This window comes from Cervus canadensis, chromosome 9, assembly GCF_019320065.1.
Source record: "Cervus canadensis isolate Bull #8, Minnesota chromosome 9, ASM1932006v1, whole genome shotgun sequence".
Classification (NCBI taxonomy): Eukaryota; Metazoa; Chordata; class Mammalia; order Artiodactyla; family Cervidae; genus Cervus; species Cervus canadensis.
In genome coordinates this window covers 72140449-72284627 of record NC_057394.1, presented here as the reverse complement: position 1 = coordinate 72284627, position 144179 = coordinate 72140449, and the positions used below count along the sequence as shown (strand labels likewise).

General features: G+C 36.8%; 2 protein-coding genes and 1 long non-coding RNA gene across 13 annotated transcripts in view; 1 reads left to right on the top strand and 2 right to left on the bottom strand.

Moving 5' to 3' along the window:
* Nucleotides 1-50909: 50909 nt before the first annotated feature.
* Nucleotides 50910-86080, bottom strand: POSTN (periostin). 7 transcript variants are annotated; one of them, XM_043477369.1, is made up of 23 exons: nt 85581-86080; nt 84225-84323; nt 81037-81101; nt 78852-79009; nt 75896-76060; nt 74851-74997; nt 74165-74306; nt 72855-73067; nt 71908-72042; nt 70607-70755; nt 68406-68542; nt 67708-67838; nt 67067-67197; nt 66858-66960; nt 66683-66750; nt 65639-65684; nt 62642-62722; nt 59334-59423; nt 58570-58659; nt 57674-57751; nt 57204-57287; nt 52669-52710; nt 50910-51711 (listed from the first exon to the last, which is right to left on the bottom strand). In XM_043477369.1, the coding sequence occupies exons 1-23, from the start codon at nt 85697-85699 to the stop codon at nt 51674-51676; spliced, it is 2511 nt and encodes an 836-aa protein (XP_043333304.1). In that variant the 5' UTR covers nt 85700-86080; the 3' UTR covers nt 50910-51673. The 7 variants fall into 7 exon arrangements, with proteins under 7 accessions (XP_043333304.1, XP_043333307.1, XP_043333308.1 ...); XM_043477372.1 differs by lacking the exon at nt 57204-57287; XM_043477373.1 differs by lacking the exon at nt 59334-59423.
* Nucleotides 86081-86173: 93 nt separating this feature from the next.
* Nucleotides 86174-115761, top strand: LOC122447061. 2 transcript variants are annotated; one of them, XR_006271121.1, is made up of 4 exons: nt 86174-87208; nt 88714-88845; nt 103186-103270; nt 115131-115761. It is a non-coding gene; the product is annotated as an uncharacterized LOC122447061 (long non-coding RNA). The 2 variants fall into 2 exon arrangements; XR_006271120.1 differs by having other exon boundaries at nt 86174-87215.
* Nucleotides 115762-122818: 7057 nt separating this feature from the next.
* Nucleotides 122819-144179, bottom strand: part of TRPC4 (transient receptor potential cation channel subfamily C member 4) — a 184855-nt gene continuing 163494 nt past the window's right edge. For all 4 annotated transcript variants that reach the window (XM_043477366.1, XM_043477367.1, XM_043477365.1 and 1 more), the window contains 5 exons: nt 138609-138804; nt 135649-135843; nt 125689-125730; nt 125476-125565; nt 122819-123806 (listed from right to left, as the gene is read on the bottom strand). In XM_043477366.1, coding sequence (XP_043333301.1) covers nt 123078-123806; nt 125476-125565; nt 125689-125730; nt 135649-135843; nt 138609-138804 — 1252 coding nt within the window. In that variant the 3' untranslated portion in view covers nt 122819-123077. The remainder of the gene's footprint in view (nt 123807-125475; nt 125566-125688; nt 125731-135648; nt 135844-138608; nt 138805-144179) is intronic.

Sequence of the window (144179 nt, the reverse complement as noted above, 5' to 3'; positions counted from 1 at the left end):
TAAAAAGGAGTCAAGAGATACAGTGAGCTGTTCAATCAGGTTAAGCCATGGGCTAGCTTCAGTTATTATCATTAGAAGAACAAGTTCTTTGAACAGGGGAGATGGATTATCTTTTTTGTAGAATCAAGGTGCTATTGATTAAGTTGTGTCTCGATATTTCTACCTAAATGAAAATATATCATATTTCAACCAATTTCCCTTATGGATTGGTGTCTGAGTGATGCTTAAAGGAATAGTGGCTGTTAATGGCCAGAGGAAGGAGGAGACTGCCTTAGTCATTCATTTCAAGGAAAATAATTTGGTGCATCTAACTCTCTTCCATCAAGTGAGTGATAGTTTCCAGGTGACCTATTTTCAGATTTAGTGTTTTACCTCCTTAAAAACACCGCAAGGAGATGATTGCAGAATAACATGCGTTCGTGCAGTGAGTACAATGACTGCATCATTTTGGGAGCCAGAATTCATCAACTGTACATTACAAAATTCACATTGAGTAACCAGTGTGTGCCAGGAATTGTGTTACACTATTGCACACATATTACATCAGTTGATCCTCAAATAATTCTATATTTTAATTTCCATTTTGTAAGCAGAATGACTCAGAAAAGATGAGAAATAATGAGGAAAGAACAGTTTTCTTACTGTTATCAATAATGTTTAGCATTTATACAGTGGTTCACCATTCATATTTTCATTGGGATTAATCAAGTGGAAAAACAGTGCAGGACTTTTACAAATGAGGAAAACAAGGCATTGCTCAAGTTCACCCTTCATGTAATCTTCTGAGCCTACAACCATACACGGATCCTTGATCTGTTTGATAATCCTCTTCTCTGAATCACAGCAAAGTGGTTAAGTTCAGATGAATGAGAAGCAAGGATCAAAATTTGAGGATGGAAGCTTGGACAAAAATATCCCTCTCATGAATAAGATTTATCTCTGGCTTGAGTTTTTTTTTTTTTTTTTGAGAGCGTACTGAAATTTGCTCAATTGTTTAGTTGCTGGGTCATGTCCAACTCTTTGCAACCCCATGGACTATAGCCTGCCAGGCCCCTCTGTCCTTGGAATTTTCCAGAATACTGGAGTGAGTTGCCATTTCCTTTTCCAGAGGATCTTCCCGGTTCAGGGATTGAACCTGTGTCTCCTGCATTAGCAGGCAGATTCTTTACCACTGAACCACCAGCGAAGCCCAGGTGCTCACTGCCCCCCATCAAAAGTGCAAATCAAGTCACTGTACTTGAGTTGTGTGCTGTGGGTCTGTGTACTCTACAAGGTACACAGAACACTGAGTATCATTTGGAGGAGAAAGGCCAGCTTTGTGAAAAACACTGGAATCTCCATCACATCTGAGAATATTAGAGTCACTGGAAATGTTCAGCTCGAGGAATGAAAAGTTTTGCTGGAAAGAATCAGTATCATGTGGATGGAGTAGATTCATTCTCCAAGCCCTGCGGGAAGGTCTAGGGCAGATGGATTAAGTTACAGAGAATGAGTTTTTGTTTTAACCCTGAGAGTAACCAAACTATTTTAACCTCTGTGAAGGATGCGAGAGGCTTTATTGTAAGAAATCAAGAGAAGACTTAACTCTGTTAGCAACAATAACCATATCAAGCACTGACATCATTGGCTGTCATTACTACTCTTATTGAAACAATGCTAACAGAATAGTGTAGATATTTTTTTGGACCTATAAGTGAGCAAGTGACGTTATGTCATCTGCTGAAATACACAGCTAGTAACTGGCTATGAGTCTTTTGTTCTTGTTGTGAGGTTGGATTAGACGGCAGTTTAAATAGTAAGAAGCTGTCATTCTGTGTAACACTCTCTCACTCGGATGCCTAGTGAGGAATCAACTTAAAAGTCGCCCAGGTGTGTGACAAATAAATAGAACATTATTGACAGTGATACAATGACTCTTTGGTGAGCCCGTGGCAGAGACAGTAATGGATCTGAGAAACTCAGGATAAAATGACAGCCACTCTCTGCCTCATTCCCCAAAAGATGAAGTGAGAGAAAGCACAGACACAGCAATCATGGCTCATGAGTCTTGGAACTAGTTTTTCAGTGGAAGAGATATTCACTTGTTGGTAGCAAACAAAGAGCTGACAAAGGGAAATGAGTAGCTGGAAAGTTAAGGAAAGGGAAGTGCAAAAAAAAAAAAACTACCCAGGGGTGTACACTTGATATTTAGTTTCTGATAGTTTTTTTTTAAAATACATGTGATAGGCGAAAGAGCAGGAGAATGATCCTGTACCAGGTTGAGTCAAGAGACCTTGACTTTTCTCCCTAGTAAAGCTTATTAACATGTCCAACCTTGGTTCTGTTAATTATGTCTGTGAACCGACTCTGGTCCAGCACCCATCCTCTGCCCCTGGCCCATTTCCATCTCCTTGTTTCTTGTGTCCTCCATGAAGAGCTTCCAGAGGGTAGCACTGGAGCCAAGATTTTAAAGATTTCAAAATTAAAGTTAGCTGGTTTAGTGAAAAGTGTAAGTTCTTCCTTAGAGCAATAAGAACATAAAGTTATCAGAGCTATGTGCCCAGCGGCTCCCAAGACATCTGAAGTCTAGCATGTAAAACATGGCCGTTCACAGAAAGAATGAGCACATAGCTTCAGCTACTTATACCATGGGTCCAAAATAACAGTGTCTGACACAAAATTGTTTCATTTCTCTCTCCTGTAAGAGTTAGTATTAGTCGCTCAGTTGTGTCAGACTCTCTGCGGCCCCAAAGACTGTAGCCCACCAGCCTCCTCTGTCCATGGAATTCTCCAGGCAAGAATACTTGAGTGGGTTTGCCATTCGCTTCTCCAGCCTGTAAAAGTTGGAGGAGAGCAATTCACTGGGTTTCCAGAGACCCGGGAGATATTCTGTGGCTATACCATCTCTGCAGTGTGTCCTCATCCTCACAGTTCTCCACGCCTCCTTTCCATATCCACCTCCAGGTCCCAGGGTGGAGGGGGGAGGAATGGGGTGACACGTCTCCCCTCTTCAAGCGGCAGATATCCTATCAGCAAGAATTCGGTCACGTGCCCCATCCTATCCGCAAAAGGGACAGAAGCTCGTCTTTGAGTGGTCATGTGATCCAGATCAAATTTCTATTACTAAGAAAGGAAGGAATGGATTAATGAGGTCAGCGAGTGTCTCTATGGAAACCTGGCCACCCATGAAAATAGGCCTGGTTTCTCTCTGTATCTCTCTCTCTGTAGCACTATTATTTTCAAGAAAACCACACTACAGTCATTTTCTAAAAAGTGCACGTTAGTGTTCTTGTTATACAGACATTCTCAGTGTTTCATTTGGCCAATTTATTAAAGGCAGCCTTTGGGGCAGGCCATATGGGTGTGTTTAGTTGTGGTGAGCCAGTCATTTTAGTAAAGAAAATGTCTGCACAGTGGAAAGAAACCATTGAGAAAGCTCAGTATGTCTCATACCGATGAGTGCTCCCTTTCACAGACTTTTAGACACAGCAATGCTTCAGGGGCAAAGGGTCAGGTGGGGAAATCTGATGCTCTAATTAGGGAACTGAGGAAGTATTTTAAATTTTAAATAATGCCCTCAAATAGGTCAAGAAAGCAGGCTTTTCATGATGCAATCATGAACTAATTGGAATCTCAGTGGTAGTTGGTAATGATTAGACTGTCTGGAGAATGATTAGAAAACAAAAAGGATGATATAAAAATGCTAAGAAGAAGTACCTAGTATTAGATAGGAAAAAAACTCTGAAAGCTACAACAATAATAAAAATGAGGAAATATGTTTACGAAGGAGTCCAAAGCTGGCAAAATACTGTTTCTCCAGAAACTTCAAGCTGATGGAGCCCACTGAGAAAGTGGTATTCCATTCCATACATTTTATAATAGCTTTATGTTTTTGTATTTCAGCTTTAAGAAAGCATATGTGTATTCTGAACAACAGTTCGTCCTGAGTGTAGTCAGCCTTTGGCAATTACATTCAGCAGCATTTTCATGAGAGCATGGCATTTCACAATGATATTATCAGAGGCTTGGGATTATTTAAGCTCTTCTTGACTCTATGCTATACATCACTGGACATTTAGAAAGAGCTCTTTTTCTCCTCAGCTGAAGCACCTGAGAAAATACAACCTTTTGATTTTTATATGGCTTATTCCAGATATTTTGCGGCAAATGACATTTTTATTAAACTTAAAGTCACTAGAAAGAAACTTTCTACTCACACAAAGATGGCTTTCATTCTGCATATATCCATATGTATACATTGCATACACATGTGCGGATGACACACAAGGGAGAAATTTGCTAATTGTTTAGTAATCTTGGCACAAGAACTTCACTGAACATATATAAAAGCATTGGCTTGGCTGAGTCTCTAGGCAGTTGTTTCTTGTTTGAATTGTAGGGAACAATTGAGTCTATTGTCACATTTGGGGAAAAAAAAGGAGAGTTTTCTCCTTAAAAATGTTCAGTTTCACGGTCCAAAGAACCAGGGAGAGCTCTGCTTCTGTCTTCAGTTATGTATATTTTAAATCAGCTGTTAAATAAAAGCTTTCGGGTGAGATTTTCAAATAGTCACTAACTGAGATTTTCTTCTTTTCCCATAAATGACAGGAGCTATGTATTCCAATTCTATTTCTCTCCATCTCAATAAGTATGTGTGTAATAGCATTTTTATTTTTCAAATTCTATAAGGCATGAGTACTTATATCAGCATTTCAATAATCATATATCTTTTTAGTAAAAATTGTATGGTAGTGGCTGTTTTTTTTTCTCTTTTATTAAAGCAGTAGTCTAATCTGAAAAAAAAAGGCATTTGTGGGTTCACTGTGGATTGCAATCTATGCTGGAAGCAGTCAGCTGGAAAGAAAACAGGAGAGAGCATTTCCAAGTTTTTGACTAGCATCTTTAAAATATAAGAACATCATTTCCCTCAGGGAAGCAATGAAACCAACTAATGGTAAAGTCACTTAAAAAAAAAAAAAAAAAAAAAAAAAAAAAAAAAAAAAAAAAAAAAAAAAAAAAAAAAAAAAAAAAAAAAAAAAAAAAAAAAAAAAAAAAAAAAAAAAAAAAAAAAAAAAAAAAAAAAAAAAAAAAAAAAAAAAAAGAGACCAGGAGCATGAAAAGGTGTGAAAAAGGCGAGGAGAAAAAAAAAAAAAAAAAAAAGCAAAAAACCAAAAAGAGAAAAAAAGAGAAAGAGAAAAACCTTCAACTGAGAACTTTCACAAACATTTAAACCGTAAGAATCAACTTTGAAAGAGTAATTTAACTAAGTCTGTTTCTCCTTAAAAATGGACCAAGTTAGTGTGATAATTCATAGGTAAAATCCACTGAAATCTTGAGTTGTATGTGGTTAGCATTTGAGAATGAATGAGAGCAATGGGTCGGCAAGAACAAGCTTTGGGAAAGCACATCCTCATTCTTGTAGGTTAGTTTTTTGCAAGGGTTAAAAAGAATACTTCTCAGGACGTTTGATTATTATCTAGCATGCTTTAGGAAGAGAGTTTTTGTATTCTAAATGCAAACTTACTAAATCAACCACTCCCAACACTTGAGAAGCAGTAAAAAGAAACAAAGAATTAGCAGGCTTAATGACTGGCTCTCTCCCATTTCTTCTCTTTAGTCTTCTGAAATCACTGTTGTATGCAAACCAAAACTTAGAAGAATAGAAAGCTCCCCTGTGACTATGGCGCTGCCCAGCAAATACCCTGTTCTCTTCTCCCCATTCTTCAGAAAGTCCTCTGGTCACCTCTGCACACAAGTACTTTTTCGGCAAGGATGGATCTTCTGACATGCTAGACAAAGACCAGCCAGTATTCAGTAAACACTAGTTCATTTCTCTTACACAAATCTAAACTACAACGCCCCACCCCTAGATGTGTTTGACATTGGAATACTGTTTCTTTGGTCAAATTGTCTGCTTTTGTCTTTTCCCCCCGCCTTGGAGCTTAGATCCTTGAGTTCTGAGAGAAATCCTGTGAATCTGGAAGTATTGATTCTCCACTTGTGGGGCACAATCAGGCAGTGTTCACCAAGGCCCCCTGATTGCAGAAGGTGGCTCAGTGATAAAGAATCTGCCTGCTAATGCAGGAGACACAAGAGACACAGGTTTGATCCCTGGGTTGGGAGGATCCCCTGGAATAGAAAACGGCAACATGCTCCAGTATTCTTGCCTGGAGAATTCCATGGACAGGGGAGTCTGGCAGGCTACAGATCCACGGGGTCACAAAGAGTCAGACACAACTAAGCGTGCGTGCATGCACATACACACACACACGCAGGGACTGGCAGCAAAAATATTTAGGACTAAGTCCTATCAGAGACAGTGTGGCCAGAGAGAGATCCCCCAGCCTGCATATGGCGAGGGACTGGCCTCATTCAGGCAACCTGTCTTTGTGAAAAGCTAGACTGAGTCTTGGGCTTCCCAAGTGGCGCTAGTGGTAAAAAACCCTGCCTGCAGTGCAGGAGACGCAGGAGACCCAGGTTTGATCCCTGGGTGGGGAAGATCCCCTGGAGGAGGGCACAGCAACCCACTCCAGTATTCTTGCCTAGAGAATTCCATGGACAGAGGAGCCTGGTGGACCGTAGTCCATGGGGTTGCAAAGAGTTGGACGGGACAGAAGCCACTGACCACGCACGCGTACAGAATCATACAGAACTTCATTCCAAACATATTGATAGTTAAAGTATTTTAAATGAGAAATAAAGTGCAGTTACCTAACTTCTCTATAAGTCTTGTCTACTTGTCTGTATCACCTAAGGGGATATAGACAAGTTAGGTGATCTTCTTAGCAGAATTGATGGCTGGGAAAGATTGCCTACTTCATGTCCTTTGGAGAGAGCTGCTTATCAATGGAGTATCTAAAGTCAAAGTGTCTGCTGTCCCTGCTCTGATCACCAGAGAGGAGTTCTTTCGCAGCTGATCACCTGCATCTGAAGGCAGCCCTACCTGTTCCCTTTGTGCTTTGTTGGGGAACATGCTGGAAAACACAGCTAGGAGGTAATAGAAGATCTCAAAAGAGGCAGGGTCTCTTAATGGAAGTGTCTGAGCTGCAGAGACTGTCAGAAAACCAAAAGATACTGTATTTTTTTTGGTATTGTTTTTAGGACAAAGTGAAAGGTAGACATACATAGGGACAGAGCCCCCCTCACCTGACCCCACACCCCTTTGTTCTCACCAGAAAAAAAAAAAATACTTGAAATTAATACAAACAGGAAAGGAAGGAGCACATTTGACGAGACTTCTAATGTTCTCATTGCCAAATGACTAAAGTATGCAATCATGGAAACTTGGGAATTAAAAAACACCGACAGTAAAACTTACCTCCCACTCCATTGGTCAATAATACCCGTCGAACATTTAAAATCTGAAAAAATTTCTTTGACTTAAAGTCTCATTTACCTTTCAAAATGGAAAAACAAAGGCTTTGCTATTTCATTGGTGTTTCAATCCCAAAGCGTTGGTTTTTATTAAGGAATGGGGTTCCTCAATCAATTTAAATATCCCCTTTGAGGTGGATATTTGGCAGTTGCTTCTGAACTTTTCACTTTGAGTCAGCTGGGCAGAATTTCTACACCCTATTTTCCTCCCTCAGATGGAAGAAAATTGCTTCAGATTATTTTGGGTTTATTCTTGTGGTGAAGATATGACATCAGTATTTTGGACCTGAAAGGAAATTCCACATTTGGTTTTCAATGGCTGACTTAAAGGGTCCTGTGTGGGCCAAATCTAATCCTGGTCCAAATAGACCTTCCTGCTCAGATGGTTTGGAAACCAGGCTGCGGCAAGCGCTGACTGATTTATAGGTTCCTCTTAATCCTACTACTTCCTATCATACATCAGAGGCTGTCACCCTCCATCACGTATGTATCTGGGAAGAACATGGGTGGTAGAACCAGGGAAAAATCTAAGAAAACTTTTTGATTTTTTCAAATTGCCCAATAACCTTAACCAATCTCACTCCATCTGACCCCCAGAAGACAATCTGATCATTTTCTTTTTCGTTCAAAATGAATCAAAAGTGTTTGGGTTTCATGGGTTAACAGTAAATTCTAATATCTTAAAGTGTCTTCATTGAAAGACAGATTTCAGTGGGGAAGTTGGCCCTCATTTAAGGCGATAAAATTATAGTATTAGGCCACCTTTGCAAGCATGCGTACTAAGTCGCTCAGGAATCAAACCCTCATCTCTTATGTTTCCTGCATTGGAGGCAGGTTTTTTTTTTTTTTTTTTTTTTTTTTTTTTACTGCTAGCGTCACCTAGGAAAGCCTTTAAAAATTAGTAAAAGGGACTTGGGGCTTCCCAGGTGGCACTAGTGGTAAAGAACCCACCTGCTAGTGCAGGAGACACAAGAGACATGGGTTTGATCCCTGGATCAGGAATATCCCCTGGAGGAGGGCATGGCAATCCACTCCAGGAGAGAGGAGAGGAGAATCCCATAGACAGAGGAGCCTGGTGGACTATAGTCCATGGGGTTGCAAAGAGCTGGACACGACTGAGCACATTCTATTATTTAGCCTGTAAGTTTGTTTAATAGTTCAGATTAGGAAGTTGAGGCTTAGAAAGGTGAAATGACTGTGACTCATATAAAGTGAAAGTCACTCAGTCATGTCTGACTCTCTGTGACTCCATGGACTGTAGTCCATGGAATTCTCTAGGCCAGAATACTGGAGTGGATAGCCTTTCCCTTCTTCAGGGGATCTTCCCAACCCAGGGATTGAAACCAGGTCTCCCTCTTTGCAGGCAGATTCTTTACCAGCTGGACCACAAGAGAAGCTCAAGAATACTGGAGTGGGTAACCTATCCCTTCTCTAGGGGATCTTCCCAACCCAGGAATCGAACCAGGGTCACCTGCATTGCAGGCGGGTTCTTTACCAACTGAGCTATGAAGGAAGCCCTGATTCACATAAAGAGTTCCCCCAAAGCTGTATAGTTGGAATTGAAATGGCAACCCACTCCAGTATTCTTGCCAGGAGAATCCCATGAACAGAGGAGCCTGGTGGGCTGCTGTCCATGGGGTCGCACAAAGTCAGACATGACTGAAGTGACTTAGCGCGCATGCATACATTGGAGAAGGAAATGGCAACCCACTCCAGTGTTCTTGCCTGGAGAATCCCAGGGATGGAGGAGCCTGGTGGGCTGCTGTCTATGGGGTCGCACAGAGTCGGACATGACTGAAGTGACTGCAGCAGTCACTAATTACACTATCCACATGGAAGATGTGTTTGGCACTGTGCCTGGGCACTGGAGACACATTGTTGGATAAGATGTTGGTATTCCCAAGCTCTTTAATGTAAGTCTCTGGTGATGGGGCCACCCACCTTCTAAGGCTGTTTCATGTCCTTTAAGCTTTAGCTTAGCAAGCCAGTGCCAATGGTGTTCAAGAAGGCTGGGTGCTGAGCCCGTCTAGCTACTCTGAGAAGCTGTCCTGCTTTGTGCTGGCTCACAGAGCCCTCAGGGCAAGCTTACTATGGACCTCAGCCAGATCCCCGTCCTAGAAGCCGTGTCCATGTTTATGGCTCATTAGATAATCTGTTCCTTAAATCTTTAGCCCTAAATCATAGGCTGAGTGTTTTTCACCCTTGATCTTTACTGGAGGAAATAATTCATTTGGGATTAGATCACAAGCCCTGTGACATGGAGTTGAGCAGGATGCTTATAGCATATGTAGATGAAATTCCTCTAGAGATGAAGTTTGCTTTTAAATCCTTTCCACCTTTCCCAACACAAATATTAGTTATTCTGCAATATGTTCAGACACTCAGTAATGTCTTACTCTTTGAGACCTCATAGACTGTAGCCCCCTCATGCTCCTCTGTCCATAGGATTTTCCAGGCAAGAGTACTGGAGTGGGTTGCCATTTCCTTCTCCAGGGGATCTTTTCCACCCAGGGATTGAATCTGGATTTCCTGCATTGCAGGCAGATTCCTTACCAACTGAGCCACCAGGGACGCCCTATCTTGTATTCATATATTGTTTTATAATTGTCAGTTTCCACACACATCTTTTCTTTTAATCACACTCACGCTATGTGACGGAGGTAATCTCTTTTACAGGTTAGAGACTGTAGACTGTAAGTTCCTCCAGAGCACGCACCCCACCTGTCTCATGCACCACTGGGTCTGCATGGTCTGCCACACTGTATGTGCTCAATGCCAAATCTATGACTAAACAAGGAAATAGGGGACGACTTGCTCAGGGTCCCACGGTTGACCTCTGTGACATTTTTGTACTGACAAGCTGTTCTGTAAGTTCTGCTTGAACACATTAGTGATGAGAAACTCATTACCTTTCCAAGCAGCTGTGATGTACATCTTTACTTTTTTTTTAAAACGTCTATTTTTATTTATTTGTAATTGTTTTGATTTGATCTGTTGCGGCACAGCTCCTTACTATCCTCTCTTCCACTCGGATTGATTCTGCTGAAGTCAGTCATGGTCACTGCGCTTTTAGCCACAGGCACATGAGTGCCCTGGGGTGAGTCTCTCTCAGCATCCATCCCTCTGTCTATGGTAAGGAGTCCCAGAAATGACACCTTCGGACCCAAGCAGAATCAAATCACGGTTCTTGATAATAACTCACAAATTAGAAGATGCGAGATAGAGCTGTTTTCTTTTCCCTGTGATTTCCAGCTCTGGCACACCCTGTACTTTTGGGGGCTCTCTTGGGTCTCATGTATCAAGAGGCTGCCTGAGAAAGAAACCAAACACACGGAGATGAATGCTCAGAAATAAGAGCACTGTGACACTGTTAGAATCTTCAATGTCCTGTTCCCAAAGCTTGCTCCACCCTTGGGTTTGTCAAGTGTGTGGGCCAATAAGTACCCCTGTCTTTATTTTTTCATTTTTCAACTTGAAAGCAAAAGAACTGTGACTAATATGGCACCCTATCGTGTAATGATACAGTTTTGACTTTCAGCATGTTTTCCTCTATATGGAGCCCAGATGGTTTTTTGGACACAGAACAAGTGTGACTCTTCTTTCATATAACAGCGTTTCTAACGCTTAGAGAAAGTTACTATCTCTTCTCCTGGCATTTGCCTGAGTCTTCTCTTTTCCAGGCTCTATGTTCAGTTCCTTCAACTTTTCTTCATGTGATACACTTTCCTGCACCATCTAGTTGCTAGCCTTTCAGTGTATTGTTGTTTACCCATAGATGTCTGACCATGAGGGAGAATTAAACATTCTATTAGGAGTAATACAGAGTAGGATGATAATTTTATTTTTTTTATACATGGCATTCTTTCATTGCTCCTGAAGATATCAGTGGTCCTTTTTTTTTTTTTGATATCATGGTGCATATTGATTTTTAATAGAAGTATCACCAGTTGAAGCTCTCAAGTCTGACATAGTAGTTGATAATAAACTATGTCTCTTATAACTATTCTTTCTTTTAAAATGATTTTACTTTTATTTCAAGTCCACTTCCATTTAGTTAGATAGATTCCATCTTTTTCTACTCATTTTATGTATTTTCTGTCTCTTTTGACTTTAGATTTTCATATCTATGTTTAAAGATTGTGTTTTTTAATTTTTATTGTGTGTCTTAAAAGTTTAAAAAGTTATAAACTTCTATGGCAGAATTCTATTTATAAATCCAAGCCAGTAATTAATAGTTTTCTTTGATGAATATAAAAGCTAACAGATTTGTGAATATTACTTTCCTAAGTCTTTAATCACCTGGAAACTCCACTAATGACTATTAGCAGAAGAATGTGATTCTATTCAGTTCCTGTCTGGGAAACTAGAAATAACAACAGAATAGCTTCTTTGCTTTATTTGCCAAATATTTTTCTCAGTGCTTATTTTGTATTATTTCCCATATTAAGTCTAAGAGGAAACTCATTGACACATTATAAATAAGCAATTAATGCTGAACAGGGAACCACTTCCAAAGCTAACATTTACCCAGGAAATAAGGATGAGCTCAGTACCCCAGAGATTCTACAAGTGTCTGTATGTCTTCTGTCTCCCTCTTTTTGAGGATAAAATGAAACACTGAGAAAGAATGCACATAATTGGAACATACACATGTTGCCTTAGTTATCTCAATGTTTTCCCACAAAAAATACGCTTGGCTTGAATTGTATTATTAATCTCCATGTTTTAGTCATAATCGTCTTGAGTTTTAAAAGAAGGAAATGGTAAAAAAAGGAAAAGGAAAGACATTCTGAGTTGTGTGTGCATAACAAGAGGGTGCCTTGATAAGAGGGAGGCAGACATGCAGCTCAAGCCCTTTGTCCTCAGCAACATCTTTAACTTAAGGCAGGCCTCCTTAACAAAGAGTTCATTATATTTTACATTTCATTAAGAAAGGAGCTTCTCCAACTTAATAAAAATGATTTTTAGTTTGATCTTGACAAATGTTTTTGGCAAAAATTATTCAAAAGGACTTTTATTAACAAAAATAAAGTTTGTGAAAAAACAAACGAACATGGGTCACTGAAATGAGATTGACCGAGATACCACCAAATGCTCAGAAATGGTCCATCATTTTGTATGTATCTCAATCATTAACTTGCCATAAAAGGGAAAGGGATTTTTTTTTGCTGTTGTTTTTATTTGGTTGTTTAGCTTTGGCTTCAAGTATGTTTTCATTAATTCCGAGTGCACTCATAAAACTGACCAGTTCCCTCTTTCAGTGTTCCAAGTTTCTTCAAATGGCAACCCACTCCAGTACTCTTGCCTAGAAAATTCCATGGATGGAGGAGCCTAGAGGCTACAGTCCATAGAGTCGCAAAGAATCAAACACAACTGAGCAACTTCACTGAAGCTACATCTTGGAGGTACAAATGCATCCATGCTTTCTGTGAATGAAGCAATGTTTCTAAGTTTGTTAGACCTAATCTAGAGCTAGATTGTTTCAAAGCATGATGAACTAAACCTCACAAAGCTGGTGCATTGGAGAGGGTTGTGAGTTTTGGAGGGAGAATTGATTTAGAATCCCGGTGCTGCCTCTTACTTTGTGATGCTTGGCAAGTCATCCAGCGTCTCTGATTCTCAGTGACCTCATCTGTAAAGTGAGAATAATCAACTTCTAGGGTTGTTTTGAGGATTGCATGAAATAATTATGAAAAGAACCTAACAGAACTTCCAGTGGATGGTTTATCCCACTAAGAAGCAATATTATTACTCTTAGCAACACATCTAGCACGACAGGATTTCATTTTTTGACTGTGTAGCTTATGGAAAGTTTAAATATTGAATAGAGAGATTATAACAAAGATCAATACAATTTATCAAGGTAAGATATTACCATGGTTAATCAGATAAGTTTTCATTTCATTGTATCCCAGATTAAAACTTCACTCGCCATCTTGGGTTTCTGCATTGGTATGGGTGGAATTTTCCTCCTTGTAAAGCTGGATATGGGTATTTTCAAGCCTTCTTATTTCAAATTTACTGAAACAAAACCTTAATTGGGCAATATAGATTTAAATGAAGATTCTGTATGAGAGAGAAGTCCCATACCTACCACAGGTATTCTTTACCATCTTCTCTTCTGCAATGTTGTGTCCCTTCTCATGAGCTCCTTTATTTTGTTACCCAAACTTTTTCCCTTAGAACCTCAAATCTTTCACCTTTTCTTGTACAGAGCAAGGTCCTCACAGCCTTTTATAAGGCAGGAGTCCTTTCCACCACAATTAGGTTTTTAATTTGGCTTTGAAGTCTGTATTCTAAGTAAATACAAGGCTTTTCCTGAAAAGATTTAGCTTTCTTTTTTTCTATTTTATTATGGTTTCTTCCTTTACATTACAACATGTAAATTTTTTTTCAAAGTCTATAGTTAGGGATAGTTGTAAAAATTAATTTAAAAAGCTGGATCTGGATCCAAATATTTCTTTAAGCTCATTAACAATACCTGGATCTAAACTCTAAGCATTTTAGGAAATTTGCCTGTGTGGAGTCACCTATAGGGATAGGACATCAAAACCTTGTGTGTAGATTTTGCTGTGGTAAACTTTTAAAAACAATTATTTTATTAAAGTGTAATTGATTTGCAGTGCTGTATTAATTTCTACTGTACAGTAAAAATAATTCAGTTACATGGCAAACTTTTATCTGAAACAGTTTTCCAAGAATAAGGGTTAAAAATAAGTGCTAGTCTAGATTCATTTTGGGCATTCCAGGTGACTCAGTGGTAAAGAGTCCACTTACCAATGCAGGAGACATGAGTTTGATCCCTGAATTGGGAGGATCCCCTGGATTAGGAAATGGCAGCCCGTTCCAGTATTTTTGCCTGGGAAATCCCATGGACAGAGGAACCTGACGGGCTAGAGCCCATAGAGTCACAAACGAGTCGGACATGACTTAGCAACTAAAAAACAACACGATTCAGTTTAAGGCAACTTCTGTTATAGGAAGGAAGCAAACAATAAATTGGCAGGATTTCTTATTTAATTGAAACTGGTTTTCTTGAGAAGAATTTAAGGCCTGTGTGTGTGATGCGTTAATGTGCAGACAGCCTCAAAGGTCATAAACAATGAAAAACAGGAAGAAACTCTGAAGCAGACAACTTCTCATGTTCTCACAGAATATTCCCTGTGGAATTTGAGTTTCATATCAGGCTCTTCCAAGTCTGCCTCCAGATGTTACATAGTCATCATTTTATTTGGGGAATATGACTTGGAATATGGTGGTTTACACATCTTGTATACAGACATTGAGATCAAAACATCGGGGATATATCAGCTCAGTTTTAGAGAAATTTCTCATAATATTTTACTGAAGAAGCTGCTGCTTTCCAGTTTGCACACTCTCCTCTACCCCCCTTGAAGTCCTATATAACCTTTGACCTAAAGTCCATGTTTAGAGAAGTGGACCAGTAGTTAACTTATTCAATCATGTTTCTGGCTTTTGGGATTTATAAACTACTGATCACTTAAAAGATTCAAAAGTGAACATTTTCACAATTAATTGTATAGATATTAGAGTGCCTAAAAGTCAAAGCGTAAGTGAAATATAGGTTTTAGTACATAGATTGTAGAAGAGGGTTGTTAGTAATACAGCAGAGAATAGAGTTATATCCCAGGTTCCATACATTTTTCATGAAAGGTAGAGACAGCTGTCAGGGTTCAAAACATTCAAAACAGAGACCCAAGGAAAGCCATGGAGAATTTGAAGGAAAATGCATAAATTTGGCTAAAGAGGATGCTATGCTAGTAGGTATTAGAGTGTTAGTGTAAATGTAAGACTAATGCATATTATCAGGCAAGAAATGATGACAAATTAATCTCCTTCTCCCTCCCCCATTTGAGTAGTACAATTAAGTAAATATTTGTCTTAATACACAGATATTTAACCAGCCTATATAAGTTTACATATATTAGTGACATCTGCCCCCAAAATGCAGGAAGAAAAGAAAAAGGAACAAGAGCATTGATTTTCAACTCCAATCATACATAATTAATTGAAGATATTCAAGCAGGAGATTTGGGGGGATGAGACTGAGTTGTATTAATGGGGAAGGGGACAGAGGGAGAGAAAGAGCGTCACTCTTCTCGGACAACTGCTCTGAACCAGGGACTGGACTGGTTAGAGCGACCACAGTAGATCTTTACTGTCCCATTAGAAGCAATGTTAACAGAAATGAATGAGCCCTTTCCCCATATGCCTACCTTTGGCTGGCCACAACATGACTGGCAGGGCCGTAGGAAACCTCTGAGATGATAGCAAGACAGTCAACACAGTATTCTAAAACTACAAACAAGGTCTAATATATGGCTTTGGTTTACAGTGTAAGCTTTTAATCAGCAGCTCTAGGGTTTAGAGAGGACAGTAGTCTCAGATGTATTGATGTGCTATTTTAAGGAGTTTTCAGTGACTGCTCTGAAGGCTTTGAGTCTCCTTCACAGGCAGATGGCTGGCTCCTTGGGATGCTCTTGAATGCTTTGCTTGTCTCTGATCAGGATGAACTAAAGGAAGCATTTGGTGGAGTGGAATGTTTGCCCTGGCAGGAGAAAGCAGAGATTTCAACAAGCACATGCATTTGTGAATGGATTGATTATTATTTTTCCTCTGAAGTGATTTTGAGCACAGTCCTAGTTAATTAGTAGATAGGGAGGGAGGAAGGGAGCCAGGGAGGGAGAGAGAGAGGGAGAGAAAGAGTGGATTGTGAGGGAGAGAGATTATCCTATTGGTGCAGTTCTCACATTTAAACTAACATAGGCCCAAGGGTGATGAGGCAAAAATAAAGTATATGGAGAAAGAAAAAAAATGGAACTCTTGACAAGAAAATGGAAGTCTGATATCTCTGTCAACATTTTAATCAGCTGAGATCAGTCTGATCGTTAGGGTCAAAACACCATCTTCATTCATATAATCCTGATAATTTCAACCAAAAATGGATACAGCTTATGTATAGGGAAGAAAATAATATTTTGTGGTTCCTAGTTCACCAACATTTGTTCACTTTTTGGTCAATTAAGTAATTAAATTATTCAACAGATATTTATTAAGCATCTCCTTATGCCAGGCAGTGTTGTAGGCCTTGAGGACAGAAAGAATAATAAACAAGACAAATAAAGTCCTTATGGAACATATTTTCATGGAGGCTTTCTCCATATTGGTTAAAACAAAAAAATTCTCCCAAGTATCTTTAAAAAGTAGTTGTAACATGCATTTTGTATTTCTTCCCTCTTTCCCTAATTCCTCTTTTGCCAGTTTTAATCCAGCTTGTAAACATTTTAAAGTGTGGGAAAAGTGGTTTATGAGTTAAGTACTACCATTTAGTACCTTTGACTTTTTGTGCTTAAAGTATAAGCATCTTTTTGTCTGGGGAAGTGCTGCATTCCTGCGGTCCTGGTTTTTTGCTGAAATGCTTTCACAGGTTCAGCGGTATCCGGAGTGCTCCTTCTTTGGTCTGCAACAGTTATCTCCCTAGGAAATCCTGTGCAGTCCACAACTTCTGCCTCCTTAAATAGGCTGCCAAGTCCCAGCTCTATTTCCAGCCTGGAATTCCCCTCCCATTACCCTTAAGTCTTTCTAAACCTTTCCCAAACACTGGGAAACTCAGAGTTGGAGGGGAATGTTGGCTCCCTGTGATTGTATCTGTTGTTTTACAATTAAATATATTAATCTACTGCCTACCATTTTTCTTCAAGGTATTCACACTGGATTAGACCACAGTTTACATTTGCCATCAGCAGGTTTGTATTTTTCCTTGTCCTTGGAGGGGTTAGTGTTTATGCTACTCAGATCATGGGGAGAAACGTGATTAAAATAGGTTGAATTTTTGCTCAAGCCAGGAACAAGTTGAAAATTAAAGGCAGCACGATATGGTTAAGATCACAGACCCTAAGACCCCACTGTCCTAGTTAAAATCCGAACTGAACTTAGGCAGACAGTTTGCTCATTAATCAAAAGGAATAATAATATGATGTTCTTTGCATGACTGTTGTAAAGTTAACTTAGTTGTCCCATGTGAAACAGTTAGAATATTGCTTGGCCTATTGCAAGCCCTATTTATAAGTGACATTATTATTTTCATCATTAAAGGCAGCCTTAAAGTCCAAGGTAGGAGAAAAACAATCCTAAACTAAGAAGACAAAATTTTAAGCCTTTATAGAATAACTTTTAAAGTTTGAAACTGACTTCCATGTTACCTCTGATTGCTTTGGTCAATGTCAAAAAATTTAGTCTGACACCAAACAGAAAACTAATTTTAATTAATAATGAGCGCGATCTCATAAAAACAAATAGTATATTGGATGTCCACTAGGGTAGGAATGATCTACTTGACAGTTTGAGTTTCCTCTTATGTGATCTGCCTTTTCATGTCCTTTGAAGAGTTACTGTTTTGTGTTATCTTTTCTTTATTGCTTATAGGATTTCTTGGTATACTCTGCAAATTAGAAGAGGGACTCCACCTCTCTGGTCTAATTTTTCAATGTGATGAAATGTCCTTGCAGTTGACACTCTTGATCTCTTTGCTTACTGCTTATTCTCTCTTTTGAATGAATTATTTCATTTTGGAATTAGAAGTATCTAAGCATACTCTGTGCTGTCCTCTCTGAGTCTCCTTTTTGATGGAGAAGAAAGTGCAGGACACATGCACGGATCTGCTCTGTGCCATGTAGCAAGAATCCTGTCCTTGCGGGGGTATCCTGTATTTACCCAGCTGTGCCAGGGCCAGATGGGTAATTCCAATTCAGAATAAAGTATTTAATAACTCATTTGACTGCAGATCTAAAACTATGTTTGCATTATTGTCCACTTATATGTTTCTTTGTCTTCTCCTGGTAAGAAAGAGATCACCACTCAGACCATGTCTTTCTGGAGCGTTTACAAAGAGATTATTTATAAAGATATTGGACAGGTTAGAGAAACCAATGAGGGTGGTAGTACTCCAGGGATTGCAAGAACAGGGGTCACTGCTATAAGAACACCTGGAAAGAAAGAGGGTAGGGGTAACTACCAAAGTGTGGAGAGTAGATAAATGAAGAATGTCTGGTATAAATACGTAGATATAAGGGACAGAGTCCCATCTCTTATATGAACTTCTCAGGGTTATGCCAGTTTGGATATACACCAGTAGACTCCAACCTGAAATCTAGAATGCTAGTCACCATTGTGTTCTTCCTGCAAGAGAGTTCCAGAAAAACATCTATTTCTGCTTTATTGACTAGGTCAAAGCCTTTGACTGTGTGGATCACAATAAACTGTGGAAAATTTTGAAAGAGATGGGAATACCAGATCATGTGACCTGCCTCTTGAGAAACCTGTATGCAGGTCAGGAAGCAACAGTTAGAACTGGACATGGAACAACAGACTGGTTCCAAATGAAAAGGAGTATGTCAAGGCTGTTTATTGTCATCCTCCTTATTTAACTTCTATGCAGAGTACATCATGAGAAACGCTGGGCTGGAGGAAGCACAAGCTGGAATCAAGATTGCCGGGAGAAGTATCAATAACCTCAGATATGCAGATGACAACACCCTTATGGCAGAAAGCGAAGAAGAACTAAAGAGACTCTTGATGAAAGTAAGAGAGGAAAGTGAAAAAGTTGGCTTAATACTGAGCATTCAGAAAACTAAGATCATGGCATCTAGTCCCATCACTTCATGGCAAATAAATGGGGAAACGGGAAACAGTGACAGACTTTATATTTATGGGCTCCAAAATCACTGCAGATGGTGATTGCAGCCATGAAATTAAAAGATGCTTACTCCTTCAATGAAAGGTTATGACCAACCTAGACAACATATTAAAAAGCAGAGACATTACTTTGCCAACAAAAGTCCGTCTAGTCAAATCTATGGTTTTTTCAGTAGTCATGTAGGGATGTGAGAGTTGGACTATAAAGAAATCTGACTGTGAAAGAATTGATGCTTTTGAACTGTGGTGTTGGAAAAGACTCTTGAGAGTCCCTTGGACTGCAAGGAGATCCAACCAGTCCATCCTAAAGGAAATCAGTCCTGAATATTCATCGGAAGGACTGATGCTGAAGCTGAAACTCCAATACTTAGCCACCTGAATGTGAAGAACTGACTCATTGGAAAAAGACTGGAAAGACTGAAGGCAGGAGGAGAAGGGGGTGACAGAGGATGAAATGGTTGGGACTGCCATCACTGACTCAATGGATATGAGTTTGAGCAAACTCTGGTCATGGAAAACAGACTGGTTCCAAATAGGAAAACGAATACATCAAGGGCTGTATATTGTCCACCCTGCTTATTTAACTTATATGCAGAGTACATCATGAGAAACGCTGGGCTGGAAGAAGCACAAGCTGGAATCAAGATTGCCAGGAGAAATATCAATAACCTCAGATATGCAGATGACACCACCCTTACGGCAAAAAGTGAAATGGAACTAAGGAGCCTCTTGATGAAAGTGAAAGAGGAGAGTGAAAAAGTTGACTTAGAGCTCAACATTCAGAAAACTAAGATCATGGCATCCGGTCCCACCACTTCATGGCAAATAGAAGGGGAAACAGTGGACTCAGTGGCTGACTTTATTTTTCTGGGCTCCAAAATCACTGCAGATGGTGATTGCAGCCATGAAATTAAAAGATGCTTACTCCTTGGAAAGAAAGTTATGACCAACCTAGACAGCATATTAAAAAGCAGAGACATTACTTTGCCAACACAGGTCCATCTAGTCAAGTCTATGGTTTTTCCAGTGGTCATGTATGGATGTGAGAGTTGGACTATAAAGAAAGCTGAGCTCTGAAAAATTGATGCTTTTGAACTGTGGTGTTGGAGAAAACTCTTGAGAGTCCCTTGGACTGCAAGGAGGTCCAACCAGTCCATCCTAAAGGAGCTCAGTCCTGGGTGTTCATTGGAAGGACTGATGCTGAAGCTGAAACTCCAATACTTTGGCTACCTGATGCGAAGAGCTGACTCATTGGAAAAGACCCTGATGCTGAGAAAGATTGAGGGTGGGAGGAGAAGGGGACGACAGAGGATGAGAAGGTTGGATGGCATCACCGACTCGATGGATGTGGGTTTGGGTGGACTCTGGGAGTTGGTGATGGACAGGGAGGCCTGGCATGCTACAGTCTATGGGGTCGCAAAGAGCCAGACTCAACTGAGTGACTGAACAGAACTGAACTGAATATCCAAAAGTTTTTCTGTTAAGCTTGTTTTTCCTAGAAGTGTTATAGTTGTATATTTCAGGTTTAATTCCATCATCAGTTTGGAGTTCATTTTGTATATATTATGAGAATTAGGTTAAGATTCACTTTTTTGCCTATGGATGTCCAACTGCTTCAGTGCCATTTGTTGAAAAGTTATCTTTCCTATACTAAATTGCTTTGAACATTTGTCAAAAATCAGTTGGATGTATTTTTGTGGATCTATTTCTAGCCTAGTGTTATACCCACTGTGCCTCTATTTTCTAGTATGTTAACATGGCTATTACATCTAACAAATAGAATTCTTCTTAAGTTTTAAAAATTAGGATTTTCTCTATAGTTTAGATTGTGGTCTGTCACAAGCATCTGAACAGTATTTGAATACTGTGTTACTGTCTGATTATTTATCAAAGCATTCCCTTTTCTCTTGTTACCACTTAGGAAAACAAGCTATATTTAATGTTTATTTTCTCTAGTGTCTCTTCCATTAACTTCATCTAGCCTGAAACAAAATAGGATTATTAAACTGATATTGTTTTCTTTTAAAGTATGTAAGGACACTATGATTTAAGAAAATTCCTCTCTTAATCATACATTTTCCAGAAAATTTTGATAGCTAAGTTTCAAGCCACGGCCTCCATCTGAGAGAGGGACATGACCAACAAAAGACCTTCATAGCTAATTTAGGTCCTACATCCTGAATCAAAGCAGAACTTTTAATATTCACTGCTTCAGGCTTTCTTCTTGATAACTAAAAAACATGTGGAAATTGCATAAAACAGACTTACGGAAGTAATTCAATCCATAGAGAATACTATTTATCTTTCAAGAACAAAATTGATGTTAATGGTTATTCATTTACTTTTTCTCTTACTCTTTTGGGATATTATAGTCAGAATCTGAATGTGGAGATAATATTCACTGTGAATATTATTATCTCTCTCAAAGTTCAAATTGTCTTTTTAGTAAATTTAGGAGTATGTTGACACAAACATAATTCTCAGTGGTGATGGTAGTTTAGTCACTAAGTCATGTCCGACTCTTGCAACTCCATGGACTGTAGCCCGCCAGGCTTCTCTGTCCATGGGATTCTCCAGGCAAGAATACCGGAGTGGGTTGCCATTTCCTTCTCCAGGGAAAATTCTCAGTAACACTGGATTTTTCAGTAATCAAAATATAAAAAATAACACAACAGAATACCAGCCCATTACTTAAGCTCCAAGTAAAAAACAAGTATTATTTTATATGTAATGAACCTTATGTTTTCTCTTGGTTTCTTTTGGAATAGTTAAGTGACAATATCAAGTTTTTGCCCCTCATTTTTAGTAAAAATATTTCTAATGATGTAAACATGTTAAACACTTCTTTAAAAATTTCTTAAATTTTTTCAGATTCCCTAAAATTTGATGAATCAACATTCTCTAACATTATACTGTAAATAGCAGAATGATATCTGAAAAAACCCCAATGAACAATTAATTCTTAGAGAGATTTTTTATTTAGTTCATTGGTGCTTAGTAGCTCAGTCGTGTCTGACTCTTTTGTGACCCCATGGACTGTAGCCCACCAGGCTTCTCTGTCCATGGAATTTTCCAGGCAAGAACACTGGAGTTGTCTGCCATTTGCTTCTCCAGGGGATCTTCCTGACCCAGGGATTGAACCCCGGTCTCCTGCATTTCAGGTGGATGGGATTCTTTACTGCTGAACCACTGGGGAAGCCCTATTTTATTAATACATGTAACCTATTTTGAAAAGTGTTTGGAGTAAAATTTCCTTTAAAGATAACTGTAGACAAATCATAAACTGTGAGAAGAAAAATGAAAGGGTTAGACTTCCAGCCCACTTACCTTTTTTCTTAAATTAAGGTGGAATTGCCAAATCTAAAGAGGTGTAGGTAAGTGTTTTGGTTTTCTAGTCATATTTAACCACTCTCAACTCTTCTTAGGATAGAGTGGTAAGATGGAAATTTTGTGTTGTTTCTTATTTCTCATGTTCCTTTCTGTCTGATGGTGCCCCTTTCAGTTTTGGACTTTCTACACAGTTTGTACTTGGCAGTAAGAGGTGCTTCGGAAGAATCACTTCCAATTCTTTGCTTTAATACATCATTTTAACACAGAGAACAGAGAACTCAGAGCCTTATGTGACCAAATCACTGATGTCTTTTTTTCTTTTGCTCCCTTAACTCTCCCCCTAGCCATGTATCATGACAGAAAACTTAATTTATATTCACAGTTTTGTGTTGATTTTAAGACCCAGAAAGACTTTCTTTCTCTGCCAAATATTTCAATTTCACTTAAAGGTTCTGTTTGGCACATGGTTTTCTCTTCTCTGAGGTAATCATCTTGAGAGTAAAGACTGCATCTTATTAATATTATCCTGGAATGACTACCACCACTGTTGAACATGTAGTTGGTTCTCAGTAAATTAAAATTTAATTGCGGGTGGACAACATGCAACCTTGGCAGTATTCTCCGTTTATCAAGATCTGAAGCATACTGCATATGGCATTCCATATAGCAAAGAGAATATCCCAGGTACAGGCTGTTGCAAGCAAAAGTTGGAGTGAGGGAAAAATCCAACACAACTGACATGGAAGAACATCCAATAGCTCTGACTTTAGTTCGCAAAAAGATTCCTGTGAGAAAATGACAAGAGGCAGTTTCTTATATTCTTATTTTTATATCAGAATTTCATATAGTGGCTTCAGCCTGTGCAGACAGAAAACTTCTCCATCACTCCAGATTATACAAAGATGCTCATGGCCCACCAATCCATAGACTCTTACTGTGAGAATATTTTGTTTTCAAATTATGTTAAAGTTATAAACAAATTATAAATGCATCTGTGGTATTTCATTCTTTTTGTCTAAACCCAATTGGTTTTAGTTTCAATATCTCTTAATCAGCTTACAACAAGTAGTGAGATTCTATTTTTTTGTTTATTTGGTGATGAGCAAGGATGATTCAGATTGCTGACTAAATTAATCAAAGGTCTGTGTGATGCCTTAGAAAAGAATTGGAAGAAGCTTGGGAAACTTGAAGAAAAGAAAAAAATTCTAACCATAGGAGATAAGTTAGATATGCAAAATTTTAGATAAAAAGAAGGCCATGGGCCAAGATGAGTTTTAATTTCATAAAAATAAGAGATAACGAACAGCCTACTGTAGCTGGCTTAGGCTTGGGAGTTAGAAAGCAGTGGCTTAAGTAGAAGTGATGCACACAACACTCTTCCTTTTTGTGGAAAAGCCAATGACTCATTCTGTAGGTATGTGTATATTTAAAAATGTATGTTCCTTTCCCAGCTCCTTTATTTTTTCTTTCAAGGCTCTAATTTGCTGTTCCTGTTTCAAATCACCTTGTTATATTCATGCTACCTCCCTCCCAGGGGTGGTCCTTTGCTTCTCATTTTTCTCAGTTCTTTATTGTAGTTCTTCCTCTCGTGTGATTTTCAGGCTAAATGGAAAATCTCAGACCATAGCAGGGTCAGACACCAAGAAAATAGTGGTGGCTTGAGCAGTCTCTATAGTGAAGAAGCATAAGGTTCAAATATCAGGGTCTTTATGCTCAGCAGGATATTTTGTTCCTTGTTACTGAAAAGGAACTCAAGATGTTTTAGTCCTCAGAGATACTAAGATGTTTTAGTCTTCACTGATACCTATGTAGAAGAAAGCCTAACAGCCTTTATTATGTGTTCTGTGCAATAGAAGTGATGCCAAGTAAAGACTCAGCCATGAATTGAGATCTTGTTGTGAATAGCCACATTGACTAAAAAAATTGAACTTCAAGTTAATATGATAGAAACCAATATATGAGTGCTGAATATGTGAACCAAGATGAGGGTGGGTGGCAGTGAAGAGTTGGAAAGATATAAATAAACTCAAAGGTACAAATAATTGTACAGTGTAATAAAGAATTAGAAAATGATGAGTTCGGGTTATTTACTGTCACTTTTTAATGCAACTTATTTAGTTGTGGGTTTATACAATTTATTTTTTGTTAATGCCCACTTTTAACAACCAACTCTTAAAATTCCTGAAAATTAAACAGTGGGTTCTTACAAGCTGCTCTCTGCCAGCACTAGCCTACTCCTAACTCTGTCCACTTTCTTCCTTATACTGATCACGGTCTATTAATTGTGCACCCATCCTTTAGATTTAACATGTTCAGGATTAAGTTAACAAAACTTTGTGTGCATGCTTAGTCACTCAGTTGTGTCTGACTTTGTGTGACCCTATCTACTATAGTATAGCCCGCCAGGCTCCTCTGTCCAAAGGATTCCCCAGTCAAGAATATTGGAGTGGGTTGCCATGCCCTTCTCCAGGGAATCTTCCCCACCTAGGGATCGAACCCACATCTCTTATGTCTACCTGCACTGGCAGGTAGGTTTTTTACCACTAGCGCCACCTGGGAAACCCCTACTATTAATATATAACTTTAATGCTGCATGTAAGAGACATATAGAGAGGTCAGTTATATGAGGAATATAATATTTTTTAATAAAAAGGAAAGGCTCTCTGTGTAAATAAATTTTAGTAACAAAGTGGCCATAAGTGGCCCCACAAATTAGGACATTGCTTAATATTAATATATGAAGAGCAACAGATGCATAAATTCTATAATAAATAACACTCAAACTACTGAAGTCTCGGTCAACTATAAATGAAATTTAAAATAATGTCTGGCTAGTAACTCCTTACCATTCATTTATTCAAACACTTTATATAGATACTGTGAAAAGTGAAAGTGAAGTTGCTCAGTCGTGTCCAACTCTTTGCGACCCCCATGGACTGTAGCCCACCAGGCTCCTTCTATGTGATTCTCCAGGCAAGAATACTGGAGTGGGTTGCCATTTCCTTCTCCAAGAGATCTTCCCAACCCAGGGATTGAACCTGGGTCTCCCTCATTGTAGGCAGATGCTTTACTATCTGAGCCACCAGGGAAGTCAATAGATACTGTACTTCACTATTATAAGTCCTCTGTGGAGAAATACAGGTGTTGTAGGAAGACAAGAGGGCTTGAAGTGAAGAGTTCTAACCCACATCTTCACCAGCACAGACTCAATCCTGCTGCTCATGCCAGCAGAAAGCCTTTGGCTAGAATAAGACTGGAGTAGGAGAGAGCCAGATTGTAAGCAAAATAAATGAGATCACTCCAGACAAACCCGGCTGCAGTTGAGACAAGGCATTAAAGTGAAAGTGAGAGCGTTAGTCTCTCAGTCTGTTCGACTCTGCAACCCTAGGACTGTAACCCTCCAGGCTCCGCTGTCCGTGGAATTCTCCAGGCCACAATACTGGAGTGGGTTGCCATTTCATTCTCCAAGGAATCATCCCCACCCAGGGATCAAACCCAGGTCTCCTGCACTGCAGGTAGATTATTTACCATCTGAAACATCAGGGAAGCCCTTGTTCTTTAATAGATCCTCGTATTTTTTGCAAGTTCAGTTTCTGTATAGATGCTTGGAGGTGTACTTTCAATCTTGTTGATAGACTGTTTTCCAAGATGTGTGTCATTTGATGGAATCTTTTTATTGCCTTTCCCCCAGAATATAACAAAATATCTTAATCTTTGTGCTCAGATATTGTTTTTTAAACTGGGAATGTTTTCTTTACTGTATGTTAATTATTGAGTCTGGTTCAGTTGCTCTGTTTTCCTACAGGAACACTGTCATTCTTAGTTTGCACTTCCATTTTCCATCCTCCATTTCTATATTGATTTTTGGCTTTTTTCCCTTTTTGTATAAGTCTTGTATATCATTTTATATTTATTTTCTACATCACAGTTTTATTTCTTCAAAATGGCAGTCTATTCCATTTCAGTCCAAATTTTTTTTCCTACTATACAAAAGTTTCCTTGAAATCTTAATTTATCTTTATTATTACATTTATAAACTGTCCAAACTGGCCCATTCACTTGAAATACTTTTCAACTTATATTGTTTTTATCATCAATTTGCATTTTGAAATTGTCCTCAAAATTAGCCCAAATCCAGTCAACTATTCAATAAATCAGATCTAATTGTGTAAAATTTAGGATGAGCCCTGGATTTTTAAGAAAGTACAGATTTTGTGTGTGCTGGGGCTCAGTGATGTCTGACTCTTTGTGACCCTCCTCGGGGAGGAGCTGTAGCCCCTCCAGGCTCCTCTGTCCATGGAGTTCTCCAGACAAGAATATTGGAGTGGTTTGCCATGCCCTCCTCCAGGGTATCTTCCCAATGCAGGGATCAAATCCACATCTCCTGCATCTCCTGCATGGCTGGCAAATTCTTCACCATGGAGCCACCTGGGAAGCCTCAACAGTAATAAAATACTAGGTGAAAATATCTGCATACCAACAACTGATTCTGTGTACTTACCCAATTCTTATTGTAGTCTCTCTTCCTTTTTTGGATGCAGACAATTGGTTAAACCAAGCACCTTCCCAAATTAGAAACACAAAATACCATTCAGATAAGTCAATTTACACTGTGTTCTGCAAAGTAGTTTGTACTTTCTCACTGAGTAAAATCTATCGCTCAGCAATGTGGGAAAATAGCTCTTACTTTTGAAATTCAGCAGAAATATAATTTGTTTTGATTTAGATTCAACCTGAATACCCTGGTATGTTAATTTTATTCCTAACTTACTTTTTCTCATATATGGGAAAAACATAAGCAATTTTTATGAACTGAAAACTCTCAACCATGTAGTCATTAAAACTGTGCATAAAAACAGTCACACGTTTATTGAGTATTGTGAGTCAGTGAAAAATATTTTGATATTGACTTCATGCTTTAAAAGTTGGCTCATGAAAAAACATTAAACTTATCTTATGGAGTACATTTTTATCTTTCTGCTTTTCTATCCAAAGCACATTAATTTCTTATTTTATTTTCATTTTGTCCCCTCCCATCCCAAAGGGCTGGGAGTCAGGGCTTGATAGCCCTGGTAACCTTTCCTCTCTCTTCTGAAGGTTAAGGGGCTGGCCTTTGTTATCACGCAGACTTGGATTCAGGTCCTGCTCTGCAATTTATAACGTGTATAGTCTGAACAAATTATTTATCCACCCACTCATCAATAAATGAGGCACCCTAGGACTTGTTAAGTTGCTTCTATAAAGTAGGAAGCACTTTGACTGACAGGTCTGTGGTAGAGCAAGCACATGGTCGCTGTTTAGCCACTAAGTCATGTCTGACTTTTTGCAACCCATGAACCGCAGCACGCCAGGCTTCCCTGTCCTTCACTATCTCCTGGAGTTTCCTCAAACTCACGTCCATTGAGTCAATGGTGACTGTGCTTATTACAGTATTCCTTCCTGTTGCCATGGAAATTCATCCCTTCACACACAGTTTCTCTTCATAACCCTTGATAATTCCCTCTCCACTTTTCCATCCCACCTTTGAACATACCTCAGTCTCTCCTGTGATTAAAAAAGACCTCATGATCTTGTTTTTCCAAATGTTTGTCTTAGGTGTTTTTTTTAATTTCATCCACTTAAATGGACTTCCCACCCCCACCCCATATAGTTTACATCTGCTATCTCCCCTTGTAACTTACCCCTTTATTTTATCAAGGTCTGTATATTGGATACTTGCTGCTATTATTACAAAGTATCACAAATTTAGTGGCTTAAAGCAATACAAATTTATCCTCTTATAGTTCTAGAGATCAGAATCCCTCCAGAGATTCTAGGCGAATCTTTTCCTTGCCTTTTCCACCTTCTAGACACTGCCTACATTCTTTGGCCTGTGGCTCCACATTCCTGTGACCCCTGTTTCTGACGTCACAGACTGCCTCTCCCCTTACCCTCTTGGCTTTCTCTTACAAGAATCTCTGTGTTTATATTGAATTTGTCATAATAATCTAGGGTAATCTCCCCATCTCAAAACCCCTAACTTAGTCACACTTGTCAAGTGCCTCTTGCCATGTCAGGTTACATATTCACAGGTTTTGGGGATTAAAACCATCCTTGACCCCTTTTCTTTCTCTAGGTCTGGAAGAATTTGGTTTTTGTTTATTCTGTGTACATGTATGTATAATTACAATTAACAAAGATTAATGTCTCAAAATATGCCCATGTTCATCTGTAATTATAGTAAAGCATTTGCTATGGGAGTATTACCAAGGGAACCAAGAATTATTTAAGAGCCAGACCAAAGTTCCAAGAGAATGTGATCTTTAAATGGGTCCTATCCACCTTCCTTGTGTAAAATCTTTCAATGTCCAGTTATTGTCTAGATAACTAGATGGATTCTAGGCTAAAGAGTGAATTCTACAGCTTTGCAATTTAGCTCACAGGACTAAGGATTGTGTTTTTGTACACTCTGGTTAGCAGTGTATTAGACATGTAGATGTAATAGACAGAGGAATATTCATTGGAAGGATTGATGTTGAAGCTGAAGCTCCAATACTTTGGGCACCTGATGCGAAGAACTGACTCATTGGAAAAGACCCTGATGCTGGGAAAGATTGAAGGTAGGAGGAGAAGGGGACGACAGAGGATGAGATGGTTGGATGGCATCACCAACTTGATGGACATGAGTTTGAGCAAGCTCTAGGAGATGGTGAAGGACTGGGAAGCCTGGCATGCTGCAGTTTATGGGGTTGCAAAGAATCGGACGTGACTGAACGACTGAACAAAAGACAAAGGAAGGGCTTCTCTTGTGGTTCAGTGGTAAAGAAACTGCCTGCCAATGCAAGAGACTTGGGTTCACTTCCTGAGTTGGGAAGATCTTCTGAAGAAGGAAATGGCAGCCCATTCCAGTATTCTTGCCTGGGAAATCCCATGGACAGGAGCCTGGGGGACTACGATACATGGAATCATGAAGAATCAGACATGACTGAGTGACTGAGCATGCAGGCAGTCAAAAGCAAGACTCTACAGCTTGGGATCTGTTAACTTTGCAGTCAATATACTTCTCTCAGAAATTTGACACTTTCTCTTGCTTTTGTTTTTGATCAAAATTTAGTGAAGTTCTAACTGAGGGTATTTTCCTCATTTAGAATCCTCAATATACTTTGTTTTGTTTTACAAAATACATTGAGTTATCACTAGTTCTCCCACAGTGGTATTTGTCTCAATGTCAAATTTTTTCCCCCTCTGCTTCCTTGACTCAAATAAGACAAAATAATAATAAATGTAATACTTCAAAAACATTTAAATGGAAATTATATGAAATGTCTATAGTACAAAGTGGTTCAAATGAGGAGCAATGAAGGTTACACATATGAGCCATGAAGCAACAACAATTTTATCATAAGGGCTGCCTGAGCGATAGTGTCTATAAGGCACCAGTAGTCACAAAATGCATTTTGATTTCAGAATTTCAGGGAAGTTAAAATGTGATGAATATGTGTATCTTAGAAGTGATGAAATATGACAATTCTCTTTTTGTATTGGGTTCACAGTTTGACTTTTTTAATGAAACTGACATTTTTAACTTTAATGACTATTGATTAAATAATTCAATAAAAATGGAAACCAAAATAAACTTTCAGTGGAGGACACAAGAGCATTAACAAAACGTAAAGGTAGTGATTCATTTGTGTTGTACTTTAATATTCCATGGAGAGGAAGATGACAAAAACTGAAAATAAATAATGCTCTCACCAAATTGAAACTAATTAAAATGCTGCTTTAGAAATATTAGTACTCTGAGGGAAAGGTGTTAGTTCATAATATGTCATAAAGTAAAAAATATTTTTAATAAATGCCACATAATGATTATATATTTTGTGGAAATACACATATAACTTATGAGTAGCAAAAAACTGAAAATATATAGACCAAATATGTGTGAGCCCTGAACAGTTGGATAAATTTATGGTTAATGTTTTAATTTTTTTCCTTTAATATTTACAGCATTATTCCTCTGTAGTTTTCCTACCATTTAAAAGGTTTTAATTGAAGTAAGTTGGGATATACAAATGTAATCAAATTGTTAAGTATATAGCTTGGAGGCTTTTCACAAATTGAGGACAACAGTGTACGCACCATCCACATCAAAAAACATTATCCCACCCCCTTCCACCCCCATCCATTCACTAGTTTGTAATAATTTAAGGGTATTAATATCAGTCGTAGGTAGAGGCCTGTGTGAAACATATGGTATTATGTTAACATACAAATCTCTAAATTCTCTTTGTGGTTATACTCAAACCTGTGCAGCACACCAAGTTCCAATGACTAAATTGAATCAGTATTTGTGAATGTTCTTTGTGAACCTAAAATGCACAGAGCAAATGCTAGTGATTATTATTTTATATTTCTCTGACCTCATGAGCAAAGACCATTGACTGACATTGCTTATGATTTTCTTCCATATTTTCTTAGTTAACTGATATTCATTTGCACACTCTCAGGATGATCATGTAGTTCCTAGAATCTAACAGAATGCAACTCAAGGCTCTTTAGATGATGGCTTTCTCCTGTCCCAGTACAGTGACTGAAGATTTGGTCATTTTTGTCTAAGTGGATGACGAGGCTGCAAAGAATACAGTATAGTTTGGATGCTCTTTTCCTAAAGAATCTGTGTTTGTCAGCTTCTCACACCGATCAAGTCAGAGACCAAGTCCCCATGAGACTGTGCACACATGTAAATGATATTTGTAAAGGATTTCAGAGTTAATGGCTATGAAATTTGTAACAGTCTCTCAACTGGGGACTAGTCTTCTGGATGGATGACAGTTTTACCCAGTAATTACTTCTCCGGATTTCCCCAATTCCTCTAAGAGCAGAGTATTTTCAAAACTGGAAGACAGCCATACATTATTTGAAATCATGATTCTCAAATTTTGAATTAACAAAGTACAACTAAAATAAGTTATGCCAATTTTGAAAATGTATTAAATTATGATATATGATAAACATGAAAGAAAATCAGTTATGGGATGATTGAAGATACTCACCACCAATAGACAAGCAAGTGTATTCTTTTACTTCCTTCTTTAATAAAAATTTAGTATTAACCAATCAACTGTGGGGCCAGGTTTGTGTCAAAGAAGAAAACTTCTACAGAATTTAAGAGGCTTTAAAAAGAATGAAGTAGCGCTACATATACCAATATGGAAGGTGTTCACAATATATTACTATTTCAAAAGAATTGGCACAGGAAATAGGATTATCACGTTGCTTTTGATGTATAAGATGAATAGATAGATTGATAGGTAGATAGACATATAGATAGATAGACCTAGATATGTTTGTGTATGCATAGCTTATTTTTTTAAGATAGCACAGGGAATTTGGAAAAAATGGCAAGGAATGGAAAGGAGGTTTACTTTCTAGAAATATGGAGCTTTGTACTTTGTATTTTATGCTGTATATGTTCATTACCTCTACAAAAACATATTTTGAAAAAAGAACACAGAATATTCTGTGCTGTAGAACTTAGGACCCTGAGAACAAAACCTGTCTATAAGCCCTTGATTCAAATATTTAAACCCTGCTCTCCAAGGAAGTTGATTTTTTCCCATTTTATCAGTGGCCACAAAATTTTCATAAAACATTTTTATTGATTTCTTCCCTAGTGCTTTTCCAAATGCATATTAATTAGTGCCTATAACCAAACACTCATGTCACTTTTCAAGTCTATGAAAAGTCAGTGGACTCAATTAATGAACCTGCTTTGGACCCACAATAAGGTTTTTGTTTCAACTAATGTCAGAGCCTGCATACAAAGGTCAATATATCAATCATTTAATCAGTTTATAGTTGTTTCACATGTGTTGTTTCATAGAGAAGTAGCTGGTATTTCCATGTCTTATAGGCTTTATTCTGGATTGTGAAAACTTCGGCATTAGTCTTTGATGGTTGGTATTCTGCTGTGTAAGAGCCCGTGTTTTATACAATCAGACTTAGTTTTATCATAAATTTTATTTACTATTTCTGGATTATTTATTTAGAACCCAGAGAAGATTCAATAAAAGATAAATTACCTAACCTAAACAAAAATTTAAAATTTAAGAGATCATTAAAGTGAAACACAATTGAAACAGATGTTTACTTGAATTTTAACATAATTCTAATTGTCACAAGTTGGTTCCATATACTAGAGATTACATTTTTAACAAATGCACTCAATTTCATGGTGTCATTTTTCCCCTTTCTAGCTTATAAAAGGATATATAATCAGTTAGCTTCAACTTAACTGAATATTTTTGAAGAATTAGTTTTTATTTTGTAGCTTAGACACACTCTCCAAATTTATGCCAAACTGTTAACTCTTTCTGCTCTCTCACTCACCTTTGTGAGCCTTTTATTTCTGCTTCACTGAGGCCCCCCTTTTTAAAAAATCTGGCTTCTCATGCAGCTCTTAGTTTTATTTCAAATAAACAGGAAGGCCTCCAGGATGCAGACAGGATAAGAAATGGACTCATCCAGACATTTTAGAAGTGAGAACCAGGAAATGTAATAATCAATTGGCTTCATTTTATATTTAAATTTTTTACATGATTTTAAAAATTAAAGTATACTTGATTTCTAATATCATTTAGTTTCAAGTGTACAGCAGTTATTCATGTATGTGTATATATATATGTACACACACACACACACACACACACACACACATGCTGCTGCTAAGTCGCTTCAGTTGTGTCCGACTCTGTGCGACTCCATAGATGGCAGCCCCCCAGGCTCCGCCATCCCTGGGATTCTCCAGGCAAGAACACTGGAGTGGGTTGCTGTTTCCTTCTCCATATATATAATATACTATATATATTATAATTATATATATATAACATATATTATTTATATATTATATATATAATTATACATATAACATATATATTATATATATGTGTTTAAAAATGTAGCATCTTATTGCCCAAGAGGAACTAAAGTTTCTAAGTGTTTTACTATGGTTTTATTCTAAGCTTTCTCATAGCAAGATGCATGTCCTTTCAGAAACCAACTGCCCAGCAAACATACATCATGATGGTAAATAATTCCCAAAGCACAAGTTTGGGACCTGGAAACTAATCAGAAGATAACACAATAAGAAATAGAACATACACTTTCTTTTCCTTTACCCCTTTCTTGCAATCTGAGGCTAAGAAACAAATTCTGAGTGTGTCTATAGCAAGCGGATTATTCAGTTGCCTGTTGTTCACTTGCAAAGAATACAAGTTATATAGAGATTGCCTGAGTGAGAAAACAGAAGTGAATGGAACACATATTTTGAAGGGTTAATCAGTTTCAAAAATGTACATGTAAGACTGTGTCAAAGGATAATTTTGTTATTTTGCCGTATCATTTAAGGGGTGAACTACCTTAAAACATTTTTTTTGTTTGTTTTAATAGTAAGGCCAAAAAGTATGCTGCATCAAAATCTGTAGTGATTCTTTCACTTGATTTAGCCAAAGCATAAGGAATACTAGTGTTCAAAAATGTGCAGCCTATTTTGAGGAAAATATGGTCATTATTAGTGTTACTTTTTATCTTTCTCCAATCTTCTATCTGGTTCCAATAGTGAATTTTAAATTTTTCTTTGGTAAGTTTGTTGCAAATGTGCCAAAATTTGACATCTGCAATTCTTAGTATATGTTATGTTAAGAAAAACAAAGTATTACTTTAATTAGGTATGATTTCAAACCGATAAGTAAAACAATGAAGTAATTTTTTCCTTTTGCTTCCCAGGAATAGATAGTCAATGATATTGGTAGTTCTCAAATAGGTTGGCATAGTGGACTTAACATTCAGCTGGGAATATCTATAAATCATAAATCCTCTTTTCTCTGCCCAGTACTCTTTCCAGATTCCTTCCAGCTATTTTGCTATATTCAATTTTAAGAACAGTGCCAGGCATTATGTTATGTCCAGGATAATAAAGTTCATGAACCCTTCCTCTTGCCTTCAAGGACCTTCTGTTTTCTGCCAATTTTGGCAAGAAAACCATGATACAGTGGGTTAAGTGTTATAATTGGTAAAATTTGCTTTATGGAATCAGAATCTAAAACAAATGAAATAAGGAAAGCTTACCACAAGAAGTGACATTTGAGTTGAGAGTTGACAGATGATTAGATATTAGCTAGATATAAAAGGGTTTTTTAATGTGTAAGAGTGTGTGTACTTATGGATATGGCTTGAGTACTATGATTATTGCAGAGAACATTCTAAGCAACTGTGTATTCTAAGTGTATACAAAAGTCTGAAGCAGAGAGTTGGAATATGTCTGAGAAAATGATGCATGATGGATGAAGTAGGAGATGTTCAAAAGGTTCAAAATGTAGGGGCTGATTTGAGGAGCTAAAGTAAGAAGTTCAGCCTTTGTTCTGAAAGCTTATGGTTGAGTTTTTTAATGGTAAGACATAATTGTGTTTGGGATTTTGGAAGATTACTGATAACAGAGAAGTAAAGCTGGGCTTCCCTTGTAGCTCAGTTGGTAAAGAATCTGCCTGCAATGCAGGAGACCTGGGTTCAATTCCTAGGTCAGGAAGATCCCCTGGAGAAGGAAATGGCAACCTGCTCCAGTATTCTTGCCTGGAGCATTTCAAGGACAGGGGAACCTGGAGGGCGACGATCCATGGGATCACAAGAGTTGGACACGACTTGGCAACTAAACCACCGAAGCTAGAGGAAGTGAGAGGCTAATGTAGTAATCCAGATGAGAAATTATAGTAGAAAAACTTCACATCTTAAGCCTGGTAGTGAAAAACAGACAACATAAACAAAATATTTTGAGTTCATATTTACTTCAACTGGATGTGTAGACCATTTTCATGAGGTTTTTTAGGTACATTTTAAGCTGTCTACCTCCCAAAAAGTTCTAATTGACAGTTTGTAATACAAAGCATCTTGCTTCCTCTAATAAAGAATTGTTACTGAACCATTTCAATAAAAATATAAAAATAAAAGCTTTTCCTTAAGAAATCACTTCCCTTGACTCTTCAGCCCTCTCTAAGCGCTACTTCAATTTCTGTCCCTTCCAAAGGCAATATTTTTTTCAAGAAAATTGTATATTTCTGCTGCTTTCCTTCTTTTACTTTTCATCTTTTTGTCAGTCTACTCTTGGCTTGTACTTCCAGTCCTACTCTTGCCAAGACTCACAATGACATCTTGTTCAAATATTTAGTGAGCTCACTCTGCCATCCTCTTTCTTACCAACCTCAGTTCAGTTCAGTCGCTCTGTTGTGTCTGAGTCTTTCCGACCCTGTAGACTGCAGCATGCCAGACTTCCCTGTCTTTCACCATCTCCTGGAGCTTGCTCAAACTCATGTCCACTGAGTCAGTGATGCCATCCAACCATCTCATCCTCTGTCATCCCCTTTACCTCCTGCCTTCAATCTTTCCCAGAATCAGGGTCTTTTCCAATGAGTCAACTCTTCGTATCAGGTGGTCAAAGTATTGGAGTTTCAGCTTCAGCATCAGTCCTTCCGATGAATATTCAGGACTGATTTCCTTTAGGATGGACTGGTTGGATCTCCATGCTGTCCAAGGGACTCTTGAGAGTGTTCTCCAACACTACTGTTCAAAACATCAGTTCTTTGGCGCTCAGCTTTCTTTATAGTCCAACTCTCACATCCATACATGACTACTGGAAAAACAATAGCTTTGACTAGATGGACATTTTTTGTCAAAGTAATGTCTCTGCTTTTTAATATGTTGTCTAGGTTGGTTATAACTTTCCTTCCAAGGAGCAAGCATCTTTTAATTTCATGCAGTCACCATCTGCAGTGATACTGGAGCCCCCCAAAATAAAGTCTGTCACTGTATCCCCATCTATTTGCCATGAAGTGATGGGACCAGATGCCATGATCTTAGTTTTCTGAATGTTGAGCTTTAAGCCAACTTTTTCACTCTCCTCTTTCACCTTCATCAAGAGGCTCTTTAGATCCTCTTCGCTTTCTGCCATAAGGGTGGTGTCATCTGCATATCTGAGGTTATTGATATTTCTCCTGGCAATCTTGATTCCAGCTTGTGCTGCATCCAGTCCAGCACTTCTCATGATATACTCTGTAATAAGTTGAATAAGCAGGGTGACAATATACAGCCTTGACATACTCTTTTCCTGATTTGGAACCAGTCTATTGTTCCATGTCCAGTTCTAACTGTTGCTTCTTGACCTGCATACAGATTTCTCAGGAGGCAGGTCAGGTGGTCTGGTATTCCCATCTCTTGAAGAATTTTCCACAGTTTATTGTGATCCACACAGTCAAAGGCTTTGGTATAGTCAATAAAGCAGAAGTAGATGTTTTTCTGGAACTATCCGGCTTTTTGGATGATCCAATGGATGTTGGTGATTTGATCTCTCATTCCTCTGCCTTTTCTAAATCCAGCTACCATCCTACCATTACCATCCTACTATTGATCAATGCGTTCATCCACTCTGTTTTTGAAACAACCTGCTTCCCTTGAAACTACCATCTGGTTTTTTCTCCCATCTCTGTCACCACTCTGTCTTATTCTCATTTCCTAGCTCCCCCTCTTCCAACCACCTCCAACTACTGAAATTCTTTAGGGCGCATATCCCTTCTTTCTTTTCTCTAACATGTCTCCTAATCTAATCCACTTTTTAATTTCAAAAAGCAACATGTGACAACACAGGTATAATTTATATCTCCTCTAGTTAAGAGTATCTGATCTGAATGCTAAATTCCTTTGTCCAAGAATCTATTTGTTATATCTGTTTGTAAGTCTTAGAGGTCCCAAGAGTTAATCAAATCCAAAATCGATGTCCTTATCATTTTTCTCCCAGACTTTCCTGTTTTATTAAAGTGCATCACCACTCAGCCAGTTGCTCAAGCCAGGAACCTGGGGCTCATCCTTGATTCTTTTCTCTTTTTCTGCCATACACCCAATACATCACTAAGACCTGCCATTGCTACCTTCAAAATGTGTTTTAAAGCCATCATCGTCTCTTAATCTTCATTACCACTTCAGGTCAGTTCAGTTCAGTTCAGTCGCTCAGTCGTATCCGACTCTTTGCGACCCCATGAATCGCAGCATGCCAGGCCTCCCTGTCCATCACAAACTCCCGGAGTTTACTCAAACACATGTCCATCAATTCGGTGATGCCATCCAGCCATCTCATCCTCTGTTGTCCCCTTCTCCTCCTGCCTCCAATCCCTCCCAGCATCAGGGTCTTTTCCAATGAGTCAACTCTTCGTATGTGGTGGCCAAAGTATTGGAGTTTCAGCTTCAGCATCAGTCCTTCCAATGTACACCCAGGACTAATCTCCTTTAGGATGGACTGGTTGGATCTTCTTGAAGTCCAAGGGACTCTCAAGAGTCTTCTCCAACACCACGGTTCAAAAGTATCAATTCTTCGGTGCTCAGCTTTCTTCACAGTCCAACACTCATATCCATACATGACCACTGGAAAAACCATAGCCTTGACTAGATGGACCTGTGTTGGCAAAGTAATGTCTCTGCTTTTTAATAAGCTATCTAGGTTGGTCATAACTTGCCTTCCAAGGAGTAAGCATCTTTTAATTTCAAGGCTGCAATCACCATCTGCAGTGATTTTGGAGCCCAAAAAAATAAAGTCTGACACTGTTTCCACTGTTTCCCCATCTATTTGCCATGAAGTGATGGGACCAGATGCCATGATCTTAGTTTTCTGAATGTTGAGCTTTAAGCCAATTTTTTCACTCTCCTCTTTCACTATTACTACCTTTGTTCAAACCACCAGGATTTCTAGTCTGAAATGACTCAGTAGCTTTCTAACTGGTTCATTTTTTATTTTACAGTATTGTAGATTGTATGCCAGATACAGTATTGTAGATTGTAAGCCACATGTTCCTGCTCTACTCCATCCACAGAAAGCCTTAATGAATCTTTGCACCTATGCCCTGCTTTTATAAGGACTTCTCTTGTGGCTCAGACGTTAAAAGAATCTGCCTGCAATGCAGGAAACCCAGGTTTGATCCCTGGGTCTGGAAGATCCCCTGGAGAAGGGAATGGCTACACACAGCAGTATTTTTGCCTGGGAAATCCCATGGACAGAGGAGCTTGGTGGGCCACAGTCCATGGGATTGCAGAGTCAGACACGAGTGAGTGACTAACACACACACACACACACACACACAAACTGTAATTGTCTTCATAAATAGAAATAGTACCTGCTCTTCTTGTACCTTCCTTTTTGTTAGTTGGAAGAAATATTCCCTATCTGTCTTGACTTCTGCCTTCAAAAACATACCAATCATTCGTTCATACTTGGATGGAGTACATGTAAATATATTAGAGAATGAAATTAAATAGCTAAAAATTAATTTTTATAACTATTTTAGGATGATGCCTTATAGTAAAAATTTTGTAACATAAAAGTGTAGTTTTATAACTAAAGATAATTATTTTAAAGATATTTCCAAAAGTTTTATTTTTGCCTATGCATATATATTTTACTCAAATGGATCCCTGCTGTATATTATTTGTAGTAACCTTTTGTGTAACAGATTATTCTATCGTTCTTCTGATCATTCTGCCAGTTTCTTCAAAAAAATTGTATCAAAACCTCTTCTGCCTGGATATTATTCTAATAGCCTTAATTTAAACATTCTCTTGAAGTCTGAAGTGAGGGTTATTTCCTCTATATTACTATAATATATATTTGTAATATTACAGATGAACCTGTACCAAACATTTTAACAAGTGTTTAGTATTGTTCTCTGATTATTTTCTTCAAATAAATTATTGCAAGCTGAATTACTGGGCCAAAGTATTGGCATGGTTCTAATTCAAAATGATCCCTAGGAAAGCTGGTCCTATTTATGCTTTTACCACCAGAATATGAGGGTACCCAGGTGACCTGTCATGATAAAAGTGAGAGAAAACAACCCAGTAAAACCATCTTGCACAGAATGTTAATATAGTTAGAATTATAAAATAATTTGTAACTTCTATAATATAATTAACCTAGTTATCAGAAAATTAGCTATTGTGTTAGTTATGTGGTGACCATAAGCCATATGTTTCAGAGCTAGTTTTTAGGGAAAAAGTCTAAAACTCATTAAGCGATAATATCCTATCAAGCAGATACTTGCTGGTGTGAGTCTCAGCTTATGACATAATACAGATTTGGTAGTTCAGAAATTCGCCTCTGGTCAATAAGGTAAATTTCATGTTTTTGGTGGTGAGTGTTGAAAATAAATTCCAACAAGTATTTTCTAAACTAGAAGAGATCATTTCCTCTTTAAATTATATGATATACTCTATTAAAATATTTTATAGCTGGAAGGATAAAAGAAGTCAATAGTAATTTTTTTTAGATCACCTGGGTATAAATAAAAAATCCATAGGTATGAAAAGGACTCAATAAGGCCTTGATGATTTTTCATAATTAATGTATGTTTTCATGTGGTTCTTATATTCTGAGGGGTGATTTAAGTTCTAAAAGATTAAATTTTGCTTTAAAAGATATGAGTCATAAATTCTCATATGAATGCGAGAATGAAGAAAAAGTTTTGTGGCTCACATTTCCTTCCCTGAATCAAGGAAGCCTGTTTAGAAAAAACAATGAAGGCAGGTACAAAGGATGTCAGGTAAAGAGGCTGTTGCTTGTAGGATAGGGACAAATGGGGGAGGAACTATGGAAACCTCCAGCACATTTCATCTCCTCCTTTGAGAGAACTTTGGACTATCATTAATCCTTTCCATACCCCGGCTCAATTTTACCTAACCACATGCGTTAAAAGGGTACCACACTATCAAGCTCCCACGTTGCTCGTCCAAACCTCACCCTCTCTGTGAAGCGTGGACTGTCCTGATCACTCTCCTGGGTTGTCCTGCTCTTTTTCTGCTGACTTGAGCCCAAAAGTCCCCAGCAAGTTGCACACTGTTCTCATTGTGGAAGCTTTTTGTTGGGAGAAGTTATGTGCATTCTTCTTACCACATCGTCCTGCCCACAGGGACTGGTCCAAAGAGTGAACACATAACTCATGGAAGATCAGTTGGTCTCCTTCCTAGGAACTGAAATATAAAACCATTCTTTCCTCTGCGGCTTCTAGATTAATATTATCAGTAACCATGTTCCATACCATGGGTACAACCAAAAACAAAAGCAAAAATCCAGTATGAGCTGGAGCTTATTCACATTGAGTTTCTTACTCCATTTCCTAAGGTTTTGGTCTGAAACTCTTTTTTTCTGAAACTTGGGGGCTATTTATTTATATTTACTAGTATATAAACTAATAATTTTATTATAAGTGGTTTTTCTGTTGTTTAAAAGCTAGTAAATCTTGAATAATATAAACATGAAAATTAAAAACTAAAAAATTTAGTTTAAAAAGTAATGTGTAATATTCAATTAGAAAATGTGAGAGTATAACATTTAATTTTTTTCTGAACTCCAATTTGTAGTGATCTCTAATATTGAAAGAAACAGCATATTGCATTAAACTTAATATCATTTTGAATTCTGTGTTCATGCATTTGTATGTACTCTATCCACAAATGAGACAAGTATTTACTCTCATGAATAAATAAAGTATTTACTCTTATGAATAAATAACAACTGCAGTATTTGTAGACTAATATTCTACAAATTTCAGAGTTGTCAGGAGTTTGTATTTGTGATTGAGTCTGTGTTAGTGACGTATGTTTCATAACAAGGCCATCATTTTTGCCAAATGTAATTGTTCTCTAACAATACATATTAAAAATAAAATAATCTCTCAAAACTCCCAAATGGTAATTTCAAAGTAATATTTTTGTGTTAATTATTCTTTTTTTTGAAGGAAAAAAGCAGGCCATCTGGAGTTCCCAAAACTGGGTTCAATCTGACATTGATCATGAACTTTTTCACTTTATCAACATAAAAATGAGCAAGAAGATTCAGCGGGAAGCCAAGGTCTTGTACATGGGAAGAACTAGTATACACAGGATCCCATGATGGTTTGACTAATATAGAGAGACTGTGAAGGAGAACTTAAATAAAACTTGTGAACTCAGACATTTTCTTATGACTAATAATGACCAACAGATGTGTGCAGATGAACAACAGCTTGAGAAGATTCTGAGACCACTTCTTCCCTCCAGATGTCTTGTTTACAGCCTTAAATGTCTAAAAATGGCTATTCAAGATGGAGAGAAATTGGACTAATTCACAACTGGAAGCGCTATAATTTTGATTTAGTAGAAATTGTTGACAAGTATTTAGTAAAATTTTGAGCAAATAAATATATTGATTTCAATCATCATTCATTAAATACAACCTATGAGAAACACACCTACAAAAAAAGTAGCACTTTCTCTAAAATCGGAAGTTTTGTAGAAAAGTTGGCACAACTATATAGCTTTATGTTTGCTGAATGAATGAATGCAGGAGAGATACAAGGTTGGCTATAACATGTGACAAAAGAGAGATTCCATCAAAGTCGTATAGGAAATCAGAACAGGAAGAGAAGGTTTTCTGGGCAAATCAAGAGGGGTGCCATGGACAATATGGGACTCAAGCTGAGCCTTCAACACGAGGTGGAAAGAAACATGGTAAATATTTAGGAGTAGTACAGTCAAGTTGGTATATCTAGTGTTTGTCAAGGTTAGTGTGAGTTTAGGTTAATCTGAAGGGCATTGTGTATGCCTGCATAGAAGTTTAGACTTCCATAGTTAAATGAAAGTGCTCAAAGGTGCTGAGCAATGAATGGAGGGATGCTGTCAGAGTTGAGTTTTAGAAAAAAAACATTTTAAATTTCTAAATATGAAATAAGACAAAAATGTTAGCAGTAGAATGGCCAGTTGAAAAACTATTGCTATAATCCATAAAATAAATCATAAAGATTCAAAGGATAGTAATGGCATTCAAGACCAGATTCAGGGAAAATTAAGAAAAGAGATTCAGTCTATCAAATCATTTAGAGCTCAGGCTATAAAGCCATACTATGTGGACTCAAATTCTATTTCTCCTTCTTGCTAATCTAAGCAAATTATTTAAACTCTTTGTGACCCAATGTCCTCTTCTCTAAAATAAAGAAAACAATTATATCTCCCTTCTAGAATTGTCAAGAGTATTCATACAAAGTGCCGAACAGGTTCTGTCGTATAGTAATGCCAAATAGGTGTTATTTATTTTAAAAATCATTCTTATTATTGTATAACTTCTGGGTTCCACTAGAAATGTCAGATTGTCTTGGCGGTGGTTGCTTATAAGTATGAAATAGTAGGTCATAAGAGAACCGTTATGATTTCCTTGAGAAAAAAATATATATTAAATATAACCAAGTGATGAGCAAGAAAAGTGGAAACATTAGAAGAAAGGCATGAGATGATGACACAACAGTGAAAGAGGCAGTGAGTATATGACTAGAGAGGCCAAAAGAATGAAACAAAGGATTCATTCAGAACAGATGATATAAGGCATTTTGGGAAACTAAGTCCAGGAATTAGAGATAGCTATTGAATATTCTCCCTTTGACGTTCACCTCTTGTGCAACGGCATGTCTATCTTCTTTAAGGTCTGCAAAGGCTCCTAGTTGAAAATACAGGTAATTAAGGAGAGTACACTTCATCATGACCCCTAATTTTTGCTTTTTTTGGTATATTGTCTATACCAGCCCTTGTGTAAGGCAGTGATCGTACACATGTGACTAAAACAAAGATTTCTTTCTTGATCAGGAAGTGTGAATGCTGTATATAATGCAGACTCTGGGATGAGAAATAACAACATGAAAGTGTGTTGTATGGTATGTGTAGTGTAGGCTGAGGAGGTTGAGTGAAGCAAAAAAAAAGCGTTGTGTTCAAAGGAAGAAATTATTAGAGGGATATGTGAAGAGAAGATATTTCAGGTCTAACTTGAGGGGAAAAAATGAGAAGAAAGGCAAGAATAACTAAAATCATCATGAACTGTAATCAGTGATAAATAAATGAGGCAGTGAGGAGATCCATAGAAGTCCAAAAAAAAGTTGAGTCTCTGGCATGTGTAAGGATATGTGATATGTGTTTATCATGTACAGTATGTGTTGTGTATTATGTATAGGGATATGCATGTTCCTTCATTTACATACAAATTCCATTAGCAATGTCTTTTCAATAATGTGCACACATATCCATTTAAAATACATTTTCTGATTATAAAAATCAATGCTAGTGTATACAGTATAGAAAATGATGAAGGGTTTATAAAATACTTGTAAAACTACTTTTGTTGCTATTTTGAGTAATCTGTTCCAAAAATTTTTGCACTTACTGTAAGTAGATTTATTCACAAATTCGCTATTGAAAGCTTAGAATGGGAAAGGCCCAGGTGTAGACATTAGGGACCTAGCTGTGGACAAAACAGATAAGATCCTTACCCTCACGGAGTTTATATTCTAGTGAGGGAAGGGGAATACATAATAAATATTAAATATTATCAGTACATTCTGTAGTATGTTTCAGTCTGATAAATGCTATGAGAGAAAAAAAAATGCATAGGGTAAAAGAGATGTTAAGTGCTATGCTTTTCCTATCCCTTGCATTAATTTTTCCAATACAGTCCTTATGTTTGGCAATAAAATTGCTTAGACAAAACTGTCATAGAGAAACAAGACCCAGGGATTTTATTTGCTTTTTATGCTCATTTTCCTGAAGATGTATTTACACGGTGGCTAAGAAGATGATGAATACCAGAGAGCAGCTTTGGGTCTGCAGAGATAACAAAGTAGTAGCTATTTTTGGTTGCAGCAGGTTCTCTGCTGTCTTTGATGGCTTTGTACTTGGACCCCAGCAAGGGTGTGAGAGATGATCATTATATTATAGTAAAAGATAAGCAAATATAAACTGTGCCACAAATATTTGAAACTCAGATATTGGTGATACATAATGGACTGAAGAAAAATTTTAATTGAACTCTCCTAGAATGGGATAAATTATTATTTCAGTTTTTTAAAACCAAATGGTGTATTTTTCTGCCACATTAAGAAAAAAATACAAATTGATTTTATAATAAGGACTTAACCTAATAAGCAGTTTCTAAAGTTTAACTGAATTAAGTTGAGACTAATTTTCAGGAATAATTAATTGAGGAAGGACTTATTAAAATTCCTTCAACTAAGCTGGACCCTTAATTTACACATTGTTTATTGACCTTGTTTCTGTCTGATTTTTAAATTCGCATGGAGTGTATCTTATATTTTCAAGCTAATTATTCATACCAACCCCTTGAAGGTTGTTGTAATTATGGAAATTTTTGATCTATCTTTCCTGAAGTTCCAGAATTACCTTGTATGTTTCAGATTCTTTTCTGTGTTTCCAAAACTTTTTCTGAGACCTCATTTAAGTTTAAGAAATCCATTAGTTAATGACTTTATCATTATAAATGGAAGTCATCTAACAGCCTTATTCACATATGGTCTAAGTTTTTCAAGTGTTGTTTTTGGAACCTAAGTTGGCTAGAAAATTACTAGTCTTTTCTCATCATATTGCATAGAAATCTCATCAATGAATATTTAACAGATGTTTTGTAAGGCCTTTTGGAGACTCTCAGAAGTGAAGACAATGAGGCTATTTTCAATTAATCTAAATAAGTGCTTAAAACTTTAAGAAATACTGTTCCCAGTGTTTGTTGTTTGGTTGCTAAGTCATGTCTGACTCTGCAACCCCATGAACTGCAGCACGCCAGGCTTCCCTGTCCTTCACCATCTCCCTCAGTTTGCTCAGACTCATGTGCACTGAGTCAGTGATGAATGAAAAGAAATATATGTTAAGATGAACACAAAAAAGAAATCTCAGTAAATAAAATTCAGCTACCATTTTCTCTTAGTTCTTTGTGTGTGTGTTAGTCACTCAGTTGTGTCTGACTCTTTATGACCCCATGGACTGTAGCCCACCAAGCTCTTCTGTGCATGGGGTTCTCCAGGCAAGAATACTGGAGTGGGCTGCCATTTCCTTCTCCATAGACAGCTCCTTATCAGTGTCTAATATATAAGTGCATGTGCATAGCAATGATAGTAGCTATAAGAGATTTCATCTTGAATTTTTTTCCTGTTACTCAGGATAGGTCTGTGTGCATCCTATCAACACATTTCCATCTGGCCCTTCTTATGATTAGCATCTTCCAGTTGGCTGCTCCTATTTAAAGTTATAGTATAAATGATAATCATAAGATTATGAAATGGAATTAATATAACTAAATTAAATTAGAGTCAATCTTATACTTGCAGGGGGAAAAATGGGATAGTAGGGATCAGATTTACTCTCTTGACTAAAATAATTTGAAAAAAAAAAAAAAACAGAGGAAAATTTTCAAAGAACAGTATTCAGGAATAGGGCCTGGATATCAGGCAACAAATGTCAGTGATGCCTCAGAGTCAGGAAACAGGCAAGGTGAGCTCTGTGATTGTTGCAGAGTTCTGTTGTGAGAGATGCTGCAGGTTGCAGTGCGGGAAGGGAGAGGGCAGAGGGGAGGCTGGCTGAGTCATGGAGTGATGAGAGGGAGCTGACTGCAGGGAGACTAAGAAGGCTCGAGTTCACAGGACAGAGGACACAGCTGCACAGAGAGAGAACTGAGAGAAATGCAGAGGGCTTCCACGAGTATTCAGCAGAGTAATCATCAGCATGTGGTTAGAAATATTAGAAAAATTTTGAAATAATTGATTATTAATTTTAAATAATAGTTATTAATCATGCTATATTAGAAAACTAATAGAGACCAGAGGGGGAAGAAACATTTGAAAAGATTAGCAGAAACAGTATCTCACATTCAAAAGAGCCTAGAAAAACACCCGTTCCCACCAGTCAGATCGGAAAACCTCATAGTTCACTGGGTACCGGGACAGTACTCAACAGGACCATGGCTACATGGCAGCGAATAGTTGGCCTCAGACTACACAGATCGGGCACTGCCTAGCAAATCTTAGGAGTAAAAGATCCAAATAGATTAAACTGTTTCCAAGACATAACTATATCCTAGAACAATATTCAAGAATATTTGTAAGAATGCAAAATATCTAGCACCCAACAGAAAAATAGTACAGTGTGTGAGGACCAATCAAAGTTTACTAGGCATGTGACAAAGCAGGTATATATGGAGAATAATGAGGACAAAATTCAACCCATTGAACTGACTCAGAACTGGCACATTGTTCCAGTAGCAGAGGACTTTGAAACAGTTACTATAATTATATTCCATATGCTCAGAAAGTTATGGAGAGACATGTGAGATACATAAAAAAAGGCCAAATTGAATTTCTAGAGATGAAAACTATAGTTTCTGAAATGAAAAATTCAGGGGATAGATTTAGGGTCAAATTGCACATTGTGGAAGAAAGGGTTAATCAACATGAAGGTATGAAAGTGGAAACTCTCCAAAATAAAAGTACACAGAGAAAAAAAATAATTTAAAAATGAGGCACAGTGAGCTGTACAACAACTTAAAAGTAGTCTAATATATGTAATTAGAATCCCAAAAAGGAGGGGACAGAATAAAACATTGATACTGGGTTAAAAAAAAATCAGGTTTGATAAAAATTCTAAAATCACATATCTAAGAAACTCAATACATCCTAGGAACAAAAACAAGAAAAAAACCACCCCAATGCATATCATAATCAAATTTTTCAGAAACACTGGCAAAGAGGTAAAAAAGGCATGTTATATACAGAGCAAATAAAAAGAAGACAAGCAAGAAAACAGTGAAATAGCATCTTTAAGTTGGACACAACTGAGCGACTGAATTGAAAGCATTGTAAATAAAAAAGCCAATCTCAAATTGCATATGTAGCAAAAATAGTTTTCAAAAACAGAGACAAAATAGTGATTTTTTTTTAAACAAGAAAAATTCAATTTATCACCAGTAGATCTGCACTAAAAGAAATGTTACCAAGGGGAAAATGATACCAGATGGAAATATGGATCTACGAAAAGGAACAAAGAACATAAGAAATCATCACTACACTTGAAAATAAATATTTTTCTTATTACTTCAATTTCTTAAAAAAAATGACCTTTAAAACATGTTTAGAAAGAAAATTAGAAAGTACTTTGAGTAGAATAAAAATTAAGCAGTGAAATTTTGTTAGATATCACTAAGCAATACTTAGTGGGGGAATTTATACCATTCAACTATGGTATTAGAAAAATGAAAGTTTATATGTCAATGACTTCAGCTTCTACCTTAGAAAACTAGAAAATCAAGATCAAAGTAGAATCAGATAAAGCAAAAGGAAGACAATAATAAAGATAAGAATAGAAAATAGTGAAATAGAAAATAAAAACACAATACAGACAAACATAGGAAATAGTATTTTAAATCTATTTTAATACAGTCAGTGTGACATGTCAATTAAGATAGACAAAGATTAATGGAACAGAATAAAAAGAGTAGAAAAAATAAACAGAAATATATCCACAAATATATGGATTTTTGACAAAGGCATAAAAGCTCATCAGTAGACAAAGGATAGTTTTTTTCAGAAAATGGTGCTGGAATAACTGGCTTTTTATAGGAAAAAAGAACCTGGATTCAAACCTTGTACCACAAGCAAAAAGTAATTCAAAATGAATAACACATCTCAATGTAAAAGCTTACTGTAATGAAACTTCTGAAAGAAAACATGCCAGAAAATTTTTATGACCTTTGGTTAATAAGAGATTTCTTAGATACAACGCTGTGAAAGATGTTAGGTACAATCCGCGAAAGAAAAAAAAAGATAAAAGATAAAGGAGGTGTTGGTATCTTCAGAAACAATGCTAAGAGAGTGAAAAGACAAGTCCCATATGGGGAGAAAATATTTACATCTTATATAGCTGATAAAGGACTTGTATCTGTGATATATTAGAAACTCTCAAAACTCAGAGTAATTTTTTTTTTTTTTTGTAAATAAAGCAAACCAATTAAAATTGGTGAGCTTCCCTGGTGGCTCAGTGGTAAAGAATCCACCTGCCAAGGCAGGAGACAGGGGTTTGATCCCTGATCCAGGAAGATCTCACATGCTGCAGAGCAATTTAGCCTGTGCACCATAACTACTGAACCGGTGCTCTGGAGCCCAGAAACCAGAGCTGAGCTCTGTGCCGCAGCTGCTGAAGCCAGCACACTCTAGAGCCCACGCTCTGCAACGAGAGAAGCCCCCACAATGGGAAGCCTGCGAAACGCGCCTGGAGAGCAGTCCCTGCTTGGCAAACTAGAGAGAGGCCTGTTCAGCAATCAAGACCCAGCACGGCTGTAAATAAATAAATAAATTTTTAAAAAGAAAAAATAATAAAATTGGTAAAAAAATTTGAACAGATACTTCATCGAAGAAGATATATAAATGTTAAATAAACAGATGGAAAGCATACATTAGGGAAATGCACACTAGAACCACAATGAGATCACTATAACACTCTTAGCATAGAGACAGTTAAAAAGACTGACCATGGCAGGTGTTGGCTAAAGAAATAGGAACTCTCAGATATTTCTGGTGAGAATGCAAAACAATAGAATGCCTTTGGAATATTTGTCAGTTTCCTAAAACTTTAACCATATACCTTTCCTATGATCCTACCATTTCACTCCTACATATTAATGTACAAGAAAAGAAAGCCAGAAAAAGAAGCCATGCATACTATATGATTCAATTTATGTAGAGGTCTAGAAAATGTTATCTGTAGTGATGGAAAGTAGATCAGTGGCTGCTTGGATACCGTGATCTCAACAGAAATCTCTATAGAGCTTATTTCTCAAACTTAGTGTGGAAAACCTTGTACATCCGACTTAACTAGAAGGGGTTATTTTAAAATTCAACCTTAAATTCAATGCTACTTATGCAGAGGATGATTAGAAAAAGAGCTGAAATCAAGCAGTGCAGAGTAAGCACAATTTCAAAAAACAAGTTTGTTTGTTTTATTCAAGCTGTGCTTGTTGGGTAATGGACATGTGGTAAGCTGAGTGATGGCCTGATTTAAGAGTATAGTGCAAAAGAAATAAGAAAAGTGATACAAATTCCTTGAGCCTCATGCTTTTCATATAGAACTAGAGATAATAAAACTTCAGAATTTTTAAAGGAATAAATATTGTGTATAAGAGCATATACTATTCTGCAGCTTCCATTTGTAGAAAGTGCTCTAGTAGGATATTTATTTATTATTTATCTATTTTAAATTCTTATTTTGTGGTTTTAAATGATTTATCTTCATATAGTTTAACCTTATGTCATTTTACTTGTGTTGTTGTTCATTTCTATTTTATCAATAATTTGTCTTTAAATTTTATCTTTAAATATATTTACATGTGTCAGTTGGCTATCCTTTACCAGAGATATGCTAGATTTTTGTATGTATGTTTAGCAAATACTAATTTTCTTTTCTTCTACGGTACAAAAAAAAAAAAATTTAAAAACAGGGCCTTAGAACTTAAAGGTGACAGTCTTTAAAACAACCTCAAGTTCATCTCTACTGTCTATGATGACCATGTTCAAAGTCAAACCCTGTAATAAAAGCAAACCCTGAAGGGAGTGAAATGAATGAATCCACGTACTCTTTGTTCCATGCAATCAACCTGTGATCTTCCAGAAGGTTATTAACAATATGCTGTCTGGTTAGAACAGCCATTTATCTTGATATTAGTTGAGTATATTCCACCAGCGTCACTTTACATAACCACCTCCTTTGAATCATTTTGGTTAAGTCATGGCAATGATCTGTCCAGCTGAAATCAAAGTCCAAAGATGTCTATCCGAGTACTGAGTTGGTAGGTCATTTTATTTCTTGGCAAGGGCTCTTAAGTGCTGGGCATAAATCTCACCACTATCTAAACTAGAAAGCATTCTGGAAAACCCATGCTATCTAGCAATTCCTCAGTCAGTCGTACTGTTAGAACTTAACACCTCACTTCCTTACCTCAATTGCTGCTCAAAGAACCAAAGCTTTTCAGCTACCTCAGATCTCTCCAGGTCCTTTAGTAGTACTCTAGTACTGAGCCTCTGAAGCAAGAGATATCTTTGTTTTGGTTTTCCTCAGTTTTACAGTCTTTTGATTGCTAACTTTCAACACATGGTATAGTTTATCAAGCTATGTCAAGTTGGTTTCTCAGCAGTGTGGACTCTGATCCCTACCTGCTCTTATCTCTGGTCCAAGATAAGGATGACATTTGTTGAGATCTGAGTAGATCAAACAGATCTCTTTATCATTCTCAGCAAACAAATAGTTTTCTTCTTCTTTGTCATGAAATGGACACTTATGTTACTTCAAGTCTTGGTTAAAGGCATCTCTTTGGCTCCTTCTAAGTTAGCCTAAGCCTAGGAATAATTAACTCAAGTGTTTGTGCTCTTGTAGTGCTGTTTATTCTTCTCTAAGTCCATGGTACACTGTGGGTTACTGGTTTGTCTTTTTGCCCTTTGAAAACAGTAGTTGTCTCATTCCTCTTTTGAATCCTCACAACTTAGCACAGTTCAGGGGTTATATTATATAATCAGTTGATGTTTAATTATTGCTTCACTGTGTAATGATTACTTATGTATCATGATAGTTTTAAAAATTCAAAAAACATTAAATTCATTCAATTTCCTTTAATGAGTATTTGTTATATATATAAAAAAAGAGGTATAAAGTCCTGTTCCCAAGTCCAAATCTCTTATTAACGTAAACCTTGAGTTTTTTTTTAATTACCCATTTGAAATAATTGTCTTTATACCTGAAAAATGGATTTATTGAAATGTTTGAGATAAAAAATATGTATTGCAAGAAGCATAAGACAAACATTTCAAGAGTACAAAATTAGTTGTAGAAATAATATAATTTGCCAGTAAACCCACATTTTATTAGAAATGTGCAAAGCTTTTTGATGTAAAAGTTTTGGTTTTGTCATTTTTTAATACTGAGCACCCATTTTTATTTATCCATTTCCCATGGAGAGGTAACTCCTTGCATGCATTTCATCCCTCTATATGTAAATTCAAGGTTCAGTCTTCTCAATGGGATAACAGGTCACAACTCGGAGATTTGAATTGTATTGAATCCAGTGACGAGGATTTTCTCTCATGGATTCCAAAGTCAGCTGGAACTCTTCATGTCAAGATGTAAAAGTCTGTAAGGTGTTATGTTTCCCTTAGATTCTATCCCACAGGAGGCTAAACCCACAATCTCCCTCATGTTTCTCATTCAGGGAAAAAAAAAAATTATTGCATTCAGAATTGTTCAACAATTGTTCTTTTGTCTTGGCTCATTTCTTCACATCAAAGTGGCTTTCATATTTTTCCTTTAAGACCAGGTTGTTGGTTCAGGGTTGTATAAACTTTGTTGTCTGGTGTCCGGATTTTCACTGAGGACGATCTTCCCTTGATCGTCTTCTGGATCCTGATTAGGAAGAAGGCAGAGAATATAGATTGTAAATGGGATGAAATTATAGTGTTTAAGAATATGATATTTAACTCATGTGTATGGGTGCATGCTCAGCGGCTTCAGTTGTGTCCGACTCTTTGTGACCCCATGGACTGTAGCCCGCCAGGCTCCTCTGTCTATGGGATTCTCCAGACAAACACGAGTGGGTTGCCAAGCCCTCCTCCAGGGATCTTCTTGCCCCAGGGATTGAACCTGCATCTCCTCTGTTGCAGGCAGATTCCTTATAACTGAGCCATCAGCAAAGCCCCATTTTATGCATAATTATATCTATACAAGACTATTATTTCTTATTATAATAAATGTTAAATTATGTTTTCTTAATAATATTCTGTTTATGATGAAACCAAATCATCTTTTGATCAAAGGTATATGAACATAATAAAGTTAAGCTTTATTTCCTTAGAAAATTTGGATGATTTTGCATGTTTAAAAGAAATCCAAGATAAAGTTTTCAGTTAAAATTTATTTGTACAATTAAGTCTTTAGTTTCAAATGTCTATATTGGACTAGGTTAAAATCAGATATGCCTATAATGCATTTTTAAGCCTTGCAAATTCTTTCGACTATTAGTATGTAATTCTAAGTTCCACAAAGGAAATCTTTGATATTTGATTGTACCAGAATATAAGGTATCCTAAGTGGAAGATGAGAACATGCACATAAATGAAGTTATACAGAAAGTTATAATGCATAGGTGATATATACGTGTATATAACCTACACATTATATCAACATTTTAATGTTTGCTTTTCTTACATTTTATTAACAGTGAGTGATATGAAAGATTTATTTTCTGATTCATGTCATCAAAATACTTTGCTCAAAATAAAGTGTATTAAAATACTCTCCTTTGTTTTGTCTTAATGTAACAGGTGTGCCACTTACGCAAATTACCATAATCAATATATTTACCTTGAACTCTTTTGTTGGCTTGTATCTTTCTCACAGGTGTGTCTGAAATTAAACAGTTGTAGTTAAAAATACTTTGAAATTATGGCTAACATGAGACAGGAAAACACAGTTTAGCAGAAAAGTGTAAAGTTTTAAATAAACATCACTTAAACATGTAGACTTCTCCTGGAGTAGTGAGACTTTGGCATTGGCAACAGACATTTCTTTTCCTTATATCATAATGAATGTTTACTGTTTTTGCAAAACATATTGTTTTATTATGGTATGTGGAGCCCCAGATGGTGTTCCATTTTTGCATGGAATAAGTGACTTACATGACTTTTTCATCCTTTTTATAAAAGGCATCACTTTATGATGAAAGGATGTCTACTCTCCTATGAAGTTTAGCAGAAGTATACTCCCAGAGATAAGCACTCATTTTTCTCTTAGTAATTCCTATTTGTGATATATCAGACTTCTGCCTCTATAAAATTCCCACTGTAACTTAATTTTCATTAACTTTTAATATGTGAAATATGCCAATAAACAATTCAAGCAGTGTGTACCAATTCAATTCCTGAACTGAATTCCAATCCAAGACCATTTAAAAATTAAATAGTTAAAAATAATAAGAGTTCATATTTTAGAATTTCAAGTGTTCATAATAATGCAGTGCTTCATTGTTACAGTTGCAAAATATTTCCCAGTTCTTCATTTTTTCTTCTAACTTATTGACAAGACCACTTGGTCAACTGAAATTCACATTTTCATTCTGTTGTTGGACATTTGAGATCAAAGAATAAATATGGTCCCTACAGCAACTTCGCTTCTCTGCTTACCTTCTTTATTTTTCCTCCAAAGTTTGACTTCTTGATTTTTATATATTATCTGTACTCAACAATGAAGTAAAAATTTTTCTATGATATACAAATATATTTTTTCAATTCTCTGAAATCTCATAAAAGTAAGACATGAAACTATCACCAACAGTAGTTTTGGCTATATAATGTCAAGAATTAAAAAAAAAAGAAAGAAATATTAAGCGTTTTTTCAAGAATTCTGTTTCTGTCTACATAGCACATCTCCAGCATGTCTTTTTATTCTGCCTGGATATAAGTTACATAACCATTTATCATATGCATTAATACTATAATAAAATGCAGAACTATGGAAAACCTCCTCAGATTGGATAGTGGGGGAGAGTTTAGGTGAGATAGAAAAGTCTGAATTACAGAGTACGCTCCAACTGATATATTTCCCTTAACTTCAGGTTTATTTGGTCACAAAAAATGGCTTATAGCATATTGTCAAGAAAAGATAGAAATCATTGGATAAAATGAACTTATTAAATTCCAAAGAGCACTTATCATGCAACTTAAAACAAGATTTCAACATTACTTTTGAAAACAAGCACTTACACTCAATTTTCTTTTATAAATTTGGCAGCATCTGATTAATGCACATCTAATTAACTAACTTGTTAATTTATTACTATTTGGCTATGACAAAATCAAAATAAGAAATATTCACTGTGGCAAACAAATATCTCTTGAAGAAAAGCTTAATTAAAATGCAGAAAATCAGATTTTCTCTCAGTGGCTCTCTACCACTTCAAACTGAATGACACTTGTATGTCGTGTTTAGAGAAGCAAAAGTGTTAACGTAAACCAATCATTGGAATGATCCCACGAAAATACCCCTCCCCACCATGTTTCCTTAAACACACAAAGTGTTTCCACTCAATTATCTGCAAGATTGTTGTATTTTTATATAACTATGACTTTGTAAATTTAACATAGAGCATAAAATATTACTTTGTTGACCATATTAGTATGAATTGACCATAATCCTGATAGTAGCTAACATCACTGAGAACATTATTATTATGCAGTGAACATTATTCCAAGTGCTATTCATATATTGGTTCATTTATATGTAGGTAACATTACCATCCCCACTTCCCAGATTAAGAAAGCAAGGCAGAAACACATCAGTTTACTTAAGTTCAAGTGGGAGCCCAAATTGGAAGCCAGACCTAGGACCTGATCCTCTGTTCTGTACAGAGGCCATAAATCTTTAAATGTTATACTGGCAGATTTATCAAAACCTTCTCAAACAGCTTTTTGTTGTTGTTCCTTTCTCCAAAGCCTACTTTTCTGCAGTTTTCCCTTAATTACTTCAGTAGTTTCAGTAAATGTAGTTCTACCTAAGATAAGAGTGAACAACTGTACACATTTTTGAGAAGAATTTTTAGTTAAGGGGTCTGGAGTGTTTCAATAACAAATCATAAAATTAGTACCCAATTGACCATCTAGCCAAGTTTATAAGCATGACCTAAATGATTGAGGAATACATTCAATTCATCAAAATATACTGTATATACCACAAAATGAGCAGTTCAGATAGAAAACTACAAGCTTTGAGATGAAGATCATAGCTTAGCTATAGATCAATTATCAATACTCTGAAAGAAAAGAAAAGCCTATCTTGCATGACATAATCTTTATTCACACCAGCTTCATTGGTGTTTCTTGGGATCTAGACAAGAGGACACTTGTTACTCAGTGTTGACCCAATGGTTTTACAGGGCTGGAAAAAAGAAAACTAGAATGTCCAGTTAATGTCCAGGTATTAGTAACTATACCACTTATATTGTCTTCCTTATGAGAAAAGAATCCTTGGAAATGTTTTGATAAAAATTTATGCTGAGGCAACAACCTACTGTATAGCACATGGAACTCTGCTCAATGTTATGTGGCAGCCTGGATGGGAGGGGAGTTTTGGGGAGAATGGATACTTGTATATGCATGGCTCAATCATGTATATTTATGGCACAGCTCTGCTGTGTACGCATCTGTAACTATCACAACTTTGTTAACTGGCTATTCTCCAATATAAAATATAACATCTTTTTAAAAAACTATTAAAAAATTTATGTTGTGACATTGGCAAAATGAATGCTTTATAAGTATGTAGAGGAAACAAACACTGGAAGGTAAAGGAATCAACCTCTGGGATGAACAGAAACCAGAATTAAAGAAGGATTCTATTTCTATTCATTAAAATTAGAATATCTTATTCTTATAACAGGTATTATCTTCTTTTGGCCGAAGTTATTCTTCAAAACTCAGTTCGTTGTTTATAATGGACTTGATAACAGGGGTGTATTGAAGGGGAGGAAAACATACTTACCTGAAGTTTAAGTCTAAATAAATTAAAACAATATATACAAATGCAGCTACTAGTTGGTTCATTCTCTAAAAAGCACTGCCATTCTACAAAGCTGCTTACTATGGCAAGGACTGAAAAAAAAAGAATTCAACTTAATTTTCATAATGTCTGCATTTCTTCACTCAAATCCCTACCTTTTTCTAGTAGAGTGTTAAGCATTTAGATGTAGACAAGTGAATTTTGTATTACAGCTTATAGGAAACTGGTTCCACTGTGGCTTTGGGAGTGTCAAGTACTCCCAGCAGTCTGAAAGGAAGTCTTGTATTTTACATACACATATTTTTCTATTGAGGGGAAATTCAATCACTGGTTCAAAAAATTATTTATTTTTACTATTGCTGAACAGTATCAATATTATGTAAGAGATTCTGCCTATGTAAAAATAAAGAATAAGAAAACAGTAATTGCTAAAAATATATACAGTCCCAAAAGAAATTACAACTTTTTGGACATAGTACTATAATTTTTAAAATTTTAAGCATAAAAGGTAATGGGAACCATGCTTTGCATAAACACTAAACTTAAGTTGTGTTTCTTAATTCACAGTATATTTCAAAGAACATATTTGATTTTTCTAGATAATTTAAATTCTTGTTTCTCTAAAACAACTTCTTAAGTACTATTTTTGTTAATAAAATGAATTAGAAATTAGTAAAACTTCTTTGAGTAATTGCCATTGAGAGTTTGTGTAAGATTTTGAATTCTTTTTCTTCTTTCCTTTTAAAAGTAGGTCCTTTTAATGCCATAGACAGAGAACATTCCATATTTTAAAGATTAAAATTAATTTCATATGCAAATAATTTACATCTGCAGGTATAGATTATCACTTGAACTGTTAGAAGAAACAGATAACTCATTCCTGAGAATGTAGTTTCGGAAAATAAAATTGCTAAATGCAATTTTTTTTGCTAGTTCTATGCACTTAAAAAAAATTCATAAACATGCCTTTCATTATGGTAGTGGGGGCAGTGAATACATTTTTTAAAATATAAAAATTATTTCAATTTGGGCTTCTTTTAATAATTACCAATTTTAAAAGCATCCCTCTTTCGCACATTAAGAATATCCTTACAGTTGTCTGTATCAGAGCAAAAAAATATTCATTGCTCCCCACTGAACTTTTTAAAGACTGTTTAAACTAGTAATTCTTTCTTTATACCTCTTACTTTAACCACCTTTGACCCAATCAATCTGTTAAAACAGACATGATGTTGTTTTTTAACCTAATTAAAAAACAAACAAACCTGAATGCTCAGTCTTTAAAAAGCTGAAGAACTCAGTTATCAGAACCTGTTAAGTGGGTTAGTTGTTTCCCTTTTACTAACCTCCCTGAAGCAGTCTTTTAATTTCTTCATCTTCAAATAAATGACCATCACCACCTTCAATGAATTTGGTGACCTTGGTGACCTCTGAGAGGATACATGTTTATAGCAGAAATTGGTTTATGTAATAAAAAGGCTGGAGACTCGATGCGATACATAATGGCATCTGCCAAACAATAAATTCCAGACCAACACTTGGTTCTTTCTTGGTTTTTAGTGCTATTTTTTGATAAGCCAATTTTATTACAAAGTTGTTGAACAGTATATAACAAATATAGAACAAAACCATCAATATGACTATCATCTGGGTTTCATTCCCTTTCTTTGGATTTTTTTTCTTGTGTTGGTATGGAACTAGAACAAAGGAGTGAGATAGAGTAGAAAATGTAAAAGGCCTCAAAGATTATTTTAGAATTTGATATAAATAGATAGCTTAGGAAAAGTGACATTCCTATTTTTCTAGACATACTGACCTTCTTGCAACAATTTCTTCAGAGTTTCTTCTGTTTCTCCACCTGTGGTTGAAATCCTAGTGTATTTTATTTCAGGACCTAAAGGAAAGACAGTTTACAGAAAGACCTGAAACAAGGGTAGGCACACTTCCTCTGTAACGGTTAGATAGTAATTTAGACTTTATGGGTCATATGGTTGGTGTTGCACTATTCAACTTTGCCCTTGTAGTGTGAAAATAGCCATAGACATTGTATAAATGAATGGTCATATCATGTTCCAATAAAACTTTATTTACATAAGTATTAAAAGATGGCATGGGCCATAGTTGCTGACTGCTTGTTTAGACAAATACTTATAAAATGGCTGAATTCAGAATTTTATGCTAATTCATTGGTGGGAGACTGATACAGAGGTTTACTGAAATTATTTATAAATTGTTTTATACTAACTTGCATATATTTTGGTGTGTAGACCTTAAGATTAATAGAAAATTCAAAGAAGAGAATGGTTTTTCTTTTAGGATTTAGTAACTCATTAATAAATAACAAAGTGAAGATAATGTATTATATAATACACATGTGTATTCATAATAAAAACACATGCTTATAGATTTGCTCCCAAATTTCCAATTCAGGAGAAAACATAGATTATATATTTACAGTTAGTATTATTTCTACCAAAAAAGAAATGAACAACTTCAGTAACCACCATGAAAATGACTTAAGCCTCTTTGATGATTCTTTTTTTTTTTTTGATGATTCTTATAGAGATATTTTAGGATTAAATGTGATTTGCTCTTTGTAATCCAGGCATAGTAGCCTGGAGCATCCCATGGACAGAGGAGCCTGGCAGGCTGTAGTCCATAGCCTTGCGCTGAGTGCACACACAGAGTTTATAGTATCGAATTAAAGACTACCTGTAATGATCCGTTCTTCCCTTGTCTCTTTTTCGGTTATTTCCACAGGCACTCCATCAATGATCTTGGTGTATTTTTTAATAATTGGCTCTAAATTGCGGAAGAAAAATGCATTTGATTTATCCTCGTATGGTGTCGAAATGGCCATAAGCTAGACATTTTAATGATTAAACATATTTCTCACAGTAATACCATTTAGAAATCAATCATAATCATTTGGAGAACATATCTCAAATAAATTCAGATAATAGAGGTCTAAAAGCTAGTAGTCATGTCCTGAATCTTGGGTAAAGGAGAGAGCCAACTGTCAACCTAACACTCCATGTCAGACTTGTCTCCTGACTGTGGAATGAGCATTTAGGGAGAATCCAAGGAATTACACATCATTAGAATGGGAACCTTATAATAAGTCCTAGCTGTGGCTTATTAGTCTTATAGAATGTTCATTCTTTCTTCTAAGACCAACATGTTATCTGGTATTGATGTGATTGTTTTCATTATATTCATAATCATCCTTGCATATGCAAAGTAAGGACGGTTTTGTTGGACCTGGTGATATAATGGTAAAATCGAGTCCAACTAGATCCATTAAAAGGTAAATTATATTTTAATTGATTGGCTAATAAGAATCCATAACTAATAAAAGCTTTCCACCAATGTGTATAAAAGTCAAGAGGAAACATCAGGTATTCAATATATTTAAACCAGCACAATTTCAAAATGTTCACAGTGATCCTAAGCAGGCTACAGGAAATAGGACGCACCTCCATGGATCACTTCAGTTACCGTCTCACCTTCTTTAATCAGTCTGAATTCAGGTTCACCTTCAATTTTGACCTTTGGTATTGTGAGTCCTGAGGCATTGTTTTAGGAGACAAATTATCATGTTAATGCAGTCCTTTCAATTTACCAGAACAGGAAATTTATTTCAACATTGATGTTGCTCAAATGTCAAAGTGCTTTCAGGTTTTATGAAATCGGTTTTAAACAGTTCCCATTGTCTTCAGATTGAGTAGTATTTAGGAGAACAAATGACTCCTAGGTCTATTAGTGTGCTACTCAAATGAATTCCATCAGCTTTAGCTTTTAAACTAATGTTTAATTGATCCATTTATTCATAGTTATAAACTCTGATCACACAAACTGTTATATATGAGTATACTTTGTGAATCACACAGTATGTACAAATTTCAGTTGCTCTAATGATAGCTAGTGTAGATCTTACTTTACATACTAATATGTCTATTACTCGCTTTTCTTATTATATTTTAAATTTAATTTTAAACTACTCAGTATCTTATACTTTTTATCTAATGGGCATAACTGAACATCAGAAAAGCCCAACTTTAGGCCTACTTTTAAGATACAAATTTCAGGTTTTATGGGAAAATGGGAGTACTTACCTGCTCTATGTGAATGCTGGAAATATTTACTAATTAATAGTTAAACAGTCCTTCAAATGTAAAAGTTGTGTTACATTTGACTTGCAAAATGATTTTGCTCCAAGAGAAAATCATTTTGAATGTTAGAAAGCTGGTTACTACATTACTACATAGTAATTAGATGAGAAGTTCAGTACATTTAACTCTTTAACAGTTGAATGGAACTATATTTCCTTATCTTTGAGAAGGTTTATTTGTTTGTCCAGAAAATGTCAATGTACACCATTACCCAGAATTAAATAGTCTAGGAAGATCTAAAATAATGAAACAAAGAGTACAGCTGGTTCAAACAATAAGTATTTCACACCGTAATATCTGATCTATGGGGTAAGGGACATTGAGTATCAAAACATAAGGCCAAGTTTTTAAGGTGTGGAAACTTCAAAGGGAAAGAATAGCTAAGGAGTGTAAGAACAGGCAGTGACTTAATAAAATAACCAAGTAGACATTTCCTTAGAAGAGCCTCAACTAGCATTTGAGAAACATCCTCCACCCTTAATTCTATGAAGGCAGGAATTTACTACCAAATTTTTTTTTTTCATATTTACTCTGGCGGGCACCTAGGAAAATACCCAGCACAGGACGGGTATAATAAGTATTTATTGAATTGAATTTCAGTTGATTTATTCCTAATTCTAAAATTTGGTTAAGTACCTTTTATAAGAAACATCCTAAATTGGAGTCTAATATATGTAGTAAGAATTCAAGAGTTACCAATGAATCAGCAAACGTTTAAACAGTGAGAAGGAAATGCCAATAACAATCCTATAGGATGACACAATTATAGATGGCTGCCAAGGCAAGTATTAATATTTGTCTCCCTCATTCTGTTATATAAAGTCAAATTCCCAAATTTTTTAACTGAAGAGTTGTTAATGCACAGGTGATATGATCCCATTTTTCATCTTAGTTCCCTTCGTAGGAGGAACCTAAGTAGAGTTGATGTTCCATTGTGTTCCTAATTGAAGAAACAGTAATACAGTAGAATCCTGTTCACAAAGATTGGGAAGGTAGTAGATGGGTTGAAAGAAGAAGCTTGAAAGAAAAGAGACGAATCTTGGAAAATAAAAATAGTGCATCTGAATGATTTCTACTGAAAAAGATGTGTGCAAGTGATTGCACACAATTTTAGGGGATCTAATTTTTAAAAAATTATACAAGAATTTTAAAATTAAGGACCATTTTATTTTTTCATTAAAATGATCAAGAAATATTTTCTAAACAAAAATTTCTGTGATTTAACTTCTTAAAGCACCAAATTCTCTCTCTCTTTAAACAACCTAATTTTATTTATTTTAACTTTATTTTTTTGGCCATGCTACATGGCTTGCAGGATCTTAATTCTCCAAACAGGGATGAAGCCTGGGCCACCACAATGAAAACATTGAATCTTAATCACTGAACATCCAGGGAAGTCCCCAAGTTCTCTTCATCACTATACAAGAACAATCAAATGCTCAAATGACAATAGGTACAGTATTTTTTTTTTCTAAAGCACAGATTTCAAATACCTCAACTTTAAGTTTTAAGAATGTATAAAAATATAGATAACTACTAGGAAATACACTTTAACATACATACTTCCAATGTCTAAGTTTTAAGTAATGACTCACTTTTAGAGGAGTCAAAAGTATTCAGGAAGTTGCCATCTCAATTCATAAAAGAGAAGAAATTCCCAAGTCAAAGATAATTACAGTAACAGTTTTCTTAATATTTGACTGATGACATAATCTGTTCTTTTTTTTGAAGACTGGTTCTATTCTTCTTTCAGGATAATGAAAAGATAACCTGGTCTTTTTTCTGTGACCAGTCACCACATTAAGATGGCTAGACTTGGACATAAAAATTCTTAAGATCTCCTCCTTTGGAAGTTATTAAAACACATGAAATGAAAGGGGCATTGGAGATATTTGAGTTGGCTAACACAGACAGTAGGGGTAGAGAGAAAAGTGACCTGATTTAATATTCTAGTATGATACATCAGGAAATAAGTATACATGCCTATTTAATGTATTATATATGTATACATATAAGAATATATAATACTATATATAAGAATATGTAAAATATACACACATATTCAAGGCTGGAATTAAGGATTCTAAGGTTTGATTCATTGTACCAACTAATTATTTCCTAGGTTTAATTAAAAAGTATATCATGTGTGGATGTACATTTTAAAAGTTTTCTTCAATATACAGCTTCTGCGCTCTCTGAGTTTGTTAAATAAAAAAAATGTGCGCACTTTTTTGGAACACCTTGTAACAATATAAAAGAGGTTGATATGGGGGAGACTGGAAACACAGCTATAAAGAGTACACTCTCTGAAAGAGTCCAGGTGCAGGGAAGAAAGCTCAGAATTTATTTGTTTAGTGAGTATCTGGGTACTAGTGCTAATGCAATGGCAAATTAAGTTCAAATGAAATCAAATACAAGCAAATGTACTGAAGGTATTAGGAATGCACATCTACTCTTCTAAATAAACTTGCATTCCGCATTCTGCTGTTAAATGAGCATGCCATCGATACGGAAATACTTAGCATGTTAGTTTCAAAAAGAATGTAGATACATTCATAGAAATCAGTCTATTACATGGATTTTTAAGGAACCATGTATACATTGATTTTTACCTTCTGTTTTGATAATAGGCTGAAGACTGCCTTCAATCACTTTAATTTTTGGTTCCACAACTTTGGTTATAATTTTAGTTGCTGAAAGTATAGAAAGTGGAACATAAATGATGCTTACATAAAAACAACCTGAATGAAAATGTCTTTTTTTCCCCTTTGGTCTTTGTTGGGTACTAAGGTATCAGATGTGGTAATATGTTCAGGCAGTCACATACAGGAAATAATTCATAGTAATTATCTAGTATCTTCTCATGTCCAGATGAACTCTGAAGTCCAGTGACTTTGATTTGTTCCAGTGAAATATATACTTTCTATGTGAGGAATTCTACCTAGAAATCTACAGTTTTGAACTGCAGCACTAAAGCTCTTTACCTTCTTTTGTACTTCTTGAAAATACTGGCTGCATAGCAACAAAGACAAATAAACATGATTAATTTCATACAATTCATAATATCTTAAATTGCGTTGTTGGGTTCTTTCTCAATTAGAAGAGATTGAAAGAAAAAGACTTGAAATATTTTTCATGCATTTGATGACAGTGACATAGAAAGGAAAATACAAAAAATTAGTTCAGAATACTTAAAAATGGATTTTTTCAGTCAGCCAGCCACGAGCTCTATGCAACAGATATGATATGATCATATATTTAAATATTTGTTACAGGCTAAAATGACTATAATTTTCATCATCATCATCATCATTTTTATACTGAAAGCTATGTATTTTGAATGTATGTCATCCACCCAACTGAAATAATTATGTGCAAAATACATTTAAAATAGTAGCCAACCATTTGGTCAGCTTTTGGTTGCATAGATTAACTAGAAGTGTGCCTCTGGAGTCAGATACCAGAGCTACTGACGTTTTATCATTTCTAATTAGAGCCCTAATTAAAGATGGAGTTGTTAGATAAGGAACTAAAGCTGTCTGTGTAGTTGTAACAGATTGTGTTGACACACTAGAGGCAAGATGTTAGTAGTTTGGATTTCTGTCACATTTTCACTTCAGGTGTTTGAAATATGTATCTGTGTCAACTCTTTGAATCCATATTAATGGATTCCAGGGCTTAACTGTGACTGTTTCAGTTATTTCAGATTTAACATGTCGAGATCTCAAATTATGAAACTCTCAAATATATGAAATCGGTGTGTCCAGTTATCCATTCCACAGGTGGTCTGGCCACAGAGAAACCTTTCCATGAAGGTCAAATCCATAGACGTCTCTGCTCCTACTATCAGAATGGGTTAATTAGCTTTAGTTTAAATATTCACTTCATGTTAAGGAACTTGAAGTTTAGAATATTTATTTGGTTCCTAGTTCTGTTTCAGTTTTGCTTTTCTGAATACTTAAATAGTTTTGACAGGTGAAAGGATGAAGATTAAGTACTGATTTTATTCCTTTTCACCTCAAATGTCATATATTTGGCAACATATACTAGAGAGCATTTTCCCCCCATACAATTTAATATGTAAGGTATTTAGGGGACAAGAATAGTACATAATAAGACAAAGAAATTTTAGAGACAGGTCAATAAAGGAACATGAAAATGGAATCTTTGGTTTAATTAGTCTCAACCTCTATCTGAACTATGCTTCCAAGCAACAGCATACACGTCAGAGAGGAGTTAAAGAAACATTTCACATCAGAATGTATATCTCAGAGCTCTTTCAAGAGCTGTGAGTAGGTGGGCAAGATTCATTAGAATTGCATAATTTCATAAAATGTAGATTATTCTCTGCGAGTAGGTATCCAATGTAAGTAGAGGAAAATAAAGGAATTATAATATTTTAGGTCATTGTAAGCAAAATAGTGCATTGATATATAGAGAAAGTGGTGAACTTCTCATGGATAAAGTAGGGCAATGTAGTGCAGACATACATTTTTATGGAGGAAGATGACATAGCATTTCTGATGAATAGAGCTCATAATGTTTTTTGATTTTTTAATAAAATATATCTTTAACAAGACTGTATACTTCCAGACTGGAATTTAAACCATGTGGAAGTATAACTATTTCCAACTAAGTCTTTGAAACAGTGCTGATCCGGCCTGATGCTAGGATTGTCCATGTCATTATTACATACTTGAAATCAGTAAGAGCAGCAGACATTTTGTTTTGCTCCTTACATCATCTTTATGGCTTTTCCATATCTGTTGTAAATCTTAAGGAAAATTTTCTTAATTAAATAACAGGATGCTCACAGTATAAAATAGAACAATTCTAGCTAAGATAAATGTACAAATGGGAGCAATGCTTCAGCTACTGATATGTTTTGTGTTGAACTGTAGAGTCAAAACAAAATGAAAAAGAATTTCTGCTTTGAAAGCTGTAGTGGAAAAGAGGAAAAGACAAAGAAAGAAAAAACTACACTGAATAAGAAATACTATGAGTTAACATTTATGCAAATGAAATACCTATACCATGGTTAAGAAGTAGAGGTTTAATTTTGATAATCTGGTAGAATCAGGAATAAAAGAAACCTTGGGATCTAGAAACTCTAGGTTTATCACCTGACAATATTTTTGTTCCTTCATCCAATTTTGAATGGGGAGAGTTTTTTGAACCATCAGCCCGTAAATGTTAGAATTCTCTGACAGCCTGCTCTTAGATAGCTGAGGTCTTGAGAGTGGAATGAGCTAGAAATGTTTCAACAATATTATTTCTATTTCCACACATTTGAATTTTCAGATAGCTCTGGAATGCATGTTAGCTATCTCTCCCTTATATGTTTGTATGACTTTTTCCCTTGCATCTTTGCCGTGCTAGCAATTGTATCAAGCTGTGAGTGAAGTGGTTCATTGGAGTTGAAGAGTATAGTCAAGGCTGAAAGGTCTCCTCCAGACTGCAAGCCCTGTTTCAAGTGGGACGAGATTTGCCATGGTTTGGAATTCTAAATACCAGATTATCAATCATCTCAGTAAACACAAAGAAAATTATTGTTTTCTTTTTTTGACATCTTGCCACGTATATGTGACAAATATTCATTATGTACTTACTGTAGACAGTTATAGGGATTTCTTTGAAGGTACTGCCACGAACAAACTGAAAATAAATATTTATATTTAGTAACATGAAATGTAGTCATTGCACTAACATGAAATGTCATCACTGTATTGACAAAATCTTGGCACCATGATTTTTAATTCTCACTAAAGAAGTGAAACTACCATTACATTTAGTAAAAATGAAATCTTCATATGTCACCTTCAAATTTCCTGCTATTGGGCAAGATGGCAAAAAATGGCTGGATTTGTTACTCAGAGTTTTAAAAATTATAAAATAGCAAATCCCAAATTAAATGTTTATTAAATAATATTTCATATGTTGTCAGGTACTTTAAATCTACTAATATTCAACCCAGTGTTTATTCCCAAATATTCCTTTGCCTTTAACTATTGTGCTGTGTGCTTAGTCGCTCAGTCATGTCCAGCTCTTTGCAACCTTAGGGACTCTAGCCCGCCAGGCTCCTCAGTATATGGGGATTCTCCAGGCAAGAATATTGGAGTGGGTTGCCATGCCCTCCTCCAGGGGATCTTCCCAACCCAGATCTCCTGCACTGCAGGTGAATTCTTTACCATCTGAGCAGCTAGGGAGACCCTAACTATTGTGATTAGTGACAATTTCTTAAAAGTAAATATCTTTCCCTTATATTCTGTAGCAAAAATATTTGATGATAGAAAAATTATTGCTTTTATCTACATGTCCTATCTTCCCTGATGGATTATAAACTATTGAAGAAATGATGCCAATGGTGTATAATCAACAAAGAGCAGTGTACTCAGAGTATATTTACTTATTAGTGTATACATTTCTATTTTTTTATGTTAAACCTGCAATGTCTGTTAAACACATTAGAAACATATGCAATAGCCAGGCTCCTCTGTCCATGGAATTCTCTAGGCAAGAATACTGGAGTGGGTTGCTATTTCCTTCTCCAGGGGATCTTCCTGACCCAGGAATCAAACCCAGGTCTCCTGCATTGCAGGCAGATTCTTTACCAACTGAGTTACAAGGAGAACACTACGCAATAACATCTGTACCTTAATTTGGATGTATTTGATCAGTTTATTAAGTATTTCTAGCAGCTGATCATTTCCAACAGGTGTGTCTGTGAAGAGGAATATAAAATGAATGTTGTAAGAATCAGTGAAATAAAAATCTAGGTTTCTATTGAAAAAGATTTATTTTTCATTAATCAGTTCAATAATTACCAACCTGCTGGATAGAGGAGTTTATCTACGACATGAATGACACCATTTGTTGTCATGATGTCAGATTCTTTTGATTTCAGTTCATTTACCAGAAGTGTATCATTTACCTGTTAAAACAGGGGATAATGTCAATGGGAAATGTAATGAAATATGAACATTAGGATAACTGAATACTGGATTAACACTCTCATAGATATATTCTAGAGAACTTACTCCTTTCAGATAGATTTTACTTCCTTGTGTGGTCTTTAAAATGTTAGTAACACCAGGTTCAAAACCTTTTCCAATGAAAACTCCTGGTGTCAGATGATAAAGGATGATGTTTTGAAGAGCATTTTTGTCCCCTAGGAGAAAAATATATATATTTATTTAATAATATGTCATATATCTTGACATTTTGATATTATGATGACTTGGGAAAATATTTCTTTGTGTTTATTTTTTTCCACACTGTAATTTCTCATAATGTCATTATTCTCGCAAGGCAGTATCAATGCTATATCAAAACATAGTCTCTTCAATCAGTTCAATCAAAATATTATCCACCTTACTGGAGGAAAAAAATCAAATTATTTTTTTAAATTGTGGCTATTTCCTTCTTCACCTCGCTGTGTGGCCTTTAATAGAGATGACATAAGTGATTATCTAGCCCCACAACATGATGGTAAGCAGTTATTTGAGAACACCAATGAGGGAACCTCTAAATATTCTAAGTGGAATAAAAGGAGAGTAAGGCTAGCCATGAATATGAAAGAGGGAACTTTGGGGGACCGACATCTAGGCAGGAACGCCTGAGGAAGAAATGAGATCATGAAATCAAGGGGTAAATATATCTGGTGTTCACTTCTACTCACTAATCAAAATTTCCTTTTCTTCATTAGTCATTCCCTTAAAGGCATCATTGGTTGGTACAAATAAGGTCCAATCTCCAGGCTGTGTTAGGAGCTCTTTCAAGTCTGCAGCTTCAAGTAGACTGAGGAAGATGCTAGGCAGGAAGGACACATGTTTATTAGACTTAGTCTAGGTGAGCCTACCGACCATGCCTGAAATACAGTAGAATCCCTATATGTGGAAGAATGAGAAAATGACTCATACACTTTCATATGTTTCAAATGAAATTTACTGTTAAAGGTTTATCATAGGTAAATTATTTAAATATGTGTATGATTTTTAAATTTCCAAACCTCTGTTTTTCCCCTGTAACGCTTGATGAAGTCACATTTGGTAACAAAATAGAAGCATTTGTTCATTTAATATTCTGCAAAATAGTCTTTGCTAATACATACTATCATTTTTTAAAAACATAATTATAAAAAATTGCAAGGAGTAGTTCAGTCTATTAGATTGGTTTTTGTTTGTTTTTTACTCACCAAATCATATTATGTAAGAAAACTAGTGTTAAGAACATATTTTAACTTTGAAAACAATTGTATAAGCTTCTTATTCTTAATTCCATTCTCAGCAATACTGAATACTGAATGCATTTTGGAATACTTACTGTGAAATAAAACTATGCCAAAAGGTCTTATTCTCCTGTGGAGGTGAAGCTTACCTGAAGCGCTTATCTTGTTTCAGTTTTTCATGGAGGGATTTCTCTGCTGGTTTGATGATCTCTCGGAATATGTGAATGGCACCATTTCTTCCTTGCTTGCTTCCTCTCACCATGCATGAATTTTCAATGCAGACAGCCTAGCAAAGAAAAGAAAGATACAACTGTGCATTTCCTTATTTGAAATTCCCTATGTGGAAGAAGCTCCCTAATAAAATTTCTGGATGGTTTCTTCTAAAACATCTCTAGACTTCTGATGCCAGAAGAAACAATTTCTCTCCTCTGGTTTTAACATCTAGTACCATCTGATCTGGGCTTCTCTGGTAGCTCAGCTGGTTAAGAATCTGCCTGCAATGCAGAAGACCCCAGTTCTATTCCTGGGTGGAGAAGGGATTGGCTACCCACTTTAGTATTCATGGGCTTCCTTGGGGGCTCAGATGGTAAAGAACTCACCTGCAGTGTGGGAGACCTGGGTTCGGTCCCTGAGTTCAGTAGATTCCCTGGAGGATGGCATGGCAACCCACTCCAGTATTCTTGCCAGAAGAATCCCCATGGACAGAGGAGCCTGGTGGTCTGCAGACCATGGGGTCGCAAAAAGTCGGACACAGCTGAGTGACTAAGCACAGCACATCGTCTGACCTCACTCATCTTATTCAACCAGGTTTTCCACTACTAGGCAAGCTGCTATGTGTAGGGAAAATAGTGTTGTCAGTTGTTGTTGTTCGGGTGCTAAGTCGTGTCTGACTCTTTGCGACCCCATGGACTGCAGCATGCCAGGCTTCCCTGTCCTTCACTATCTTCAGGATATTGCTCAAACTCATGTCTATTGAGTCGGTGATGCCAAAGCAATTCCATATAATTCTACTTCTGTGTTTTCTGTCATTCCTCTCCAGGTTCTACTCATTCTTTCAGACCCTTTCTAGTAAATTTCTTTAACCATGAAGTTTAATGACTTCACTGCCTCTTATGATCTTTACTATGTGTCACTATGGCATGGCGTGTGTGCTTAGTCGTGACCAACTCTTTGCTACCCTATGAATTGTAGTCCACCAAGCTTGTCTGTCCATGGAATTTTCCAGGCAAGTATAATGGAGTGGGTTGCCATTTCCTACTCCAGAGGATCGTCCCAACCCAGGGATCAAAAACACAGTTCTTGTGTCTCCTGCAATGGCAGGCAAATTCTTCACCAGTGGCACCACCTGGGAAGCCACTCCACTAGAGCCACTATATATGAGGAAGCCCATATATTACAAAATATTGCTGTATTTTCTATGCAAATATTTACTGTATTGATGGTAAGACCCTATCAGTTATAAGTTAAATTACTGGTTAAGTTACAGCACTTTGAACAAAAATAATGTTTATATATGTACCATTTAGAATGCAGCACGTTTTCTGTTTTGTTTTTGTTTTTTTTGCCTGTACCACACATCATGTGGGATCTCAGTTTCCTCATCAGAGATTGAACCCACGCCCCCTGTGTTGGAAGCACAGAGTCTTAACTACTGGACCACCAGGGAAGTTCCTTCCATATCATTTAAAAAGTGTGTCTTGACCTTGTGGAACTATGGTATGAAAATGCTGAGTCATGTTTGGTTCTAGCTCATCTTTGACTTATGAATTCTTTTTAGCTGTAACTGCAAGGTTGCCTGGAAAGAAACTGAATAGCACCACTTGTCAAACTGTAATTTTGATAAGCAATATTTTCTAGAAACTTTTCCTCAGATAAGGCACATTAGAACCATTTTATAGAAATCTTTATGTGCCTATAAAAGTTTATCATGAAACTCATCCAAAAGAGATTTAGTTGGTGAATGGTGACTGTATAGTCGAAGATCATCCTAAATATTTGACTTAGTATAAAAATTACCATGTAAACAGTAAAGTATGGTACTCTATGAAACAAAAAGCTTATTTTAAAGGGGTTTTAGTGATTTATGGGATTGAAACAATGCTTTAGAAAAAGTTATTTATGATGAAACAAGTGCAAATTATCAGCATTATTAATACATAGCACTTTCGTATAGTTTCCTCATAGTCTTTTCAAACATGCTACTCACTTCTCTGATCTTCCTATGAATATTTACTATTAAAATCATATTAAAATTCTGAGGAACATTTGTTATAAGAACAGTCTTTGAGAAGGGCATATCTTTTGACATGTAGGCCAGTGTGGATATTTTATCTCGTTCCGATTCACTTACTGTACGGTACACGAAGACTCTGAGCTGTTTGCCTCCAATGGTCTCAAGTTTTTGTCCATTGTAAAGCTCATTAAGACCAACTTTTACTTTCAATATATGATTCTGTAGAATTAATTTAAGAAGGCGCTGATCCATGCTCAGAGTATCATCTATAAGTAAATTCATTACAAAAGAATGTTATTTTATTTAGAAAGCATTACAGTTTCCCCTGTAAGAGAAAATCATGAAAATGGAAAATCCCTAATATTATAGATCTTAAGGATCCTACACTTATATATGAATTGACTAAATACTGAAGGCTAGAAACTCTATGCACCATGAGCTATTTCATCAAATGATTACATGATTCCAAGCAGTCCAGACAACAAGTTACATCTCAGTGAGGGCAACATGGTTTTGTGTGGTTATTGATAAGGGTTAAACTTTAAGGCTGGCCAAGATTTTCTCTGAGATATTCTCTGGAAATATATTTCCAGATATTCCTTGGAATTTGATGTCCACTAGTCACATGAAAAACAACTGATGAATCATTTGTTAATTTACTTTAATTTCTGGAGAGAGAGTTGGCGAATCATGTAACCTCTTAAAGTTGGCTTGATTTCAACAAGTTACAGACTTTATTACTACAAAAAGGAAAAACAGCATTTTAGAATTTGAATTTTCTTATTAATAACTTTCTATGTTATAATCTAGTATTTGGAAAAACATGAAAAATAATGATGATTATTTTTTCATTGTTAAATTTTGCCTAACAATTCACAATATGTCTTGTGAAGTCATTTTTTCTGGGAAAAAAAGTAAGATTGTATTAATCTAACCACAGTTTTTGAATAGCAGCTACAAGGTCAAATACTTATAATAATAGTTCACATCATAATATAGAAGTATATCATATTCCCCTGTTTTTATTTTCTCATAATTTGATACCTTACTTTCAAATTCTGAGTTGCAAAATACACCTATGTATAATGTTGGTGTTAAACAAATCAAATTAATTTTTCTTAAGATCTGTTAATATATTTATTATGTGTGCTGGAAATATCATCAGGTTCACAGAAAAACTGAAGACCCCTATCACAAAATTTCATTTCCAGTAGGCCATTATCTATTATAATGAAATGTTTTGAAATAAAGGACATTTTAATAAAAACAGAACTAATTCATTGTATATGTAGCCAGTGAAGAAACTAATCAACACCTCATGAAAGATCTATTATTTTTTAGCAGACAGTCATGGTGAATGGGAAAAAAAAAGGTGTGTAGGGGTGGGAAGAGCTGGAATGGCAGTAGCCGATACATACCAGAAAATGCGTTATTCACAGGTGCCAACAAAGTGTATTCTCCATCTGGCCTCAGAGCAGATGCCAAGCCTAATTGGGCCACAAGGTCTGTGAAAGTGGTTTGCTGATTTCCAGCCAGCTCAATAACTTGTTTAGCTGTAAAATAAACCATGACCATTCAAACAATGTCATCGTTGTTATTACCATCATCATGAAATTAGTAAATCAGTTCTTGGCTGTTTCCATAAGCTATTTGCTGTACTAACAATGTGATAAGAAGTCTTGCCTTTCCCTAGTAAGAGAGTTCCAACTTCCCTTTTTTTTTGGGGGGGGGGGCGGTAGAGGGGTTAATAACCAAAGAATTTCAGAAGGAAAATATCTTTCTGATTTTATGCTTTTCAGTTTTCTTCAATTGTCTATTGCTCATCCCTTGTCTCTCTGCTCTTGTGAGGGCCATAGCTCTTTCATTTATCCCAAGGTAACCATTTGGTTATATCTTTCCTTCCATTTTCAAGAAAAACTCTGGCACTGTAAGAAAATCTTTGATGGTATTAGATATTAGAAACTCTGGAAAGCCAGAGTCTATTGCACTGGAATGACCATGACTACACAAGCTACTTATTTAGGACTCAGCTCACTGTTAGTTGTTGGTTTTTTAAAAATATTTTATTGAGGAAAACATCAAACATATACAAAAGTAGACAGAATAGAATGGTAAACTCTTACGTAGCCATGACCCAGCTACAGGCATGCCCATTTGACCAGGGGTCAGCAAGTTATCACCTAAGAGCCAAGTCTAGCCCACTACTTGTTTTTATAAATAAAGTTTTATTGGACCACATCACTGTTAGCTTTGTTTGTGCTTCACGTGGCATTCTTCATACTGCACATTTATTTCTCATAGGCCTATTCTTTAGACATAATAATTGATAAACAACAGTAGGTAGAAGAATGGGAAACTTGCTCACCAGAATCAGGAATCAGGACCTGATCAATCAAATGGATGACACCGTTATTTGTCACAATATCTTTTTTGTTCACCATTTTGATTCCATTTACTGTTATGCTGTCACCATCACATCCTATCTCAATGGTGTTTCCTTCCAGGGTCTCAAAGACGGCTCCTCCCATGATAGCCTCTGAACACTGGAGGGTGTTTAGAATGTGGTACTTCATGAGAGCTAGAGGATGAAGGAAAAAGAACATGCTTTCGGATCAAGGAAAATAGCATTTGACTCTTAACAGATGTATTTCATTGTGGGACAAAGTGTTCCTTAGAAATAGAATGCATATATAAGACCTAAGTATTGACCTAAGGTTTTAAAATTTTGTTTGCTCTCAGAATGTTTTTTTACATCAACTCTACAGTAAAATTAACTCAGTTTGGTAGGAAATAAGCAGAAAAGAAGATCAACTGCATGAAATTATTTGTATAGTTCTAGAAAATGTGTTAGATCAAGTTCCATTTATCATAAGAAAATAATTTCTGATGGAAATGCAAGAATAATTTCTCCTTTAAGAAAGCCTTCAAAGTTATTTGTTAGTGATACCTGTTGCAAACACCCAAGTAGTATCTTGCTTTAACTACTCATGATAGCTGAACAGGCATACTTTATTTTATTGAGCTTCACTTTTGTGTGCTTTGCAGATAGTGTGCTTTTTTCAAATTGGAGGTTTGTGTCAGCCCTAAAGACAACATCTAGAAAGTAGCCAAAGCAAAGATGGTTTCTTGAAAGACTTCAGAAGTGATCTGTGCCTAAAGGTATTATGTCTATATTTTCACCAAAATATCTCATCATAAATTGGTTAAGCATGTTCATGGTAGGCTGCATAAGAGAAATGTGCTAGTCACAATGTAAAATCTAGTTGAAACTATCAATAAAAAGGGAGTCTGGAAAGAAGCCAAATTCTCTGTGTGAATAAGTAGTGACCAAAGATAACCATGGAATTTTCTCCACTAACTTCAGCGTAAACTTAGAGTTAAAACCATTGAATAATATATATACAATATTAAACTTTCATGATCTAATATTTCAACACTTTCTAATTCTTTTTAATGCCTGCTACTTATTTACTTGAAAGCAGTGCAGAAATATGTGATCATTAGGATACCCTGAGTATTTAATTACTTGGATTATTAAATTAATTATTAAATTACGTTGTCTACTCTTTCAAAGATTTTATTTTCAAAATGATAATATTGCAGGACTTAATCTCTTTTTCATTTCCTTTTCTTGGGATCCTGGGGGGCTTCTCATAGACAAAGACACTTACGTACCTTCTGAAGCCACTTTGTCTCCCATTATCCTTTCTAGAACTCCTCGTGGAAGTTTCTCAAAAGCTTCATTGGTGGGAGCAAAGAGTGTGAAGTGACCATCTCTTCCAAGCGTCTCCAATATATCGGATGTGATGGCAGCTGCCTGAAACACAAATGTGCTTTTCAGAGGCTTGCATGTTGCAAATTCAGAAAAAAAGTTACAAGACACTCAGTCTAGGCTGACATGAGAGAGCTGACCCTATAGAAAGCTGTAGAAGTTATATCCTACTCTTCTTATATCTTTAAAAAAAAAATTTTTTTTTTTTTTTGCACAACCAACCATGTTATTTTGAACTTTCTACAAACTGTATACCAAATGGGAAATTCTGCTAATGCCTGTGTGACTGAAGCAATATCCAGCAGTTAGTGTAATAACTGACAGAATGATAACATTCTAAATGTGCTCAATACACTTCAGTCACATAACTAATCATTCTTTATTATGTCCACATAAATATTCTTTCATATGAGAAGACATGTTCTTCTGTGTAAAATGAAACCCTTTTCAAGAAATATACTGCTTATGTGTCTGCCAGAATTGATAGTCTTTTATTAATGGATATCTTTTTATTATTTTTTTAGAATCTGATGGGGAAGATGAGAATTTCAGTGGTCCAAAACAATCTGCTGTTACTTCTTGGACTTACCCTAAAAGATGAGAGCTCATCTTCTGCTTCAATGAAGTCCTGAATTGAGGTACCAATTTGTGTAAGGACACGGTCAATGACATGCACAACGCCATTTGTTGCAATCTGGTTCCCATGGATGATTCGAGCACAGTTCACAGTGACAACCTGCAATTATTTGAGAAAATCAAATTGCAGAAATCACAGCTGTCTGTTGACCATGGAGACTGCATGCCCATTTCCCATGTCTCAAGTTTATTGGTAAATGTAGCATAAAAGAACTGACATTCTGAATATAAATGCTGAGGATGAAGACTTACAAATTAATATGTCTAAAAGACAAAACCACAAAAAAACCCAAAAGCTAAGAGGAAATGGAACCAGTTGAGAACGCAGTTATACCTAACGTGTCTAGAAACATAAGCCAAAAACAGTTTTTTGAATTATTGTTTTTATTGCTCTCTTTCTTTTATAGAGATAGTCATACACTATTTCTAATGTAGGCCAAGTTCTGAGACAGAAACAATTATTACATAAATATAATCAGTTCTATTTCAGTGATTTCCTGAATATTGCTTCATCACTGACCCTTTCTGTCCCTGGAAATCTGACTGTTGGAAGAGCCCCATGACCTTGTTGGAAGTTTCCCACAAAGACTTTATCAAAACATGCTTATCAAAACCCACAAAAATCTAAATGAGTATAGTAGCTAAGGGATGAATAAAAGAATTCTCATTCTCTGATTATTCTTTGATAAATTCTTACTCTTTATTTTTCTCTTATTATTGATTATTCAAACACATCAACTAATAAAATTACCCTTTGTGGAACATTTAAGTCTACTGTCAACAAATTGTCAATTTAATTTCTTCCTTGCCAACACCCTTTGGTAGAAATCAGTCACTGAACTGGAAATTCACATGCTTTACATGTAATGAAAAGTTTACTCACTGACATTTTATTATTTCTGTAAACCTTATATAAAGGTCATAGAAAAAATTAGGGGCTGTGTTGATACATTATTGATACATTATTGATAAATGTACCTTTTATTAAATAAACTTACCCCATTAGGATAATGGTTAATGAAGAGCCCCAAGTTGTTATACATTGAAGGGATAATCATGCCATTTTTCAAGTCCTTGGTCAACATTCTCTTATTAACCATGTGACTGTGTAAAGCATTCAGTAATTCAACATTCACATTGCTCTCCAGACCTCTCCGGATATCCTAGGAAAAATTGAAATGGCAGAAATTTATTTCATTATAGTTAATTATTAAAATGCCTATAATCACAGTTTCTACTCTCTTATTATTTTCTCATTGAATTACCCAGATGGTCAAAACAAATTGAAATAAATAACTTAAAATTATATTATTTTAATTGATTAAGAAATTTTGTAAGTACAGGTACTCAGTAAAGTCTTCCAAATCTTATAGAGTATTTGGACATTTTTAGAGACAGAACAAAATTTTTAATGAATATATTGATGGAGAGATGCTCTTGCTGTCAAGGCATAGGGGATATGAAATTATCAGATATTTAAAATTTTAGAATGGAAAAAAATTTATATATTTGTATTTGTATATTTGTATACATACAGTATTGTAATTTTAATGTGTTTTATGTTTATTCTATAACATTCAAGAATTCAACCATTCTGTACCTTTCATTTATCTACTATCATATCATACTGTACTCGGTGTTATGAGAAATACAGTGATAAGTAAGGTGAAATCTTGATCTTTGTGGTACTTATCCTATGTGTGTGCATGTTAAGTCTCTTTAGTTGTGTCCGACTCTGAGACCCTATAGACTGTAGCCCTCTAGGCTGCTCTGTCCATGGGATTCTCCAGGTAAGAACACTGGAGTGGGTTTCCATGGCCTCCTCCAGGGGATCTTCCTGACCCAGGGATTAAACCCATGTCTCTTGCATCTCCTGCATTGGCAGGCAGGTTCTTTACCACTAGTGCCACCTGAGAAGCCCACGTATCCTATAGTGAAGTCGCTCAGTCGTGTCCGATTCTTTGCGAGTCGGACTCTGTAGCCTACCAGGCTCCTCTGTCCATGGGATTTTCCAGGCAATAGTACTGGAGTGGATTGCCATTTCCTTCTGCACGTATCCTATAGCATCTGGTAAATATAAGCATAATTAGATAAAGGACAGATGGAGAAAAAAATGCTTTCGAGGTCAAATGAAAATGGTCAGCAATTCAAAGTTTGGAGACAGGTCTTGCAGAATAAGTAGATAGGGTAGGAATGGTGTGGTGATCTTTCTAAGTCCAACTGCTGGCACAGAAAGCAGAAGTTGTCCAGTGTGGTTTTATGTTTCTCAGATAATAGAGAGACATTTTAGATAAGTGTGTGGGACAATGACATGGAAGACCTTAATTCCCAAGCAAAGAGTAAATTAACCTGACAATAGGGAGCCTTAAGCCACTTTTGTGGCATTAGAATATAATGATTAGCCGGGCTTTAAGAAGGTTAATCTGGTGTCAATGCGTAACAGAAGGAGAGTATGATAAGGATGAAAAATGAGCTGTTGATGACTAATAGTAGTTTCTAAGAACTGAAGAGGGAAGCAGTAAGGATGACTCATAATTTTAAAGTTTGAACTCTGAGATTGGGGTTGCCAATTACGGAAACAGCAGAAAAACAGTTTTTGATGGGGAGAAAGTGGCATCTGTTTTGGATAACAGTTTGTTTAAAGATACAGACGGTGTATCGAAGGAGAAATATTAAGACAGGTGTTAGAAATATTCTCCTGGGGATCCAGTAACACAGATTTCATGGTTCTTTGCATTAAGTGAAAGCTGAAGCCATCTGACGTGCATATGAACTGCAGAGTTCCTAGAAGAGACTTTAATAAGACCCATTCTTAAGACAAGGAAGAAGAGGAGTCTGCAAAAAGGGCCAGAAAGGTGGTTAGAGGTATGGTCAAAGACAACCAGAAGAGGGAAAGTTCTGTATTTGCAAGCAAGCAACCTCACAGTTAATGTATCAAGGTAAAATCTCAAAGAATCTACCTAAGTTTTACTAAATACTATATGACTCATGAGTTTGAGCAAGCTCTGGGAGTTGGTGATGGACAGGGAGGCCTGGCATGCTGCAGTCCATGGGGTTGCAAAGAGGCGGACATGACTGAGTGACTGAACTGAACTGACATGACTCTAGTAGTAACTTTCAGTTCATCGTCATATTAGATAGAAAGTAGGAATATATTTCTGTATCAGTTATGTAGATCTGGATATTGAGTCATAACTTAGTGTGCTATAAATCAGACTATGCATAAAAAAACCTGAAAATTAAACGCATCATTTACAACCCTTCATTTAAATATCCACACACACTTATGTCAGTCTCTGAACAGTCATATGTATTTATATGCAATTAAAATGATAAATATATATATATAATACACCTTATTAAAAATAACATTTCAAGAGGCTTCTTAAGTTGCCTTTCTACAAGATATATCATCTAAAATTACCTATAATTCTCCACAATCAAAAAGGAAAGAGAAAATAAGTAAAATGAAATAATAATAAGTGCTTGTTCAATCTACTATTAGTTTGCCTTTTTTGTTATTAGTCCATGAGCCTGCTGGGCTGTTATTCCATTCATGGAGGTACTAAAATGATTTGTTCCTTTTTTTTTTGCATGCTCATTCATGTCCAACTCTTTGCGACCTCATGGACTGTAGCCCGCCAGGGTCCTCTGTCCGTGGGATTTTTCCAGGCAAGAATACTGGAATGGGTTGCTATTTCCTCCTCCAGGGAATCTTCCCAATGCAGGGATCGAACCCACATCTCCTGCACTGGCAGGCGTATTCTTTACCACTGAGCCACTTTTTCCTTACCCTCAATTAAGGAGCATCCTTAATACCCTCATCCTTTTATGTATCATCATATATGCAGAGCAGAAAGATATACAATTTCTATTAATTTCTAAGTTAATAAATCAATTGAAATAATGTAACAATGACAGCAGAAGTTATATTCATTAAAAATAATGAATTACAGAATCCAGGTTGTCCCAAGCTTCGTTACTCGGTGCGAAGTAAGTGAATGATCCCTTTCCTTCGATCTCCTCCCTCAGTTTTGAGACATCAGAATAGCGCTGTGTGGTGGTAGCTCCCACAATGCCCAGGGTTCCATAAACATGGTCAATAGGCAACACTGAAATAATCAAGAGATGAATAAGTACTTAGGAGAAAATGTCAAAAATGTTATTTTACAATGATTTAACCTTTACAAGAAGTCCCTCAAGATATTTAACTGATGATTTTAGCAACACAAGTCTATGAATCATCAGTTTTATATGAAAGTTGCCTTTTGAATGTCAAATGATAAAGTCCTATTGTTGTTCAGTCACTCAGTCCCGTCCGACTGTTACCCAATGGATTGCACCATGCCAGGCTTCCCTGTCCTTCACTATCTCTTGGAGTTTTCTCAAACTCATGTCCATTGGTTTGGTGATGCTATCTAACCATCTCATCCTCTGCCATCCCCATCTTGTTTTGCCTTCAATCTTTCCCAGCATTAGGGTCTTCCAGGCTCCTCTGTCCATGGAATTTTTTAGACAAGAATACTGGTGTGGGTTGCCATTTCCTACTCCAGGGGATCTTCCCAACCCAGGGATTGAACCTGCATCTCTTGTGTCTCCTTCACTGCCAGGCAGATTCTTTACCACTGGTACCATCTAGGAAGCCCCAAAGTACTTATCTTTTGTGTTGAAGGTCAATGAATTTTAAATTATTATCCTAGTTTAATGTTTTGTCTATTTAGTTGTCAAATCTGCTATGTCTATAAGGGTTCAATCACAGTTATCACTAAGTATCTTTGATCATTTCATTGAAAAAAAAATTTCCTCACTTCTCTCTGAGAGTGGCCAAGGTAATATTTTTTTCTCATGTTGGTTTAAAGCTCCTAAGTAGTATAATATGGTAGGTGTAAGGACCATAATTATATAGATTTGGGTCCCTGAAAGAAATGTGTAGACCTACTTCTTTTCATCATAATTTCAGGAAGAAAATAGATTAAAATATCTAACATTTCAAGAATATATCTCCTGAACTTCAGAATGAAAATTAATATATGAATGTTAGTCTTTAGGTTGGGTACAGCCAACTTACTCTTCATGACCTTATTTGAAGTTTAGTATGATTTGGATCATATCACAGGAGAAATGATTCTTATCTTTGTGACAATAGAAAGAACAAGTATGCAATTAGTAAATTAAATTACAAAATCAGGATTTAAAGACACCCCAACAGAATGGGGAAAATGAGTCCAAATTTACAGGTTAAATACCACAAGGTTCCATGTAAGTCCTGTGCCTAAGGTGAAAAAACAAATGCCTGTGGAAGGCTTGATTTGATAGTATTCATATAAAACAGACCACTAATCTATATTAATTAATTAAAAATTCAACATGAGCTAATGGCATAACATGGTTACCAATGACATCAACATAAGTTCAGGAGCTCCCTACACTGATGTATTTGTCTTAATATTCTCTCCACTGCCTGGACACACATGGGTTGTAGACACCAGTTTTGAATCACAATGGAAAAAAAAGATTGGATTAGAGGTTTCCCATGTGTTTCTGTCCATGACAGTAAGGGCTCCAAAGTCAAGATCCCACTCAAACTGTGGGTGATGAGCCCACAGAAAGGAAGATTCTACTGGGGAAGAGAGAGTAGCTGGAGGAAGGGTGTGATGGCTTGTGTTAAATATTTGAATGGCTGTCATCTCAAAGAGGAAATAGATGAACTATTTTTTCTGTAGTTGGCGAGTTACAGGAAACCAACTTTCAGTATGAAGAATCTTATAAAATCAGAGCTGTTGAGCTGTTGAATCAGAAAAGATGATGCCTTGCCAAGTAGTCAGCCCATGTTTCTAGACAAGTTCAAAGAAAGGGATTTTGTAGTGGGGATCTTTGTCTTGAAGGAATGTTGAACTAATTTAAATTTGGAATAAACATCTGTTGTCCAGCATCCAGTGTACAAGATGTATGTTTTCATGCTTTATTGCCAAGATAAACTAGTGATTAAGATATGGAGAATATATCTTGGATTTATCATGGTGCTACACACACACACACACACACACACACACACATATTGGCTTCTCTAAAAGCTAATTCAACTCTTTTTCCTTACACAAGACAAATTTTTCATTTAATTCTATAATTGAAACATTACCTGCTGGGCAGCCTTTCATTCCTTCCATCCTCATATAACCAGGGCAGCATTCATATAACACAGTCCTATACATTGGAAGAAAATTAATATTAAAATGGAGGCACTGCATAGGATACAGTTTGACAAAGTTAGCAAAACATAGTCATTGCCATGACTTATTGATAATTTAGATATCAAGTTTGTTGTTTGTTTGTCTATGACATTGTTGTTCAGTTGCTAAGTTGTGTCTGACTCTTTGCAACCCCATGAAACAGCAGGCCAGGCTTCCCTGTCCTTCACTATCTCCCTAAGTTTGCTCAAACTCAAGTCCATTGAGTGGGTGATGCCATCCAACCATCTCATCCTCTGTTGCTCCCTTCTCTTCCTGCCTTCAATCTTTCCCAGTATCAGGGTTTTTTCTAATGAGTTGGCTCTTCACATCAGGTGGCCAAGGTATTGGAGCTTCAACTTCAGCATCAATCCTTCCAATGAATATTCAGGGTTGATTTCCTTTAAGATGGACTGGTTTGATCTCCTTGATGTCCAAGGAACTTTAAAGAGTTTTCTCCAGCACCACAATTCAAAAGCATCAGTTCTGCACTCAGCCTTCTTGATGGTCCAACTCTCACATCTGCACATGATTACTGGAAAAACCATACCTTTGACCTTTTATGACATTAAGGTATTTATATGAGTTTCATTTCTCATTAGCCTCATGGCATGGTGGAAAAGTTCCAGGATCGTGGAGTCAGAAGAATGAAGTCTGGTTCCCAGTTCCACTACCTAGTAGATGTGTGACCTTGAGCAAATCATTTAATACATTTCTGTCAACTGATACATAAGTTCCTAAAGATGACTTTGGAATTTTTAGCAGCTGCAAGCAGATGGCAAATCAGGCATTCTTCCTGTCAATATTATTGATTTCTTTGGTTATTTAAAACTAGCTACTAGCGTTTACATTTGTTCCAGAGCATAGATGTCAATGTGTTTGTGAAAGTGAAGTTAGCAGAAACAAGCTAATGTAATAAATCAAAGAAGACACATTTTATTTCTGGTAAAAAGCCAGACTTCAAAGCAGAAATTTTTTTTTTAATGGAAATCAAGAAGGATTCTTGGCATATGCCTTGTACAAGACTTGGCATCTCTAATATGTTTAGAGGATTAAAGTAAGATTATATCAGACTTCCTTCACTTCTAGGAAGGGTGTAATCAAGATTTCCCTTAAATGCTTCAGAAAGCAGGTCTTTTCTTATGTAGTTAGTGTGCATTCCAAATAAGCCTCATGGTGACCAAGAATACGAAGAACAAAGGGAGAAGAATCCAGAGCTCTGGCATTCCCAACTGGGGCCTGACCTAAATCATGGCCAGGATCCTTGTAACCACTGGCTTACATTATAACTGTGTGAATAACTCATAAGTCTAGCAGATGTCTGCAAACTAATAGGAATAATGTCCTGGTCAAGAAGTAACACTAGTTACAATTATATTAAGCCAGTGTGTGGAAACAGGCAGCACTGTCCTGTGCGGTCCTAAACTTGGTTATTATAGGGAGTCCAGCTAAGGCTCTGTGTTTTGAATACATGATTCTTAGTAGAAATAAAGATAACCCTATGCATTTTAAATAGGTATCTGTTCATACCTCCTTTTCCCACCAGTGTATATCCAGTTTGCTTAAAATAATTTAAACTTAAGGATGACTAATATTATGAATTAGAGTTATTTAGTAATTTCACATTTGTTCATTCATTTTACCTTCAGAGCTTCCCTGGTGGCTCAGACGGTAAAGGGTCTGCCTACAATGCGGGAGACCTGGGTTCAATCCCTGGGTTGGGAAGATCTCCTGGAGAAGGAAATGACAACCCACTCCAGTATTCTTGCCTGGAAAATCCCATGGATGGAGAACCCTGGTAGGCTATAGTCCATGGGGTCGCAAAGAGTCGAACTCGATTGAGTGACTTCACTTTCTTTTACTTTCTTTACCTTCAGAAAATGAATTAAATTCACATTTCATAGGTAAAGCAATGAAGACTCCAAAAGGTTATGTGATTTAGTATTTGTAACCAATATTATTAAGTTAGGAATATATTTTTAACAATACCCTAATCCTTTCACCTATTTATGAGATCTGAAATTTAATGATGATGTGTCTCCCATATTGTGGTTCTCAGGGTATCCTTCACTGAAGGTGGGGTCCAAATTAATAGGAAGCAGGCAGGAGCCATTTCCATTGTTTTCTTGACCGAGGATGACATCTCTGACCTTTTTGATCTGGTAACTTGCTCTATCTAGAACTCCGCTCCTCCATCTTAAAATGAAGAATTTGCCAATATGTATTAATTGATTAAACCAATAAGCTATCAAGTAATAAAAAATGTTTTCCAATTTTAAGTTAATCAGTGAAACAGGTTAAAAGATGAGGAGTAATCATCTTTTTTGGTTATTGAAATAGTAGAAATAGTGGTGGGCTTCCATTATCACCTTTGGAGACTCCGAGAATCTGACAGCTTGGGATGGAGTGACTGGATTAAATGAAAAGATGAAACTTGAATCTTTTTCAACTTTAATCTTTGATGAAAACTCTGGGGCAAAGTGGAGTATTTTAGATAATTTCTAAATGACTGGAGGCAAACAATCTTACCTTAAAATCCTGACTTTTCAGATCAGTCTGATCCTCTGGCCCATTTTTTTAATAAAATGAGAAAACTGAGACACTGAGGTTAATTGACTCGCCCAAAATAAAAGAAGCCAAACCAGGAGGAGAGATGACGTAGTCAAACTCTCAGTGATTCCATTCAAACTCTCAGCAATTCTATACCAAGTCACATGGCCAGTGGCCATTTCCTTTTCCAGGGGATCTTCCTGACCCAGGGATCAAACCTAGGTCTCCTATATCACAGGCAGATTCTTTGCCAACTGGGCCACCAGGAAGCCCTAAGATAAAAGAGGCCAAACCAGGAGTAGAAACGACGTAGTCAAACTATTAGTGACTCTATAGCAGGTCACACGGCCAGTGCCATAGATTCAGGAATAAAGTTAGTTTTCTGAATACAGGGAGAAATGCAGGGGAAATTTCTTTATTCACAGTGATTCATTTTTTTTTAAGCTCCCAATTTTGGAGAGTATTTTCAGAACAATGTGTCTTTCTGTCCAAAGAAAGCATTGCAGTGTTGTCTTTGGAAGCGGCACATTAAAGAAAAGAGGAGACTTACGTTTTTTTCCCACAGATGGCACCTTGATACCAGTTCCTGCAGGTACTGAAGTATTTCTTTTTGGTGCCCAAAATCTGTTGAAGGGCACAGACATTTGGACTGGGAGACAGAAGTAAGGAAAGAGCGTTAATGTCATAACATAAACAAATAGCTTTTCAAATCTGTAGGTCAGGTGGTTAAAAACAAAGGAAGAAAAAGAGAAAGTTAATATGTGGCTTAGATTTTCAAAGATGTGACTCTAGTCATGGACAGATCTCACTCTTGATCCAATCCTACTGAGTCATTACAAAAACTAACTGTGAGAGACAGAGAGGAAATTGTACACTTCTGGGAATACAATGCCAGTATTTCAGAAGTAAATAGATTTTACCAATATGTTTCTGATTACTTTTAATAGTAGGTAATGCCCTGACCCTTTTAAACCAAACATGTACTCACTTAGGGCATGGGAGTGGCTTCAGGGCCCTGGAAAAATGACAGATCAGACAGCAAAATAGACAAGTTTTACTAAGTCTCAAGATACTGTACTCTGTAATTTTCTAGGTAAGCAATCAGAAGTAAGTGAATGCTAAGATTAACTTAAATAATATGGCTGCCCAAAGGAAAATTTATTTCTTTGCCTGGAAGTAATTAGATTAAAACATTCTCTGCCAGAATTTTAAGTGTTTTTCTCCATTAAAGAGATGCGAGTCTTATTTGCTCTGTAAGGCAAGGGAACTTGGAAGCATGATGAAAAATTCCTCTGAGACATAGGCAGCAGTGCTGCAATCCATTTCAAAAATTAATAGTAAATGCTTGGTTAAGTTACTAAATTGTCTGATAACTTTAAGAAACTCAGTTGTAGTTTTTTCTACGAAATCAAGTTATTACAAATTTTACAGAATGCAAAATTTAAAAGCATTCTTAAATGCTTCAAAAAACTTCAGAAAACTTGTTACATTATATATTGTTTAATTTTCATACATAAATGAAATTTTCCCTAACATAATGTGAAGTATTTCAAAGCTGTTTATGTAATGAGAGCCTCTAGCTACAGATTCTTTAATTTTGAAAACCTCATTCTGGAAATTTAGAGGGAAATAAAGAAATGCCCTGTTAAATGTTGTTAATTAGGCTAAAATCTTGCAATGTTTCATAAAAAATAGCAATTATACACAAATTATTTGGACAGTAATTCTTAAAGTTTAAGACATGTACATAAACCACAGATTACTCATTTGTTCCTTTTTCTTATTACAAATAAGTAGGAAAAAAACCCTGAGGTATAAATAAGAAACTTTTTGTAGAAATATACATACAACAAGCTAAGGGGGGTGGGGGTGGGGAAAGGTTTATAAAATCAAACCACTGACTTACCCCTGATCCCGTCCCCTGATACGGCTGTGAGCCAAGATCTTGTCATAGTGACCATTGGCGTTTGCAGAGTTAACAACCAGCAGCAGGAGCAGAGAGAATACTGGTAAGAAAGGAATCATCTTTAGTCTCTCCGCTGCAGTTAGTTCATGAAGAGAACTGGCAGTGGGCTTTGGAGAGCTCAGAGCTTATATACATGTCAGAGTTCTGGGAGGGAGCTCTGTATCAACCTGGGAATCTGAACTCTCTCCAAAAGGCATCAGCAACTTCAAGTTGCCAGCTAAAATCCGCTTTTGTCAGTTGTGTTTACTGAGTACACTGAGCCTCTTTTTTCTTCTCATGCTCCAAAAGACATTTATTTTTGTATGATTTATCTTTCTCTTTATTTTACTTCCTGACTCATTTCAGGTTCTTATTTCCGTCTTATTCGCTTGTAATTTAGAGGGTTTTTATGGGAAATGATTTCGTTTAGATGTTAAGGATCATTCTGTCATCCATACTTTTCAGAGTCCCTGCCCCCGTGCTCAATGAGAGCTTGATTGGATCTTATCACATCTTGTCATATTCAGTTCACAGCCAGACTGAAAGGTTATTATTTTTCACCAGTAAGCAAAGATAGATCTAAGTCTGATAATCACAAGGCAGTGATGACTACTGATTAAAAACAAACGTTGTCTAGATACAAACTTTCACAGAGTATGAGATTCGAATTTTAACTTGATGATGAAACATGTAGGAGGGATCATATTTTCACTAAACTGGGGGGATACCTCCCGTTTCACTTCTCCTTTCAGACGTCAAGGCATAGATAGAGTTAACACACATCCAGTTCTGGCAAGTGTCCCTCACTGCTGAAATGAAGCAGCAAAGGAAAACCATGTGTGCTCTGTTGTGTTTTTCCTTTCACACAGGGCATGATGTTGACCATCTCTAGTCAGTACATCCATTGGTAACCACAGGGCAAAAGCATGCCCTTTTGGAAACCACTATTACTAATCTAACGTAAAGGGAATAATGCAATATGTGTTAAGAAACAGGGGCATTGCCGGAATTCTGCTGCTTCTGTTTTATCAAGAGTAACTAAAGTCTCAATGTTACGTAGTGCCTAGCCAAGAGAATATCCACTCTCACCACCCCATATATGATATGGCAAATGTTCAGAACGCTTTGGGTGAAAGAAATCTGAACATCAGAAGTCAACAATTACCTGAAATAACTGCAGTTTCCCCAGATAAATAAGTCACACATTATCCTACAGTAAAAGTGTAATTCAAATACATTCTTGTTGCAAAGTGTTCCTGCTATAATGGTCCATCAGAGTTGACTCCCCACTGGCAATGTAGGGAAATCTGAGACTGAATCTGTGTTGCCCAATTGGATGGACTTTTAGGGGGGACTGGAATGGGCCAGAGAGGATTCCAAGGACCAGGAGAGTTATATTAAGCTTGCTATAGGATTTTGTCTTGGGGCACTGAAATAATTCTGCAATGTGCGGCTAGTTTATTAAGAAAGCATACAGTGAAATAATAAATTCTAAAATATGTTTAGAGGCTTCTTTTCAATTTGAAAACCTTGGTATTAAGGTATAGAAGATGCAAGAGGAATTCAGAAGGAGAACTGGAAAGAAGATGGTAAGAAGTAAGTTATATGCTTTCCCTGGTGCCTCGTGGGAAGGAGAATTAATCTATCACTTATGTTCCTCTGAATGGAATTATTTTAATTTTTATTTTTATGCCACTGGTTTGCTTTATACAGTAGGTTTCTATTACCCTTATGTTGTACAAATAGTAGGTGATCAGTAATTGCTTATTGAGTAGGATGGAAAGGCTTTTATGAAAATAAGTTCTAATATCAATATATTAGCTATTAGATTATTAATAACATAGTTATATAAAAGTCTTCAATTCTAGACTGGTGAGGCATTATAATGTAGATTGAGTATCTTAAGATATAATGGTGGAATTTTGGAGTTATAGAGAAACAGATCAAACTCATAATACAGAAACCTCTCCAACATCATCACTGTAAATATTAATAGTCATCACTCTTTACTGAGATGCTCTCTGCGATTAATGCAACCCTTTTAATTTTAGACAGCTATAACTATTAATAAGCACTTTTGCGATGAAGCTGAAATCTACTCATATCTAGTGGGGTTTGATTGGAGAAGGACTGAGGTATTCAGTGGAGGATATAAACTTGGTTAATATGTATCAAGAGTAAAAGAGTTATTTAAATCTGGTCCAGAATGATAACACATAGACTTATGAAGATAGGCGTTAAAGCAAAATTAATAATATTCTGTTGTTACCTACTTTAACAGTGCCTATAAATGGAAAATATATTGATTATTTTCAAGAACAATTTTGAAGTATGTGTTCCTGTGACCACAATTTTATCCATTGGAATCAATGGCTTCCATTCATCCTGATTCCTTCAGTGGTACAAATGGACAAATAATTGCATGAAAAAAGTTGTGAAAACGGAAAGGCATTAATATTTCAAAAGGCGACTGTTCTCTTCTGAAAGGAGTTAGATTTACTTTTTGTAAGAAGCATGATATATGTTCATATTTTAAAAAGAGGGTTCTTAAATCTTTCTTTTCAGAGTTTTAAATAATTGGGTCTTAAATGTAGCCATCCTGAGCATTCTATTTGGAAATTGTAAAAGTCCCATGGATGTCAACACATGCTAGCCCTCGACAAATATTTACATTCAGGATGAGTAATGCCATCAAAGAGGATCTTGAAAATGAGGACCAGATTGTACATCTAAATTACATGTAAATTTAGAGGTTGAAGAACATTCCAAGAGAAGGAACATTTAGGGTAAAAAAAAAAGCACTGCAACTTAAAATGCTGAGCTTAGCCCAGAAGTGTGATATTATAAGACATTATATAGTGGAAGGAAGTCCAAGCAACTACTTTAGCCAGCATCCTGGCTTTAAGGAAGCTAATAATGGAACTGTGGTTCATCAACAACTTGGTGTAGGGCGAGGGAAGGAGATAGTTCCAGAGAATGAGAAGAAAACATTGTCCAAGCTGTAGGGAAAAGATTTTAAAATCTTGAGAGCAATGCAATTCTCTCCTTTCAGAGAAGTCACCAAGGGTTAATCTCTTGCTTTCTCTCCACATAGGACCCTTATTTTTCTGTTTCATGAAAGGATCCTGCCCCTGTGTTGGCTACATAATTTTCTTAGCAGTCTGGAGGAAAATTGAAACCTTGGCAATTGTCTGACTTTCAGGGTTGCAGAGCTTGACCTGGATGTGTAAGTCATTACAGAAAAAGAAATGATTTATTATGCAAACAAAGAAAAATAATGTGTCTGAAAGAGATGTTTGTTTCTAACTATCAGGATGCTAATTTACTAGCAGTTTGCAAATTATCAGGTGGGTCATTGTAGAGGCCTTGTAGCCTCTGGAGTCTGTGATGTGATTAAAGTATTGTGCTTATTATCACCAGCATGTGAAAAGTGTTAGTCCCTCAGTGGTGTTCTACTCTTGGCGACCCCATGGATTGTGGCCTGCCAGACTTCTCCATGTCTATGGGATTCTCCAGGCGAGAGTACTAGAGTGGGTTGCCATTCCCTTCTCCAGGGAATTTTCCCAACCCAGGGATGGAACACGGGTCTCCTGCATTGCAGGCTGATTCTTTACTGTCTGAGACACTAGGGAAGCCCTATCACCAGCATGTAACCAACATTAAACTTATTCTGCACACTGTAGGATTGGACATGGCCTATGGATTCAACAAACCTAAATACTCAAGCCAAGAGCAGGTTTTTTAAAAATACAATATCCTTGGTATTGCATGATCTGGAGTGACCAATAACTGAATCGAATTATCCAATAATTTAAAATCCCATTTTGTTTTCTTTTTATTTTTTGTGTGTGGAATCTTGATGTTTCTTGAGTACTACTTTTCTTTCCTATTGGCTCATTTGTAAAATACCAGTAATAGAACTTACTTGTAAAACACCCTAAAGCTTTGAAGCACCTTAGCTTAAAAGGAAGCTACACTTTCTTGGGGACCCAATTCTCAGTGTCCAAGCACCTTCACCAGTGAAAGGTGCAGCCTTTCTTGGTACCTGGATTTGCAGCCTTGTAAACTGAAGTTCTGGCAAAGACTCCAGAGAGGTTACTTCCCTCAAATGAGAGAAAACGTTTTCTTAAAGTGATTAGATTATGCTGAACTCAGCCAACAGTAGAAGGAATTCAAATTAAGCCCAAAATTAAATTTTGCAATTTTTTCCTCACTAAAACATTCACACGGCCAAAATAAAATTGAACATTAGTGGCCAACTTAAAAGAGGTCAGAAGGGTGGTATTATAGGCTCAGATATTTGTGGCTAACTCCTTGTAAAGCCTATAAGAAGTGTCACCTCCTCAGCCATCCACCCAGTGTATTCCTTCCAGTGGATTTCTTCCTCTATAGATCTTTGCCCATAGATCTTCAGGCATGCCCTGGCCAAACATATTTAAGATAAAGGAATCATATTCCAAGAAAGATATGACTTAACCAGACCCCAAATAAAGCATTAAATGACATATCTTTAATGTTAATTCATTTAGAAATCAGTTGGCTTTCTGTGGTAAATGTGGACAGTGTGCTATCTTTTTTTAAAAATGCTCTTAGACCCTCATTTTCTTTAAAAATCTGTCAGTGACAGATTTCACTCCTATACTAAGTAACCAGTGTTTCACTATTTGTCCTTATTTAAGCTCCAAACTTTTGAAATTTTAAAATGGGAGTGTATTAGCAACACTTCTTATTACCAGTATTTACTTGTATTTCTCTGGAGACATCTAGTGGAGAAAGTGCAGTATATGTTTCCAGAGCACAGATACATTTTGATTAAAATAATTAATACGAACTTGACATAAAAAATCTTAAATAATGTATGTGCATTTCAGAATGCCAGGCAATTAAAGATTAGCAATGATCTCTTACATAAAATATTTTCAAGCTGATTTAGGTTGACTGCAATAAATGATGTCAAATCCAGATAAAAAGTGAAAAATCTGGTCTTGTGTTTGAATGCATATGTCTGAAGAATGAATCACTTCATTGTTTTAATCTGAGTTTTTGTTGTTGTGCTACACTGACATAGACTAGTGACAAGGATAAGGAATTGTGATGGACTTTTCTATGTCAGTCAACTGATTGGAAATGATCAGTTCTGCAGTTTATTTTCAACTATTGGTTCCTCCTCATGTTTCTTGCCTGCTTGATGCTGTTGACAGGTGCCTTTCATCTTTTCTCTCACTGAGATTTGGGCTAAGTCCTTGTTTCAGAGGCAGTTAAGACCCTAGTCATCATCTGTCTCCCACTTACAGATAACTTCTAATATCCTTTCAGATCAGATTGTAAGATGAAGGAATGGATAACTGCTGATGTTGAAAGAACTCTGTAGACGTCCATCCATTAAAGTGCTAGAATTTCAATGTCCTGTCTGGCATATGAATTCTCCTAAAAGAATGGTCTGAATTATGCTAACACCATCATTCACGATAATCTGTTTATCACCTCCTTTTGTCCCTCTGAAACAGAAATATTCTCAGGCCTCATACTTAGCCCTCTGTCTGCTGATAGCTCCTGCATTTATTTGTCCAGGTTGACATTGTCCTCAAATCCTCAACTTCTGTGTCCAGTGTTTGTAATGCATTGTCTATATTCTCTTCCTCTCTCCATACCTGAGAAGTTTCTTGTACTTCTTCCAGGAAAACAACCAAAGTTGAGTTACTTCTCACATCCCTTTCTCTCTAAGTATTCATTTATTTGTTTGGCTGTGTCACGTCTTAGTTGCAGCAAGTGGGGTCTTCGTTGGGTCACGCGGGACCTTTCATTGTGGCACTCGGACTCTCCAGTTGTAGTTCCTGGACTTTCTAGTCATGGTGTGTGGGCTCAGTTGCTCTGAGGCATGTGGAATCTTAGCTATGCAACAGGGATTGGACCCGAGCCCCCTGCATTGCAAGCGGAATTCTTAACCATTGGACCATGAGGGAAGTCCCTACTTTTCATTTTTCAACTATTATCTGTCTGCTAGCCTCAAAGATTGAGGCTGTTGTAAAATAAACTGATTTTCTCCACTTCTCCAGATATCAGTCTTGAATGATAACTTTCTAATTGCAGAGATTGAGCATTTTTACTATTGGAGATTCTTCTTTCTCTCCCCCTGTATCATGAGATTTCCCACTTTCCTTATTCAAATTTACTCAAAAATGTCACTTCTCTAAATGCATGCATTGGAGAAGGTTTTTACTCGCTACAATTCTCTTATGTACAAACTAATCTTGGGGTACTGTGTGAGCACTGTGGGGGGACAGAAACGGAAAAGACCTCCTATTCTCCTTGTTTAAACAAATGTCCCAAATTCTTTTTTATTCTTGTTCCCAGAGATACCTGTACTTATGGAAAAAATGGAATTAGACAAGTCTTAGGACCTAAGATTATATCTACATGTACAACCTACAAAGGGTTTGAACATAATAGCCTCCCAGGATATAATGAACAGCAAAAAAAGATGACTATTAGAAAGAGTTCTGGAGAGAAAAGTCATTCAAGTGGACATAGAGATTAATTCTATGGTTTTTATTTGGATAAAAAAAAATAAGGGCTTATAGTAGTTGATAGAAGCTTTTACCTTAAATGAGAAAAGAATTTTTGATTAAGTCTGCTTTTCATTTTCATAGACACACTCATACTTGCACACTTTTTACCAGTAGCAAGTCATTTTCAGTTTAAGTAAGTGTGTGTGCTTAGTAGTGTCCAGACCCCATGGACTATAGCCCACCAGGCTCCTAGTCCACGGAATTTTTCAGGCAAAGTCTTAAATATGCATGTGTGTGTGTTTGTGCACCCTCAGTTGCTCAGTTGTGTCCTACCCTTTGTGGCCCCATGGACTATAGCCCTCCAGTCTCCTCTGTCCATGGGATTCTCCAGGCAAGAATACTGGAGTGGGTTGCCACTCCTTCTCCAGGGGATCTTAAAAATAATAATAGTAGCTATTTATTATAGTGAATATGTTGATGTACATCAGCAGTGTTTGGAATTCACAAGCAAAGTAAAATGTGGGAGAGAAACCTTACTTTGGGTGGGAGTTGATAGTGCTGGTACAGAAAATTTAATAGCCAAGCAGTAAAAAAAAATAGAGGCTGTAAATTAATATTTCTTCAGTCTGAGAGTAGTTTGGTCAGTTCAGCTCAGTCGTTCAGTTGTATCTGACTCCTTGCGACCCCATGGACTGCCCCACGCCAAACCGCCCTGTCCATCACCAACTCCCGGAGTTTACTCAAACTCATGTCCATTGAGTCGGTGATGCCATTCAATCATCTCATCCTCTGTCATCCTCTTCTCCTCCTGCCTTCAATCTTTCCCAGCATCAGGGTCTTTTCTAAGGAGTCAGTTCATCGCCTCAGGTGGTCAAAGTATTGGAGTTTCACCTTCAGCATCAGTCCTTCCAATGATTATTCAGGACTGATTTCCTTCAGGATACAGTGGTTGGATCTCCTTGCAGTCCAAGGGACTCTCAAGAGTCTTCTCCAACACCACAGTTCAAAAGCATCAATTCTTCAGTGCTCAGTTTTCTTTATAGTCCAACTCTCACATCCATACAGTATTTGGGGAATTTTAATTTTAAGACAGATTATGTTTTCAATTGTATTTAAGCACCTATCAGCACATATTTTTACCATGCAGCAGTGACTTTTTCACCAGCTTTTTTTTACACCTTTTCTCCCCTTAATCTTACAAGATTTATACCCAAAGGTTAATGGGTATAATGAATGAACAAATCATTTGCCCAAATTGACCCACATTTGGGGCATTTCTGCTTTGGCAAAACCCCAATTGAAGGGAGGGAGCTCAGTTAATTTCTCTGAGAGTTCCAGTTATCTAACTCTGCCCAACACACCGTTCTGAGCTTAGAGGGATAAAATAGCAGTGGGACTTCTCTGGGTCCGGGGATTCTCACCTTGCACAATGAAGATCTGTCCTGCTGTGCTGTTGGCAGCTTCAGCTGGGGAGGGCAGAACGGCTGGTCAGTGGCCACCAGCTGCCACCCGAAACACCTCGTACTGAAGGAGGCTCTATTGCCAGGATGGTGTCTTCACTTGGAGGTCAAGCACGTTGGCCAGGTGGGTTGGAAGGCTGAGCTCAGCGGGTGCTGTCAGCTGGAGCATCTCCCCATGACCTCTCCAGTTTGTGGTGGCCTCAGAGTAGTTAGACTTTGTACACGATAGCTCCGTGATTCAACTAACATGCATGGTTTTTAATGAGCTGACTCTGAACACGTATGACGATGTTCAGTCACAATAACAATGATTGAAAGTGTCATAAGCCAGTCCAAACATCAGAAGAGGGCTCATAGACAACATCCCTCAATGACAAGAGGATAAAAATACTTGTGGCAATGGGAGAATAGCATTAGGCCCTGGGACTTCTGGTAGACCTAGAAATGCCTACAGAGTCCTCTAAACAGTGGTGAAATCAGATAATGTATGTGGAAGAACTATATACCTAGTAGCTTCATTTCCCATTTTATTTTTTGAAAATCATCAGAAAATCATCATGCTGATAGTGCTTTAACCTTCCATACTCCTGGATTACAGTTCTTTTTAGAATTTTGAAGCTTGGACTAAGTAGCTTGTAAAACACCTATCCACCCAGGCAGGAAATGGCTTTGAACCTTTTGAAAGGACATGGGTTTTAATGATGGAAGAAAATTTAGAAAGTATTTTTGAAATCAAGATATCGAATTCTAAACTGGGTAACTTTAGTGTTTGTGTATAATATTGCAGATTTAACTACCTGACCTCTAGTGGTTGCAACCGCTTTTTGCAACTGTAAAGGAGATAAATTTCCTTCAGAGTTTGTTCAGCCTGGACTAATTCCTTTGAAATTTTATTGACAAAATAACAAATCCAGGAGGTAGCAAATGAAAATATTTTGGCTATAATAACTAAAATCCTAAAAATTGACTTTTAGCTTAACTATATATTCAATGCTGACCCTTTTAAAATGTTAGGGTTTTATAATTATATAGGGAAGAAATATTGTAACCTTTCCCCAGCTAACCTGGGCTGTAAAATACTGTTATATGAAATGTCTAGATTAGTGCTTATTGACCCTAATTGTACATTAGAATGAACTGAAGAGCTTTTAAATAGCCAGACTACCACCCTAGAAAATAAATAAATTAATATTCTCCCAAGAAATAATAATAAACAGCCAGAATTGGCAGCCACTGGTTCAGTTGTTCTGACACAAAGTGTACTAGTTGGATTTTGTTGTTATTCCTTTTAAGTTAATCAAAGAAATGCTTTCAGCTTCTAATTAACTTAGCATATACAAATCACTTGAAGAGATGAAATATTTAGAACTCAATATTTTTTGAGATGAGTTCAAAATAAAGCAATTAGATGATTTTTAGGATTGCTTTTGATTCAGATAATGTTATATCACCACACACACGGTTAAAATGGAGGAAGGTGTGATGGATCATGTCTGAGGTTTGACTATGGACTGGAAGTGATCCAAACCATCAAATCTAAGGCAGCGAAGAAAATCTGAAAGGCTGAGTAGGAAAACTCTTGCTGGATATGTTCTCAGAGGCGGGCAGAGACATTCTTTCCTTCTCTTCCAAATTCTTCATCCTGCTAAAGTCATCCACTGTCTGATACAGCTTGAAACTTTACGTATATGAAAGTTGTTTTTTTTTTTTAGTTGGAGGCTAATTACTTCACAACATTGCAGTGGGTTTTGTCATACACTGACATGAATCAGCCATGGAGTTACATGTATTCCCCATCCCGATCCCCCCTCCCACCTCCCTCTCCACCTGATTCCTCTGGGTCTTCCCAGTGCACCAGGCCTGAGCACTGGTCTCATGCATCCCACCTGGGCTGGTGATCTATTGAAAGTTTTTTTTTTTTTAAACAAATTCATCTGTTAAGATACAGCTCTGAGAAACAGGAGTAAAACTTTGATCAATTTCTTTTAAAGATAAAAATGAGTTCATTTCTGCTGATTTTCAGATCCTGGTAAGAAAAATTAAGGAAAACTGTAAAGAAACTTATGACTAGCACCATGTTGACCCCTTAGCAAAGATTTTTTATTTTCCATCTTTTATTCCTTTCCATAACTTTTGCATTGGCTCTTTCTTCTTTCATGAAAACTTATACGTTACTGTTAAAAGTTTAAAGGAGATTTGAATATTAATGAAAGCAAAAAGACAGAGTAAGAAATTAAAAACTTAAAGATGAGACAAAGGGAGAGACACTGTTGTATATTATATACTTTAAAGAGGCTACTACTTGGGGGTCAGATGGCCAGGGTGGAACCCTTTGTTATCTTGTCTTCAGCAATGAGATCATCGGAAAATTGCTTAGCATCTCTGTGCCTCAGTGTCCTTAGCTGACTAATCAGCTAATAATATCTGTCCTTTCCCCCACTTAGAGATGTTTTAGGAGTTATTTTTAAAGTAAGAGAGAGTTTTAAAGTAAATGTCCAAATAGAGTAAATTCTGTGCCTTTTCGAGGTTGATGGAAGTGAATAATACTCAAAAATGCCAATTCTGTTTTTATGTCTAGTGAGACCTTCAAGAGACAGTAAGAGATAACATTTGTGTTTTTTTTCTTCAGCCTTGACAGGCATGGTGATTGAGCTCAAGGAACTATCCTGCTGTAGCAATAAAAATATCAATGAAAATGCACAGAGTTATTTTTGTTTGAAGTGGGGATTGTGTGTATTGGTACGATTTTTATATTGTACAGCAGATGAGGAGGATTTAGAGTCAGAGGAATAAGACACTTCTGAGGAGAGGAAAATACATAGAAGCACCTACTCAACCTACTCAGATAATCAACTCAGGGGACATACAGGAAGAGCCCAGGTATGGAGGAGAAAGTACAGGTCAAATGCACAAAAGACAATGTACTAGATGAATAAGTTCACTCTTAGGGTTGTATGATCCCGGCATGATGACAGTGAGATGCTCAACTGACGCGTTTTCAAAATGCAAAGTATCCACATTAAAAAGAAGAAAAATATATATATATATTTATACACATTTAAGAAGGCTTCCCTGGTGACTCAGTGGTAAAGAATCTGCCTGTCAATGCAGGAGACGTGGGTTCGATCTCTGAGTTGGGAAGATCCCTTGGAGAAGGAAAAGGCAACCGACTCCAGTATTCTTGCCTGGGAAATCCCATGGACACAGGAGCCATGGAGTCACAAAGACTCAGACATGACTGAGCAACTAACACTTTCCAGTATTCTTGCCTGGGAAATCCCATGGACACAGGAGCCATGGAGTCACAAAGACTCAGACATGACTGAGCAACTAACACTTTCCAGTATTCTTGCCTGGGAAATCCCCGTGGACAGAGGATTCTGATGGGCTACAGTCCATGGGGTTGCAAAGAGTCAGACACAACTTAGCGACTGAACAACACCCACAATATACATATAGAAATACTGTTCAGTAATGCATTGGAAAGATATACAATAATTTACATATTTGCTTATAAATAAATGTAAGCTGAGTTTTAAAGAATCCTGTTCAGTATTTCGTCTAAAAAGGTCCAAGATATTTTTTTGTGGATACATGGTTTGGTTTTTGGCTGCCAGGAGACATAAATAGTTGAGAATAACTGAAAAGTAAGGCATACCTGACAGGATTACTATTCTGCTGATGTGCCCTGAAAAAGCAGCTGTGCTTTGCATCTCTTTGTAACATGTGAAATGCACAGTCCAAAAGGGAACTTCTGATTGTTTGAGGGTAACGCTTTATATAACCTCATTATGACAGTTGCCTTCTATTGTAGCTTAAGAATTCTGTTTAAGGTCTTTGCAGGACTTATCTATATGCCACTGTATCATATCAAGAGAAAACAAATCCTGAGAGTGTGTCAAGATCTCTGTTGCTATTTCTGTTGGGGATCATGTTACCATAGAAATATATTCCCTGTGGCTTATAAAAGTCTTATTTTGCTTAAGTGCTATTTTTATTTTATTCAAAATGAAATAGAGATAAAAATTATAAAAATATTTCTCTTCAGCCTTCAGCCTTAATGGTAATTTCAGTTAAAAGGATAAAGGTAATCAATGCATATCTCTTTTTTAGCAATTTTCTTTTACCACTTGTTGGCTCCTTGGGCCAGCATCATCATTTAAAGGATCAGATGCGTGGAAGTTAGTGTTGGTGTGTATTTTGTCTTCCTTTTTAATTTTTGGCTTCCTGAGTGGCAGCAGGATCAATTCCACTACTCACATTTGGTCTAGAGTTCAAGACTGATGATTCCACACATGCACAAGAGGATATAAAGACATCTATCACTTACATAAGAAGGCTTTCTCTGGAAAGCAGGGCTGGCTCCCAAAAAAGCTCAAAAGTGATTTGAGAGAGTAGGGAAGGGAGACTACTATTTTTTTTTAAACCAGAAAGTCATTATAACTTTATATTTCAAATTTTTTCCACCTTGAAATTTTTTAATTTAAAAAATTTTATTATTGGAGCATAATTGCATTACAATGTTGTGTTAGTTTCTGCTGGTTAAAGTTCATCCCATGTTCTGTTTTATTATTTTTTTTTTAAAAAAAACCCATCCCACATAATGTTCCTCTTATTATTACAGAAACTCAATTCTTTGCTAATATATGTGTGTGGCAGTAAAAATGTACAATGCTTTGTTCTGCTTTATGTATGTGCACATTACAAATGTACACAAATAGTACTTTCCTACAGAGCGTGAAAGTGAAGTTGCTCAGTCGTGTCCGACTCTTTGCGACCCCATGGGCTGTAGCCTACGAGGTTCCCCCGTCCATGGGATTTTCCAGCAAGAGCACTGGAGTGGGGTGCCATTTCCTTCTCCAGAGAATCTTCCCGACCCAGGGAGTGAACCCGTGTCTCCTGCGTTGCAGGCAGACGCTTTACTGACTGAGCCACCAGGGAAGCCCAAGGTCAAAAGTCTTCTTCAAAACATGTCTGAGCGGGTGGAAGTTTTAACTTTTTGCTGGGCAAAAGTGTGAAAAAGGGGAGAAGATGGTTCTTACAAACTGTAAAGCAATCAAGACTTTTGTGTGTTCAGATTTCCTACAGATGTGTATTTTTCACTCAATAACATGCTTTAAAATCGATCCATGTAGCTATGTGTAGATTTAGCTTGTTACTTCTGACAGACATGTAACATTCAGTCTTATAGGATATCATAGGTATCCATTCCCTTAGTGCCAATATCTATAAATCTATTCTTTAGCCAATCCTTTTTTATAAAAATAATTTTTGCTTGTTTATTTTTGGCTGTGCTGGGTCTTCACTGATGCACAGGCTACTCGCTAGTTGTGGTGCTCCTAGCTGTTGTGCTCCACAACAAGAGAAGCCGTTGTGGAGCACAGGCTCAGGAGTTGTGGCTCATGGGCTTAGTTGATCCATGGCACGTGGGATCTTCCCAGATCAGGACCGAACCCGTGTCTCCTGCATTGACAGGCAGATTCTTTACCACTGAGCCACAGGGAAGCCCCTACACTCTTTATAATGTCCTAGGCTACCACTCTGTCCCCAAACCCTCAGCTGAAAGTAAACATGTTTTGTTCTCCAAGGATCTATCAGTGTGTGTGTGTGAGAGAGAGAAAGAGATTTTGTCATCTTTCAACCTCTTTCTTGCTTCTGTGGCATCTGTAAATTGAGTTCAAGCAAGATCCACCATGCTATGTTCATTTATCATTTCTACAACTCAAAGAACTTTCAAGCACTTGACTTCACTTGATGCTGTAAGTCAAGTGCTATGATTAACTCTACTTTATTGCTAAGGCAACTAGCTTTTGGTGAATGTAAGTTAGAATAAGGCCTAAATGATGGAGTTTGGAGTAATAGTTCAAGTCTTCTGACTTTTCACACTACTTTAGATGAGCCAGAATAAACCACTACCAACCAAATTGTGATTAGTGGGCCCCAGGTTGTGATAAACTTTTCGCTAGATCCCTGGTGCTTAGTAACACCCAGAACAAATTCTACAAAGACATGAAATACGGTAAGTTATTGGTTGTTGGTTGGTTGGTGCTGGTGCTCAGACATGTTCAAGCCTTTGCTATAGGCTTGTAGCCCACCAGGCTCTTCTGTCCATGGATTTTCCAGGCAAGAATACTGGAGCAGGTTGCCATTTCCTTCTCCAGGGACTTAGGGGTCTTTTCTTCTCAACTTGGGGATCATTTCCTTCATTTCTTTCTCGACTTTAGGGATCATTTCCTTTTCGACTTAGGGATCAAACCTGTGTCGCTTGCATCTCCTGCATTGGCAGGTGGACTCTTTACCACTAACGCCTCCTGGGCAGAATATAAATTCATTCTTAAGCTTTCTGAATTTGACTTGATATAAATGTCATGCCAATCATACATGGTATGATCTAAGAATGATTTTAAAATTAGAGTTATGAGCTCTTAGCCAAGTACGTCACCTCAGGTACTGAGCAACCCCAATCAGGTCTCATATACAGCAAGTTCTAAAATATAACGTGCAATAAGTATTAGGTTCCCTTCATACAATTCTTCAAGGCTGGTCATGTACATGGGACTTAAAATGCTGGCTTAGGAAACTGGAAACTTGCATCCTAGAGTTGTTTCCATCTCTAACTTGCTGTGTAACCTTGTGAATATAATTTCACTTCACAGAACCTCAGTTAAAATTAGAGTGCTGGAGAGGATTTGAAAGTTTCCCTCCAACTTGGAAATTCTCCAGCTACAGTACATTGTATGTACCAACTCTTACATATTCCTCAAATAGGGAATTCCAAACAATAATTTGTATCTTCCTACATGTTGGTACAAGTTCAGAAGTGTGATTCTTCTTTATGTTTTTGACAACTAATTTTTATAAATATCAGCATCATCATGGAAGCTGGAGGTGAAGAAGTGTCATCTGCTTCTTCCTACAAGTCTGAGATTCCTTTCACTAGCAGCAACCCCACATTTAAGCTCTGGGTTCCCTTCAGCTACCATGGACAAAAGAGAGCAGGGGTGAGAAGCTCAAAGCAGGTAGGATGTAAAAGAAGCATGACTAAGCATTTGTTTTTAACAGTAGAGAATGGGTGATGCTCTTCTATAACATCGAGCAGTTATTAATGTGAATTCTACCAGCTGTGACACTGGCAACTTTTTAATCTTTTACCCCTTGGTTTCATCACCTTTACATACCTACGTGTATTATTTGGATGCACTTATTTATACTTGTTTATTTATTTATTTGGCTGCATTGGATCTCAGTTGGGGCATGCAGGATCTTTCACTGCCACACGCTGGCTGGTAGTTGTGGGGCACGGGTTTATTCACTCGGCAATTCGTGGGATCTTAGTTCCACACCCAGGGATTGAACCCACGTCCCCCACATAGCAAGGTAGATTCTTAGCCACTGGACCACCAGAGAATTCCCTGGGTATATTTGATGTGAGCATTTTTGAAAGATCTGCAGAGTCTGAATCACATTTTGTTGCTTTTGTTATATTTAGTATTACTGTCTGCATACAGGGAATTTCATGATACTGATGAACAAAGAGATTGGAAAACTCTTTAAAAGACTGCTGCACTAAACTTATGCATCACCCGAGTTTGTAGCCATTGCCAAACATTTCCCCACTGGGCAGAATTACCTCTGATCGTCTCCCCTGAGCTGGGAGCCAGGCTGTGGGTACTCCCTGCCTGTGTCACAGACATGCATATATCAGTGTACAAACTCAGAGTCAGATACATGTTCCAAGGTCAGTATCAGTTTGAAGTCATCCTTGGACCACTCTCTGTGATTGGAGTTCACTGTCCCTCCCACAATCCCTTAGAAGCAAAACGTTTAGGACCTGGACACAACATATTATGTCTCTTCTGTAAAAATTCCCTCAGAGATGCTCCTGCTTCTTGACAGGGGGTGAGAGGTTGGAAATAAATAGATTTCTATTGTAATAACCTGTGTTAGAAGAGTTAGAACTTGTGACAATTACCATTATTTCTCTACTTGAGTCCAGTCAAAAGAGCCTTCTTATATGAGAAAGGCCATCATTTATCCTGAGAACTAGCAGGCTGAGTAGGTAAGAGGATGCTGGATAAGAGCAGAGGGGCATAAACAAAGGGCATCTGTGCCTCTATTTGTTATCTTCCAACCAGCCAACAACTAGTTCTCTTCAACAGCTGAAATCTTCCCACAGAGGGTATGGCAAGAATACAACAGTCATTGTATTTTAGATTCAGGTAAAGGCTGTGTGTCAAAAATTTCATGACAGAAATCTTAAAAATACAGCACTTCAAAAATGCAAACAAAAGCAGCATTTCTTAACTTTGCTCTCAAATAAAATTTTTACAATAACCCTTTGTAAGACATCATGTCATGACAATAGACTCTCCCTTGACTCTGGTGAGGCACTGTGTCTCTCTTTTATTTTTTGTACACAGAGCCAGTTTTGCCTTCTGCAACTGTTGACTTTTCATCTGCTGCTATTATATGCATCACTTACCCAATAATCAGTTGATTGAAATCTTTATCAGAGTCTACAGTTATTATTGTTAGAGGTGACGTGAATCCATGAGACAACATGGAAGCTCAGGAAAAAAGACAGAACAAATATGAAAAGTTAGAGAAGGCTTAGCTTGTTAAAAATCCCTGCACATTAGTAATGGAAAACACAGTCATTCTTATGCATCTTTATTGAAAAGTGTACTTAATGCTACACCATCCTCCATTTTTTATTGCATAAATCACTTCTGGGGCTTATTTCTGGGAGCATTTCTCTAGACTCATGTGGTGAATCTACAAGTCTATATTCTGTGGGGGCAGAAAGCAAAGAAAAAAAAATATTTCTTCTTGTTTGTGTTTCTAAAGTGGTTCTGTGACAGCTTATCCAATGTGAGAGGTAAAAATTACCATGATGGTGATCATATGTGTGCGGGATAATAGCTTACTAATCATAATTTCCTCATAACTTTATTTTTAGTGTAATATTAATATGTAAATGCCAACAATGTATCTCCAGCTAACAGAAGCATGGAGACTTGTGAATAAGAAGGAGCACCTTCTCCCTCATTTACCATGACTGTAAGAATCAGGCCAAATACAGTTTTCTAAAAATCTGCCTTTCTTTTTACTGTCAAAAATGGTGATAGAATCAGAAGAGCATGGGCTTTGGGTTTACAAATAACTGAGTTCAAATCTAAACTCCACTACCTTTTATTTAGGAGTCACATGGAAAGATCATAAAAACTCTATGATCATCAATTTTTGAGTAATATTATGGGAATGAGTTAATCACATCTAATTATTGTGACAATGATGAGATGAAGTGTTTATCCCATGAAGTATTGATTTTTCTTCTACTTTCTCTTTCTTCTCCTCCCCCTCCTTCTCTGTCTCCTCCTCCTCTTTCTCTTTGAAGTGAGGTGCATATGTTAAAATATTCCCCAAAAACACATTTGACACAGAGTGCTAAACTTTCTCAGTCTCTTCTTCCTGCAAAACTTATTCATTAACAATCTTTATGAGTTACATTAATATGAAATAGGTGTGAAAATATCTTGGAATAAGTAGTGTCCAAAAATAGATTTCTTACTTTCATTTTTTTGTTAAATTGTGCAGCAAGGGAATGGCGGCTGAGTGGTGCAGGAGCAACTGTGAGGAGATACCCCACGTCCAAGAACAAAGGAGAAGCTCCAACAAGATGGTAAGAGGGGCAAAATCGTGTTTAGAAGCAAACCCCATACCCACCAGAGTTGCTCAGAGGGCTCAAACAAACCTTGTGTGCACCAGGGCCCAGAGACCCACAGAGACTGAGACAGAACTGTGTTTGGGTGTCTCCTGAGGAGGTACAGGTCAGCAGTGGGCTGCTGCAGGGGCAGGGGCTCTGGGTGCAGCAGACCTGGGTATGGGATAAGCCCTCTTGGAGGAGGTCTCCATTAACCCCACCACAGAGTCACCAGAACTTACACAGGACTGGGGAAACAAACTCTTGGCAGGCACAAACAGAACCTTGTGCACACGAGGACCAGGAGAAAGGAGCAATGACCCCACAAAAGACTGACCCAGACTTGCCCGTGAGTGTCCAGGAGTCTCCAGCAGAGGCATGGGTCGGTGGTGGCCTGCTGCAGGGCTGGGGGTACTGAGTGTAGCAGTGTGTGCATGGGACTTTTTGAGGGAGGTCAGCATTATCTTCATTACCTCCACCATAGTTTGGCCCCAGGTAAATAACAGGGAGGGAACACAGCCCCACCCATCGACAGAAAATTGGATTCAAGATTTACTTAACATGGCCCCGCCCATCAGAACAAGACCCAGTTTCCCTCTCAGTCAGTCTCTCCCATCAGGAAGCTTCCATAAGCTTCTTAGCCTTCTCCATCAGAGGGCAGACAGACTGAAAACCACAATCACAGGAAACTAACCAATCTGATCACATGAACCACAGTCTTGTCTAACTCAATGAAACTATGAGCCATGCCATGTAGGGACACCCAAGACGGATGGGTCATGGTGGAGAGGTCTGACAAAGTGTGGTCCACTGCAGAAGGGAATGGCAAACCACTTCAGTATTCTTGCCTTGAGAACCCCATGAACAGTATGAAAAGGCAAAAAGATAGGATACCGAAAGAGGAACTACCCAGGTTGGTAGGTGCTCGAAATGCTACTGGAGAGCAATGGAGAAATAACTCCAGAAAGAATGAAGAGACAGAGCCAAAGCAAAAACAACACCCAGTTGTGGATGTGACTGGTGATGGACGTAAAGTCCGATGCAGTAAAGAGCAATATTGCATAGGAACCTGGAAACTCAGGTCCATGAATCAAGGCAAATTGGAAGTGGGCAAACAGGAGATGGCAAGAGTAAACATCAACATTTTAGGAATCAGCGAACTAAAATGGACTGGAATGGGTGAATTTAACTCAGATGACCGTTATATCTACTACTGTGGGCAAGAATCCCTTAGAAGAAATGGAGTAGCCATCATAGTCAACAAGAGTCCGAAATGCAGTACTTGGATGCAGTCTCAAAAATGACACAATGATCTCTGTTCATTTCCAAGGGAAACAATTCAATATCACAGTAATCCAAGTCTATGCCCCAACCAGTAAGCTGGAGAAGCTGAAGTTGAACGGTTCTATAAAGACCTACATGACCTTCTAGAACTAACACCCAAAAAATATGTCCTTTTCATTATTGGGGACTGGAATAAAAAAGTAGGAAGTACTGAAATACTGGAATACTCAAGAAATACCTGGAGTAACAAGCAAATTTGGCCTTGAAGTACAGAATGAAGCAGGGCAAAGGCTAACAGAGTTTTGCCAAGAGAACACACTGGTCATAGCAAACACACTCTTCCAACAACACAAGAGAAGATTCTACACATGGACATCACCAGATGGTCAACACTGAAATCAGATTGATTATGTTCTTTGCAGCCAAAGATGTAGAAGCTCTACACAGTCAGCAAAACAAGACCAGGAGCTGACTGTGGCTCAGGTCATTAACTACTTATTGCCAAATTCAGACTTAAATTGAAGAAAGTAGGGAAAACCACTAGACCATTCAGGTATGACCTAAATCAAACCCCTTATGATTATACAGTGGAAGTGAAAAACAGATTCAAGGGGTTAGATCTGATAGACAGAGTGCCTGAAGAACCATGGATGGAGGTTCGTGACATTGTACAGTAGGCAAGGATCAAGACAATTCCCAAGGGAAAAAAATGCAAAAAGGCAAAATGGTTGTCTGCGGAGGCCTTACAAATAGCTGTGAATAGAAGAGATGCAAAAGGCAAGGAGAAAAGGAAAGATATTCCCATTTGAATGCAGAGTTCCAAAGAATAACAAGGAGAGATAAGAAAGCCTTCCTCAGAGATCAGTGTAAAGAAATAGAGGAAAACAATAGACTGGGAAAGTCTAGAGATCTTTTCAAGAAACTTAGAGATACCAAGGGAACATTTCATGCAAAGATGGGCACAATAAAGGACAGAAATGGTATGGACCTAACAGAAGCAGAAGATATTAAGAAGAGGTGGCAAGGATACGCGGAAGAACTATACAAAAAAGATCTTCACGACCCAGATAATCATGATAGTATGGTCACCAACCTAGAGTGAGACATCCTGGAATGTGAAGTCAAGTGGGCTTAGGAAGGATCACTATGAACAAAGCTAGTGGAGGTGATGGAATTCCAGTTGAGCTATTTCAAATTCTAAAAGATGATGCTGTGAAAGTGCTGCACTCAATATGCCAGCAAATTTGGAAAATTCAGCAGTAGCCACAGGACTGGAAAAGGTCAGTTTTCATTCCAATGCCAAAGAAAGGCAATGCCAAAGAATGCTGAAACTACAGCACAATTGCACTCATCTCACACGCTAGTGAAGTAATGCTCAAAATTCTCCAAGCCAGGCTTCAACAATACATGAACCATGAACTTCCAGATGTTTAAGCTGGATTAGAAAAGGCAGAGGAACCAGAGATCAAATTGCCAACATCCGTTGGATCATTGAAAAAGCAAGAGAGTTCCAGAAAAACATTTACTTCTGCTTTATTGACTATGCCAAAGCCTTTGACTGTGTGGATCACAACAAACTCTGGAAAATTCTTAAAGAGATGGGAATACCAGAGCACCTGACTTGCCTCTTGAGAAATCATATGCAGGTCAGGAAGCAACAGCTAGAACTGGACATGGAAAAACAGACTGGTTCCAAACAGAGAAAGCAGTACATAAAGACTGTATATTGTCACCCTGCTTATTCAACTTATATGCAGAGTGCATCATGAGAAATGCTGAGCTGGAGGAAGCACAAGCTTGAATCAAGTTTGCAAGGAGAAGTATCAACAACCTCAGATATGCAGATGACACCACCCTTATGACAGAAAGCAAAGAGGAACTGAAGAGCCTCTTGATGAAAGTGACAGAGGAGAGTGAAAAAGTTGTCTTAAAACTCAACATTCAGAAAACTAAGATCATGGCATCTGGTCCCATCTCTTCATGGCAAATAAATAGGGAAACAGTGACAGACTTCACTTTTTTGGGCTCCAAAATCACTGCAGATGGTGCCTGCAGCCATGAAAGTAAAATACCCTTGCTCCTTGGAAGAAAAGTTATGACCAACCTAGACAGCATATTAAAATCAGAGACATTACTTTGCCAACAAAGGTGTGTCTAGTCAAAGCTATGGTTTTTCCAGTAGTCATGTATGTTTGTGAGAGTTGGACAGTAAAGAAAGCTGAGCACTGAAGAATTGATGCTTTTGAACTGTGGTGTTGGGGAAGACTCTTGAGAGTCCCTTGAACTGCAAGGAGATCCAACCAGTCCATCCTGAAGGAAATCAGTCTTGAATAATCACTGGAAAGACTGATGTTGAAGCTGAAACTCCAATGCTTTGGCCACCTGATACGAAGAACTGACTCACTTGAAAGGACCCTGATGCTGGGAAAGATTGAGGGCGGGAGGGGAAGTGGACAACAGAGGATGACATGGTTGGATGCCATCACTGACTCAATGGACATGAGTTTGAGTAAACTCCGGGAGTTGTCGACGGACAGGGAGGCTTGGCGTGCTGCAGTCCACGGGATCGCAAGGAGTTGGAGACTACTGAGCAACTGAACTGAACTGAAGTGACTGTAAAAATGGTGATTTTAGAAAACCATTGAGTGTTTATGCATTTGATCCTTCTACTTCTTTGACTTATTGATAGAGATAATTAGGGCAGTTGGTAAACTTGGCAGTATGAAGGAATATTTCAAACTTTATTATAAAATATTTATTAGGTATATTCATATATCCTAAACAGTATTCTAGGTACCAGAAATAGAGTGAACCAGATGGATAAAGCTCCTGCCTCATGGAGTGGTATTTTAGAGACAATGAGGCAGAAAATACACAGAGAAGCAACACATAAATTAATGGCTAGGAAAAAGTTCAGTTAGTCTAGTGATTTTTTTAAACTATTATAAAAATTGAGAGCTAGAAAATAACATAAAACTTGTGCTGGATCCATTAATATCTTTTGAATAATCTTATGTCAGGGTCTTAACGAATCTTTTTTTCTTTCCTAGTTTTTAGCAATAATTTTTAAGGCACTACAAATGGTGATTTCAGTTAATGTTTTCAATCAACAAATCAATAAATCTAGTACTCTTGCCTGGAAAATCCCATGGACAGAGATGCCTGGTGGGCTTCAGTCCACTTCAGTCATTGGACACGACTGAGCGACTTCACTTCAATCACTTCATACTTTATAACTGGAGAAGGAAATGGCACCCCACTCCAAGTATTCTTGCCTGGAGAATCCCACGGACAGAGGAGCCTGGAGGGCCATGGTCCATGGGGTCATAGAGAGTCAGACATGACTGAAGTGACTGAGCATGCACTACTATTTAGGACTCCTGGTTAGACTCTGTAAAATTTTTTTGATTAAAAAAATATTTTTAATAGAAGTAGAGTTAATTTGATGGTGGTGGTTTAGTCGCTAAGTCATGTCCAACTCTTATGACCCCATGGACTGTAGCCTGCCAGGCTCATCTGTCCATGAGATTCTCCAGGCAAGAAGGGTACAGCAAAGTGATTCAGCTATATATATAGACTCTTAATAAAACCTATTACATGTCTGCTCACCTGAGATTCTCTCAGAAACACAACTAATCAAAGCGGAGACTGCTTTTTCCCAGGAAGTATAGTAATAGGAGTAGTGTCTCTACTTTCTTCCCAAATCCACCAGGAATTTAGAAAAATCTATTATTTAAGGAAAGATTTCAACACACTGGAGCCACCCTATTTTTTTTATCATTGTTATAGAGTTAACTTCCTTTCATGTTTTTCCTCCCAGTCATCTCTTCTCTCCCATAATTTCTCCCTCAAGCTTTTCTATTTTAAATTCTGAAACAAATATTTCTTCATTTATTTCATGGGCAATAAATGAGTTTAAAATAATCATCCACTACTTTAATTTCCATTAATTTTCACCTCCTGAATCCTTGGTTCTCACCTGAGGAAACCACTTCCGTGTGTAGCCCTGTCGTGCAGATATAAGTCATACTCAACGTTCCATGTCTCTTGAGAGCAGGAAGCTGGGAGTGTGAATCCTTTTCAATTTTTAACACACCTTTCAGAGTATTTCTCCTCTACTCCGTGAATCTCATGTTAACTTCCTTCATGTACTCTATTCTTCATTCCTATTCCCAGAGGAATTCTATCTTTATGTTACTTGACCCCTTAAAGCTCTTGACAATGACTTTCCACTGTCTTTCTGGCTATGACATTTAGGTTGTTCAGTTATTTCTCTTTATTCTGTTCATCCCTTGAACTGTTCATCTGCCCAGGCCAGAGATGTGAGCATGCTTCTTGAATTCTTCATGTTTCTCGTCACCACTTTGGGTCGGTCTTTAAAAACCAAAACAAACAAAAAACAGGGTAGACATAGGTTTTGTTTGCAAATACATTTTGTTTTTTCAGTAAATTTCAAAATCTGGTCTAAGCCCATGTGGATAACATCTGTGATCCTTTTACTTTCTTTGTTTAGTAACTTAGGTCTTCAAAGTAATGTGTAAAATGAGCTTTGGCAACAATAATAATAATAACCATGGGCAATAGAATAATAAATATGCCCAGTGATACAGACAAAATACGTACCTGGGAAAGACCAGCTGGGTGTCTTCCACCAGGAGATCTTTCAAGCTGGCCTCACTTTTAACTGTTGTTGTTGTTCAATCGATAAGTCATGTCCGATTCTTTGCCATCCTACAGACTGCAGCACACCAGGCTTCCCCGTCCTTCACTACCTCCTGAAATTTGCTCAAACTCATATCCATTGAGTCAGTGATGCTGTCACTTTAATTAATTTGTCATAATTCAGTATCTGGCTCTTTTTCTGCAGTGTCTGAAATCTAATTTGTCTGCACCTATAGTTGTGGTCCCAACCCTCACAGACTCGGGTAACTCAAGTTCAGGAGTTTGCTTTCTACAATCAAGGTGCCTATGTCTTATTTGCATGGTTATAGCTGTCACATGAACTGGACACAGGATTCAATGTTGGTAGTGCACTTGCCCCATGATTAAAGCCACAAGGGGACATCACTAGGATTGGAAGGAAAAGTGTGGGGCTTTGTATCAGAGGCATAGGGAACATACCTTCTTTCATGTATCTCCACACTGGATCAGCTTTATCCTTGGGACCTGAATGATCCCAATCATTAGCCCAATGGGCTAAGATTCCCTCTTTTCCAGGGTGATATATGATGAGAAATGCCAGACAGACTGCTCTGACGCTCCTTTCTCTTCTCTGTGGCATTTCTCCAGATGGAGCCTCTTATACCCACTCTGGAAAACACTCCTTTATTTTGCCATGTTAATAAATTAGACCAGGTTGCAATGAAGTCTTCTTGGCCTGCAGCTCTTCCTTAGGGTGATTTACATAGTTTTACTTTGATCTGAGTCATATGACAGGAAACTTACATACCACTTAATCCTCAATCCTTTGGGATTCCTTAGTGTTACTCTTATGTAATGAAAAGAAAATCATGCACACAGAGCTTTTTATACTTGATAAAATGCTTTTCGTTTCTTTTTCCAGTTTTTAGATCATAATTATAACTTGAGCTCAGTTGAGAAGAAGTTGTTATTTTCTCATTTTACAAATGAGCCAATAAAGACATTAGGATAAAGCTGGAAATTGAACTTGTTTTCAAGTATAATAGCCAAAGCAGAGAATTCTGGCCAACTGATTTGAATGGAGGATGGGTTTGGCTATCTTCATCTGTTAAACATGATTATAACCAGATTCCCACTCAGTTTAGTGGGTGTATGTACACACACATGCACCTTTTTCCTCCTTAATTGTCCTTGGTAGAGACAGAAAGAGCAGATAAAGGCCAGTGAATAAGGCTCTGTCAGGAGCAGAGTTGTGGATGTAAAATTTTGCTTGTTGCCATCTCCATTCTGACCTTTTTTTCATCCACAGCGGAATCTTAATCCTCACATCTCTTGGACCTAGTTTTCTGATGCAGTCACTCATCTTTTACTTTTCATATCTTTTTTTTCAACTTACCACTTGGTTTGGTTATGGCCTCATCTAAGGAAGTAATATGAACACAAATCCTCCCAAGCAGCTACATCTTCTTTTTGTTCTATATAATAAGATGAACACAATCTCTGGTAAAATTTACAGATATACTTTCCATATTAGACAAAAAAAAACCATTATTAAGTATATAATAAAATTGCAAATATCAAAAATAGTAAAGTCTTTTAATCTACTTTTCCACTCTTCATTTCTCATTATTGGTAATAATATGATTAGATATCCATAAATGACATCTCTTATACTGGATACTTAGTTTACATTAGCATCAACAAACTATAGTGTATATACACATATGAGCTAGTACAGTTTGAAATTTCCTTCTTAAAAAGGAAAAATGGGGAGTTTGTGTTGCTAGGTTTAGGTGTAAGTACAAATATGTCATTAACACACATAACCACACTGAAATTTATAGTGACAAAAGTTATGTAGATACTACACAAGGTGATTAAAATGAGACATGAGGAGGAATTCTGAATAAGTACAGAAAATCCTGTGCTTAAATACATAATATATTTTATTCTTGGCTTTTATATATGCCACTTTTGAATCAATTTGAGCAGTTAAATGGCTTTATTAATCAGAGAGGTTGGATTCTCGGAGAATGCATTATATTTAGCAAAAAAGTTTCTAAGCTAACAGAGGACAGAAATTTCACTGGATGTGATATTTTATAACATTAGTGAACTTTTTATGTATTTGTGTATCAATAATTTCTGACTTTTGAGAATCTTAAAAGATACTTATAATTTCATTTATAATAGCATCATAAAAAATAAAATACTTAGGAATAAATTCAGAAAAAGAAATAGAAAACTTTTACTCTGAAAATTATAAAACATTGCTGATAAAAATTTTTTGATCTAAATAATTGAGAAAATATCCCCTGTTCATGGATCAGATGATATAACATTCCTAAAATTGTGATAATCTATAAATTATCTTATAGATTCAATGAATTTCCTATCAGAATCTCACTAACTTTCTGGTAGAAGTTGAAAAGTTGATTCTAAAATTCATATGGATTTTCAAGGACCCAGAATAGCCAAAAGTATGCTGAAAAAGAAGAATCAAGTAAGAGATTTCAAAATTACTATAAGGTAACGATAATCAAATGGTGTGGTAACAGCGTAAGGATAAACATATATCTCAGTGAAATAGAGTTGAAAGTTAAGAAATAAGTCCATGCATACATCTATGGTCAACTGATTTCTGATAAGGGTACCATTTATTGTACCCTTTTGATGGGGAAAGAAAAGCATTTTCAACAAATCATGCAGAGGTAACCGGTTAGTTTCTTACTAATCAGAATGACATTGGACCCTTATCTCACTGCATATTTAAAAATTAACTCCAAATGAATCAATGACCTAAATGTGAGAGCTAAAACTATAAAAATTTTGCAAGGAAACATTTGGCTAAATATTCATGACATTTTTACCAGATTCTTAGATATGACACCAACAGCATAAACCACAAAAGAAAAATAGAAAAACTGATAAACAAAAATAGATGAACAAAATTAAAAATTTTGTATTTCACAAGACGCCTTCAGCAAAATGAAAATATAACCCATAGAGAGGTTGAAAATATTTCCAAGTCATATATATGATAACGGATTTGTATGTACAAATTGTATGTACAATTAAAAACCCTTAAGATTCAATAATAAAAGATAATAACCCAATTAAGAATGGGCAAAGAATCTGAATTGACATTTCTCCAAGGAAGTTATACAAATGGTCAAGAAACACATGAAAAAAAGGCTCAATACCATTAGTTATCAGTGCAAGTCAAAACCACATAAAATACTACTTCACACTCAGTAGGATGGCTAGAATAAAAATCTGGAGAGAAAGAATGTTGATGAGGAAGCAGAGAATCAGAATTCTCATACATTGTTGGTGGGGATGTAAAATGGTGCAGTTACTGTCAAAAACAGTCTGGCAGTTCCTCAAACAATTATGTGCAGTTACCATAGGACCTAGGAATTCCACTCCTAGGTAACTATTGGGGAAAGAAAATGAAAACATATGTTCACACAAACCTTAAATATGAAGTTTATAGCATGATTATTTATAATAGCCAAAAGGTGGAAACAAATCAAAGCCCATCAGCAAACAAGTGAATAAAAACCAATGCATATGTGTACAATGGAATGTTATTTAGCAGTACAAAGAAATGAACTGCTGATACATGTCATGAGCCTTGAAAACATTATGCCAACTGAAAGAAGTCAGTCACCAAACACCAACTACATGATCAAATTCATATGAATTTCCAGACTAGAAAATTTATAGGACCAGAAAGGAAATCAGTGGTTTGCTTAGGGCTGGAGATGAGTGGGATTGGGAGATAGGTTGGTGATAGCTAAAAGGTACGGTTTCTTTTTGAAGTGATGAAAACTTTCTAAAATTGACTGTGGCGACAGTTGTACTTATCTGTGCATATACTAAAAACCATTGAATTTTATACTTTAAATGAATGATTGTATGGAATGTGAATTTATAGCTCAATAAAACTGTCACAAAAGATAATCACTCATTAGGTGATTAAGCATGGCTCCCAAATTTATTAAGATTGAATATAAATCACATTCAGCTTTTTAAAAGATAAAATATAAAACTAATTAGAATTACATTGATTTGTTTGATTTTAGAAAACTTGAAGAAAAGTGACCCATTTTTCATCTGCAGATAGGATATTAGGCTATTTAAAACCGTTAAGTGAAATCCTAAAAGAAATCCTTTCACAGACTTGTAAGGACTCACTTCCCTTTAATTTTGTAGTGTAAAACCTGGTGACTTTCACATTTCTTTCCATCTCTATGTCAAGAGAATTTTGTCATGACAAACTCCTATATGAAATTCTTGAATGACTTTCAGTTGTGCCCAGAATAAAAACCAACTTCTGAACAACTGTTACTCATCTTAGAGAACTGACATAGACAATCCTTGTCCTCGCTACCCATACTGGGCTTGATGCTCTCTCTAAATGCTCTCCAGAGACACCATCATGCTCGTCAGACTGAATTGTTATTTCCAGAAGATTAACTTTTTCTTTAGTTCAGTGACTCTTGGTTTATTATTTTATTCTTAGCGTGCATTGCAATGCCTGTCACAAAATGTGTGCTCAATCAGTGTTTTCGAATGAAGGATTAATTGTGACAAAAGGCCACAATACGAAGATGCTATTTGATCAGCATATCACCAATTAAATCATTTTTCGGCATGGAATTAAAAAACTGTGTCTCTTCAGTATTTCTTATTACAGTTCTACCACAAAGAAAACTAAAATACATATCTTATTTAACAAAACAGTGTCTTTTCACATGACTTGCTGAATGTTGAATAAGTCCAATCTATAAACCCCGACTGCTAACCACCAGCTGTATGAAGAACAATAAAGTTACTAATATCTTGCAATGTAAAACATAAGTGAGATTTTTCCAGACTTGACTTTGTGAGCTCCTCTAGAAAGTGCACGTCATCTTTTTATCCCTGTTGTCTGCCACAGGGCTGAATCTCTAACGGTATGGAGGGGGGATAGGAAATGATAGAAAGTAAAAGCAAAATTAAAGATCTATTAATATATCACTCAATATCACTCATTATGAATTGAGTTACAGCTTCCGACTTTGCCTTTTGTAGAGCAGAAACTCTGAATTTTATTGGAGGATTCCAATTGTTTCCATTGCTTACGCAATTCAGTCACTTGCCGTATTTCCTTTAGTGCGTGTGTGCGCGCGCTTAGATGTGCCCAGCTCTTTGTGATCCCATGGATTGTAGCCCGCCAGGCTTCTCTGTTCATGGAATTTTTCAGGCAAGAATCCTGGAGTGAGTTGCCATTTCCTCCTCCAGGGGATCTTCTTGACCCAGGAATAGGACCTGCAACTCCAGCGTCTCCTGCATTGGCAAGTGAATTCTTTACCACTGTGCCACCTGGGGGTCCCATATTTCCTCAGGCTTGCATTAGAAAGAAAAATTGTAATTTAGCCAAAATTCTGGTCCATATTTTTATAGTTATTAGTAATTTTTCTTTCTAATGCAAGTCTGAGAAATGACTTTAATTAACATGGGAATTTTATGCCACACTCAATCATTGAATCATTATTTTTTGTGTGCACTCAATTGCCTTGTTTATGGGTCATATATATTCTCATGTACTTTTAATTTCATTATTCAAATTTTCCCAAATTTACATTAATGAATTACCTTACTTTTTATAATCAAATTATTCTTTTTTGTTGTGGTGGTGCTCTGTTAAAGCCCAAAAGAAGCATTAAAAAAAAAAAAAGGTTGGTAATTTTAATGGTACATACATACTAGCTTCAACTTTGTTTTTCAGAAAATAGAGGGTCAGGTAATATTTCAGAAACCCCAGCCTTTTTCAAACAGCAATTGGATTTCATGAAAAATCCATTTGAAAAATTTTCATGTTTCTAGTTTTCAGTTTCATCACAGCAATTTTTCTCATTCCTTATAGCTTCTTCATCTGATTCCGGAAGTTGGGAGAAATGCAATGAAACTGAAATAATCTGAGTTTTGTTTTTTCAAACTTCGGAAAAGACTGGCTGTAGTTTCTGAGTAACTAAGTCAGTTGTTATGTCATAAAAATGATTTACTAAACTTTTTGTCACCCCGATTTCACTACCACCTGCACATTTACCTGTCTGCAATCCTTTCTTCATTTCTTCTCTATGTGATTGCACTCCTCAAGATGATTTCTTTTCCATAAATCTGAATATATGCTAAAGTACTTGGGAAAAATTAGGAAAAATAATTTTGTTAAATATGAAACATAATTTAAAACATAACAGTAAAAAGATTTGGGGGAAAAAAAACTGGAGAAGGTCTTCATGATCTAGGCCCGGACAAAGGCTTCTTACAAACTGCCATAAAACATAAGGCTGAAAAGTTGTACTTGATAAAGATTTTAAATTTTGCTCTGCAAAAAGCCCCTGTTAAGAGGATTAAAAGATGAGTTACAGATTGGGAGAAAATGTTTGCAAAACACATATCTGTCAATAGAATGGCATCTAGCATATAAAAAGAACTCTGAAAAACATCAGCACTTATAAAAAAAAAAAGCACATTTAATTTCATTAGAAAACATACAAAAAACATATAGAAGCTTCACCAAGATGACACACGCATGGCAGATAATCACAAGGAAAGTTGTTCAACACATTGGTCATCAGGGGAGTGCAAATTAAAACCACAATGAGATGTCATAGCACAACTGTCACATGCATAAAATAAGAAATGATGAAAACACCAAATACTAGCAAAAATGCAGAAAAACTGACTCACTCCTACATTGCTGGTGAGTACGTAAAATGGTATGGCCAAACAAAGATACAGGTTGACTGTTTCTTATATACTAAGCATGCAACTACCATGCTACTCAGCAGTCACAGTCCTGGTCACACCAAAATCTGTTCATGAATGTTCATTGCAACTTTTTATTTGTAATAGAAAAAAACTAGAAACAGCCCAGATGCCCTTCAGTGGGTGAAATGCTAAACAAATTGTGGTACATCCACATCATGGAATAAGACTCAGCAATAAAAAGGGAGCAAATTACTAATAGCGTAACAACTTGAATGAATCTTCAGAGAATTATGTTGAGTGAAATACACTAATCCCCAAAAGTTGCATGTCATATGATTCCACATATATAACAATCTTGAAATGACACAATTATAAAAATGGAGAACAAGTTAGACTGTCAGGATTTGGAATTGAGAGGAGTTAGAATGTGGATGTGGTTAAACAACAGGCGATACCAGATATCCTTGTAGCCGTGAAAATGTTTCTTATCTTGACTATGGCTGTGGCTACAGAAACATACATGAGATAAAATTGTACAAAACTAAGTGCACACACAAGTCCACCCGCACAAGTACAACTGCAAAAATCTGAGCAAGATTGATGCGTTATATCTATGTCAATATTATACGGTATTATACTACAGATTTGAAAGAAGTTTCTGTTGAAAGGAAAATGGATAATTTGTACATGAAATTTCTCTGTATTATTATTTCTTACAACTGCATATGAATCAATAATCATATAATAATCAATAATCTAAAATATTTTTAAGTTTAATTAAAAATAACCATTTTTAATGAAGAAGAAATAACTATTCACTGAACATTTTATGGTGTCTTTATTTTTTCCTACATTTCCACTTTCCTATTTATTTGGTACTTAGAACTTTAAGAAGAAGATTTAGCATTATTTGATATTTTAGGGACTGATAGGAACATTTTCATCCAGAAACTTCAAATATCAGCAGATGAAGTCTGAATGAGTGAAATATGCAACTTGTGGTCGCTTCACAGTGGCTATGAAGAAACACCAAATTCTTGCCTTCTTCCAGGCCACAAGACAGTTTGTATTGTGAATGGTGAAGCAACTTTGTGAGTTATTTCCTGGGAGCAAATTAAATCTCTCTAAATTAGTTGATGGCCTGAAAGGAAGTCAGTGCGGATAAACTCTTATTCCCAGAGTGGAGAAGCTGAATCATTATCTGCAGACTCAGGAGAAAGATCACCTTTAAGGAAAAAGACATTTGATAAAACAATTAGACCTAAAGGAAACCATAAAAATGATAGAATTATTTAAAATCCTATGTTAAAGAAAATTCTTTAAAGTAATAATGTTTTTAGTCCAATTATTATCCAAACCTGGAAGAACAGTATTTCGAAATATTGGAGAGAGATATTAAGTCTTAAAGAATGAAACGAAGTTCAGGATGGCTGAAGTTTAGGGAGTAGGAAAGAATGATGCTGAGAAATGATGCTGGTACCATCAAGTGGGGCCACTTTATGAAGGTCTAGCTGTGGAATTCGCACTTAAACACCAGAGAGACAGCTCTGCAAGACTGTGAACAGAAGAAAGAAATGAGCACATTTGCTTTTCAAAACACATAGTCCTCGTCTCTCAAGTACTCCTCAAAATTTCACATTTGACCCAATAAGTAGCTCTTCTGAAGAGCCTTTTGAGTAGTCTATGAATGTATTTCAGTAGGTAAAGCGACCAGTGAGGGGCTTTCTTTGAGTGGATTCAAATAGCTCTGTTATATTAAATGGCTCGAGAAAAGGTGTCCACGATACCCTGTTTGATGAAAAACAAAGTCACTAAGCTATAGGTATAGTATAATCCCATTCTTGAGAAAACCAATTAAAAAACACAATCTATACATATTTGTATGTTAATATCTTTGCAACAGCAAGGGAAAACATATAAAGAACAAGTAATTAGCAGTGATTCCAATTAAGATACTGGGAATCAAGAAGGCATGACAGACTTTAGTCCAGCCATATTAAAATTTCTGAGTAGTTAATACATAAACTTTACCCATGAAATTCAAATGAAGAAAACACACGAATTGAGTGAATCAAATAGCACTACTGTCCAAAAGAACTGTACTACAAATTACAAATGCGAGCCACACAGGTATTTTTAAATCTTCTGGTAGCTCCATTAAAAACATAAAACTAAAACTATCTTCATTAATACATTTTAACTCAATGCATCCAAAATATTATTTCAACATATAACCAATATAAATATTAATCTTTTGCATTATTTTCATACTAAGTCTTTGAAATCTGGTATGTGTTTTACACCTATAGCCACATTTCAAGTACTTAGTAACCATAGGTGGCTAGTCACTACCGTATTGGACAGGCCAGCTCTAATGGAAACTAATGGTTTTGTAGCTGGTGAATTTTACTGGCATTGAAGTGACAGCTTCACTGTTTTGTCGGCTCAGTGAATTCATGGTCATGTCTAGCCCTGGTCCCATGGTCTTGATCTTGGTTCCCCTTCATGTTTCCCAGCTCCATCATTTTTCAGTTAAGAAGGTATAATATTAGTTATTACATTTTATTATTAATATTACCAGTGTGCATATAGAATTGTCACATAATCTACAGGTTGAAGTCAAAGTACTGAACAGTGTATTTTTAGAAAACAGTAAGAAATAAGTTTTTTTAAAAAATCTGTGACTACAATTCTGTAGGGATAGAAGTGTAATATGATATTAACTCAAAATTTTAGTCATAGAAAATTTGAACAACTGTAAATATTTTCTACTGAAGGAGGGGGCAAAGAAAACCAAATTCCACAAAAATAAAGATGCATTCATACATTTATGACTTGATGTCTTCTCAGAATGTCTAGATGCAGGGTTTTTACTTGAAGTTCCAACTCAGCCATTGAGTAACTTAGTAAATTTGGAAAATTGTCATAAATGTCTCAAGTTTCTCCAGTTACGTATCGAGATACTATTTAACATGCTTTTCAATTTTTTAAACTATATAAGCTATATAAACAAAATACATTGTAACATATTGTAAAATAATTAGAATAACATTTTTTGGAGTTCAGTTTAAGGAGACTGACAGCTATATTAAATTTCTAAATTCTACAGTTACTAGAAGTTCTGAATTTTGGAGATTATAAGAAAAAAAACACAATAAAGCTAAATTGAAAAAAAATTTTTCCAAGTAATGAAATATACAAGTAAATTAGGCTTTTAAAAATTTGAATCATTTTGAACATGTTTATAAAGATACATGGGTGGTTTTCCCTAGGTTGAGTTTTTGGGTTACTACCTAAACTATCAAAACTGGCAGATGTCTAAAATGTAGAAGAGTCTGCTGCAGACACAATGCACAAATAACTGAGAATGAACAGATTTCAGTGCTTGATGTCTAGTCTTCAACGGTCTTGAGACTGCACAATCACTCAATTAATTTACAGAATTATTAAGGATTATTGAATAGTAGAAGAGTGCATTTTCAGGTTACCTATATTTTAGGTTATCTATATTCCTTCCACATTAACTGAAAATTTGACTGCTTCTTTCAGAATAATATCATAAGTTTACCACCCTTAACTCTTCATCAGATTTTTTTTTGCAATCCCACAGTTATCCAAGAAATTTCATTGTTTGAAGTGTGTTGAGTTGCTATCCAGGTCAAGGCAAGAATATTAATATGCTTTTGCAGTATTTTAATTGCCAGCCCATAAGTAAAATATCTAATGTAAGAAATTTTGATATACAAATATCCAACTTACATTTTGGGAAGGATTATCACTTTGAAAAATAATTAATCATTTTACAAAATAATTCACCACCATTATCTCTTTTTTTCTATAGTCAGTTCCCTACCAAAGTTAATATAGATTTATTTACACAAATATTTTCAGGAATACATCTATCACAAACAGTGAGGTACATCTTTTAGCATTCTTTCTTGTAAGGGGTTTTTTACAAACATATCTATGGGAAGTGAAGTCTTATGAATTGAACCTAATTCTATCAAAGTTCTATTGAATTTTGTAGATCCTCTTTCACCCAGCCCTACCAATAAATAAGTAAATAAATAAAGGTGAGCAATAAGAAGATCCAGAGGGCATGAAATACAAGAAACATTGTTTTACACAAATTAAAGTGTGATGTCAAACCTCTCTCTGGTGTTTAGAAATTTGTTGATAGAAATGTGAATAGAAATCAAAAGAAACCTCAAATTACTCACTTAATAAAACCTCAAAAATACATCATCCCTTTATTTTGCAATCCTACTTTTATAATTTCTTATTCTTTCCCTACTGTTCCTCTTCATTAATGCCACCTAATATTGCTACATATTTAGAATAATCTCCAATTCTAGGATAGCCAGTACAAGCAATATCCAGTATTTTGTTTAAACCCATAAATACCTCTGTCAGTGACATCTGGGAGTTGTTAGAAACCATCGTTTTTGGAACAGTAAAAAGCAAGATGTTATGTGCTGCAAAAGTCCTCTGTTATCACCATGCTCACATGTAAAATATCAGCACTCTAGCCTCTGATATAAATAAGCTACTGGGAAAAATTTTGTGGTTGCTTTTATTACTGGTGGTGTTACTAGAAGGAACAGAGGAAATTTGGACTTAAATTTCTGGTGAAGAATGTATCATTGTGATATATATATATATATACATATATGATCTTAACGGTCGAGGGAAAACCACACAAACACAACAGAGACAGCAAAAGGGATCACTGAAAAAATCACAAGTATAGAGACAAGTACTACAACTCCCCTACTACTATATGTGTATTCCATTATCTCTCAGGGCTTATTCTGAGTTCTAACCTACTTGAGCTAAAGGTGTTGTTGAAGTAGTCAGAACATTCAATAGGCTTATTGGGTTACTCTAAAGCTCCCTGACCCATTCCTCAATCCCTCAGACGAAATCCAGATTTAGAAATGTTCAGCATCTCAGTGCCTCTTGCTCTCCTATAAACTGAAATCTAATATTTCAGGTTGAATTCTGACATCCCCTAAGAAGTCCACTTTTTAAAAAATCTACTAGCTTCCATCATGTAATTGTCAAAGAGTCAAATCCATTTCATCTTTAAATTTGCTCCTTCCTTTTGCTTTACAAAAGGGACACACATTTATGGAGTTTATCCAGCTCATTCGCTCCCAAACTTCAGCGTTTCAGAAGTGGCCACAGTAAACCCCATGTGTGAACATCATTTTGCTTGGTCTTCGTTAGTGTTCTGAGAGGCAGTGTGGTAAAACAGTTAAGGGCATGACCTTCAAGGACTCCTCAGAGCTTCATTTCTGCCTGTGAACTTCAACTTAGTGCCTGCCTCAATTTCCTCATCTAAAGAAGTGGGGATCAGAATAGCAGCTATTTCAGGGGTTGTCATGAGCAGTACATGTATTTTAATACATGCATAGCACACAAAACAGTGGCTGACGTGGCTATTGCAGTTAGTTCTTATTTTTGATGTACAGTGATCAGAAACTGGGTTTTGTCATACTATGAAGTTTTTATGTGTATGTGGTAATCACTCAGTCATGTCCGATTCTTTGTAGCCTCATGGACTGTAGCCCGCCAAGCTCCTTTATCCATGGAATTCTCCAGGCAAGAATACTGAAATGGGTTGCCATTCCCTTCTCCTGAGGATCTTCCTGACCCAGGGATCGAACCCAGGTTTCCCACATTGCAGGCATATTCTTTATCATCTGAGCCACCAGCTTTTGGTCAATGCTAAATCATATATGACTGATCTAGTTCATGGAGGTAATTTTTGATGAAACAAACTCAGTATGTTTCTGTTGATTTGAAATAAATGCTAATAGCATGTGGTAAGGAAACAACTATTTCCATGGTGGCTTAGATAGACACAAGTTATATAATTTAAACTTTAAGAAGTTGCCAGCACCTTTTTTGATATCAGGTAAAAACACTTCTTTTTAAGTAACTCAGTAAATGAGGATAATATAAGCTAAATTACCTTGGAAACAATAGAAGAAATACCTAATTAAGATTTGTCCCTGTAGGGAAAACTATATATCTATTCCTACTGCTAAAATTAATAGTGATTTTAGGGTGATTTTAATTTTAAAGAAATACTAGTCACTGGGGGAAAGAAGAGGAAACTACTAGGTTTTTGTACCTCTTTCGAATTATAGCAATGTTGCACTGATTAAAAATAGGATGTAACTTTGCTTAGGTTTAGATTATTAGAGCAAATTCATTTTAATCTGGATGTTATGAATCTGCAATCATCTTGCTTTGTTTAAGGTGTTATACTTTATTGTTATTCTTTTCTAGCACTGAGATCTTTTGCCACATTTTTGAAATTCTCTTTATTCACAAAGCCTCATATTTATATAATTTGCAGGTGAGTCTGAAAAAGGTCATTAAAAAACAAACTTAAAAATTATTTTCTGGCAAAACATTAAAAATCATCAACATGTATTAAGGACAAACATTTCTTTTACTTACTGAGAGCAAAAACTGGACACCCTAAAACTAGAATGTATACCTGACTTTCATTTTAAGAGTTTGATCTTGATTCCATGAGAAGGAGACTTATTTGCTTAAATTATGCATGGTATTTACATGTTCTTAAGAAATAATTGGATAATATTTGTGTTTTAAAGCCAAACTCTCTGGCTCAGTGAAAAGTCCTTGATGAGTAACCATCTCTAGAGACCCTAAAAAATTATGAAAAGCTCTACTATTTCAGCTACATTTTTTTGCATATAAAAATATCCTATTATAGGAGTCAACTACCACATGTAGTAAGTTGCTTTTGTTTAAATTGAAAAAGAGCTAAAAATGTCCTGTGGGTTATCGCCAACAGTACAAGAATACAAGGTGCATTTATTTATTAACAACAACAACAAAAAAAATTGTAAAACAAATTGTGAGAGCAAAAGCGGGCTACAAAACAAGGGTTTGGGATAGCCTTTGCCTTATTTAAACATGACACGGTTAATATGCCCCAGTTGATAAATGCTGTAAAGTGTAAGTTAGCATTGGCTAATTCACTGATAAACATCTCCCCCCACCACCCAGCTCACTATGGAAAATGTGTTAGGAAGGGGAAAGCGCTTTCTCCGGTCAAGTATCACAACCTTGTGGTCACATAGTCTTCGTGGGTGACGGTGTCTGTGAGGTTTGCATCATAGTCTACACTCGAGTCCTCCTCTTTCGCGTGTTTCTTCTCCTTCGGTATGATGGGAACCGTGTCCTCCACCACCACCTTCTCTGACTTGAATGAACACACTCTCTTGCTCACCTGTACGCCCAGGGAGTCTGTATTTCTTTCTCGATGATCTACCAATATACACTGTTCGCTGAGCCCCGGGATGTTCAAGTCACCCCGCGAAGCTAAAGCTCGGGACTCCAGCTGGATGCTCCTCTCCAGGGGTCCTTCAGCTTGTTGGCGGGCCACCCCTTCTGAAACGGAGAAGATCTGGTTTGCGTTTTGCTCGGCGGCGGCGTGTTGTTTCGATCGTCTGTGAAACAACCCAAAGTGTCTGATATCGGTCACAAAATTCACTTTTCTCTGCTTCTCCCTCTGGGGCTCCTGCAGCGCGAGGGCGGAGCCGTTGCTGATGGTGTGTCTTTCGGCGGCAAGTGCCGCCGATCGCGGGTGAATGAGGGTGGTCAGGTCGAAGAGACTGAAGTTCTTTTTCCTGTCCTTGCTGCTACCCTCGTTATCACTCTTTTCATCCGAGTCTGCGGAGTTAGAAGACTCCTTCGTGCCCTGAGCAGACTGGACCGTAGAGAGTTTGCTTCCTCTTAATAACCCCAGGACTTCAAAGCGGAAGCTAGAAATGTCTTGCTTGAGTTCCTAAGTGAAAGGGAAAATGATGAAATTAGTTCGCGACCTAAACAAATAAACGTTAGGAAGCTATTATTTGCTCATCTCATATATGGATCTGACACGTCTTCACTCATTTCTGAGAGCTAGGAGTCCACTCGGCTGTGGTTCCATTCAGGATGGTCAGTTCTCTGCAGTGCACTTATATCTATTTGATGTCTCTTAATTTTCCTATCACAGTTCTATAGAAAGGAGACTTCCTAAGGTTGATGTAAAAGAAACAGTAAGAGTTTTCTTTCCCACCACTCTGTGGTGGGGGACGTTGGGTTTCTTAGGGACTACAGTTTGAAATAGTGGGGGATGCTGGGTTTCTTTGGGACTACAGTTTGAAATACTTTCTCTCCAAAATATGCATCTGCTTTCAAGTCATCTCACATTCTCTCAGGGATGTTGGGGTTTGTTTGTTTTTTCGAGATTTTTAATATTGGAACATTTTGGTGTCCAAAGGGATATCTAAAACGAAATAATTAAAGTGGAGTCTACCCTTCCAAGAGTTGGCAGTTATTTTCAATCGTTTATTACCCTGGAGTTGATTTTCTCTCAACATCTGGGTCAGCCACTAAATCCTGGAAATTGGTGAATAGACAACGTTTCCTAGATTCATCCTTTCATCCTTTTGGACAACTGAATTCTCAGTCCTAACCTGCTGGTGGGCTTTGGGGTGGCCTCCTCCCTCCAACCCATCACCCTAAGTGTCAGGAATCACTTAGCTCCAAAATTTGGATGTTGTGGCTACAAAGAACATTTTGGAAACTAGTCAACTTTTAACCTCTGCTTTGTTTTGTAATTTATCTCTCTTCTTACCTAAGTGGCTGCTTATATTTATTCCCTGTCAAGCCTGCTGTTTTTCTTTGTCAGTGGTCTCCCATAGGGCTTTTTAATATGTTTCTTTTGTTTTTGCCCATAAGATCTTATTGACTTTTAGTCAGTTGTCCAAAATCTCCGGAGCTTCCTTCGTGGCTCAGACAGTAAAGAATTTGCCTGCAATGCAGGAGACCCAGGTTCTATCCCTGGGTCTGGAAGATCCCCTGGAGAAGGGAATGATTACCCACTCTAGTATTCTTGTCTGGAGACTTCCTAATAACCCATGAAGAGTAACAAAGGCATTTTATACCATGAGATAAGAAATATATATTTCATATATTTTACCTTTTTTACTCTGATAGAATTAAACAACAACAACAACAACTCAGGGAGAAAAGCTACATTTGTAAGCTCCAATAAAGTTCAAACCTTAAATTTTCCTCTACCAAAGCTGTGCAGAACACAAAGAAGGTTTTTGTTGTGTTCAGACCATTGGTTACTAAATGTTTCAGGTTTAGAAATCAAATCAAAATTTCAAAAAGCCTGTGGCTGAGATCAGCAATCAGAATGCCACAAGGCACTAGGATTTTCTCTGTCCAAATAAGTCTCCTCGATCTTTCAGATTAAGTCTCTCTGAATGCAGTGTATTTTGAAAAGAAATTTTACCACTTAAAAAAAAATAATTCTGTAGGGCTTGAATTAAAAAAAAAAAAGAAGACAGAAAGACCTGCTCGGAACACATGGCCCCCATTTCCAGCTCTGAGTTAAAATGGGGCTGCTCTGCTTCCACACTCCGTAGAATCTGCCTCTTGGTGACAAAGATCAAAGTGGTTACCTTAAAGTTCTCCTCTGTCAGACCTTCCTCAGTTTTGGCATCTCTAATCATTGCGGCCACGTATCGCTTTACCAGGTTCCGCATAACTTCCTGAGGCATTAGAAAATGAGAGAATTGCTCTTCAGTGCATAAATATGATCTCTCTAGAGTCAGTTCAAAAGAGAGGATTGTGCTTTATTTTAGTGTAAGTTTCAAGATATAAAAATAACTTACTTGATATTGGTGATGTCTTCTCAGATTATCAGCAGCTCGCCTCTGAAAAAGAAGGGGACAGTTACCTTTCAGTGACAGTCATATTTTACCATTCTGTAAAGTAACTCCTTGTTCTTTTAATCAAGAATATCATTTCCCTCATTTCTGCAAAGTGGGCATTTTACTGGACAAGGGACAACAGCTAGAGAGACAGCCTTACTCGAATCAAAAGAATGAATGAACCAAAATAGCAAAGTGCAAGGTTATAATTCCAGTGGCACTTAATATATAGAATAATTAAACAATGATGGCAAGATTGTTCTTGTAACATAAGATTATGGAGAATTAGGTCATCATAGTTGGTGTGTACTCCAAATCATTTGAAAAGATGCTAAGAGACACAGATGGGAGGTATCAAACATAAATTAAATGTCAAATAATTAAAATTTGATAGACTGAAAAGGTAGTGTTATAACAATCTGAAGGTCTTCATAAATATCAACATAGTCACATTAAGAATTTAGCCATGATATACAACGTGTAATCAGAAACACTGTTAGACCATGAACTCCCCAACACTTAATTTCAAGCAGATATACATTAAGAGGTAATTGCTGTTTGAATTAGATGGTTGAATTTACCAAAATAAAAGATTCTGCTCAAAGATAGGGTTCATTAATTTTTTTAAATAAATGTAAGTCCCAGCTATCATTCTGAAGGAATCAGAATGTTTTGGGAGCAGAGCTTGGGTTAGCACGGAACAATGATTATGGAGTACAAAACAGAGGAAGAAAGATGTTTAATGACTAAAAAAGTCTATTGTAAATTGAGTTAAATAATAAATGATAAAGTATATATTTGCAGGTTTCACTAGTATTCTAAAGATACTAGAAAAAAACTAATACAATCCTAATTTTATGCGTGTCAAATATCAGCACTGATTCTTAAGGAAGAAAATTAGCCAAAGTAATCTAAAACAAGTATACTTCTGCTACAAAGAAATGAATTTGATAAACTGTGAGAAAGCAAATAAGTCTTTTGATCTTGTTCCCTAGTAAATACTTAATCAGAGGCTGATAAAATGGAAATTTGAGAAAAGTTAGGCATACATCACTGTGAAATGATACTAGAAAAAAAATTAGACAATTTAAAAGAAACTCTTTTTCTCTCTTTAAGGCAAATAGGGGAAGTTGGCATTTTCATTGGCCATTAGAATGGATCTGTGTTTCATGTCTATTAGTGACTTTCAGAAACAGATGAGACAATGCTTCACTTTGTAAAGGCCACTAATGATTGGAAAACCATTCAATTTTACATGACTCTTAGGAAACAGATTTTCAAATGATTATGGTATTAATTATAGGACTGGGAAATTTGAAACTTCATACAAAATTAGAACATCTTCAAAAAAAAAAGATTGTGGGAACTTTATGAATGGGCCACAAGATGGGGGTATGTGACTCCTGTTGAGACACATATCAGCTGAAATCTGAGGAAAAAAGCACTTCTGGGAGGAAACATGCCTTTCAGATCTCCTTGACTTTAAGTGAACACAAATACTTTGAGTGTGAATGCAGCTGTACACTAACTTTTTTAGCACTCTCATTGTAAACATTGTACAGGAGATCATATTTTATGATTTAAGTAAATAGAAAGTCCGAATTTAATACAGAATTTAGTAGACTCAATTTTTACTATCTTGGGGCTCTATAACATTTTGCTAGTTTAGTCTTTAAAGGCAATTAAAATAGTCAGAAAGCAGTTTGAAGTTATGATTTAACTTTAAATTTTCTCAAAGTAAAACTAAAACTGATGACAGAATCAGGAAATTCTGAGTAATAAGTGAAAACTATCATGATGCATGGGCTTCCCTGGTGGCTCAGATGGTAAAGAATCTGCCCGCAATGCAAGAGACCTGGGTTCGATCCCTGGGTTGGGAAGATCCCGTGGAGAAGGGAAAGGCTACCCACTGCAGTATTCTGGCCTGGAGGATTTCATGGATAGAGGAGCCTGGTAGGCAACAGTCCATGGGGTCGAAAAGAGTCAAACACCATTGGGTAACTTTCACTTTTCACTTTATTTAGTATTAAAAAGAGCACAAACTGTCTTCCCTTTTGTAGGAACTTACTCATATATGAAATTTGAAATTTTAATACAAATACAAATATGAAATTTGAAATGTTAATACAAGTACAAATATTTTTTCCAGAAAAATAAAGCTGGAATTATCATTTAAACACCAGCTTTATTTTTCTAGAAAAAAATATTTTTTGAATTTTAAGCAAAATAGTTTGAAAGAACATAAAAAAAGAAAGAACAGAAAGAAAGAACATAAAAAATTTTACTGTGATAACTATCAGGAGTTATTCAACATCATAGCCCAAGTTTACAGTTAACTGTTTTTGCCAATCAATCTGTTTCCACACCTAGATGGTCATACTATAAAACATTCTTTAGTCTTGTGAGATTATATCAGCCAATTGAACTTCAGTAACCTAGGAAGATAGGAATGGATGCAGTTAACCATCTTCTGAACACTGAAAACAAAATGAATGCAACGAATTCACCAATACTTATTGACCATTACTATTATGGGGTTAGGAGTTCCAAATATCTTATTTTCAAAGACACAAAGACTTCAACCATAATGTAGGCATTCCTTGCCACAAATGTAACGATAATTTTTGGAAACTGGTGACACCATTGAATGTTTATAAAATAGAGCTGCCACCAATAATACCATTGTTGCAACCTCTTTGTTGGGTAAAGTTCAGCTGAACTTCAAAAGGATTGACTCTATTATCACTGGAAGTGACGAAGAATAGAAGGGACCAATTTGCGTTTATAAAAGCAGTATAACAAAGGACATTTCATTTAAAAAGTACCTAAGTGCGTAAGAGGCACTGAATTTCTTTCAAGTTAGTCATGTTAAACTTTGATAAAGTGATTTGCAATGACTAATGGTTCTCTATTTTTTATAAAAGAAAACTAATGAACTAGGTAGAATGACAGCATGGTAGACATGTTAGGAATAAAGAAATTTTCTGTGAATGAGTTCATGTTTACCATGTTACTGAGAAATTTCAGTGGTAAAGAATCTGCCTGCAATGCAGGAGGCTGGGGAGACATGGCTTCCATCCCTGGGTCGGGAAGATCCCCTGGAGAAGGAAATGGGAACCTGCTCCAGTATTCTTGCTTGGGAAATCTCATGGACAGAGGAGCTTGGTGGGCTACAGTCCGTAGAGTCGCAAAAGAGTCGGACACAACTAAAACAACAATGAAAAATCTGTGGAGTTGCATTTGGCAGCTTTTTCTAAAATAAGTTGATTTGCTGTTACATTGAAGATAAGAAAAGTGGACCATATGATCGATCAGGAACCTTCCTTCCTTTCTGGATGTCTAGGGAAAATATTTTGGAGGGAGATGTGCACTTTAAGATGGGAGTTTTCTTGGTGAATTCTACCCAAAGTCTGGCAAGGTGTAGAGAATGTTCCTTGGCAGGATGGCTTTCTATGCAAGTGCCCAGGACACGCCAGCTGCCACCTTGGCAGACCTCTTCCTTTGCAAGTTCCTCCTGATTTGTTAGGACAAGGCAATGGCAGTATTTGGATCACAGAGGTAACGATAAAGCAAAGGACCAGCTAGTGAGAAAACACGTTTGCTGCCCAGAGAGAACTCCGATTTCAACACAAGTGTCAGGTTGCTTTACAGCAAGCAGAATTTTGCAGCTCTGAAAGAAAGGGCTCGAGGGAATTCGTGGTGACATTTTCTCACTCTTTATCTCTCCTCCTCTCTGGGTCCACGCAGTGGAATGTCAGGCTCGCTTCACCAAGCTCTGTTCCCTACAGTCCATTGTCAGCGCTGTTTTCTCTCGTTCCCACTCCGGTTTGGCTCTATCACTGATTTTAAGCCCATGAATTATGACTTTTATTCTCTGTTTTGCTCAGTGAATCCCCAAAGAGGGGCAACTGTCTGTACTCTTATTTAAAAAAAAACAACAACAACTACAAGTGAAAAAGCAAGGGATCACTGCAGGCTATGATCTCTCTATAGAGACAGCAGCGTGGTTCATTTACTGATGGGTCTATATATTGTTCTCCATAAACACACTTTCTAAGCATATAAAAACAAATGATAAAAAGTGCTGAAGGTTGCCTTGTCACAGCAAGTATTCAGGATCTCACTCTTGAAATACTGAGAAGAAATTCAGTCCTCTAGATTCCCACTTGGGAAAGAACATTTAATTAAAATGTCCTGTCGGCAAATCTCACCACAGTAAATTAGGAATTGACAGGTACCCATGGGTGAACACGGTCATATCTGTAAGATTTGTTGGCAGGCATACAGCAAGTCATGAAGATTAAGGGAAAATATATATTAATGATTCTTATTAAAAAAAAATATGAGTTCAGAAAGGCAAGTGCTATTAGCCTTTTTCCTTTAGTAATTATAGTTGTATTAATGTAGTCACTTCTCCGGATTCCCATGCAGTGACTTAACTGCATATATTTCTGTGGCAACTGGTCAGGCATGAGTAAACCATCTGCAGTCCCAGAGCTGAGTGCTGCTAAGTGACCCTAACAGAGATGGTGTTTCACGTTCTCCTCACTACCTGCTCCAGAGAAAATGAGAAAGTGGAAAACACAGAACTAAAGAGGTTAAGATCATTTTTTAATGATTTGGTTAAAAGACCTAGTATTTTTTTGGTTCAATACATTGCCCATTAACTTAAGCATTCCATTTGGAAACCTGGTCTATAGCATGAAAAATGTTTCATATTAATTAAACCCTGGAGAAGTCTTATTGCTCTAATATCTTTTTGCTTGAATTAAGTGATCTAGACCTCTTGGACAACCACTGCAAACAATGGCTTTTAGTTTAAAAAACTGAGCTAGATGCCAGTGCTTTTTTAAACAGGAATTTCTAATTAAAGTTACAAGCTGGAAGTGCTTGTTAAAATGGAAATTTCTGATGATTCTAGGACACACTAAAGGTTGAGAACCAGTGTTTGAACACCGAGAAGGGTATTTGCTGATAAAATGTGTTAAAATTTGACTAGTAAGAGAAAAACCTATACTATAAAGCCAGAAGCTATAAAATGTTGTTTAGTTTACGATTATACTTTCAGTAGGCTGCCTCCTTGGTGGGACTTTCATGATTTCCCAGAAACAAGGTATCTCTCCTTCCTGGGCTTGCTTCCCACAATTCAAGTGTTGCTCAATGAAACATTTCTGCTTCATTTCTGCTTTCTCCCATAAAGCATTCCAAATGAAAGGCTAATTTACCTGGAACTCCCAGTCACCCATAAAAGGAAGTCCAAAGATAAAAAAAAGTTAATGTGTTTTCAGGGCTAGTTGTAATATCAGCATTACCCAGAGGCCATAAATCGCAAGATAAGATCACCAATGATGGACTCCCAGACCGTGGCCAATCAGTAACCCTCACAGCATGCAGGGGCTTCATGCCTGAAGGGAGGGAGCAACAGGGTGACATTCAGATGGCTGCTGGTTACAAAAGTATGCAACTTACAAGTGGGACGGTTTAGAGAAAATGCCTCTGAGAATGTATAAACTCTACCACCTTATCAGCTTCAAAATTCTGCTTCAAAAATGTGAAGCAAGTTGAAATAAGAGCAAAAGATGGTGCAGCCTGTTAACCAAGGGCTTTGGGAGGGGGGAATCTAAAAGACAAACAAACAAAAAGACACCACAAAAAGTGGTGGGATTGGCAAAAGCTGTTGAGAGAAATCAAAAGATGGACATGCATGGAAGGTGTTGTGCAAGGTCATCAGAGTTCCCAGGAAAGCAAGAGAGGGTGATGGAAAGCTTATGGGACAGAGATACTAACACCCAATTTTTATCCCAGCTCTCTCACCTAAAACACTGCCCAAGGTAAAAGAACTCTTTTTTCTTAAAGGAAACAGTTGAGCTAATTGATTTCTAAGGTCCCTCTGAAATGTCAAGCATTTGACATTTCTCCTAAGCTGTGCCTTTGTTATACAAAGTGACTGCCAACAGTAACCTTCAAAGTCACCTTTTAGTTAATGGACGTGTCTATCTCCTCATCTTCATCTGTCTACACAATGGACTATCAGGTGGATTAACAAAACTGAAATGAATTCACAGCATTTCCTTTTGCAATTACTTTCTTATTTAGCTCTGTGCTGTGCTCAGTCGCTTCTGACTCTGTGACCCCATGGACTGTAGCCTGCCAGGCTCCTCTGTCCATGGGATTTTCTAGGCAAGAATACTGGAGTGGGTTGCCATTTCCTTCTCCAGGGGATCTTCCTGACCCAGGGATGGAACCCAAGTCTCCTGCACTGCAGGTGGACTCTTTACCATTAACTCTTCTATTAATATCATAACTTTATTAATTTCCTTTTTATTTATCTTATGCTTTTCTTTACAAATAATAGATATGATTTATTTCCATCATTGGGGCTTCCCTGGTGGCTCAGAGGATAAAGCATCTGCCTGCAGTGTGGGAGACCTGGGTCCGATCCCTGGGTTGGGAAGGTCCCCTGGAGAAGGAAATAGCAACCCACTCCAGTATTCTTGCCTGGAGAATCCCATGGACAGAGGAGCCTGGCGGGCTACAGTACATGGGGTCTCAAAGAGTTGGACACGACTGAGCGACTTCACTTTCCTTTAATACCTAAATGTATAAAACTCAACTAACAGTATGAAAACCAAGATATGTCCTTCTTATTCTGGAAGTGCAGTCTAGATGAAGAGTAAATGTAAAGCATTGAGTTTGATTAGGTTGGTGCTTGTCCAAAGCCTCAGCTTACAAGAGAAGAGGCAAGATTGAGAACAGGATGAGAATGGAGTAAAGAGAGACAACTCACAATATGGATGTAGTCTTGTCATAAATTCCCAAAGCACAGGATATCCATTACCAAAAGTCAGGAAACTTTACATGGCTAGGGAAAAAGGAATGATTCGAGGTCACAATTAATTGTGAATTACCTGGCTGTGCATCAGCTTGGATCAAAATATTCAAATTTAGAGATAGAGACAGAAATAGAAATGAGCTTTTCTGACCAGGAATGTATAGAGAACGTTCTTTAACTTATGCCATTTACCTTTTGAATCACTGCTTTCATAGGAAAGCCCAAGTCAATGTTAAGCTCCTCTTTGCATCTAAGAAATGATGGTGATGTAGTCCTAAAAATATGTCAACAGTGGGAGGATTCTGGGGGACGGGAGAGAGAGCTGGAAGTCAGATTCTTAGAGTGGTCCTCCATTATTTTGGTGGCTGCACAGATGGATCTCTTAAAATATTAGAGCAGGGCCCTGTGTTTTGTTGCAAGTTCCATGGCATCTTAAAACCCAAGATTCCTTCTGCTATAGTCTAAAGTTAAAATATTAAAGACAAATTTCTTTTGTGTATGGCTTTTATTTTGGGTCCCAGAAAGTCTTCAGTTGAAATACTCCTATGAGAGAAAGCATAATAAGAGAGTACTAATAATTAATATAGCATATTAAAAAGCAGAGACATTACTTTGCCAACAAAGGTCCGTCTAGTCAAGGCTATGGTTTTTCCAGTAGTCATGTATGGGTGTGAGAGTTGGACTGTGAAGAAAGCTGAGAGCCGAAAAATTGATGCTTTTGAAGTGTGGTGTTGGAGAAGACTCTTGACAGTCCCTTGGACTGCAAGGAGATTCAACCAGTCCATCCTAAAGGAGATCAGTCCTGGGTGTTCATTGGAAGGACTGATGCTGAAGCTGAAACTCCAATAATTTGGCCACCCCATGTGAAGAGTTGACTCATTGGAAAAGACCCTGATGTTGGGAGGGATGGGGGGCAGGAGGAGAAGGGGATGACAGAGGATGAGCTGGCTGGATGTCATCACCAACTCAATGGACATGAGTTTGGGTAAACTCTGGGAGTTGGTGATGGACAGGGAGGCCTGGTGTGCTGCGATTCATGGGGTCGCAAAGAGTCAGACATGATTGAGCGACTGAACTGAACTGAACTGAATAATTAATATATTTTCAGGGGTTGATTAAATCAATTTCTTACCAATTTTAAGAATAACATGAGAAAAAGGACAAGTATATTTTGACATGGAAGGGAGGAAGCCAGAGTTCGGCATCTCTGAAATCTTTTTCTGTTTTTCTCAGAGAAAACATGAATTACTTTCCATGCTGTTCTCATGGCATCTTGGCTATAACTACATGGTCATGTTAAATACATCATGTAACACATGTTATAGTAAGATATTCTCATATTGTGTCTCTCACATTAAAATTGATGCCCTTAAGAATGGAAACCATAGCTTCGTATACCTCTGCCCACCTCTAATTCCTAACTCATCTCCTGGTATATGGAAAACGTACAGTACTTGCTTGTTAAATCCAAATCATTATATTTATTTTACAACCATATTTTTCAATAAATTGAACTTATTTTTAAGAGAAAAATTAAACACTTGGAATAAAATAATTTTGCTCTCTCTAAAATCAGTGATAAAATCTATAAATTAGTATGAGGACTTCATCATAATCTGACTTCCATTTCCAAGATCAGACAGATGCCCAAATTGCAAGTTTATGGAGTGACGGTTTCCAGGAAAGACTATAACTGCCTCTCCTAACTACCTGCTTGCTTTACTTCCCTGCCTGTCAACTTCTCTTTAGAATTAGAACTGTTACTGAGATGACAGGACAATCGATGCCACTTTCAGGAGAGAAAGCCCCGTTCTATGCTGAGAACAATGCCTGGTGGGCAATGAAGTTCATTAGTAAGAACGATCACCAAGGAAGGGCATAACTAGCAGTCACAAACTGAGTTAAATAAAATTAAAAATGAGTTAATTCTTTAATTAAATAACTGACATCACTTGATAATTCTAACAGAAGGGCATATTAGAATACTGCCAAGGCAATTTCTCTGAGAAGGCCCAAGTGACTACTGAATGCTACGGTATCAATTTCTAAAACATCACTATGAGAACTTTAAAAATGAGGAAACTGAGTGAGAAAGAAATGAAGAATGACTTATGTCAGTGGTTTGGTTGGAAAGGTTTAAATCCACGCCTTTTCTGTTGGAGTTGTTTGAGCTCTTGCTTTCCAAAATGAAAGAAACGTCCTTAGGGAAGTACAATCTTCCAGTATAACAGGGGCACGGTTCTACATAGTCCTAATATTTTTTACAAACACAACTTCCTGGTATTGACTATAACTGGGGGTAGAAGCAAAATGTTGAGCAATTGAATAGATTCTGAAATCACTGTGCTTGAATATGGCACAGCATTTTTAAGTTATAATAGTTGTTCAGTCACTGAAATGAGAACTTTTTGTCAAGCATTCTGTGTCTGTGCAGGGGTGTCTGTTAGGCAGTGAGAATATGAGGTGATTAAAACAGACAATTCCCTTATAATCCAGAGAAACAACAATGAATCAGTCATGCTGAAAGTATCCCGAGGTTATAATTCTGAATAGAACTAGAAATTAATGGGCTAGTTTCCCAAACCTTGACTGTTGGGTCTAGGAGAAGCCTATGTACAAGATGGTTAATATTAAAATAACAGTGGCCACTCTCAGTGGAGGAAATGGGTTTGTTAAACCATAGTGAACCATATTTAATCAGGCATAGTTAATCTGAGACACAATGTTGTTATTTTTAGTCACTCAGTCATGTCCAACTCTTTGCGACCCCATGGACTATAGCCTGCGAGGCTCCCCTGTCCATGGGATTTCCCAGGCAAGAATACTGGAGTGAGTTGTCATTTCAGGGGATCTTCCCTGACCCAGGGATTGAATTTGTGTCCCCATGTCCCCTGTATTGCAGGCAGATTCTTTACTGCTGAGCCACCAGGGAAGCCCCTTAGACACAACAACTGTGCAATAGATGTTCACTGAATGCAACCAATGAGAACAAAAAGGGCTAAAATGCAAACATATTCAGTAAAGAATGCAAACATACTCAAGTGCACACACACACACAAAACAGTAATGCCAACAGCCTGTGGTCTTACCCCTATCGTTCCAAAACTTTCTGGCTTTCTTCTCATCTTTTTCTTGCACAGGTGTGTCCAAATCCATTTGATCAGGTACCAGAGAGACTTGGGGCTCGGGATGACATTGAAGGGGGTAGGAAGGGTACCTCCTTCTTCAAAATAACTCATCCAAAGCTTTGTTCTAGCAAATTTCCATTCTATATCCGCATGGTCCTGAACAGGAGAAAATGACAAGTGCTGACAGGTTTCTTAATAAGGTGAGATAAACCTCACAGAGAGCCTGTAGCCTGACTTTGGAGTGGCTCTTGGAATGTTAATTAAATTACCTAAAAAAACAAGGCTGACTCCCAGTGATAGTCATCTAAACACTTTAGACAATGGCTTAGCCTAAAAAGGAGTCACAACTCTCTTGTCACTTTTCATCCTTCCCTCTTCCAGGAAACAGACAGCTAAAATAATTCCATGTTAAAGAGCCTGGAGATAAATGACCTGAAGATGAATCTTCATTTCTCATGCTTGTAGGCTTACATTAGCTCAGTTTCATTAGATTCTAGCCTCAAGCAGGGCTTTATGTCTTCCCAAGGCCTTGACACCTTGCCTAGGTAGATGCCCACGGCTCATACTTCTGTTGTTTCCAGGAAAAGTCTTACTTGATATGTTTCCATTTGAATAAATCTTGTCCACCTTTAGGCAACAAGCATAAACTCAGCAGTTCCTCAAATGTACAACAGGCCTTTGACACAGTACTGAACCTTGACATAACCTTGACTAAACAGTACCAGATGAGAGTATGTCTAGTGACCACCCACAAGCCTGAGGCATTCCCCCTGATTGTTTATTAATGATTCCACTTTGTTAATTGCCTGGAAAAACTTAGGAACATTTGTGGCAATTAGATATGGGGCAGCCAGTCTCCTCTTAAATTAGCCACAAATCTTATTTAAGCAGAAAATCTGGAAAGTAGGAGGTGGCAGAAACTGGGCATACATACAAATTCAAAATAGATCATCTTAACCCATTAATATTGGGTTGGCCAAAAAGCTTGCTAGGGTCTTCTCACATGATGCTGTGGAAGAATCTGAATGAACTTTTTGGCCAACCCAATATTATTTGCAAAACCCTCGAGTTTTAGAGTAGGAAAAATTAGACTATACTTCATTCTAATATTCCTAAATTGCTGTGTGCTGATGAGTGCCTACATTATTTGCATACATTTCTACTCTGAATAATGTGGATTTTAGTCTAGACACTGGACAGATCGTGCTTTCAATGGGCTTCACCATGTCTGGAAAATGCATGGTCTTCATTGTTGCTTAGCAGACGTCTGATTGGATGAATGGATAAATAGATCCACAGAAGCTGTAGCTTCCCTCCCTTTGTCTCTTCTCTCCCATTCCTATCTCCTTCCCTATCTTTCCAAACAAGCTTATAGATTCTACATTAATGAAGGGAAGTAGATACTGTTTGCTATAGTCATGGAGAATGGAACTGAGTAAAATTGGCTTCAGGTCATAAAAAGGCAGTCACATAGGTGAAATGTTGGCCTGTAACTAGCTTCTGCTCCTTCTCATTCCTAGGGAGTCACAAGTTAAGGATCATCCTGACCTCATTATGTTCTGTTACTGCGGTCACAAAGCAGACTCTTAGTTCAAGGCTTGGGATTCTGAAACGGTCTATAATGATATCAAACCAGCTAGTGATCAGAAAAACTGAAGGTGGAAATTTCCAGGTAGTGATGACTAAAGTCACCTCTGCTACTCATCTTCCCGTTGTTTTTGTTTAGTCACTAAGTTGTGTCCGACTGTCCTTGACCTCATGGACTACAGCCCTCCAGGCTCCTCTGTCCATTGGATTTCCCAGGCAAGAATACTGGAGTTGCCATATCCTTCTCCAGGGGGTCTTCCCAACCCAGGGTTCAAACCCACTTCTCCTGCATCTCCTCCATTGGCAGGCAGATTCTTTACTACTGCACCACCTGGGAAGCCCTGGGCCTAAGTATATTCAGTGGAAATAATTCAGCCTGGGAATCCGTAAATAAAAGTCATTTATTCTTAATGTCTTAGGCAGTTTTTCATCCGTGACAGGTGTCTTGCTTCCATAAAGAGGGTTTAATTAAAATTAGGAGTGCTGTTTCTCAAAATAACAATAATGACATCCCAGAGAATTAGCAATGGATTCAAAGATGCAATATAATTGTGGTTATTTATGGAGTAAATGGGCAACCTATAATTATTCTTATGTTATTTGCCTAATGTATACATATGAAAGTCTTAAGACATATATTCCAATACAGATTTGTTCTATCACTGTTTCTAATGGCCACAGACACAGATCACTAGTATGCAAGTTCAAAGGGATAAAGAACTTTGTCGTTCTTATTCATTGCAATATTTCTAGTTCCTAGGACCATAACTGGCAACAGAGTAAGAGCTTAATAAGATTTTATTGAATGAATGAATAAATAAGCTAAGCTGTTTGCATTCTAGAGTTTCAAATAAACACATATGGTATTGTATATTCTGCTGCAGCATTCAGTGTTACTCCTCAATGACTTTTTTCTGGGCTATAAGAAACAAAATCCTGTGCTTTTTCACTCAGACTCCTCTCTGGGCTAGCACTTGTACCTTACAAAGCTGGTATGAGTTTGCTTTTATGAAGATTGTAGATTAGATGGTCAGAGACAATGCAAAACCCAAAGGGCATTATAAAGAGATGAGCTGCCTGTTCATAGTCCATACCTCTCCTACTGCTTGCCGTAGCCAATGATTGCCTTGCAGGTTAGATGTAGTATAATCACATGTAATATGAAAACTTAAATTAGTATATGGCCAAGTATGGTAATAGTGCTTAGAAACATCACATTGACCATTAATAATTCTGATTTGTTTCATTCATAGCAGTTACAGATTGTATTACCAATTATAATAGGGTGGAGTATAGCTAACAACACATTCTAGGAGGGGAGTGATTCAACTTACAGCAATAAGCTGGTAAGAGTTATTCATCATCGCTATTAGCATGTTAAGCAGGACAACCAGAGAGATGACGTTGTATGTCCCAAACATGGTGGCGCCAACAAACTCTGTGAATTCGTGCTGCGCTTTGACATTGGTCACATACAAGTTGATGAGCCCAAATATTGACCAAAACAGGGACTGCAGTGTCTCAAATAACCTGGAATAAAGATAAAATGACACTAATAACTATACTAATAGAACCATTATACAGTAAGGTTGGATGATAGAACATGATTAGTATTAGGTTATATTTGATTAATTTAAAATAAACTTAAGGAAAAGAATGCAAGAATACTGTTTCCTTATACCGCGCAAATGTGTACTTAATTTTCCCTAGAGCTTAGAAAGCTATTTAGTTTCCTGGACTAGCGATGACAAATCAGACCTGTAGCCTGTTTCTGTATGGCCTTGAGTTAAGAATCATTTTTACTTTTTCAAATAGTCAGAAAAAAAAAGAAGAGTGATATTTCATGACATGTGAAAATTTTAAAAGAATTCACATTTCAATGTGCATAAATAAAGTTTTATTGAAGCACACCTATACCAACTCATTTATCCACTATCTACAGTTTCTTTTCTGTTACGATGGCAGAGGTGACTAATTGCAACAGAGAACAGATGGCCCACAAAGCCTAAAATATGTACTACCTGTCCTTTTCACAGCAAGTTTGCAAACCTCTGCCCTAAGGCACTGAGTGACAGTTAATAAATTATAGATCCTTAGGCTTAGTCTTTGAAAAATATAAGTACTTTAACCTGATTTTTCCTTTTTGATTATAAAAGGACTAAAATAGTGTTATCACTATGGATTTCCACATTTACAGTTAAAGTTGCACAGAGTAAATCCTGTAAGATGACAAGATGTCTCTGAATGCTCAGATACTGAAATTTTCTATGTTTTAATATTTTAGGGAGCATTTAAAAATTTTTTTTAAATTTACTCCAAAAACGCAAAAAGATGAAGAGGGTCTGAACTCAAATGGAGAATTGTTTCAGTAGGATCATTATAACACCTTAATATAATAAACGACAATAGAACTCTTAAGAGTCTTTGAGAAATGGTTAAAACAAGACTGTAGTTACACTGTGAAAACAAAAGCAAAAAGTATCTTACGCCTGGCATGATGACTAAGGAGGCAGGATTTCAGTGGTCAAGTGCTCCAAGGAGAGCAAATTCACGTGAGGACAGTGGGTTGAGGCGCAAAGATGAGTTTAAACTACCAGATGTCCTCTCTGTGAAAGTTTTATCTTAGAAATAGCAAGAGAATGAGGTAGTTGTTAAAAGGTGCTGAAATGACAGAAGTTATGATGTAGAACCAGGATCCCTGGAATTATGAGAAAGCCAAAGTTTTGAGACAGCACACACTACGAAACAGAATAGAGAATAAATAAGCCAGGTAATAAGTGAACCCTGAAGAGAGTAATGTGGAGTAGCTGAGTCATGTTAATATCGATTCTCAGAGTAAAAAATTCCAAGGTCCAGCTCTTGCTAAGGTCAGCCCTTGCTCAGAGAATCTAATGGATATAATCCTGTGCTGGATTCTTGTACCAAACTCCTATTACTTGAAGCAATCTATGGATTTCTCATCTGGATAACCAGGATAATCCCACTAAGGATGCCTTAACTGGTGTTCAGGATTTCTTTTCTGAATTTTTTTTTTGCATAAACCATTTCATATGTTTAATTGTATAATAAAATTTTAATTATAGGATAGGAAATGTAATGGTTCCTTATTGAATTATTTTGCTAGGGCTGTTTGACTCTCAGTGGGGCAAATTATCTTAAAGGTTTTAATGTGATCAACCTCAATCAGACCTTATCTTGTCAACTGGGATGTACATTGTAAAGTGTTCACTATATATAATTTGTTTTTAAATTTTTGAAAAAGTATCATTTACTATAATTCTATCCTATTTTTTAACTGCATATATAATTGTTTAATACAGTTGACACTTAAGATTTATTCAGAGATTTTGTGATTCATTTTTGTACCATTTCTTTTTTTAATTTATTTATTTTTAACTGGAGGATAATTGCTTTACAATATTGTGTTGGTTTCTGCCATACTCTTAAAGGACAATCAGATGTCAGAGTCTAACAATATCAGGGAAAGTTTAATACAATTCATTGGCCTCAGACAAAGGCCACTAGAAGTTATTCTTTGAAAACTTTCAGAATTGACCCAAGGCCATGAGTTCTTTATTTTCAGTAGCTTTAAGGACAGTTTCTAAGATTAATGACAGTGTCATTGGCTTCAATGCAAAATAATTTTGTTCTTTCTTCCTAAATTGTGTACATTCTTACCGTGAATATACAGGTATAATTCAACTGGTTTTTCCCTGACCTCAATAGCAGTACAGAGAAAAGTTACATGAATGATATAACTAATTGTATAAAATGTTGCCACATAAATCCCATAGCAGTTATTTTTCTAAATATTCAAATAAAAAAGGGATATAGAGTAAATGAATTGTAATGGTTGAACAATTCTCATTTTCTTCTACCTAAATAAGAACTATTCATCATTAGGATATTAGCAGACTCTTTGGCAAAACATTTATTTACATATTTAATTAAAATTTGAGAACAAGAAAATTCAAAATAAGATGACATTTTATGGTTAATTCTGAATTTCATTCTTATTTTTATTTACATTTTTTTCAGTCAAATGAATCATAAGTAAGATTTGCAGAATAGTTCCACTTAACCAAAATATATGTACTTCTAGATGAATCAAGACCCTGGTATCAGGACACAGGTATTAGTTAATTCTTCTTGTATTGCATGGATTAAAAAAATCAATCTAAGTTAATATTTCAAAACCATTGTTTCTAAAACTGCTTTCATAATTATTGATAGCAACATTGCCCATAAACTGATGAGCCATTAGCTACATCACATTTCAGACTGCCATTATGGGACAATATTTTCCTACTTCTATGGAAAGATAAGCACAGAAAGCTTTCCAGGATAATGCCACACTTAATCAAAGCACAGTTAGCATGACACCTTGGTTAAAGACTAAAATCTGGCAACTTCTATAGCATTGCCATCTTAAAGGTAATATTTGGTCTCTTGCTTCTTGAGGCTATTTCTCAATTCCTAAAACAAGCTTGCTCCCTAGCTAAATACTTGTAACAAGATAAAGAGAACAAGTGGGGGAAAAAGAAAAAGTCATGTATTCCACAGCTGAATTTTCCTCTCTTCTTTGAGATGAAACCAATGAGGAAATATAAATTAATACAAGACATCTGACTTGTTTATTTCCTAGTTTATAAGAAATACAGTATATTAAAACAAAGTATGACCTCAGTTGGCCAGTTCCAATTATCAGGAATGCAGCTCCAATCAACATAAATGGCTTTTTTCTTAACGAGAAAATATCTGTCATGAAATCCATGCCTCTGTATTCATAAGAGAGCCTCTTACTCAGAGACTATTGATTTAAAATTGTATCCAGAATACTTGCAGTGACTAAACATTTGGTGTCTTTTAGCAACATGTAGTTCTGCCCACGTCAGAGAGAAAACAACCTGGAACCATTAAAGGAGTAGAAGAAGGGCCCCTGTGCCGGTGGGCAAATGCGTGGAGAGACACAGAAGGCAGATCACAGTCTGTTCCCACTGGGAGCTCATGGTCAGGAGGGGATCAGAAAGGCATCCTGGAAAAGGTCCATCTGAGATGGGTTTTGGAATCCAGAATAAAACTTCACCAAGTGAGAGGGCAGAACAAGAGCATTCTGAGATGAGAGAATAGTATGATCTTTTTAGGGACAGCTTAACCCATTAGAAAATGTTGAAGAGTAACGTGTTATTGGGGAATGGAGAAAAGATGAAGCTAAAAAAGGAAGCCAGGGGCAGATCACTGAGGACTCGGTATGTCAAGCTAAGAAATCTGACTGTATCCAATAAGGAACAAGAAAGTATTGAGATATTTTAAATACAGGAGTGTCAAGACTTTGGTTTAGAAAGATCATGCAGGCAATGGGACAGAGACATATCAAGGAAGGTAGGGACCAGGGGCCAGGGAACTTGGATTTAGGCAGAGGGAGTGAGCAAGGGAAGAGGGCCTGAGATGATAAAGAGCAGGAGTAGACATTTGCAGATTGTACGTGGAGCGGGTGCAGGGACGGAGGGATCTAGTTTTTGATTTAAGTATCTGGATGGTTTGTGGTAGTATTGACTAAGAAAAGGAGTTGAGGAAGAGGAAGAGAAATGTTTTGAGAGACTCTCATGAGTTTTCTTTGATTGGGTTTCAGTGTTTAGGACATTTGCATGAAGAGCTGTTCAAAAGACAGTTGGACTTACAGATCTTAGGGAGAAAGGTCTGGGCTAGCGGTATGAACTAAGTACAGAAGTTGTCTCTTAGACACATAAGGCCAAATCTATCAGATGAGTTTTTGCAGAGATACTGAACAGGGTCGAAGGATAGTTAGTAAGGCAGATTAATATTGAAAAGCAATCATTGTGGGAATTCCCTGGTGGTCCAGTGGTTAAGAATCCACCTTACAATGTAGGGGACTTGGGTTCAATCTCTGTTGGGAAACTATGATCACACATGCCATGAAGCATGGCCAAAAAAAAAAAAAAGAAATCATACTAGTTACTCTTTGTAACTTTGAACAAAAATAATTTGTTGCTTGCAGATTTACCATCTGCTGTCTGGGGAAAAATTCAGGCAGAACACCTGATTTACTGGTGTCGAATGATTTGGACCTATAATATTTGACTGATATGCACTTATTGGTTGCTTTTTATGGTAATAGAGAAAAATCATTAGTCAGTATATGCTAAAATAATACATAAGCCAGGTTACTTAACATGTTTGATTTTAGAATAAAATTTATATTAAATATTTTGCATCAGATTCTCTAGCCATATTCTTTCTAGACACATATTTAAATTAGCTCACAATATATAAACATTTGGGGCTTCCCACGTGGCAGAGTGGTAAAGCATCTGTCGATGCAGGACATGCAGGAGACGCAAGTTTGATCCTTGGGTCGGGAAGATCCCCTGGAGAAGGAAATGGCAACCCACTCCAGTATTCTTGCCTGGAAAATTCCATGGACAGAGGAGCCTGGTGGGCTACAGTCCATGGGGTCACAGAGTTGGACACAACTGAACGACTGAACACACGCACACACAACACACGTTAGCATTTACCACAAAACCAGTCACAGGGCAAGCAGATTTCTGAGAATCTCATGGATCATAAATTAGGATGGGGTTAGGTAGAACCCTTGTTAACTGCAGATGAATAAGATGTCTGAAAATGGGTTGGGTCTTGGAACCACAGATGTTCCCTGAATTAAAGCAGACCTGAGGAGGAAACTCAGTTCTAGGGGCTGTGTGGAAGTTTTTATGGAAGACAAAGCATGGAGTCAGAAGGATATGGCTGCAAATATCAACAGGGTGGTCTGAGCAAGCAGTCTGTGTTGGAGCACACAGTACGGAGTAACTAGGGAGCTGTGAAAGATGGCGCATGGAAAAGGGGTCTCTATTTCCATCAGAAGTCCAGGAGGCCAATCA

Bases quoted from the DNA above. Each gene is read 5' to 3' on its own strand.
- POSTN (XM_043477369.1), bottom strand. From the start codon at position 85,699: ATGATTCCTTTCTTACCAGTATTCTCTCTGCTCCTGCTGCTGGTTGTT. The intron at 79,010-81,036 runs GTAATGTTTCAA...TGATTATTTCAG, and splicing joins AATGAAAGGCTGCCCAGCAG to TGTTGCCTATTGACCATGTT. The intron at 62,723-65,638 runs GTAAGTACATAA...CTATACTTTCAG, and splicing joins AATCCCTATAACTGTCTACA to CAACTAAAATTATAACCAAA.